Source organism: Anolis sagrei, chromosome 5, assembly GCF_037176765.1.
Source record: "Anolis sagrei isolate rAnoSag1 chromosome 5, rAnoSag1.mat, whole genome shotgun sequence".
Lineage (NCBI taxonomy): Eukaryota > Metazoa > Chordata > Lepidosauria > Squamata > Dactyloidae > Anolis > Anolis sagrei.
Genome location: NC_090025.1, coordinates 29,775,719 through 29,919,897, shown reverse-complemented (window position 1 = coordinate 29,919,897; position 144,179 = coordinate 29,775,719). Strand labels below are relative to the sequence as shown.

Genomic DNA, 144,179 nt, shown 5'->3' with positions numbered 1-144,179 from the left:
GATATTGGGATTATGCATTGAATATTGGATGATGCAATCCAATAACTGTCCCCATGTGTGTTCCAGAGCAGCCTCTGATAACTTCCAAGTGGTTTGGAATGCAACTCCTTTACCTGACCATACAGATTGCAAGTAATGGAGGTCCATTATTTATAGTAATAGAAGAAAATATGTGAGACGTGTGGTGACTTTCATACAAAGAAAGACTATAAAATCCTGAGTGATATAGTATGTTAAGAGTAGGGAGGCATGAGCTGGAGTCCCTGGTTAAAATCCCAGTTCAGTGGCCAACATTTCATATCACTGGATTTCAAAAATAGGAAACAAATACAGAGTTGAGAAGAAAAAAAAAACATTGTTTGAGAAAATCAGTCAGATGTTTTCTGCACATCCTCAGTCTCTACCAAACTGATATGATTTGCAACTATTCAAACATTACCTCATGCATTGATCTGCAGAAGTAAATCTAATTTATCTGGACTATGTTTTATAATAAATCAGTTTAGATCCTCTTGTCTCAACTATTTTATTGATGTCATAGATTGTATTTCACAGGGAATGGAGGAGGCACAAGAAGACAAAAAAGAAAATAACGTGTTTGCTATTTTGAATGGATAATATGGCTGAGCTATGTGCACTTTAAATCCAGTACCATTAGGATAGGGTTTTTTTTATAAGCGTCAGACATTCACAGCACATAAATCTGAAGTGATCAGGAACTGTGGGTGTTTAATGCATAACTTTTTGTTCAATCTTCATAGGATAAGTAAACAAATTAATATAATGAGACCTATCCTTCAGCTGAAACCTGTGAAGATTCTATTACACAATTACCGATGATGTCAATTGACATGTTTCCCCATTCCACCTCTTTCATCTTTTTGCTCCCAATAATGAAAAAAATATTTTCAAACATACTAAGACTGTGTCATCTGCTGCCAATACAAGAACACACACACACACACACGTGTGTGTGTGTGTTCTTGTATTGGCAGCAGATGACACAGTCTTAGTATGTTTGATTTTTTTTTTCATTATTGGGAGCAAAAGGATGAAAGAGGTGGAATGGGGAAACATGTCAATTGACACACACACACACACACACACACACACACACACACACACACATATATATATATATATATATATATATGAGATTGCAATGCTTTGCAATGATGCTCCACTCGCCTGTGCACATCCATCATATCTTCCCAAAGAATTGCATGCATAATGTTTTGACAAGTCCAGAATGCACCCTTATGACTGCGGCTACAATATAATATACATTATTTGAAGCACAGGTTGCAGTGGTATATTGTCAGTGACAAGGAAGATCAGTCCAACCTGAGGAGAACAGGCACTTCAGTTCAAGACGGAATGTATGTGTCAATTGTTTATCATTGACGCTTCTTCCTGAAAAAGTGTCATGAATTCTTGGAATCTGAGGTATATTTAAAGGTACTGTACACAGCACCCTGAGAGTCTAAGCCTGCTGGACTATAAAAACTATGTCACTTCTTCATTCATTGCATATAAACACAGATTGGCAGTGTTAATTGTATTGTGTTGCAACTGTGAAATGATGAGCAGAGTACTAGGATGTCATAATTACCATAAGCATAACATTTACTAGTCTAGTTTAAGAGTATTTTCTGGTCCTATGAGATTCTGGCACAGGTGTTTGTACCATATATGAATGTTATATTTTATGAATAATTAGTGCCACTCAATAAAGAAGTCTAATTTACTTTGTAAAAATCTTGTTGTATACTTTTGATTTTTGGATCCCACCAGTGAAAACTATAATTATGGTGAAATATATGTATGTCCACTCTGGGCAATATCCTCCTAATTTTAATGCGTCTTACACTCAAGTAAATATTAATAAGGATGCAGTATTTAGCTGTATGCTATAATCTTGGAAAAATCATCTCCTAGTCCTTCTGTCGCCTGTCTAGTCTTGCTCATCTCACACCTTAAACTCATGATTATTTCAATCTAGGGCCAGACCTCCTATATTTGACCCAGACTTACCATCTATAGCTCTTTTTCAATTGCTCTGCAAATGGTCCACCTGCTTTTGAATGCTTCCAAAGAGTTACAGTGTTATTGTTTATTAAACAGTAAACAGTTTACTAAATCAGTATACCAGGATGCTCAATTTGTTAACTGACATTATAGGAAAGTTGAGCACAAGCCCCAGATGTTAACCTCTCAATCTCATATTGGGGGGGGGGGGGGGGGAGGATCTACATTTCAAGTGAGGGATTGAATAGTTTTGATTGAAATAACCAGTTCAGTTGAGAACCTGAATAAACCAAAATTTTGAATCAAATGAACTAGCAATATATTTTCTACTGTTAGCTCTGTTCCAGGAACTATGGGAGCCTGGTTACATGCCTCTGTAAATATGTAAGTAGATTAATTAGGATTCAAGGTTACTGTAGAACATAGTAGATCTTATCCTAAACGAAGGACTCAGGCAATCAAATCTAAGTTTTTGCTATTTTGTTTGTAATCATTTTTCATGCACCTCATAGTGATGTCTACCTATAAATATGAATCAACAGTTAAGAAATTAAGGTGCTTGCACGAAGGGAACTAAAAATAGCTGAAAAAACCCTCAACCATCCAGATTTATAAAGCAGACTGGATTGGAATGAGAAGGTAGCTCTATGTTTCTTTGGGAACAGAAAACTGCTGCTTGGCAATTCATTTCTTGTTCTAATTTAGTTTGTTATTTTATTTTGAGTAAGCTGTTTTCTCTAGTCAATATAACCCAATATAGTAATACAAAGTTTTATTTTAAAAAGCAGTAATAAATCTAGCTGAAGAACAGTAAGTTATTGCTCACAAACCCTGTGCACTTGCCACCTGCTACTAGACAGGATAGCAAATTCAGTTCTGTGTTACTAAATTCAGTTACCTCTATCATTGCTTGGCTCATTTAAGAGCTTTCTCATTCTTATGGCAATTTCCTGTCTAACAAAAAGTCCACACATATAAAGACCTTGTATCACTAAATATCCCATAGTTCTTCCTCCAGTTATGCCACCCTTTGTTGTTCAAAAGCCAGATTGATTGTGTTGATCCTCTGGTCCTTACAATATTTTGTTCTTGCTGTATCTTCTACCTAGGACTCTCTAACACAACATCTGTATGATATATCTGGTTTCCTCCATATTTCTTCTTTATTGGAAAAACGTAAATGTAAACTTGGACTGGATCTACACTGCCATATAATGCAGTTTGAATGGCATTATAGATCCTGTCTTAAATAATCAAACCACACTTCAGTATTTGCAATTTCTAAGTGTGGTTGTGAAAAGCAGATATTGAATGAAGTAGTCAGGAACAAAATCAAGTCATTGTAAATAAAAATAGAAATAAATAGTATAAGAAGTCTGAATTCTTTGTAGAAGCCAAAATGACAGCTAAGCCTGTGGTACTTTGGAATATCATGAGAAGACATGATTCACTAGAAAAAAGCAATAATGCTTGGTGAGGTTACCCACATTACAAGATTCAATCAATGAAGCCATGGTCCTGAGTTTGCAAGTGGAAATTCACCATTCAGTTGACAATACTGAAAAAAAAATTGCTAGATGGTAGTTTTGAATATGGCATATGATTTGCATTGTGATGACTATGTATTGTCAAAGGCTTTCATGGCCGGAATCACTGGGTTGTTGTAGGTTTTTTCGGGCTATATGGCCATGGTCTAGAGAATGCCTCTAGACCATGGCCATGTAGCCCGAAAAAACCTACAACAACCCATTGTGATGACTGTTTCTCTTGATAACACTAAAAGTTATCCCACCAGATCAACTCAGCAACTCAGGATAATTGCTGATACATCCACAATCCTGGATTCAGCACAGCTTTTAGAACTATGTCAGAAGGTATGTGTATGCTTTATATCCTTGATTAGACAGAATCAACATGCCTCTCCATCTTTTTTCCAGTTTTTGTAACATAACAGCAGTTACACCATAAGTGGACTGTGGACAATAATAATTTTGAATTACAAACAACAATGCAGAATAGAGTTCTCAGTTCACAACTGAATTAGAACCTATTCCAAGAGTTCAAAGTGTAGTAAAGACCGTTTAATACCCCATGTTGACATAAATCCAGTATGAAATAGAGTGTACCACAAAAGTCCAGAATGATCAGCTAATCTTTGAAAGTCTGCCAGTATAAAATCCCTATGTTTCTCTAATCCATTCATACTTATTGTGGCAATGTTTGTCCGGAGACAGGTTTTGTTCCTAGATGTACTAGTGCTTTGTGAGAATTAAAGATGACTCTTTACTGTTAGTATTATGCTTTTGTTTGCTTTTATTTGAAGCTCAACATGTGTAACTCTTGGTTTTTTGCAAAGTGGTGGTGGTGATGAAACAAGTAGACTATACTACTCTGTACCAGTTAGTTTAAACCAGTGTTTCCCCAAACCTTTAATATCTTAGGTATAGTACTTTTCGTGGGGACAGGTTCCGCCTTCAAAGTGACAGCACACATTTATGGAAGCAAGCAAACAACTTGCTACTCCATAGGATTCTCCGGTTAGAGAAACATCCTGTGGAATTAATTCAGATTAACACAGCTTTACTTGCCATGGTTCAATGCTTTGGAACCCTGGGAGTTGTAATTTTACAAGGACCGCCCACATCTGCTGGTGTCTTGTCAAACTACAAATCCCAGAATTCCATAGTATCAAGTTATGGAGGTTAAAATTATGTCTAATTGCATTAATTCTATTGTGTGGATGCAAGCAAGTTTTAGGTGATATAGCCAGACAGTCCAGGGGATAGGAATGGGAAGAGAATGTGGAAAGAACAGATCAAGGTGTATACTTATGTTGCCATCCACCAAGGATAGAACTTGAAATGCATTTGTATAGAATTAGTTAATCACTCATACTTCGTTATAGGTGTTTATAATTATTATACAGTTAAGTATTTTAACAATAATGATATCAATAACATTAGTGATCTAAGTAACACTTAACAGGTAACCAGCATTTCAACTGGACCAGCTCACAACTGTTTTGCCTCTTCCCCATGATTATCCATGAATAGCTCTCAATTCCGCAACACTCCTGTCATCTATTTGTTTGTTATCTGCCTCTCCCCATGGCTTGAGACAGGGTACAACATAGTCTAAAATATATTATGGGACAGCAATAGTGAAGGAAAGTGGAGTAATGAGATTATGTGGAAGTATGATTGTAGTACCACATATTGCCTAATTTATGCAATTGTGCTATTGAAGAGAGGTACAGTATTTAAGGTGCTTATGCTAGTATGTACCCACTATCAATGATTTATTTATTTATTTCATGCCAAAAGAATTGCATACAATAATTTATCTAAAACTGATAAAATAAAGGGATCACAAGCTGCTAGAGATAGTTTTAGATCAAAATGGGCAACAGTGACTGCATTGTCTGTAGCTTTAAACAATTCTTCCTCTGTGTAGAGGAAGGGCATTGTGGGCAAGCATACAGATGCTGAGTTGTTTGTTCTGCTCCACAGTCACACAAGTGGAGTGCCATTTTGCCAGGCTGACTTTTGATATGCCAACTCTGCTTCTGAGTCTGTTCAGGGTCTTTCAAGTTGCCCATTCTTGGTTTGCCCCAGAGGAAGACCCTTGTGGGGCCCATCGAGTTGGAATTGCCTGATTTTGCTGCCCAGAGGGATATTCTTGCTGTTACTGGAGGATCATTTAGAGGAGTGGTGGTTCTCATGAAACTTTTCCTTGATTTAAGTCTACTGGGAGGAGGCTGGTAGCCATATAATGGGTGTCTTTCACAATGTCTTTCAACCTCTTTCACTTGCAATTGGCATCAACTTCCTGTTGTACATTGGGGGGGGGGGCATTCCAACTAGCTTATAGAGTCTATCCACAGGTGTAGATTTAAAACATCCTGTGATTATTCTACATGTCTCATTTAGAATGATAGTGTGGCTAGAATAGTCCTAAGACTTTACATTCCAAATATGTTACAAAGCTTCTGTATTTTGTCCTGTTGGTGTCCAAATTCCCAATTTACGATGGAAATTTATAGTTGTTTACTCTGCCAGAACGTTTGTTGAAGATCATACAAACCTAGAGGTTTTGGTGTCCTAAATGAAGAAGAAATCATTATGTTCATTAAAATTTTAAGAATAACATGGTGTTCTTTAATACAAAAAGGATCAACCAGAAACTGAAACCATGCACTCAATATAATGGATCTGTCATTAGGAATTAATTTAAGCTCCTATGTTTAGTGAAAGAACAGTGACAAAAATGTGTGCGAGGGTTGGGTAGTGAAGATACTCATGTGGAGACAGAGAATATAGCTTTTATGCAGCAAAATATAATCTATGTACACTTTTGATATGTTATACACATATGGGTGTAATACCTTGAATATTGCCCGGACAAAAGGTATTGAGGAAAAGCATACAATTTTACTGAGATCACTGGGCATGGATATATTTAGGACATGTTACAAAAGTTCCCTGAAAGCATGCATTTTATCTTCAGTGCTGTTTTTCAGTCTATTTTCTGGATATTAATTTAATTCTAGGGTACATCTGGAAGGAATTTGGGACGAAATTAAAAATAATGAGGATTTCATTTCACATGGAAATTATCTGGCATCTACAAACTGGATAGGCTTCAAATGCTTCCCCATGAAATATAGAACTGCTGCTGAGTCACCCCACATTGATGTAGACCCGTGCATTAAATTCTGATTACTCATGCTTCCAAGTCATTATTATGAGTTTCAATATCTTCATAAAATAATGTAAAATATAAAAGGAATTGAATTTGATTTAAATAGACAAAATAAATCAATTGTCAAAATGGTTCATATAAGAAGAGTTATCTAATTCGGATATGCTTACTACAAATCATAGGTTAGTATGTAAATACTGAGATATTTTAACAAGTGCGATATCACAAAGCATAATATTTGCTGGTATTATAAGCAAATTTATTTATTTCATTTAATGTCTCCTTTTGCCACCGCTTTTTCATCTCACTTTTACTTTATATCAAGTTGCAAATCTTTGTTCAGTATTTCTTTCTGCATGAAATGTACACAATTTGTAAAGCATTCCCTCTAATTTGCATAATTACTTTAACAATGTATTTAATTTACACAGCTTCCTCCATTGACCAACTTGTGTTTTTGAAATGTGATTATGTATATTTTAGTTTTTCAACACTGTAAAACAAGTACTGTTTTATGTGTTTAAACGTTCAGAAATGGTCTGCATGGCAAGAGGAGATCCTAGTCACCAGTAAAACAAGTCAGCTGTGTACAAAATGGTACCACTCAAGTGAAAGGAGCATCATATAGCTAATGAGGGAGAGAGGGTGGGATATAAAACAAAGTAAATAAATATAAATGAAGTGACCACAGCAAAGGTCAAGATTCCCCTTAACTCAGGTTTAGTACAGACAATTTGTTACATAGAACCTTAGCATAATTCTTTGTATACACCAGTCAGACAAATAAAATGGGAACATTCATGTCAGCTCACCTCTGCCAGAATCTCTGTGAGACAACTCTAAGGGAGAACTTTTTACAGGACATTATAATCAGGACATTGCCACAGAAATTGCCTTCTTTCCAGTAATCATCCATAAGTCTTAGTAAAAGTCACTTAAGAGTGATGTCAAGGTCCATTAAGGTACCTGTGAGAAGAGAAAAACTTTCAGGCTGCTTAAGAATTTTCAAGTCAAAATCAAATGATAAATTTGATTTTGACTAGCAGTTTTAAAATTTAAATATGCTAGATCAACTCATTGTACTTGTTTACACAGGCTAAAAATATAATTCTTTCATCTTACGCACAGTTTATATGACAATTGATTTGCAATGCATTTATTTGGGCTTTAATCCCTTTCAACCTTTAATCCCTTTCAACCAGACTTTTAGGAATGTGGCTCACCCTTTGAAAAGCAGTATCATCACTGCCTGATAGGTAAATTTCCCTATCAGGAAATCTCTCTCCCCCCCCCCCCCTTTTTTAAAAGGGTTATGAGTACAGATACTTGCATATCACTACATCAATATTAGCTCACGTCCACTTAACAAAAAAATGCATGCATAATGGGAAGAAAACGGAATGTTCATGGCCATATGACCAAAAATAACGTGGAGGGTTGGAAATGCAGACCTTCACCTAACAGCGAGATGAATTTGGTAGAGGAAATGGGTATAGGCTGAATATGGAAATCTTACCTTGATGTGTGTGGTATTAATGAGGTCACTACAGGGTCAATGTAGACCTGGAAAATGGATAAAAAAAGGAGGGTCTTTGTCATCACTGTCAACAAGACCCCTGTTGAATCCAAAGATGGGCAACTATCTGAGATCCATGCGGTGTATATATATCCACATAAAACCTCAAAACATTTGTGCCTGTTGCAACCTTCTCTGCATTTATTGTTTTTAAAACTCCCCAAACTGCCCCATGCTTTCTAAAGTGCATGAGGACCATGTTGGTGTTTTAAGACTGGATTTTGGTCTTGGCTGCTTTAGGCTCAGAGGAGGCCTTTCCTAAACTAGGAAAAAATGGAAGTCTAGCTCTAAAAATGTAGGTTATGGCAAATTCCTAGTTAAAATAGATGTTTTTCAATTGCAGGCGTGGTACCCTTGGGGGTCTCAAAATGGCCTTGGAGGACCACTTGAAACCCATGGGTGGCACTTTCCTTACTCCTCATGTGGTCTAATGATCTTATAAATAACTAAGGTGTATATGGAGGGGAGAAGAGTGTGGTTGTTTCCAAATTTAGGAAAATGGTTGCATATGTGTAACAAAAATAAGACATGTATTACATTTTGTTGGTTGACTGGCAAGCATCAGGGTGTCAAGATCAAACATTTACCCTCTCCTTTATTGAAAGGTTTGAATAATTTTTCTTTCTATATTTTTAAACTAAATAAATCTTAGATATAAAATTATAGAGCAGCTTCTGGGCAGCGAATGTGGGTGGCATGTATGTAATGCCAGCCAAGGTTTATTTAGAAAGCCTCTGTTTAAATTACAACTGCAGGTTTCGTAGTATTTATGGACTGTAATGATTGGTATGTTTTTCCCAGCTATATTTTGGTGTTAAATAATTATAGGTTGTTTACCTAACACATCCAGCTGCTTGAGTGTTCCTTTACAGAATAGTGACCTACAGCCCATTATTTACAATGACTGCTACACTATGCTCCAGTGTTGTAGTTGAGCCAGAATTTGCTAATGTATTCTTCATTAACAGAGATGACAACACTATCTGAGCACCCCAAAGTTTTCCATGTTGCCTCTGAACTCAACTGTGAACCTCAGAGTACTGTGAGGTGTAAGAGGTAATAGATCTCTCCAATAACATGGTAAATGCTGCAATGCCAAATGTGTGTGTGTGTGGGGGGGGGGGGGGGGGTACAGAAACTATATGCACATACATATAGACACATATATATGCAAATAAACACACATATATGCAAATCAAAACAGTGTGCTGTATTTTTGGACTCCACACAGGGGAATATAAGGTCATGAGTCTCTGCCAGATTTATTTATTTATTTACAGTATTTATATACCGCCTTTCTCACCCCTGGGGGGACTCAAAGCGGTTTTACCATCATACTCCTGTTGTACATATTTACAGTCATGGAAACTAAAAACTGGGAAGGGATTGAAGCAGGCATGTAGCCGGGGGGGGGGGGGGGGGGGGGGGGGGGGGGGCTTGAGGGGCTTCAGCCCCTCCCCCCTGAAATTCTCATGGTGGTTTGCAAAAAGGCCTTACTGGTGCATTATTTAAACTGTTATGTTTATTCATATCATGATCTGATCACCATACTCAATATATCCCATATGCATGGGGGTATTGGGGTAATGATACAAAAGGTTTGCTAGGCTAGACCCTCTTTCACTCAGACTCAGCCCCCCCCGAAACCCAGCCCCCCCGAAACCCCCCCTGAAAAAAATTCAGCCCCCCCCCCTCGAAATGAAATCCTGACTGCGGGCCTGAATTGAAGGACTATCTTTTCCAACCTTCCTCCAGTAGAAGAATCCACAGGTAAAATTATCCCAAGAGGTGGCCATCCAACCTCTGTTTAAAAAGGCCCAATGAAGGCGAAATCAGCATCTCACGAGGTAATCTAGTCTACTATCAAACTAATCTTATTTTCAGGAAGCTTTTCCTAATATTTGCTTGGAATTTTCTTTCTTGTAATTTGAATCCACCCTGTCCTCTGATGCAACAAAAAAAAGAAAGCTTACTCCATCTTCCACGTGATACTCTTTCCAATATTGAAAGATGGCAATTATATCATTTCTCAGTTTTGTCTTCGCTGGATTAAACCAAGTTTGCCTAATCCTCCCATCCCTCTTAGAGGTTTTCAGACACATTTACAATCTTGGTCACTCTCCTCTGGATACATGCTAGCTTGTTGATACTCTTCTAAAATTGTAATGCCATAGTAAAGCAGATAAAATATGACTATAGAAGAAAAAAATTCTTTTTATCTGAATTCTATAGTTGGATCGATACAACCTTGAATTCTGTTGCTTTTCCTGCCATAGAAATAAATCTATTCAATTCAATGGGATTTCTCTTTCAACCAATATATATCTAGGACTACTTATCATAATTTTTCATTGGGTTTGAATCTGATTCTCCAGTTTCTGAAACCTAGATAAAAGTTTGTGATCAGCAACATTATATGGCAGGCATATGTGATCAGCAACATTATGGCAGGTGTATGAAAGCTATCTAGTGAAGAAAATTGATAGGAAGAAAAAATATTTATTTGAAATATGGTGCTGGAGAAGAGTTCTTCCAATAGGGTACACTGCTTAAATGACATATAAATAGATCCTAGAGGAAATCAAGCTTGAGTTCTCTCTAGAAGCCGAGAAGACTATACCGAGATTGTCATACTTGGAACATATCATGAGAACTCACAACACACTACAAACAGCAGTAATACTTGGTAAAGTAGAACACTGCAGAAAAGGATGAAGACTGTGTTACAGATGAATAAACACAATTGAAGAAGCCATGACCTTGAATGTGGAAGACCTGAAGGTGCTAAGATGACAGAGCTTTCATTGTTAACCATTATTAACTTTTCTCCCCACACAAACATCATTGTCCTGATTCAGATTAGAGATTCAAATTATTAATTTTCTGCACTATAACTTCCAGAATGTTCTAAACAGAATAGGGGCAGTACTGGCTGAAGTTTTGGGGACTTGTAGTCTAAAAAAAGGAACATTTCCAGTTTTTCCATTTTTATTACTGTTAAAACAGCAAGAAGTACTTTTCATAGATCTCAATGACTCAAAGAGCAAACCACAGACCACGTACTACAATGCAACCTGAGCAGAATGAAGAATGAAGGACCTTCTCACAGCGACACCAGAAGTACTCCAAGTGGCCAGCTTCTGGTCAAAGGACATTTAGCATAATACCAAGTTCTTTTTAAAATCTTTGTTTATGTTTTTAAATGCATTTTAACTGTACAGTACCCTCAATCTCGTTTCTAAAACAATAAATAAATAAATGACTCATCAGTCTGGTACAATATTTTCTGATGTTATAAAATAAATATTGAACATATTGAATACATCTAAAGCAGATAATGGGCTTAGCTGGTGAAAGCTTTTCTCACAACTCAGACTTTTCTTTCAGATAAATGTATATACTAAAATATAAACAATGGCATTAAAACTAGGTTTGAAATAAGTGATTTGTATTTCCTTCTAAACTTAGTCACCCATAGAAAAAAGTGGACTAATAGAGAGGTTATGATTCATTTCTCCATTCCTAGTTTTTGAACTCTGGATTTGAAATATGTAGCTGTACCTTCAAGGTTAAAAAAAAGCTATTAAAATTTAAGATTTCAAAAAAAAAGATACACAATTGCATCTCAACATTTCTGATTAGAAGTTCAAAGACCAGTGTGAGCTAGATTACAATATTTCTTCAGAGCTTGTAAAGGAATCTTTAATAAATGTCCAGGATGTGAGAGAAGATGAATGTATATTTGTGTGTCCATGAAAAAGCAGTGCAAATACATAGCATTCCAGCCAAGGGCTTAGGCACATACTCAATGATGGGCAGCTTACCACACCCAGCTTTGCTGACTTTGCACAATTTCTATTTCCTTACCTCCTGAGGTGCTTGTGCAGTTCTGGTTATGGAAAAGCTTGTTCTATGAACCACAGTAATTGCTTAACATTTCTAGCTGTGGTATTTTGCCATGGAAACACTGTTGACAAAAAGTTTAATTACATCTTTGGGATACTCACTGTTCCATAACTACTAGCCAGAAGTTTATTTTAGTTACCATCATGTACAGTACAACTGCTTCTCTCATGTCAATAAATATAAAGACAAGCCCATGATTAATAGTCACAGTCTTCAATTTAATTGAGCTCATGAGGACACATTTTTCAGTTCAAATGGAAACATTTTCAGTTTTACTTGTTATCTAAAAACATCCCCTATTTAGAATACTTGTCTTCATAAAGGCAGATTTCAATGATGTAATTTATTTATTATGTCAGAAGCGAGTTGAGGGCACAGTTAACATGTATTTCAAAACACAATGACTCCATTTAGTTATAATTAGTAGGGCTGGGCAACCACGGAAAAAATTGTTTCTAAACTCGATTCGTTTTTAGGGGGTTTTTGCGTTTCGTTTTTTAAAAGAATTCCGATATTTTTCTTTAAAAAAGTTCGATATTTACGAAATTTCAGAAATTACGAAACAATTACAAAACAATAACGAATCGATTCGTTAATGGCGGACGCGATTGCGCAATACGCTAAAAAACCCTCCAAATGGGACAGGGGGAACTTCTCTCTCCCTCTGTTGTTGACTGTTGGTGTGATAATTTATTTTTTTATCACTGATAAAACAAACAACAACTATAAAACTTGCACCAGACATACGGAAATAATAACGAAACAATTTTGAAACAATTACGAAACAATTACGAAACAATTACGAAATAAATTTTAAAAATTCATTTCGATTTTTAGTTGCTCCTGAATGGTTCAATATCGGATCGTAAGCCACTTTAAATACAAATTATTAACGAATTACAAAATTAACGAACGAAACTGCCCAGCCCTAATAATTAGGTATCTAATTTAGGCCACAACTGTCATTTGATTTCTAGAATTCTAAGGCTGGTGGTTGGGGTTGGGCTGATGGATACCAAATGACCAGAAACAAGAATATGGTTAAAAAAATACAGCATTTTAGCCAGGCAAAGCAGTACAGCCATACCTTGTTAACAATACCCCTCACAAAGAAGTTCATTTAAGTTTGCTGAGCCCCTGCTTTTCTCCTTTGTCCTATGTCTAGCTCAAATGTTTTAGCAGCATTGATACTGGCAGTTTGCTGAAGGAGGGTTGGAGAAACACGGCCTTTCAGTGATGAATTGCCATAGCATGTCTGCAGTAAACAATGCAATAATGGACTTTGCTGCATGAAGCTACTATCCCACAGCATTCCTGCAACAAGTAATAGCAGAAATTTATTGACAACATGATCTTCAATGTTGTACAATTCTGAGCAGTGCATTGCTGTGACACTTTGCAGATCCATGTCCCTGTGGCCATACTTTTGGATAGCAGCTGAATTCCTCCCTCCTGCAGTTCCACTGCTCTGAAGGATTATTATTATTATTACTATCATTACTATTACTACTACTAATAATAATAATAATATTTTAGTAGTAGCAACATTGGAATTACTGTGAAATTTAGGTTAAAATTAATTAGCTAAATTACAGAGAAGGGAATGGGGAGAAGGACAATCCCATCCCCTACCAACACTTCTGGGCTAGCATAGCAGCACGGAAGCAGATCAGGAGACAGGTAGGTTTTGGCACTATGATAAGATCAAGGACAACTGAAAGATTTTCATAAGCAATAGCAGGGGTTGAGTTTATCAAGGGGAAGCTACAGACTGGCATTGTGCAATAGGAACTGTCACTGTAGATGTCAATCCTGCTATATTGGTTTGCCACCTTCATGAGATAAAGTCCAAAATTTAAGCTGTGAAAAAATGAGATTGTACTCTTCCTGGTCCTAATTTGCCTGCTTACTACAAGACAGATAAATAGCACCTGCCTCCAGAACTTCTTCCTAAGCATATGGTAATATCAAAATTTGGCGGGGTATGTGTGTGTGTGAAAGCAGATGAGCCTACCACACCAAGTGCCCTAGGTGTGTGTGTTTTTTTTTTTAAAGAAGGCAGCATAGATATGCTCACCAAAATAGAAATCATAAGAAAAAGTAGAGTCTGGGGAAAGAAAGAAAAAATCCTGGATGCATTGTGGAAGAAGCCTTCAAGTTGTTTCTAGAAGGTTCAAAATGTTTTGTTTTGCAAGGCCTAGCTGATCTGGTTGTTTTGTTTCACATGGGCACATCATTAGTTTTGAATCAAATGTTGGCTGAAACTTCTGGACTGTGCTTTATTTTTAAACTGAATGTTCTTTCTGCCTATGGTACTAAATTTTCTATTACAGAAGTAATACCCGGGAACACATCTACTCCATCAACTGAGGTATAATTGCATGGTTTCTCTGTCAGACAGTTGGCTGAGATGGAGAGGTACTGTTCAGGGCAGAAATTTTATGAAGCCTTCATGGTTCCTACTGTGTGTTTAGGTCGCAGGATTCTGACTGAACTCAAGAGCTGACTTTCCATCTCTCTGATGGAGTGTGCTTGATCTCAGGGTGACAGATGCTACGAGCCAGCTGCCTCCACTTAAGCCCCCATCAAAGTTCATCACTATCCAAGGGCTACCAGAGGACATTCTGTTGAGGCCTCCTCAAGTTTCCATCATAGAGAAAATGTATTCTGTTGCTATTATTCAATACATAAATTAAAGTGACTGTATGAAGATTACAGCTGAAGATGATGTATTTCTTTTTTTGAGACTCATTCTGCTTGCAATGTAGCCAACTGTATGGAATCCAAATAAATATTTGCTCACTCACATTTCAAGACATTCATGTGGAAAAATATATTTGCTCATGTTTTCCTTTCATGGAACTTTTTTTTAAAAAAAAATGCTGTGTTTCAGCCACCTCAGCTATAAAGTAACCAACCATCAATTTCTTCTAAAGATATATTTTGTGGTATATCATTAATTTGTCCAAGATACAGTTATTACTAACAATTATTTCATTACAAACTTATTCATTAACTGCCTAAATCTTATTTACCTTCAAGGGTTGTCATCTGTCCCAGCCGAGAGTGGAAAACCTGCATATTTTTCTACCTGCATGTTGTTGTTGTTGTTGTTGATTTGTTCAGTTGCTTCCGACTCTTTGTGACCTCATGGACCAGCCCACGCCAGAGCTCCCTGTCGCCCATCACCGCCCCAGCTCCTTCAAGGTCAAGCCAGTTACTTAAAGGATACCATCCATCCATCTTGTCCTTGGTCGGCCCCTCTTCCTTTCTCCTTCCATTTTCCCCAGCATCATTATCTTCTCCAAGCTTTCCTGTCTTCTCATTATGTGGCCAAAGTAGTTCATCTTTGCCTCAGATATCCTTCCTTCCAGTGAGCAGCCGGGCATTATTTCCTGGAGTACGGACTGGATTGAACTTCTTGCTGTCCAAGGCACTCTCCGAATTTTTCTTCAACACCACAGTTCAAAAGCATCTATCTTTCTTCGCTCAGCCTTCCTTATGTACACCTGCATGTACATAACGTGACTTAGCTTTCCTTTCAACATTTTGAACCTTTGAATACATGGATAATATTGTGGAAGTATATTTGTCTTCTCCCACAGCAGGGAGAAACATACAGTAATTATTCATCCTTGTGTATGTGCAATAGTCGAGGTTTTACATTCCTATTTGAGGTACTCTGGTGACCAACTCAGACACAAATCAATACAATAAATAAACCATTGTGAAAACCTACATACACATATTGTCTTGTTTTTAGCATTTTCCCCAAATATGCATAAGGGTTAGGCTCAGTGGAGAAATAATTGAAAATTAGGAAAGAAAAAGTAACTCCTCCCACAAATAACTTCACTAGTAACATCTAAACATTTTTATAAGAGGGCTTGCCTCCATCCCAAATACTTATGCTTTGTTTTAACAACCTTCTCCTTGCTGGTTTCTACCACAGACAAAGTGGCACATACCTTCAAGGACTATGTAACTGATTCTGGGAGTGGTACTACTGAGTCACCTGTTGTGGTAACCCACAAATTTTATTGTGACATTGAAGAGAACAATAGCAAAAAAGATGCAATCTTTTTCTCATAGCTATCTTATATAATAATGGCCATATGACTCCTCTCTGAACAAATCTTGTCAAGAAAATGCTGAACCCTTAGGAGTGCCATAAGCTGGAAATAACTTGCATTCAACAACCAAGATATTAGGCAATTAACCCCTTTATTTATGACTAAAAGGTTTAAAATAGTAGGCAGAATTGCAGGATTTTCAGGTCACTCTCATACAAATATATGCTATCAGTTTAATAGGCATCCCATAAGACCCCCCCCCTTTTTTTTTTTTGGTGTCAGAAGTGACTTGAGAAACTGCAAGTTGTTTCTGGTGTGAGAGAATTGACCATCTTCAAGGACATTGCCCAGGGGACGCCTGGATGTTTTTTGATGTTTTACCATCCTTGTGAGAGGATTCTCTGTTGTCACCGTATGGGAATCTGGAGTTGGCAGAGGGAACTCATCTGCACTCATCTGCACCCCGGATTCAAAACTCCAACCTGTTGGTCATTAGTCCTGCCTGCACAACAGTTTAACCCTTTGTACCACCAGGGCTTCACTGGCAGATAAAGACCTTTTTATTTAGAGAAGCATTGGGGGTTTAGTATATGGGGCTTTATGAGCAGGGGGGTAGTTTTCTTTCCCTATATTTAAAACATTGCCCAGGGGAGAGAATTGGCCGTTTTGTGTGTGTGTGTGTGTGTGTGTGTGTGGATGTTTTGCCATCCTTGTGGGAGGCTTCTTTCATGTCCCTGCATGGGGAGCCGGAGCTGACAGATGGAGCTCATCTGCACTTTCCCAGGATTCGAACCTGCAACCTGTTGGTCTTCAGTCCTGCCGGCACAATGGTTTAACCCATTGTGCCACCGGGGGCTCCATGAGAGCCTTGGGATTTATAGTCATTGAGACACTAGATAATTTTAAATATTTCACAAAACCAAAAAAATCCCAGGATTCTATTGGGTGGTGCAATGGTCATTAAACTTGTATCAAAAAGCCATAATTGTGCAGCGTGAAAGATATCCAACAGCATGTTGCATCTCTCTCTCTCTCTCTCTCTCTCTCTCTCTCTATCTATCTATGTATCATAAAGCAACATGCTCTGTTGGACCCATTTTACAAATTTGTACTGGGCAGTCCCATATGATCTTTGTAAGAGAAAGAACCAATAGCTGTTGGTCAAAGGACTGCAGTTTAGGAAGACACAGCCTGCGTTTTCTGAGGAAGACAACCAAGTTCCCTATATCTTGGTTAAGAAAGAACACATGAAAGAAAATACTGTAATCTCTGGCTAGAAGGTACCTGCCAATCAGATATAACATTGAGCAAGATGAATAGAAAAACTGACCAGGAATTATGGTGGTATACTATGTTCCTCCTTCATATTGGGAATTACTTTTGGAAGTACAACTCTCATGCTGGTTGAAATACTAAATGAACTTCAATCTTAAAAAATAACTTTTTGAAGCTGTGGCCATTCAGTGACAGTAAAAACAGCCACTCTGAAAGACATCTTCACAGTCTGTTCCTTTGTGGGTTGTGCAAATATTTAAGCAAAGTTCTAATTTTAACAAGTGCTTAATCCCGTAAGAAGAACTGCCTCATAAGGTCACCATGCAGCAAGACTTCTTCTGTTTCTTGTCTACAGTACCACGGATATTTAATCTTGGCTCCAGCTATATATTTTAAACAAACCATCTGTACTTTTTTATGGGGTGTGACTTAGAGGATACAAGCACAGAAAAGAGAACACGTTGGACCCAATGATTTAGCTTTAGATTCCCCTCTCCCACTACTGTGAAGATGGAAATATATGTGGAGCTAGTATATAAATAAAAATAACTAAATATCTCTGTTCTATGATGTGGACATTGCTTTATTTATTCATTTTAATCCCAACACATGATTCAAGAGATTCAACATTCTACATTTAAAAAAATTAATTGGAAATGAAAACATTAAAACACAACCAAAATTCAATTTAAAAACAATTAAAAATATTAAAAGATATTTTAAATATAGGGGAAAAAACTACCCCCCCCCCACTCCCGCTCATAAAGCCCCATATACTAAACCCCCAATACTTCTCTAAATAAAAAGGTCTTTATCTGCCAGTGGAGCCCTGGTGGCTCAGGCAGGACTAAAGACCAACAGGTTGAAATTTCAAATCTGGGGAAAGTGCGGATGAGTTCGCTCTGTCAGCTCCAGCTCCCCATGCAGTGACAACAAAGAATCCTCTCACAATGATGATAAAACATCAAAAAACATCCAGGCGTCCCTTGGGCAATGTCCTTGAAGAAGGCCAATTCTCTCACACCAGAAGCGATTTGCAGTTTCTCAAGTCGCTCCTGACATGAAAAAAAATCTGCCAGTGAAAAGACTACAAGGAGGGGGGCAGCCTCCCAGAGAAGCTAGTTCCATAACCTAATTGGTATTTTCCTCCCCAGAAATCAGATTTAGCAAAGCTTGTCAGAAAATAAGATCGTATGCACAAATACAAAACTTAACAAATTTGAGCAAAATAATGGGGGAATGTGGAATGACTATCCTAGCAGTCGGAAATAAACTGCAATATGACCATGAAAAGAAAGCATATACAGTTCACATAATTTGAACCATATTAAACAGATAAAAGTAAAAGTCTTGATCAGGAACAGCAGAAGACATTTTGTTGCTGGAGACAAAGGACAAAATGGTATTTACTTCACTCAACATACAGAAGTGGCATAGTAGAGCAATTAGGTTCGTTTAAGGGAGCATAGAACAACCTGTGTGGTATGTATAGTTTTGGCTTCCCATTGTGAATAATATGTGTGGAGGGTACTGTAGTTGCTGTTATTTACAGGTTCTGCTCAGAGCTTGGAAATGTTTTTTTTTAAACAACTGCTTAAATGTTCTCTATCCACTGAGATGGTTGCTTGACATTGCCTATTAGCAGAGCTAGTCCTTGCACTGTGATCAATTAATTGGCATGCTGTTTATAAATCTGTTTTGCAGCACTGCAGCTCACGGGTGAGACCTTGTAGTACTTCAGAAGACATTAAACTGCTGTTATTAGCATTGGCCATGCTAGTTTTCAGATTTCTTTGGTAATCCTCAGTGTAAAGGGAAGAAATCCTAGGATGAGATTGCTGCCTCTATCACTATCCTCTTATATTAGAATGTGTGTTTTTCCCTTGTTTAGCAACTGTGCTTAAAGTACCCTGCTCAATAGCACCAAGGAGTAATGCTACCTTTTATTACATTGTGAGTCCTGTGAGAAGTCTCAGGACCATATTTCTGACTTGGCAATCTTATCTACAGTATGTTGGCTGTTATGAGTTACAGCCCAACAGCATATCCAACACAATTCCCACCTATGTTGCACCTAAAGCATGACAATATTTCCCTTTTCAGCTGCAAACTGTTAATATTCTGGGACACTGATATGGCACCTTGCTATAGTGAATCACTCAGTCTGGTGCCATGTTGCTGATAATCATGACAATATGTGGCTTTCATTGTTAATCACGATTATCACCTTCTGTCTATTCATGACTTGCACAAACCACAATTGGAAAGCCTTACAAAGTTCATTGCTGGATCATCCAAGATGTTGTTACTGTATAATTAAAGTAGATTATATATGTATTACAAATGTCTGAGATTGGTACTAGCCTTACTATTAGGTGCAACTACCTCACGTAGCATATTCTGGGTGTCATGAAAGAACAAAATACTGTTAGTTCTTTAATCTGCTTTATTTATGTTTACTGCCAGAAATGAGGAGATTGTGCAATTTTGAAATCTACTGTGCCAAAAACTTTGCTGGCTCAGAGGGTGGAAACCATTTGCTAATCTGCTTCAGGCAGCAAAGTTTCTTGGGCCAGCTGTGTCTCAAGCAACATATATTATGCCATAATATATGCCAGTTGCCGGCATGGATTCAGTATACCAGAGAGAGCAGTTTATGCCATGAGAATGCTTTCAGTGGCAACTGTCAGCAGAGCTCTGCTTATGTTCAGGTTAAGTGAAAATTGAAGTGAAAGGGGTAATAGAGGGCAAATATTTGGGAATCTGCATACTAGTGATTCTATCAGAAATGAAAAAAGACCTTAAGATTCAAAGCTTGCTTTGTTCCTTAGCTTTTTACTAGGTTCCTTAATTCCACTTTCCATCTCTTCTTTCAGATTACTGGCAGAATTATTATTTTGTTCATTCTGTCCTAGCATTTTGAAATGTGATTCTACTTTATAATTTTCTGGAGAACAAAAGCTCTCTATTGACGTATTTTATGCAAACTTCCATTCCATTACAGTGAACAGCTGTGATCTAATTCTAGACAGTTTGATGAAAAACTGACCAGTAGAATCCAAAAGCATATGGCATAAATTTTACAAAATGAAAAGCTATATGCTTTCATTAGTGCACCTAGCAGTGCAGTAATAGGTGAAGCAGATTAGAGAGAAGCATTTTCTAACAATTCCCCAGTCCTGTTGTGTGGAACTAAGTGTCCATTACCTTTGGCCAAGCCTCGTTTTGAAGTTTGGGACCCAGGTTTTTCACTCCTTTAGGAGAAGATAGATCCTTCTCCAGTGTCTAAGACTAAATGTGATGACATTCAGATCCTTTCCAGATTCACATTAGGTGTGCCTGTGTTTATTCTTGCGGTTATCTTTTTAGAGATATGATTGCAACTCAAATTCTCTTTAAAAGGCATGTGAAAAACACTGTTTATCCTTCAGAGATAAATGGGTGTTCCACAAGTGTTCTGCTTTATATAAACAAGCAGCCGGTGTCAGCAACAAGATGTTCTGAAGGGTGAAGACAGATTGAAAGGTAGATTAAGGAAGCAGGCTAAAAGGGGTCAGCGGAATAAAGGACAATAATAATAATAATCCAAAGCTTTTTAGGTTTCAGAATAAATCACAGGAAAAATGAAATGGAGGATAATGGATTTTGAAGAAATCTGTAGACTACAAATAACCAATATTCTTTTTATACTGCCGTTTTCTAGGACTGGTGGTCCATAGACTGAAGGTAGTCTACAAGTCATCATGTGCCGGTTCCAGTAGGATTTCCGGGGGTGGGAACCATGGCAGTCAACAAGGAGAAATACTGTACAAGTTCCTGGCACATTGAAAACAATGATAATAACAACTGCTGGTCCTCCACAGTAGATAACTTCACAAACACTCTTCTAGGAGGTCAGTTATAGTTTGTTTCTTGTTCTCAGTAGTCCTATGGAAAGGTTTAAGTTCCATCTAAATCATCACTTGATCTGGTAGAGCCTCAATTTGAATATCTATAGCTTTCTCTTCTCTTGCGATAATGTATTCCTACCATTTGATAAAGCAGATTTCATGATGTGACTGCCTTTGTCCACCGAAACACCCTCTACTAGTTTTTTGTAACATCTTGTCTAGTGAAGGGATCTGGAGATCTTGGCCAGTATGCAATTGTTGCACCATGTTAGAGGTTGCTTTTTCTCCAGGGTCGTGTAGTGATTGAGGAAAAGCAGATAAAATTTGCTGGTTCAAACCTGTGTGCCATATTTTTCTAATGCATTATTCCTTTACAGATGCTTCACTATGAGCTTTTTCTTCTGATGCCACCACTACATATGCTTCTAGAGGAGTGCCCATGAACTGCACCAATACATTTTGGTCACAGAAAATTTACATTATTTTTTGTAACTATTGAATTGGCCTAATAAAGGCATTTCACTAACCTGGCTTTTGAGCTGTTTTCTTATGGTCAACATATCTAGTCCTATTTTGTTTTCTTGGGGGTTTTTTCTTTGAAGGGACAGTGAGCTTTTCTAGCATCTTCTCTGATTACTCTGAGACCAGTTGCTGACTAGCAACTGCTGGCAGTTGCTGTCCAAAGAGTATCTGAAAAACAAACATTCCCTCCCCAGGATCTTGTCAACTAGGTAGGTCTTGTTATGGAGCCAACATTGTGAACATTTGTGCTTAACATCCTAAACCAAACAAGTTATGGACACTGTTGCTTTAGGAAGGACTGTCAACTGTTCCTTTTATACTTTAAATTCTCTCTCTCTTTCTCTCTCTCTCTCTCTCTGTGTGTGTGTGTGTGTAACTGAGAGTGAGAGACAAACAAAGTTGACTTGCAGAAAGAGAAAAAGAATATATGGAAGATTTTACAGACTACAGGGACAAAAAGAAACGATCCTGACAAGCATGCGGTAATAAGGATTAGAGAAAACAAACAAGAATTGTTCCAGATAGTGACAAATTGTGTTGTGGAAACCAGGTTTTTATATATTGTCCAATATGTCAGATTCTCTGGAGACTAATACAGCATATCTAGATTATGTGCTTGCTTTCCAGATTTATGTGAAGAGGGTAATTCAGGCATTACTTTAATATTCTTTGTTCCTGCATGGCAGGGGGTTGGATTGGATGTCCCTTGTGGTCTCTTCCAACTCTGACTCCATGATTTGATGTTCAATAACCTAAGCATTAGTAATATTTCTTTCTTTCCATGAGTTACCATTGGGGAAAACTAAGGATCCCCCATATTTCTCCTTGGTCACATGGTCACATGGGTGCCACTGCTGAGGTCAGCATGGAGTGGCTATAATGCCGAGGACCACTCATGGAATTTTACGGCACTTTGGCAATGATGATAGGGGCAACAAAATGATGGTCCAAAATGGCCTCAGCCCAGCTGGATCATGTAAAGTACTCCTTGACATGGGCTGGGGATGGAACTGCTCCGGAATGGCCCCACAATAAGAGGCCAGTGTAGATGAGCCCCAAGTCTACATCAATGCTTCAATTCCAGTACTCAGCAAGTCCTAGTACTCTTGTCTGTGCATTGACAATTGAGTACTACTAGTGTAAAACTGATCTATATATTCCGATAGGTATGATGTAATGGAGACTAGTGTCACAAGCTTAAAGGACTAGAGCCTGTTAGTTAATAGGGACAATATTGGCCAGCTTCTCCCCGAGTTTACCTGCTGTCTTCACAATAGATAATGTGGGTGATTTGGAAGATTAGACAGATTTTACTAGCAGAAATATATTGTTGTGAGCTATCTCTTTGTAATGGAAAGTATTTCAGGGTAGCTTGGTACTGAAAAGATCATAATCATTTGCTTTATAATATACTCCATTCTCCATCCAGTGGTGATAAAATTGCTTTGTTTCTCAAGATTTCTGAGATAATATAAATGAATAGTATGGCCTGTATTTCTGGACTCCCCTTGTAGGCATGACCATGGGGATTATCATGATAAGAGCTGACACTTCAAAAGTACCATTACACTGCTCAGCACACAATGTGTTGTAAAATAATTTCAGAGATGTCAGCCTTGAAAAAAGACAGACACCATCTCCTTCAGAAGAAAATCAATGGTTTGTTTAGGATGTCACACTGCCAGGACTCAGAGTTCCCAATAAAATACCTTGGGGATCATGTAGGCTATATTTCAGAGGAAAGTAATGGAAAATCACCCCTGAGAATTTCTAACTAAAGAAATCTCTATGAAATTCATGGAATTGCCATAAGTCAGCAGGAGACTTGAAGGTGCATACTCCCTTTAACCATGTCAGCTAATGCAAATATGGCTGCTGCTTGGTATGATTTCTTAAACCCTTTTTGTTGTTTATTGTTCATTAATTCTGACTCAACCTCATGGACCAGCCCATGCCAGAAGTCCCTGTCGGTCATTGGCCACTCCCATCTCTTTAAGGTCAAGCCAGTGACTTCAAGGATAACATCCATCTTGCCCTTAGTCGATTCCTCTTCCTTTTTTCTTCCATTTTCTAAAGCATTGTTACCTTCTCCAAGCTTTCCTGTCTTCTCGCTATGTGGCCAGAGTATTTATTTATTTATTTATTTATTTACTTTGCTTATATACCGCTGTTCTCAGCCCGGGGGCGACTCACAGCGGTGTACGACATAGAAAGGACAAGGTTCAAAATACAAGACACAATCTAAAATATCAATCTAATCATCAAAAATATCGACAATATCAAAATACAAAAAGCCAATCTCGACGTCTCATCGTTTAAACCACAATCCAGTATCAATTTCCATTGTTCCATTCCTGTCGTCATTACCAATTATTACACTTCTTGTTCGAACGCCTTCTTGAACAGCCAAGTCTTCAATTTCCTGCGGAATATCATCAGGGAAGGAGCCAGTCTGATGTCCACGGGAAGGGTGTTCCACAGCCGAGGAGCCACCACCGAGAAGGCCCTGTCTCTCGTCCCCGCCAGGCATGCCTGTGAGGCAGGCGGGATCAAGAGCAAGGCCTCCCCGGACGATCTCAAAGTCTTTGTGGGCTCGTAGGCCGAGATGCGGTCAGATAGGTATCTTTGTCTTTAATATCTTTCCCTCCAGTAAGCAGTCGGGCTTTATTTCCTGGAGTATGGACTGGTTTGATCTTCTTGCGGTCCAAGGCACTCTCAAAATTTTCCTCCAACAAAAGTGTCTATTTTCCTTCGCTCAGCCTTCCTTATGGTCCAGCTCTCGCATCCATACCATTGCTTTAACTATGCCAGTGGTTCTCAATCGGTGGGTCCCTGGGTGTTTTGGCCTACAACTTCCAGAAATCCCCACTAGTTTACTAGCTGTTTGGATTTCTGGGAGTTGAAGGCCAAAACATCTGGGGACCCACAGGTTGACAACCACTGAACTATGTGGATCTTTGTTGCCAGTGGGATGTCTCTACTCTTCACTATTTTATCGAGATTGGTCATTGCTCTCCTCCCAAGAAGTAAACATCTTCTGATTTCCTGGCTGCAGTCTGCATCTGCAGTAATATTTGAAACTAGAAATACAGTCTGACACTGCCTCCATGTTTTCTCCCTCTAATTACCAGTTATCAGTCAGTCTGATTACCACAGTCTTGTATTTTTAAATGTTTAACTGCAACCCAGCTTTTGCGTTTTCTTCTTTCACCTTGGTTATAAGGCTCCTCAGCTCCCCCTTGCTTTCAGCCATCAAAGTGGTATCATCTACATATCTAATGTTGTTAATGTTTATCCCAGCAATTTAAACTCCAGCCTTTGATTCATCAAGCCCCGCACATTGCATGATGTCAACCCCTAGTGTTTCCCTAATGAGCAACAACATGCACCAATCTGGTGTCTTGTTGCAATTATGTTGTTTGAGCAAATAGATACATACTATTATTGCCTACCCTGCAATTGTGCTTTATTAGCCACATGTAAAGAAAGTCCTGGGAGCTCCATAAATGTAGTGTTACTTCCTCCTTCCTTGAATATATCTACAAATACAATTAGTAATTGTTTTCTAATTGTGTAATGTGTTATGTTGTTACTGTTTTTTACACTGTTGCATTGAATTTTTGCTGCTCTTATTGGTTGTGAACTGCTGTGAGTCGCCTTCGGGCTGAGAACAGCGGTATATAAGTAAAGTAAAGTAAGTAAATAAATAAATTTGTGTTGCCTGGTAAAAACCGTCTTGAGCCTTAAGATTTCGGGGCTAAAAAATGAGAACTAGGGACAATCCCTCGTGATGTTACAGTGGGAAACCCCTGGTGATATCATTAAAATGTTATATTAAGAGCATCCACAATGAGTATGGTACTCCAGTAAAAATCACAAAGCTTTAAAAAAATCCAATATAGCACTTTTGCCCTTAGATTCCTCCTGAACCAATGGATAGGTCCTGAGATCAGGCTCTGCTGACATGAATATGGAAACTTCAAGTTGCAAACAAAGGATGATTGTAGGCATAACCCAGTCAGTTCAAGTATGTACTTCTAAATCTCAGGCTTTGGTATCTTTGGGGGATTTAGACAAGTTAAACCTGCTACTCCTTTGGAATTGACATTAAAGCAGAGGACTGTGCCCTCAAAGGACTTTTTTGTTTGACTGACCTCTATTGGAAAAGAAATGCCAGTACAGATCCGAAATTGCTATAATTTACTGAGATAATTTAAATATTAGAAACAAGCTTCCAAAAAAAAAACCCCATACGAAACATGCAAATATGAACAACATACCCTTAACATTCATGTACTGCAATGAGACATTTTAACTCTCCAGATGAACTTTTGTCTTGCAGTATGTCCCCAGAAATAGGCTTTACATCAAACAGGACAATAATAAATAACAATATGTAACACGATTTTTGTTCCTGGATTATAAATGTCATTTCCTGATTGGTTCTATCATAAAAACATGGATAATGTTTATTAAGCTGCAGAAACTGTGCTTTTGAGGGACACCCTGCAGCACATTTTGCTATAGTTTTTCAATATCTGAGTCTCAACCAATTCAATATAGTTTATGGCAGCCACAAGTTTCTGGAGTATAACAACTACTTTCAATATAAGTATCACACAATTAAACAGGAATAACACTTTCAAACCAGGAACAGAAAAGTTTTCAAATTTTGTAACATAGTGTAATTGAATTACCTCAAACATATTATAGAAATAATGTGTAACAGTACAAACAATTATAAAATGTATACATACCATCAGCCCATGCATATATTATGTAATCAAAGGTTGGCCCCAGAAGGAAGCCATTAGAGTCAATTATAGAAGCTTTATCACCTGCACAGCCTTAAGTGATGACCAGATTTCAAATGCTCGCCAATCTACAGTCAGCCCTACATAACCATGGATTCTGTTTTAACTATCCCACAGTTTTAAAATGTGTTTAAAAATCTAAAAGGAAAACTCGATTTTGCTATTTTATAAAAGGATAACAATTTTACTATGCCACTGACTTGAGCATCCATTGATTCAAGAACCAAACTGCAAACACACCTTCAATGTTTGCCATTGTCTAAAAAAGCGTTCCAAGTCTGAGGATGCTTCCAGACTTCACTTCAACATGTGCCGAAGCAGGTTTAAGAAACCCACTTAGGCACGTGTTTAAGTCCCCCAAAACCCACACTTTCCTGGGGGTGTCTAGACACCCAGAAGCCCCCCCCCCCAAAAGAAGCCCTAAAAGTAAAACTTACCTAGCCACCATTAAAGTACTTTTGGGCCCTATCTGGATGAGCTCACAGTAGGAATTTGAGCTCTAATCTTTCAACTCCAACCAGTGCACCACTCTTCCTGCAAAGAAATGTATGCACATGAGCTCTCCTTCAAGTCACTTGTCAACTTATGGTAACTCCATGAATGTCAAAAGAGTTTTATTTGGCAAGAAATACTCAGAGATGGTTCTGCCAGTTTCCTCCTCAGAAATATAGCCTCCATCACCTGGTATTCCTTGGTGATCTCCCTTCCAAGTATTAACTGGGGCTGACCCTGCTTAGATTCCAAATTAGATGGGATCTGGTGTCTTTAAGGTATACTGAGACAATAATAGCACTCTGCTATTTTTCAGGATAAGGGAGGTACAAGCAGCTAGCTTCATAGCTGGTTTTATGAGGCCTCTGGTGGCCACATTTCAGAACTGCATTGAACTGTCAATGGTCAACAGTTGAGAGATTTTGTTTATATATTTGAGATGGAAAATGGGAGCCAAATAAATTAATCAAAATAAAAGATTGGAAAAACTCAAAATGGTCAGATTTGTCTATCCTAGCTGTTGGAAAATGAGTTTTAACTTGTGGAATTAAATCCTCGTGTTTGTTGTCATTTTTGCTCTCAAGTGGACTTTGACTTATGGCAACTCTATGAATGTTAGCTTATTGCCATTAGGGAGAGGCAGATAATACATTTATTGTAATATTATTAGTATTATTATCATAACTGACTCCCTCACAGAAATGGTCTTATAGACCATCTTATAGGTCTTATGTTGGTGGAGTCACACAGACTTTTGCTTCTGGGTGACTTCAACATACCACTGGAGGCCAGTTTGTCCGGTGCAGCTAGAGAGTTCATGGTATCCATGAAAAACATGGGCCTATTTCAATTGGTTTCTGGACCAACACACTCGGCAGGTCATATCCTTGATGCAATTTTCGGCTCAGAACATACGGATCTGTGGCCAGAGGTGATCAATACCCCTAAGTTGTCATGGACAAATCATTTTCTGGTTATGGCTAGTATAGCTACAACCTACCCCTGCAAGGGTGGAGGACCTATTAAAATGGTCCACCCTCAAAGACTAATGGATCCTTTGAGATTCCAGGAGGCCTAGAGGGTTCTATGGCTGGCATCACCGATGATCCAGTTGAGTCCCTGGTCAACAAAAAGAATCAAAATCTAGCCAGGTTTATGACACAATCGTTCCCAAACATTATCTCAGACCTGTTATGAATCAGGCTCCCTGGAATACAGAGACACTCAGGGAAATGAAACGGGAAGGATGAAGAGAGCGCAGATAGCGAAAACTCCTCTTCTATGCAACAAGACATTGTATAGAGAGCGCCTTCACTCCTATAAGGTGGCAACACATGCAATGAATAAAACTTTCTTCTCTGCACGTGCTGCATCTGTAGATTCACATCCAGCAGAGCTGTTCATAATGCTCAGAGGTTTAACTCGGGTATCCTCCCCTCTGAATCCATTGATAGGACCTTCAGTAGCTCACTATGGATGCTTTTAACCACCAAATCCCTCGCATAAGAACTGACCTAGATGCTGTCTATTGACACTCTACTAGTTGCACTGTCATCATCAGCACAGCTTCGTGCCTCACAGGAACACACAATCCCACCAACACAAAAAGTTAATGCCATAATGAAAAAATCTTTCTGCAGTTAGTCAGAACACTCTTTTGCTTACACACATATACAGTAAGAAGATTCAACATATTCCTTTCCATGCTGGAAATAATCATACCTGTAGAAGCCGACTTGTAAGAATAAAAAGACAGTCTTAACGAATTCTCTGTCATCCCACTTTTTTTCAGTAGCTTCAAAAATCCTCCAGTTTCTCTTTCTTTCATTCAATTTCCCCATCTTCCTCTAATTGTGGCAAACCATGTTTAAAATGCAGAAGTAGTTTTCTTCTCTGGAAACTAGGCCCTTCCAGAGAGACCCTATATCCCAGGATTTGATCTCAGGTTTTTTGCTTTAAACCGGATTGAGTCTGCACTGCCAGATAATCTGAGATAAGCAGAAAACTTGGGATCAGATCTTGGGATATAGGGCCTCTCTGGAAGGGTCCTCAGTAGGAGAAAAGAAGACAAAATCTTGCTCTTCCCAGTAAACTCCAATGAAAGCAAACTGCTGCAGTCCCTTGTGAGTTTTTTATTCATTAATAACTTTTGCCATTTTGATCACACTCTCTCAGATCTTGTTTGACCACAATATTCCAACTTTTATCTGGAAAATGTCAAAAGGCATGCAAATGTGGGACAACTTCATTTAATTTACAGGATTTGGAAATATCCTATGTAGCATTAAATTTTTTTAAAAATTCCAGTGTGTGAGAAAGTGGAAGTGAGAAATTGTTCCATCCTGATCGACAATGGGGAAGCACAAATAGAAGGAGTGTGGTTTCATATGCAAGAGTTCACCAAAAGTTGAACTTCTGTTTTATATGGATCGACAACTGTTATCTGGGAAGGGTTTCCTTTAAAGTAATAGTACAGATAAGTGTCTAGGATACAGGGGTTTATCCAGTCTTTCAAAAGAGTTTTAATATTTCTGGAATTCTTCCCTCTATAGCCATTGTCCTTGAACAGGGGTTCCCAACCATTTTTTTGGCTATGGACTACTTGATCAGGGATCACTCTCCGACATTAGTACCAAAAGGGTTACAAATCAGTTTTTGGTCCCCTTTAAATTCGGTTTGATTATTTGGAGTGCTTATTCAGAAAATTGCATTGGATAGACCACACCAGCTCTAGTTTCTGAAACAGAACATATGCCATCCAGTAATCGCCATCTGTTCTCCCACAGAAAACCATATTTAATAAGCCTCAGCACTGTAAGAGGGCTTTGCGAGACCAGTCACTCTTGTTGCAATGGTGTAGTAACTGTGAGGCCGCAGACCATATTTTAGTTCTTGTGGATGACCAGTGGTCCAGGGATCACAGGTTGGGAACCACTGCTCTGAATGAATCTGGTGGGATAAACCTAGCAGATACAGGGTTGGCTGGATGAGACATTGGGTGCCTTCAAAAGGATGCATCGACAATGTAGAATTAATGCAGTTTGACACCACTTTAACTGTCATGGCTGAGTGCTATGAAATTCTAGGATTTGTAGCTTGGTGAGCAACTAGCATTCTTTGGCAGTCTAAATACCTTGTAAACTCTCAATTCCATAGCATTGTGCAGTTAAAGTGGTGTCAAATCACATTTATCCTATAGTGTAGATCCACCCTGAAAAGGAGAGCCTGACATCCACCAAGGCATTTTATTCCACTGTCTTAACAGCTCTCACAATTAAGGTTTTCCTATTGTTCAGGTGGAATACCTTCTCCTTTAATTTGAATACACTGGCTCATAGTCCAGTCTCTGTAATAGCAGAAAGCAAGCTTGCTCCATTTCTTACATGACATTTCTTTATTTGTATCTATCTGGAAGGACAAATGTTCCCCATAACAGGCACGTGCTCATCTTATTAGTATAAGCTTGTTAAATCTCTGTTGTTTAATGTGTGTTAGTAATCTTCAATGCATTTTAATTATGTTCTCTGCAACCATCACAATGAAAGGGTGGGGATGTAAAGCAAAGTGTGTATTTGCCCCAAGGAAATGTGTGCAGAGGAGGAAATAAATGACTGAATAATCCACAGTACGTAATTTTTGAAACTGGATTTTTCACTGCTGCTACTGAGTTACTCATTGCTGGTGTAACGGTTGAAAGATTAGGGCATTGGGACATGACTTCCTATCTGTTAAACATCAGTTAAGCAATGGAAATGGTGTGTGGTGAAGTATTAAATGTTCTTTGCCTAGGGATTTAAAGAAGGAGGGAGGTCAGTTTTGCTACATGGGAAAAGTATCTTGAAACATGGGTGAGATCCATTTCATACTATTTCTGTGAATATTTCTGATTTCACAAAATTATATAACGATTTATTTTGAAAGCTAGCTCTGCTTCTGCAGCAGGAACGACATGAAAAGTGCTGCCAAGGGTGACTTAACATACAGATGATAATTAAGTGGTTATAATCCATTTAGATGCCATGGGCATGTTTCATAACTCATAGATTTCCATAGTAACCATATCTATGATCTATAAAGTTAAGATGGAAACATCAGAGGACACAGGGAAAATGTTATACTGATGTTTAATTGTTTGTTTTATAATTGTTTTTAACTCTTATATACTTGCTTTTTTTGTATTGATGTTGTTAACCGCTTTGAGTCGCCTAAGGGATGAGAAAAACGGTATATAAATAAAGTAAATAAATAAATAAGACATATTCCCACCTGTTTCCTCAAGATGAACAACTCTGAAACAGAGTGCGTTTTAGAATTGCAGGAACTTTTCATATATGCATCTCTTTGTGTAAAAGACAAATTATATCTGTCTGTTTATACCACAAAGGCTGCTGGTTGGTGAAGTGGCCCTTTGCAATGTCAGTGGCTAGGCTGTTGCTGGGTGAGGTGGCCCTTCGCGATGTCAGTGAATAGGTTGTTGCTAGGTGGCCCTTCGTGGTGTCTCTGGATAGGCTGTTGCTAGGTGGCGTGGCCCTTTGGGATGCCAGTGGATAGACTGTTGCTAGGTGAAGTGGCCCTTTGTAGTGTCAGTGGGTAGGCTGTTGCTAGGTGAGGTAGCTGTTTGTGATGTGGTTGGATAGGTTGTTGCTAGGTGAAGTGGCCCTTTTCAATGTAAGTGGACAGGCTGTTGCTAGGTGAAGTGACCCCTTGCGATGTCAGTGGATAAGCTGGGTTGTTGTAGGTTTTTTTTGGGCTATATGGCCATGTTCTAGACCAGGGGTCCACAAACTTTTTAAATGGAGGGCCAGGTCACAGTCCGTCAAACTGTTGGAGGGCTGGATTATAATTTGAAAAAAACATAAATGAATTCCTATGCACACTACACATATTTATTTATTTATTTATTTACTTTGCTTATATACCGCTGTATCTCAAGCCCGAAGGCGACTCACGGCGGTTCACAAACAGTAAAAACAGTAGAAACAGCAGTGGTTCCATACAACATATAACAATTGACTTAACACATTATCCATAAATTACCAATAAGCAATTACAATGCACAATTATTACAAAAAACAACCGTACCCAATCTTCTCATCATCCAAGCGTAGTCCAGGTTCGTCGTCCATTGTTCCATTCCTATGTTCCATTACCAGATTGCACTAAATTACTCAAACGCCTGCACAAACAGCCAGGTCTTCACCTTTTTGCGGAATACCATTAGAGATGGTGCTAGTCTAATGTCCGTAGGAAGGGCGTTCCACAGCCGAGGAGCCACCACCGAGAAGGCCCTATCTCTCGTCCCCGCCAGCCGAGCTTGAGAAGCAGGCGGGATCGAGAGCAGGGTCTCCCCGGAAGATCTCAAACTCCTGGTGGGTTCATAGGCAGAGATGCGGTCAGATAGGTAGCTTGGGCCGGAACCGTTTAGGGCTTTAAAGGCCAACGCCAGCACTTTGAATTCAGCCCGGTAGCAGATCGGTAGCCAGTGGAGTTGGCGCAACAGGGGGGTTGTATGCTCCCTGCGCTCTGCTCCTGTTAAAATCATGGCTGCCGAGCGTTGGACTAGTTGGAGCTTCCGAGCTGTCTTCAAAGGCAACCCCACGTAGAGAGCGTTGCAGTAGTCTAAACGGGATGTAACCAGAGCGTGGACTACCGTGGCCAAGTCAGACTTCCCAAGGTATGGGCGCAGCTGGCGCACAAGCTTTAGCTGTGCAAATGCTCCCCTGGTCACCGCCGAAACCTGGGGTTCCAGGCTCAGCGATGAGTCCAGGGTCACACCCAAGCTGCGAACCTGCATCTTCAGGGGGAGTGCGGCCCCATCCAACACAGGCTGTAACCCTATGCCCTGTTCGGCCTTGTGACTGACCAGGAGTACCTCTGTCTTGTCTGGATTCAATTTCAATTTGTTCGCCCTCATCCAGACCGTCACAGCGGCCAGGCACCGGTTCAGGACCTGGACAGCCTCCTTAGTAGCAGGTGGAAAGGAGTGACAGAGTTGGACATCATCCGCGTACAGATGACACCGTACCCCGAAACTCCGGATGATCTCCCCCAGCGGCTTCATGTAGATGTTAAACAACATGGGAGACAATATTGAGCCCTGAGGAACCCCACAAGACAATGGTTGTGGGGTTGAACAGGTGTCCCCCAACAACACCTTCTGAGATCGACCCTCCAGGAATGACCGGAGCCACTGCAAAACAGTACCTCCAAGACCCATCCCTGCGAGGGGTCCCAGAAGGATACCGTGGTCGACGGTATCGAAGGCCGCTGAGAGGTCAAGCAGCACCAACAGGGACACACTCCCCCTGTCGAGCTCCCGGCGCAGATCATCCACTAAGGCGACCAAGGATGTCTCGGTACCATGTCCCGGCCTAAAGCCAGACTGTGCCGGGTCTAGATAATCCGTGTCTACCAAGAATACCTGGAGTTGTGAGGCCACCACACGTTCCAAGACTTTGCCCAAGAAGGGGAGATTGGAAACTGGCCGATAGTTGTCGAATTTAGTGGGGTCCAGTGATGGTTTCTTCAACAGCGGTTTGAACGGTTTGGGACCACCCTACCTGCGTGACCGCATCTCCATCTACGAACGCTCACTCCGATCATCTGGGGAGGCCCTGCTCATGATCCCACCCACGTCGCAAGCGCGCTTGGTGGGGACACGGGACAGGGCCTTCTCTGTGGCGGCCCCCCGACTTTGGAATGCCCTTCCAAAAGATCTCCGACAGGCCCCTACTTTAGCAGTTTTCAGAAGGAACCTAAAAACCTGGCTGTTCCGATGTGCCTTCTCAGATTAGGAATCCCCCATCCCAAGTCCTAGAAGCACTTTAGTACAACCAATGTTACTGCACACCATACCTCTAATACTACGTTCCTCCTGCCATTTCAGCACTTTAACCCCTGTACCCCATTGCGCCGGCCGAACCAGTTTTAAGAGTGTCTTGATGTAGTTATTGTTGTTATTTTGCTTAATTGTTTGATTTGCTTTGCTTATTATTGTGTTATGTTTTATTGTATTGTGTTTTGAGGCTTCGGCCTGTGTAAGCCGCATCGAGTCCTGCGGGAGATGCTAGCGGGGTACAAATAAAGTTAATAATAATAATAATAATAATAATAATAATTATAGCTTGTTTTACGCTCACTGGAATCTTGCCTTCCCGAAGGGAAGCATTAACCACCACCTTAACCCACTCAGCCAATCCCCCTCTGGCCTCCTTTAGAAGCCAGGATGGGCAGGGGTCCAGGATGCATGTGGTTGGCCTCATTCCTCCAAGTATCTTGTCCACATCCTCGGGTTTCACCAATTGAAATGAATCCATCAAAACTGGACAAGCAGGTGCTCGTGTTACATCCTCAGAGACTGCCATTAACATGGTATCCAGACCAGAACGGATCAAAGCGACTTTGTCTGTAAAGAACTGAGCAAAAGCTTCACAGCGAGAAGTCGAATCGTCAGGGTTCCCACCTTGAGTGGTGGGATTTAAAAGGCCTCTGACAATTCGGAACAGCTCAGCCGGACGGTTCTTTGCAGACGCAATAGTGGCCGCAAAGAAGGCCTTCTTTGCGGCTTTTATTGCCGCGGCATATGCCCTTAAAAAGGACACAAACCGTGTTCGATTTGGCTCACTCGGATCTGAACGCCACACACTCTCTAGTTCCCTCTTCCTTCGCTTCATCACTGCCAGCTCCTCGGTGAACCAGTGAGCTGGTTTAGCTCGGCTACTTGAGAGGGGACGTTCCGGAGCGATCGTGTCAATTGCCCTAGTCATCTCCCCATTCCAGAGAGTGACCAGGGCCTCGACAGGATCACCTACCGAGGCGGCGGGAAACTCCCCAAGAGCCATCAGGAATCCATCCGGATCCATAAGCCTCCTGGGGCGGACCAACTTAATGGGTCCTCCACCTCTGCAGAGGTTAGGGGGCGCAGTGAGCCTAAATCTGACCAGGAAGTGGTCGGTCCATGGCAACGGAGAGACATAACTTATTTGTAGTGCAAAAAACCCTTTAAAACAATACAATAATAAAAATGGAGATGATTTTTAACAAATATAAACTTATTAGTATTTCAATAGGAAGTGTGGACCTATTTTTGGCTGATGGGATAGGATTGTTGTGTGCTTTCAAGTCGTTTCAGATTTAGATTGACCCTGAGTGAGGGCCGGGTAAATGACCTTGGAGGGCCATATCTGGCCCCCAGGCCTTAGTTTGAGGACCCCTGTTCTAGAGGCATTCTCTCCTGTCGTTTTGCCTGCATCTATGGCAAGCATCCTCAGAGGTAGTGAAGTCTGTTGGAACTAGGAAAATGGGTTTATATATCTGTGGAATGACCAGGGTGGGACAAAGAACTCTTGTCTGTTGGAGCTAGGTATGAATGTTTCAACTGACCACGCATTTGATGGCCTGGCAGTTTTTTGGTGTGGCTTGTTAGTGCCTGAGGGAATCTTTTGTTGAGAGGTGATTAGATGGCCCAAGAAAGCTTGACCACCGAGTAAGGTAAAGTGGTGTCAAACCGCATTCATTCTCTTTCCAGAAATACAAGAGTCCTCCTCCGCCTCGTACAAAAGAGAAACAGCCTCTGCGCGCCTAGAGCGGCGAACCCGGAAGTGCCGCTCTCACCCGTTCGACTCCTCTTTCCTAGAGAGCTTCATTTTCGTCCCCTCCCGCCCCTTTTTCCCGAAGCGAGCATGGTGATTCGCGGCGAGACTGGCGCATGCGCAGAAGCGACCCAGGAGGGGACGCCGTGCGGCGTGGCAGTGCAAGCGAGGGCTGTCTCCTTCGCTTGCCAAAGGGAGGGGGGCGGCGGTGGAGTGTGCGCATGCGTACTCGCTCTCCCCTCTCTTTCTCGCCCCTCCTTTTCGGTCCCTGCCTCGGCGCCCCACCCACTCCGCTCCGCAAGCCCAATTAACCATCTTAAGCAGGAACAGCGTCGCCTTTTGCCTACCTCTGCCTCTCCATCCCTTCTGTTTCTTCTTCCCTTGCCTCCTGCCCTGGTGCTTTTGCCTCTCTTGCTTCCCCATTGGAGACAACATGGATTTGGCCACCAACCAGTGCAAGAAAGTCAAGCTGAGCAACAAAGTGCCCAGTTGGGTAAGTCTAATTGCAAGGGTTTTGGGGGGAAATGGTTTCTCTCTCTCTCTCTTGCAGGTTTAGGGAAGAGAATGGACAAGGATGCCTGCAGGGATGCAGATTGGGCAATGTTGGGTCTGTAGGTGCATCTACACAGTAGCCTTAACGCAGTTTGACATCACTTAATGGCTCAATACTATGGGATCTTGGGTATTTACAAAGTCTATAGCCTTTTCTGCTAGAGACTTACCAAACTACAGATCCCAGGATTCCATAGCAGCATTGAGTGTTGTCAAAGTGCATTAATTCTGTTGTGTAGATCAGGCATGGGCAAACTCTGGCCCTCCAGGTATTTTGGACTCCAACTCCCACAATTCCTAACAGCCTACGGCTGTTAGGAATTGTAGGAGTTGGAGTCCAAAACACCTGGAGGGCCAGAGTTTGCCTATGCCTGGTGTAGGCAGCAAATAAGACCGCATAAATAGGAGTCTAGTGTCTCGGTCCAGAGAAGTCATGCTATCCCTCTATTCCACCTTGATCAGACCACATCTGGAATACTGTGTCCAATTCTGGGTACCACAGTTGAAGGGAGATGTCAACAAGCAGGAAAGTGTCCATAAATGATCAAGGTTCTGGAGAACAAGCCCTATGAGGAGCGGCTTAAAGATCTGGGCATGTTTAGCCTGCAGAAGAGAAGGCTGAGAGGAGACATAATAAGGGCCATGTATAAATATGTGAGGGAAAGCCATAGGGAGGAGGGAGAAAGCTTGTTTTCTGCTACTCTAGAGACAAGGACACGGAACAAATCGCAGCTTGAGTGTGATCCTGGACTCATCACAGCCGAGGGGCCACCACTGAGAAGGCCGTGTCTCTTGTTCCTGCCAAACGCATCTGAGACGGAGGCCCAGGTTTCAGCGGTGACCAGGGGAGCATTTGCACAGTTAAAACTTGTGCGGTAGCTGCGCCAGTACCTTGGGAAGTCTAACTTGGCCATGGAAGTCCACACTCTGGTTACATCCCGTATAGACTACTGCAACGTACTCTACGTGGGTTTGCCTTTGAAGACTGTTCGGAAGCTTCAAATGGTCCAACGGGCGGCAGTCAGGTTGCTAACTGGAGCGGCGCTCAGGGAGTACACAACTTCTCTGTTGCGCCAGTTCCACTGGCTGCCAATCTGCTACCAGGCACAATTCAAAGTGCTGGCTTTAGCCTATAAAGCCCTAAATAGTTCCAGCCCAGCATATCTGTCTCAACAAATCTTCCCTTATGAACGATCTAGGACTTTAAGATTGTCTGGGGAGGCCCTGCTCTCGGTCCCGCCTCCGTCTCGGATGCGTTTGGCGGGAATGGGAAACAGGGCCTTCTCAGTGGTGGCCCCTTGGCTGTGGAACGCCCTTCCTAGGGATATTAGATCGGCCTCCTCCCTCTTAACATTTTGCAAAAAGGTTAAAACCTGGCTTTTTGAGCAGGCGTTTGCAAATGCAATGTAACAGGCAGTGATAGACCATGGAACGACTGACGATGCTATTGAATAGTGATTTCAGTAAGGAGACACTGAAGATTTATGTTTTTATTTATTGCTTATGAACCTATATTTTATATGCTAATGTTTTAAATTGTATTTTATATGTTGGGGGGCATCGGATTGTGCCGAATGTAAACCACCTTGAGTTGCCTTCGGGCTGAGAAAAGTGGTATATAAATATGGTAAATAAATAAATAAACAATGACTTCAAACTACAGGAAAGGAGATTCCACCTGAACATTAGGAAGAACTTACTGACTGGAAGAGCTGTTCAGCAGTGGAACTCTCTGCCCCAGAGTGTGGTGGAGGCTCCTTCTTTGGAGGCTTTTAAGCAGAGACTGAATGGCCATCTGTCGGGGGTGCTTTGAATGCGATTTTCCTGCTTCTTGGCAGGGGGTTGGCCCACATAGTCTCTTCCAACTCTAGGATTCTATGATTCTAAAATGCTTGAGATGCCAGGGCTTGTTTGCACAGGAGGAAGCAGCGGATCAGATTTCAGTGCATTCCATTGACTCTAATTTGTGTTTTCAGGGAAAGTGAAGGAGGAGGAACTGGGGAAGGAATTCACTCTTTAAAAAGAAACTCCATAATGCAGGTGTACAGTCAACCCTCTGTATCCACAGGTTCTGTATCCGTGGATTCCATCATTCACAACTTAGAAATAGCCCATACTAAATACAAAAATCCACTCGTGCATCTACACCAGGCATGGGCAAACTTTGGCCCTCCAGGCGTTTTGGACTCCAACTCCTACAATTTCTAACATTCAATAGGCTGAAGTTTGTCCATACCTGGTCTACACTGTATGCTTTAACTGCCAGGGCTAAATGCTATGGAATTATGGGAGTTGCAATTTGGTGAGGTCCCAGCACTCTGGAGGAGAAGGTTCAAGACCTTGTTAAACTAGCGTTCCCATTATTCTATAACATTGAGTAGCAATTATGGCAGTTGCAGTTTGGTAAGATCCCAGCACTCTATGGAGGAGAAGGTTCTAGACTCTGTAAAATTACAGTTCCCATAATTCTATAATGCTGAGTTGCAGTTATGAGAGTTTCAGTTTGGTGAGATCCCAGCACTCTTTGGAGGAGATGTTTCAAGACCTTGTAAAACTACAGTTCCCATAATGGTTGTAGGTTTTTCGAGCTGTATGGCCATGTTCTAGAATCATTCCCTCCTGACATTTTGCCTGCATCTATGGCAGGCATCCTCAGAGGTTGTGAAGTCTCACAACCTCTGAGGATGCCTTCCATAGATGTAGGCAAAACGTCAGGAAAGAATGCTTCTAGAACATGGCCATACAGCTCGAAAAACCTACAACAACCCATTGATTCCGGCCTTTGACAGTTCACATAATTCCATAACATTGAGTCGTAGCAGTTAAAATGGTGTCAATCTGCATTAACGCTATCCTAAAAATGCAAGCCTTGATTGTGCTAAAAAGGAACAGCAATTTACTATGCCTTTGTATGTATATACTGGGACTTGAACATCTACAGATTTCTGGTATCTACAGCAGTGTCCTGGAACCCAACTGGATACCGAAGGCACAAAGGTGCCTCAGTGGAGCAATGAGTTAAATCCTTGTGCTGGCTGAACAGCTGACCTGAAGGTCAGCGGTTCAAATTCACGAGACGGGGTGAGCTCCCGTGTGTCAGCCCCAACTTCCCATCCAGGGACATGAGAGAAGCCTTGCACAGGATGGTAACACATCCGGCTGTCCCCTGGGCAACGTCTCTGCAGACGGCCAATTCTCTTGCATCAGAAGCGACTTGCAGTTTCTCAAGTCGTCCCTGACACAATGAAAAAATAAGCAACCCGAAGGCGCACTCCATATCTATTATTATTCATGTCAGGAGTGACTTCAGAAACTGCAAGTCGCTTCTGGTGTAAAAGAACTGGCCGTCTGCAAGAATGTTGTCCAGGGGACACCCGGATATTTTTGATGTTTTTCCATCTTTGTGGGAGGCTTCTCTCATGTCCCTGCATGGGGAGCTGGAGCTGACATCGGGAGCTCATCCGCACTCTCCTTGGATTCGAACCTCCGGTCTATCGGTCTTCAGCCCTGCCGGCACATGGGTCTAACCCATTGTGCCACCGGGGGCTCTATTATTATTATTATTATTATTATTATTATTATTATTAGCAGTAGTTGCCAAACTGGATACCGAGGACCCATAGTGTATTTAGCAAGAGAGAGAGTACCTATCTCTCTGTTTTTCTATGCAGAGCCTGTCTTTATGAATGAGATCTAAACACAGCTTTTCTTCTCTGTTGCTTTATCCCGCATCTCTGGGTAGTGCTTGTATTAAAAACTGTGGGTGGCAAAAGGGCTGCCAATGCACAGTAATGCGCCCACCTCCTTCAGCATCATTTCTTTCCTTCTCTGTCTGTTGGAGGAGGAGGAAAGGACTGGGGTTTCAATTGTACAAAGTGCCCATTCATAAATCTTGGGCAGCTCAAAACTGAGGTTCTTTGTGAGGTCCTTCTTGAATGAGAGCACTGTGGAGGCAGGAACAAACTTGGGTTTTCATCACCAAGGTGCCTGGCAGGTCAGTTTACAGCACAAGCTAAAGGCTGTGAAAGTCTCAGACCCCTGGGAGGCCCTTTGCTAGAAATGAGAGGGTGCTTTTTCATGACACAGAACAACAGTTATCATCTGAAATCAAACGTCTGTTGGAATTACCAACCCCAACCCTGAGTTTGTGGTATCGGAAGGAAAAGATACAGCTCAGTGATAGACTTGAAAAAGACAGCACAATCTGATTTGAATTGACATGTGTCCATTTACTGCTGAACATGTTCTGATCTGTGTTTGAGAAAGGTGCCCGTCTTGCTCTGTAGTGCTGTGTGAAAGATGAATTATAAGGCCTTGGATCTGTCCACAGGAGATCAAGGAAATGAGGTGCCTTCTACACTGCCACATCATCCATCAAATCACACATTATCTGCTTTGAACTAAATTATATGAGTCTGCACTGCCAATAAGGGCACTTCCAGCAAGCATATTCTAGCCAACGACCCATGCAAAAGACACACAGGCAAGAGGAAAAATCTTTACTCTTAACAGCAGAGGTGAAACATAAACCTGTAGTGTTGCATACAAAAATCAAACATTGCAACAAACTTACATAGTCCTTGTAAGTAACATAGAATAAGGCATCTTCATCTTCAATCAAATGAGAAAGCAAAACATAAACCTTGAGTAAATAGTTATTTCATCATAGCCTCCTTCAAAGTAGCTTCTCCAAACTGCTCCCCCGAGCAAAGCCTTTGAGCATAGAGGTCCTCAGAGCAAAAGATGAACTGTATTCTAAAACCCATACAGTTATACCCCACCGGGTGTGGCCCAAACATGCTGGCTGACCTACATTACCAGCTGCAAATGATAATTAACATCATAACGTTTTTCTTCAACACACACACACACACTTGGTCCTGCTATGACTTACTTACTTTCCACACGGGGACATGAGAGGACCTTCCCACAGGATGGTAAAACATCCGGCCATCCCCTGGGCAATGTCCATGCAGACGGCCCATTCTCTCACATCAGTAGTGACTTGAAGTTTCTCAAGTCGCTCCTGACATGAAAAAAAAACTGGATTATATGAGTTTGCGCTACAAGATAATCTGGGATACACAGAAAACCTGGGATCAGATCTTGGGATATAGGGACAGTCTGGAAGGGCCCATAATCTAGTTCAAAGCAGATAATCTGGATTTTGTATGGCAGTGTAGAAAGGGCCTGGGAATGAGCTATTGGGGTAAAATTATGAAACTTGATTCCTTTCCCTGCCTGCTTATTTTTGAGTTTTAGAAGTTCATGAGTTGCCATCTCTGAAGGAATGTTTGTGTTTCATGTGTTTCATACTTTCTTTACATGGCCCTATGTATGTATGAAAATGTGTTTTCAGTGAAAATTTACAATTGCAAACAGCATCTGAGAGCAGCTTTTTCCCCATCAGTATGATACCATGGAGGGAACTCAAGTATGGTCCAAAGCTAGAATCCCTTATGTTGGTCATAGACATTACTGGTAGTTGCTGTGAGTTTTCCGGGCTGTATGGGCCTGTTCCAGAAGCATTCTCTCCTAACGTTCCACCAACATCTATGGCAGGCATCCTCAGAGGTTGTGATGTCAGGAGATAATGCTTCTGGAACATGCCCATACAGCCCGGAAAACTCACAGCAATCCATTGATTCTGTCCATGAAAGCCTTCAACAACACATTACTGGTAGTGCTGCCATAAAATAAGAATTAAAGATTTGGCTGTATGCCAATCTGTTTTAGTGATCTTAACAACTCCCATTTTGATAATAGCCGATGTCTCCCCATGCCCTGTATTGTTTGCTGAGCATTTATTTATTTATTTATTTATTTCGAGGTTTTATATACTGACCCTCTCGCCTTCAAAGAGGGATTCGGACATGTTCACAACATGTGTTAACATACAAAAAATATACAATAACAACACAATGCCACTTCATAACACGATTAAAATATCAGCACTATACACATTAAAACATCATCACAGTTAAAAGAGCCAAATCGTCCAACACCATCACAATCCCATTCATCCTCCTCCTTTCATGTGGGCAAAGAATTAAATCAGTTGTCAAATGCCACGTTCCACAACCAGGTCTTTGTTAGTTTCCTGAACGTCATGAGGGAGGGGGCAGTTCTGATCTCTAATGGCAGGGAGTTCCAAAGTCGAGGGGCCACCATCGAGAAGGCCCTGTCCCTCGTCCCCACCAGCCGTGCTTGTGCAGGCGGTGGGACCGAGAGCAGGGCCCCTCCAGACGATCTTAGTGGTCTTGATGGTTCGTAGGGGAGAATACGTTCAGAGAGGTAAACAGGGCCGGAGTCGTTTAGGGCTTTATAGGTTAACACTTTGAATTGTGCTCCGAAGCTAATTGGCAGCCAGTGGAGTTCGAGTAACAGTGGACTGGTGTGCTCCCTGTACCCAGCCCCCGTTAGTAATCTGGCTGCCGCGTGTTGTACTTGCTGCAGCTTCCGGGCAGTCTTCAGAGGCAACCCCACGTAGAGAGCATTGCAGTAATCTAAGCGGGATGTAACCAAAGCGTGTACTACTGTGGCCAAGTCAGCCTTCCCAAGGTACGGACGCAGCTGGCGCACAAGTTTTAATTGTGCGAATGCTCCCCTGACCACCGCTGAAACCTGGGGTTCCAGGCTCAGCGATGAATCCAGGAGAACTCCCAGACTGCGTACCTGTGTTTTTAGGGGGAGTGTGACCCCGTCCAGCACAGGCTGTAACCTCGTACCCTATTCGGTCTTATGACTGACCAGGAGTACCTCTGTCTTGTCTGGATTTAGTTTCAATCTGTTGTCCCTCATCCAGTCCGTGACAGCGGCCAAGCACCGGTTCATGACCTGAACACCCTACTTAGTGGCAGGTGGAAAAGAGTGATAGAGTTGGACATCATCTGCGTACAGATGACATCGCACCCCAAAACTTCGGATGATCTCTCCCAACAGCTTCATGTATATGTTAAACAGCATAGGGGACAAAACTGAACCCTGCGGGACTCCACAGTACAATGGCCGCGGAGTCGAGCAGGTGCCCCCTAAAGACACCTTCTGAGATCGACCCTCGAGGAACGACTGGAGCCACTGCAATGCAGTACCCCCAAGGCCCATTCCTGCGAGGCGTCTCAGAAAGATACCGTGGTCGACGGTATCGAAGGCCGAAGAGAGGTCCAGCAGAACCAGCAGGGACACACTCCCCCTGTCCAATTCCCGGCGAAGATCATCCACTAAGGCGACCAAGGTTGTCTCAGTACCATGTCCCGGCCTAAAGCCAGACTGTGACGGATCTAGATAGTCCGTGTCCACCAGGAATTCCTGGAGCTGCGAGGTCACCACATGTTCCAGGACTTTGCCCAAGTAGGAGAGATTGGAAACTGGCTGAAAGTTGACGAATTGAGTGGGGTCTAGTGATGGTTTTTTCAACAGCGGTTTGATGACAGTTTGTTTTAAGCTGGCTGGAATCTTGCCTTCCTGAAGGGAGGCGTTAACCACCACCTTTACCCACTCTGCCAAACCCCCTCTGGCTTCTTTTACCAGCCAGGAAGGGCAGGGGTCTAGGATGCATGTGGTGGACCTCGCCTCCCCCAGAACCCTGATGACCTCGTCGAGTTGAACAGATCGAAACGAATCCAACAAAACAATATTTTGCTAGAAATGTTGTAAATGCAATGTTACATGCCCAGGGCCACCAGCCTCATCATTTGGCTACATACATACAGTGGTCAACCCAGAGAATATCCTATTAAACCAACAAGGTCGAGCTGAGTTCTCTACTGGTCACATAGATGTCAGATGAGGATTACCATGTATGCATTATATATTGCACTAGGTCTTTTGGCTAAAGTTATTGATCATTGTTATGTTTGCTTTCCTGATCAGTTTCAGGGTCCATCCTTGCCTTTTGTCCCACTTTGACAGATAAAGTAGAGCTGATATTTCAGTCCTACTCAACAATAGAATTCATTTCTCCCCCCAGGGCTCCATAACTATTTCAAAAGTTCAGGGACTTAGAAGAAGATGTACCTGTTGGTTCAAAGCAGAGTAGAAAGGGGAACTCCCATTGCAAAAGTGAAAGCCTGATTGTGCAAGTTTGATGTAACTTGGAGTATCCTCTTGTTGCATGTACCTCCCAGATATCAGGTGCATTTGTGTAACAAGATAACTCAGGCTTCTGTAAGGAAAGAGAAATATGCTGGTGTTCACATTCCAGTTGTATCCACTTTACAGTGGGAGGAAAGAGAGAAGCCACAAAGCTTTACATCATAATTTGTGGTATCTGGATGGAAACAGAGCTCACTTTATAGTTTCTTTCAAAATGAACAGGCAGAAATACACAGCTTGTTTCAAACATGTATCTCCTAATTGTTGAGAGAGGAAGAACTGGAGAGCTGACTGTGAACACATTCAGATTATTTTATAAAGCATGGAGCAAAACATGAAGCAGTAAACTTACATTACCAACAAGTCAGGGTTCTTGGGGAGGCCGAGTTTGTTGTGCAGTATTTTGAGATTGAAGCCATTGTCTATGCAGTCTGAGGCATATATGTCCTTATAATGTTGTAATATTTGTTATGTTTGAGTACTCCTACCCTAAAACTTCAGTTTGATCATTGTTTTTATCATGTGTAGCAACCATCTACTTTTGTTAAGTCACAAGAAAATCATATTAACTACATATGCTTTTGCACGTGAGAACTTCAGATGTTTGTTTTTTTAAATCCACGTACAACAGTATATTTCATTGAACCTCAAGAAACTTTTCCACTTTTTGAAGACTTTGTTTTTTATTACTTGGAAGGTGTATCTCTGAAGTTTTCCTCTCTGAGAGCAGTTATTAGAATTAACTGATTCAAGGAAATAAAAAAGAAAATGAGGAAATGCTTTGATGACACACAACTCTATTCCTCCTTGCCACCGAAGACCCCCGGATCCTGGCCCAGTGCATGGTAGCTGTGATGGACTGGATGGACTAGACTAAAGCTGTATCCAGACAAGACTGAGGTTCTCCTAGTCAGCCGTGAGGCCAGTCAGGGTATAGAGTGGCAAGCTGTGCTCGATGGGGTTACACTCCCCCTGATGACACAGCTCGGAGGGTCCTCCTGAACTCAGCGCTGATGCTTGAAGCTCAGGTGCCGGCAGTGGCTGGGAGGCCCTTTTCACTGTTAAAGCTTGTGTGCCGGCTCCTACCATACTTCAAAAAGCCTGACTTGGCACAGTGGTCCATGCTTTAGTTACATCTGCATTGGATTATACCAATGCACTCTATGAGGGGGAACCTTTGAAGACAGCTCAGAAAATGAAATTGGTGCAAAGACTGGCAGCCAGGCTACTAACTGGAGCTAGATATAGGGAGCACACAATTCCCCTATTAAAGCAGCTCCATTGGCTGCCGATAAATTTCCAGTCCCAATTCAAAGTGCAGGTTATCACCTATAAAGCCCTAAACAACTCGGGTCCTAACTATCTTCGTGACTGCATTCCCCCTATGAACCAGCGTGGGCTCTAAGGTCTGCCAGGAGTCTGTCCTCTTCGTCTCGCCACCATCACAAGCATGGCTGGTGGGGACAAGGGAGAGGGCCTTCTTGGTGGTGGACCCCCGGCTTTGGAACGCCTTCCCCAGGGAGATTAGACAGACCCCCACACTGTCCTCCTTTCGTAGGGTTTCGAAGACGTGGCTTTTCAAACAAGCTTTTGAGAATGCTTAGTCCTTAGTTGTTCTGTGCAGTAGTCTCACATCCTGGTACTTTATCCTATGCTCTCTCTCCATTACTGCAGCTTGCACTTATTTCATTCCTGTTGTTTACAGCTTGACCATGTTTACATCAGCTTATCACCACTGGTTGATGACCTTAGTTTTATTGAGTCTGAGTTGATGTTTTTATATGCATATGTGTTTTATTTTGCTGTATTTTATATTGTGCTTCATTTTTATATTTGTTTTTAGGCACTTGTGCAGATGGTGGCAGGATATAAGAATAAAGTGATTATTATTATTCTGGCTTCTCATGGAGATTTGTTTCTTAAAGTCTGGGTATGCTTGGCAACATGCACATACCAAGTTTTCAGCTTCATATACATTCGGCTTCATATACACTTGTTCTTAGTACCTAGCCACAATTCTGTGCTGCTAGCTCTAGAGAACAGCTAGGAAGACCAGCAGGAGTGATCCTGATGTCAGTTTTTTAAAATTTCATATGCTAATAATAAAACTTAAATTGATAATCTGACTGAAGTATAGCTGGGATTCAAGCCTCCCTCTGGTTGATGGAGTGCAACTCCCAACACCTCCAGCTATCATAACAAATACTGTTACATCCCTGGAATTGCATCCCAGCAGCATCTTTCCTACTTTTGCTTTAGAGTTTTCATAAAGCAAAGCAAGCCTGGCACCATAGGGAACAGCATATGAATATAGTTTTAACCTTCCACACAATTCTTCCACAATGTCCTTGAGCATTACAAATTTACTTAATAATTTGATTCCTCTGCCATGTGAAAGTGTGTCAACAAGGGAGTTATATTCCCTTTAACTGGTCCCAGCAGGACTCTGGTTACAATATTTTTTACCTGCTGAAGTTTCTGAATAGTTTCCAAAGTCATTCATGTAAAGTGCATCACGGTCATCCAAATGTTGTAACAACCAAGGCATGTAACCAAGTGCAGCTGCAATGACGAATTCTGAAGCTTTTGTTTCTCATTCAGGTTAACTACAGTGTGTCATTTTGTTTCTGAACTTAATAAATTGTGGTTTGTTTAAATTATGGACTGCTTCAAATAATCCAAATTCAAACTGGGTTGTGATGCAGGTTGTTCAAATGAAACTCTACTAATAGTAATCCTGGTTCAGCGTTTGCACATCTAATTGTTGTTAGTTGAAGAAAGAAAGGAAAGCTCTCAGTAGTCTTGGACTTCAACCATGCAAGAGAAAGAAAGAAGTGTAAAAAATTACTTCTGCATCATGACCTAAGGATATGGCTGGTATATTAATATAAAATGGTGGGGGGAGGGGTAGAGACACATCACTGGATATAGTAATATGTGTGTTTGTTTGTAAATAAAGATGAAAACCAGATTACACATTAAAAGACATCAGGAATTCTAATATTAGGCAAGGATGTGTACTGTCCTGATATATAAATCTTGTGTAATATTGGATAGAAGGTAGTCTTACTTGTTTTGCTAAAGGAACTTAGCAAAACAAAGCTACCACTTTAGGCATTTTAAATACTGGGAAAGAAAGATCAATAAAGGAACATGGCAATGATGGTAATGTTGAAACATGGCACCAGCTTTTCAGCATGGCAGCTGCCTTAAAGTTGATCTGAATCCATATAGAAACCAATGCGCAACAGTGCCTCTTATTTTTCATTCTTTTAATTATTGACCAGATGTAATTGTAACTTTGTATTGCATAGCCCACTGAAACATAAGTAGGAAGGGATAACTTGTGACCACTGTCTCAGCAACATTGTTTCAAGGTTGGCTGGGGTGGTGGTGGAGCATCCACACAGTGCCTTTATCCCAGGAGCTCCTTGTTCAAGATGGAGGGTGACTAGAAGACATCAGCTGAAAACGTGGGAGGAATTGCTACAAAGCCCAAAAAACATGAGATTAAAAAGTGTGGGAATATCTCCGTCTTGGCCAGAAGATTTGGATCTTTGAATCTCAGTATGTCCCTGCACTCAGAAAATACAGCATTTTTTTATGTTGGTTTGTTCCCGTATTACAAATGTTGGTTCCTCATTGCTTCTATTGTAAAAATATGGGGAGAGTTAAGTACATGGCAAAATGTCACAAACTGATAAATGGGTGGATAGCGATGTCCCTCTTGCCATGACAAAGTTTTTGCCCTGTAATCAACTTTCACCAGATTTTTTATGATAGAACCAATGAGGAACAGACATTTATAACCCAGGAACAAAACCCATATGAACGATGTGAATATTTGCATCAGAGCATTATTATTATTATTATTATTATTATTATTATTATTATTATTATGCTGCCAGAGTGTTTGGCAGACATCCCACAATGGCCATCTTGTGGGCTTCTAAATCCTGGATCACGACATAAAGACCAGATGTTGCAGTCACAAATCCTGGGACCAACAAATCTGTGTGCGGAGCTGGGTTTTTTGTCTTACCTATTAAATCCGCAACTTGGTGCTGTCTGGAAGCACCCTGGGAGTGTATGATAAACCTGTTTCAGTTCCCAGATATGAAATAGTAGAGATGTTTTTGTATAATGTATATGTTTTTATATCTTGTAGTAGTATCTAAGATGGTTTCAAAACCTTTTCAAATCGAAGTAAATGAAAGTTCAGAGTTGAGCTGCTTGAAGGTTCAGCCAAATAATAGTTCAAAAAGAACACAATCAACTGGTTTCAAACTTTGACATTTTGATTTATTGCTGGTGCCTTTCCTGTTGATAACTGCTTTTGTATCACATAAATGCTTCTGGTTTAAATAGGTAGCTGGTAGAGAAAGCTTTTATTGTGTTGTCCTTAGCTACTGCAAACTAGGTCCACTTCTGCCTATTAATATGAAGGGATCCCCTAAGGGAATATAAAGGTAAATTGACCTCTACATGAAAGACTTATTAATTAGATAATTTAAGATTAACTTTAGCTAATTGTATACAGGTTGAGCATTCATTATTTGGAATTCTGAAATCCAAAGTACTCTAGAATTCAAAATTGTCTACATGGGTGGCTAAGAAAATGAGATATTTACTTTCTGATTCTTAATTCTTTTTTCATTTAATGTTTAATGTTGTTTTGTTCTGGACTTTGTTACTATATTTTTGCTTGCTCTGGAACCTTTGGGGCATAACTTTGAGCAAGGAATTTGTTCTCTACTGACATCCATCCTGGCTTCAGTTCTCTTATGTACAAGTGCTCAGTGTTTTGTGTGTGCTGAAAACTAGTTCACTTTCCTGAAGTACATGGATAAGCAAACTTTATATTTAGATTCATTTATTTTTGCTTCATTTATTTTTACAGTTCATTAGATGTCCCCTTAGAGTTGGTTCTTCCACAGGTTTTTGAACAGGTCTAAATCATATTTGTTACTGTTTTTCAGATATTTCATTTCTCTCAGAGCCATATATATTTTGGAGACTGCTTTCATTTTTATTTACATAGATCTATTTTTTCCAGGTTCATATTTTTGACATGTAATAGGTTTTAAAATATCACGATTCCAAAGAGTATGCTGGTCCTTGGTTTAATTTTTTCTTTTCCGTTTTCAAGGACCAGAGGACCTTTCAAGCTATATAATTATAGCACCATGATTCCACTTCTGCTTCCTGTTTACATCCTGTGGAATCTCGAATTATGTTTTTGTGCGATGAGGCACTAGACCTCACCAACTGAGAATTTTCCATACCTCTCCATAAACTACAACTGAGTTGCCTGAGGGCTGAGAAGAGCGGTATATAAATGAAGCAAATAAATAAATAAATAAATAAGTACCTGGAATCCATAGGATGGAACCAGCACCGCTAAAGTAGAATCACTGTGAAATAAATGTGTAGTGTAAGAAAGTCTCATATCTCTTGGATTCTGGATCAGTATTCCTCACTCTGCATTAGGTTTTCAGGAATCTCATAAGTTTTCCATTCTCAATCTTATGTCAAATTGCTAGAAAATTAGGACCATATTTATGAACAAATCTAATTGTACATAAAGGCAAAATTTAACTAATTTAATGTGTTTCAAAACTAGTATATATTGGCTAGATTCATCTGATGTTTTAATCCAGTATCTGATACTATAAATTCATCTTTAACTTCATCTAAAACTTTAATTTGTTCACATTGCTTATTTCAATGTCATGGTATTGTATGTTCATTTTTTAACATCTATTGATTTTTTCCCTCTGATTTTATGAATTTTTATTCTGTAAGGCTGATTTCTTCTTTATTGTTAGCAGTGTTTCTCAATCTTCCTAATGCTCCCACCCTTTAATACAGTTCCTCATGTTGTGGTGACATGCAACCTTAAAATGATTTTCTTTGCTACTTCATAACTGTAATTTTGCTCTGTTATGAATCGTAACATAAATATCCAATATACAGGATGTATTTTCATTCACTGGACCAAATTTGGCAAAAATACCTGATACACCCAAATTTGAATACTGGTGGGGTTGGGTGGGGATTGATTTTGTCATTTTGGAGTTGCAGTTGTTGGTATTTATAGTTCACCTACAATCAAAGAGCATTCTGAACTCCACCAATGATGGAATTGAACCAAACTTGGCACACAGAACTGCCATAACCAACAGAAAATACTGGAAGGGTTTGGTGGGCATTGACCTTGTGTTTTGGATTTGTAGTTCACTTACATCCAAAGAACAGTGTGGGCTCAAACAACGATAGATTTGGACCAAACTTGGCATGAATGCTCAGTATGCCCAAATGTGAATACTGGTGGAGTTTGGGGAAAATAGACCTTGATATTTGGGTGTTGTAGTTGCTGGGATTTATAGTTCACCTACAATCAAAGAGCATTCTAAACCCCACCAACAATAGAATTGGGCCAAACTTCCCACACAGAACCCCCATGTCTTGAAAGGACTTGCTGGCACGAGCCTCCCTCCAACCTCACATGCTCTACCTCACACCATGCTGCCATACGCCAACCACGCTTGCTCTCACCTCCCCACTGGAGTCTCAAAAGCAGCCCTCTCCTTGGCAGAGAGGTCAGGCAATCACAGCAGGAGGAAGGCTTTTTGTGGGAGGATTCACCCTCTGTTTCCAAAAAGGAAGAGAAGGACAGGTGGAGAGATCTTCAGCCTTCTCTGCCAAAGGAGTTGGCAGAAATATATGTTTCCAATGGTCTTTGGTGACCCCTCTGAAACCCCCTCACTGCCCTCAGGGGTCCTGACCCCTAGGTTGAGAAATGCTTATCTATAGTGACTGAAATATATTTCTCCTCTCTGAGGCCCATCTACAGTGCCATATAATGCTGTTTCAGAATGCAGTTTAACATCACTGAACTTTATTATATGGCAGGGTGAATTTATGTTATCCAGTTAAACTGCATTCTGAAACTGCATTATATGGCAGTGTAGATGGAACCTAAGTAACCTGAAATCATCTGTAGTTACATCTTGTTCCCTGTGAACAAAAATTGTTTTCAAGTATGTTATTAGATTAGAAAGAGCTGATTGATTGTGCCTCTTGTCACAGAGGTAAATGTTCTCTGAAGTCAAGACTCGGTCATTTAAGCGGGTAATTTACTGGAATATCTCCAACTTCTTTATAAATGAATTGTTCAATCTTCTGAAATGTAACACTTTGGCTGGCAATCATAATGATTTATTCGGCATGGGAAAGCTAAGATTTAAGATTACATGTTTATTGTTCTTGTTACTATATAGATCATAATGTTCCATAACAAAATTGTTGTGCCAAAAAGTTCTGTAGATGTTGAGTTACATGATTGAAATCACATATTCTGATAATATACTGCTCGTGAGCAAGATTGCCTTTGTATTAGGTGGGTTGTGTGTATGTATGTCTGAGTTGTAAGCCTGTATTAGTTCTGACTTCTGGTTGGAATTTCTCAAGGAAGATACAGTGAGTCCTTGATATCTGCTGGGGTTGGGTTCTAGGACCCACCGTAGATACAAAAAATCTGGATACTTAGATTCCATTATGTACAATACCATACTAAGATATTGACCTCTATCATTATCATGGCAATGGCAAAGTCAAGTGACATGGTATCATTTCTAGATATCAATATGGTGGCCATAACATCATATCTGTGGTCCTCAGAAAATGCTGAAAATTGTTGTAGCAAAAATGCAGAGGGACTCATTGTTCTTTGACATTCTCCCGTATATGACTTCATGCAGTGTAGCTGAAGAATTGGAGCCTCTGGTGGCGCAATGGTTAAACCGTTGTGCTGGAAGGTTGAAGGTTCAAATCTGGGGAGAGCAAGGATGAGCTCCCTCTGTCAGCTCCATCTCCCCATGCGGGGACATGAGAGAAGCCTCCCACAAGGATGGTGAAACATCAAAACATCCAGGCGTCTTCTGTGCAACGGCCTTGCAGATGGACAATTCTGTCACACCAGAAGTGACTTGTAGTTCTCAAGTCACTGCTGACACACACATACATACACACAAAAGCGAACAATTGAAAACCGAATTTAAAAAGTACATGTCGTTATCTTACTTGGTGAAGGGTAGGATGAAAATGTAATAAGCTAGGTTTTTATCAGAAGTTACTGGGATTTTTCATTTTGAGCTGAGATTTAGATTGGAAACCTTTGACTTTACAATGAACAGATGTCATATGTGTCTTATGCTCAATTGTGAAACTATCTTCTGCAAACTAATATACTGTTGGTGTCTTTGTGCATTGAAATATTAGGAACCTTTGGAAAAAATGGGGTGAAATGCGAGCCTGTAAAGTACTTTGTGTACTTTGCTGTTAATTCAAGTATCCTCTCCTGCTGGCTGGAGATAATAATAGTATAGTTCTGAACATCTGATAAGTACTATGTTGGGGAAAGCCTGATTGTATTATTTTTCTAGTGGTTTGTATGTTTCAGGCTGGAGATTGTGCATGAGAAGCCTGAGCAAAATGAATGGCTCAAGATACTGCTTTCAATCTGCATGTCCCCTCTCTCCCTGTCCCTGATAAGGGACAGGGAAAGGTGAGGAAAGTTAATGCTATTCGTTAACATTAACAAGTTCTAAAGTAATATAATTATTTGGGGTATGTTTTCCCACTCTCTTATTATAAGGATCTATTGCACATTTGCCCCCCTGGTGGTGCAACAGGTTAAACTGCTGAGCTGCTGAACTTGCTGACCGAAAGGTTAGCGGTTTGAATCTGGGGAGCATGGTGAGCCCCTGCTGTTAGGCCCGGCTTCTGCCAACCTAGAAGATTGAAAACATACAAATGTGAGTAGATCAATGGGTACCGCTCCGACGGGAAGGTAACAGTGCTCCATGCAGTCATGCTGGCCACATGACCTAGGAGGTGTCTATGAACAATGCTGCCTCTTTGGCTTAGAAATTGAGATGAGCATCACCCTTCCAGAGTTGGACACAACTAGACATGGTTAAGGAAAAACCTTTACCTTTCATTGCACATGTAAGTAGGAAATGAAAAAGAGGCGTGGCATCAAGTGAATCCTTACTTAGTGATAGCTTGTCAAATAGTTAGCATGGAAAATAATGCATCTCTGTAACTCTGTGATGTGTAATTGATTTTTTATCATACCTTTGTGTAATATTAAAGAGGACATGGCAACAGATTTAATTTTAACGGTATTCAGTCATTGCTTTAAGGGGCCGCAGTAGTGCAGCAGGTTGAACTGTTGAATCTGCTGACCTAACGGTTGGCAGTTCGAAGCCACGGGTCAGGGTGAGCTCCCGCTGTTAGCCATAGCTCCTGCCAACCTAGCAGTTTGAAAACATGCAAATGTGATTAGATCAATAGGTACCACTTCAGCGGGAAGGTAATAAAGGTGTCTACGCAGCCATGCCGGCATCATGACCAGGAGGTGTCTGCAGACAACAAGCTTCAAACTGGAACAAGAGCACCTCCCCATGGCCAGTTGAGCACCACCTTCAGAAAGCCAGACATGAAAGGGGAAGCCTTTACCTTTGTTCCTTGTATTTGTATGTCATTGTTATTCCACTGTATTAAAGGCATTGAATATCTGTGTATGTTGTAATCCTCTCTGAGTCCCCTTGGGGAGATAGAGCGGAATATAAATACAGTGTTGTTGTTGTTGTTGTTGTTGTTAATATTATCTGACTCTGTTGTCCATGCCTTCGCATACTGAATGACTAGTAGAATTTTAGATCAGTAGAAAAATCCTGGTGGATGAGCTTCTGTAGCCTTAAAACTTTGCCTTTGCTAACTTGGCCAGGCATGTCGTAGAAGACTGAATGGACTTAAAAAGAAACTCATTATTCTAGCTTACTACTTCATATTTTTTTAGCCTGAAACTATATTATGAAAAAACTCAATGATTGCATTTAAATATTATAAATACTGGCCACTTATTAAATAATAACAGATTAAAATCCTAAAACATGGGAGTTGGAGTTTTAAAAGATGTTTTGCCAAACAGTGCTTCTGTCCCACCAGACTGCAATTCCAAGATTCCATAATATTGAGCATGGCAGTCAAAGTGGTGTCAAATTGCATTACTTCTACAGTGTAGATGAACCCTTAGTCTGTTTCTTCAGATACATGGAGAGACTTCATTGCACACATCTGTAGATATAGACTTAGTTTATGAAAGTTTATGCTACTAACTTAATTTTCTCAGTTAGTCTCTAAGGTGCTACAAAGATCCCTTTGCATATTGATATTCCAGACTAACATAGCTATGTCCTTGAATATCAGGTCAAGTGAATTATAGTTGCATTGTTAGTTTGTTTGACTTTTGCATGCTTCTGCAGCAGAGTATTCTGTTCACTTGCTTATTCCAATTTTTATGCCTGATTTACAGTTGACTAGTTTTTGTTAAGTGGTTCTGATCAAAATTAAAAATTTCCTTTCTCAATTGTTTTTTAGGGGATGCAAAGAGCTACCAATGTCACCTATCAAGCCCATCATGTCAGTCGAAATAAGAGGGGCCAGGTAGTCGGGACCAGAAGTGGTTTTCGGGGCTGCACAGTCTGGCTAACAGGTACAGTTTCACTGCTGGCAAGTCCACTGCATTTAATTTTTCATGACTGCATTTTCTCTCTGACATTTTAAAATGGTGGCAGTATGGAGAGATACTAAATACATAAATACCCAAAGTGACCCATTTAAGGTGGAATCAGGCGTCAAACAAGGATGTGTTATTGCCCCAACTTTATTCTCCATCTTCATCGCTATGATACTTCACCTTGTTGATGGGAAACTTCCCATCTATCAGACAGATGGCAAGCTGTTTAACCTCAGCAGACTGAAAGCCAAAACCAAGGGTACAACAACATCTGTTATAGAACTGCAGTATACTGATGACAATGTTGTCTGTGCGCATTCAGAAGAAGATCTACAAGCCACTCTAAACAGCTCCACAGAAGCATATGAGAAGCTCGGCCTGTCACTGAACATCGAGAAAACCAAAGTGCTCTTCCAGCAGTCACCAGCCAATCCCTCTCCAATCCCAGAAATACAGCTTAATGGTATAACATAAAAAAATGTTGACCATTTCCGCTACCTTGGCAGCCACCTATCCACCAAAGTCAACATTGACACCAAAATACAACACTGCCTGAGCTCTGTGAGTGCAGCATTTTTCTGAATGAAGCAGAGAGTGTTTGAGGACCGGGACATCCGTAGGGATACCAAGGTGCTTGTCTATAAAGCTATTGTCCTCCCAACCCTGCTATACGCCTGCGAAACGTGGACAGTCTACAGACGTCACATGCAACCCCTGGAACGATTCCATCAGCGCTGTCTCTGGAAAATCCTGCAAATCTCTTGGGAAGACAAATAATAGAAAAGTAATTAAGCAAATTAACATGGTACAATTTCAATGATAGCTGCTGGGGATTACTTTTAAAACCCAATATGAATATATTACTTTTTAAAACTGACTTTCTGTCCTCTATCTACACATGTACATTTGCCATGATTAGTGTAACTGATATTTCCAACATTGTAGAAATTTCACTGATTTAGTGAGTAAAATAGTATCTTTAAGTAGTTTGAGAGAGTACCTAATTACCTTTTAAGGTACTGCAGAGGAATAAACCTAGTTTATAAAAAATACATTCACAGTATTAAATTTGGGACATTTGAGAAGAACTGTAAGCATATAGGAAATCTATAGAAACAAAACGGTTCAGGCTTTAGTCCTAAAAGTATAAGTGCCATTAACATGTACATTATTAAGATGATGTACCTGTTTTCCTAAATGTGATAAATTAAGGAAGCTTTCATGATTTCAAAATGCTAGTGCATCTGTTTTTTTTATAAACTGTATTGCTAGACTTGTTAAATTAATTGTATGCACATGTGTGTGTCTCTGTGTGTGAGAGAGTGTTTTCAAGTCACCCATCTCCTTATATTGACCCCATGTTCCTTTTTCTTAGGTGATTAATGGTTATATATGGGTTTGTCATTGCCTTCCCCTGAAATAAAGCTCCTTGAATTCTTTGGTGGTTCCCCATGTACTAATTTTATTTATTTACAATATTTATATCCCGCCTTTCTCTACCCGGAAGGGGACTCAAGGCGGCTTACAATTCAATGCCTTAACCATAGTATACAATTATAATACATTAAAATTAAAATTAGAAATCAAAATTAAATATATTAAAACATTATAAAATGTTACTATCACTATAGCCATCTAACCAAGCTTGACTGTCCTTAGTCTCCAAAATCAGATGGGCTCTGTGCCTATTTAGTCCCTATTTCTGACAGTTGGGTTAAAAATCTCAATTAAGGTATCTAAGGAATATAGGTTCTATGTTTGCTTTTGTTTTGGACTAATATAGGGCTATCTGGAGCTGGGAAGACCACAGTCAGCATGGCATTGGAGGAGTACTTAGTGTGTCATGGCATCCCATGTTATACCTTGGATGGTGACAACATCAGACAAGGCCTCAATAAGAACCTAGGCTTCTCCCCAGAAGACAGGGAAGAGAATGTCCGTCGAATTGCTGAAGTTGCCAAGTTGTTTGCCGATGCTGGCTTAGTTTGCATCACTAGCTTTATTTCCCCTTATGCCCAGGTAAGCATCCTATAGGAGTCGTTTATAATATTGGTGCCATTGATATGTGTATGTATATGGTCAAATTGTGATTTTGTTTGATTGTTTGTTTGAAATATAGAACAAATATTTGCTGTGATCTGAAGAAGCCATTGTGCACATCAGAAAATTTTGTTTGACACAATTGTATCAGATACTGATATGAAAGACTATGCTATGGATTGTGTGAATGTGGATCATTTCTTGTAAATGATAATTTCTTGTAGCAACTCCTGGCAGAACATGGCAACCAGATTACCATTTTATTTATTTGTGTTTTTTCTACTTCTTGAGAGGTCTTGTGCCTCTTATCCCTGTGAATGTATAGGATAGACATAGTTGGCTATGTTGTGGGCTATAAAACTTTATTTCTATCACTTTCCCTAATCTTTATTGCTTTTCAGGACCGTAACAATGCTAGGCAAATTCATGAAGTGGCCAGTCTGCCTTTCTTTGAAGTATTTGTGGATGCTCCATTGTATGTTTGTGAGCAGAGAGATGTGAAAGGCCTCTACAAAAAAGCTCGTGCTGGAGAAATTAAAGGTGGGTCACAGTGTCACCTTTGTGGCAATTATTTTAACACACACATCCTCTGAATTTGAGAGAGTGTGACTTGCCCAAGATCACCCAGTGAGTTTCCATGGATTCAAACTCTGGCCTCCCAGTATTCTCGTCTAACACCCAAACTATGACTACATCAACAACATATTGACTCTATATTACTAGCACGTGAATACATTTTATACCAGTGTTCCTGGTACTATTTAGTGCCCTGTGTAATATCTGAGCAATATGTGTGACTATTTCCTTTCCCTTTTTTAGGTTACCAAGAGCATATGCTTGTTATTATGTATACTCTTCTTGTATTAAGATTTCCTTTGTCGCTTATGTAGACAACTTAGTATTGTGTGCTGTGTTGATAAATGCAATAATCATAAAATAATCTCATGGAATGCATGTACAGGTTGAGTACCCCTAATCTGGAAATCCAAAATCCTAAATGATCTAAAATCTGATTATTTTTTGTGTGTGGCCAGCTTCCTGCTTCTGTTTTGTGGTGGAGGCTTTGATGCTCCTGCATCATTTGCAAGGTAATAGCCAGAAGTTGCTAGGTTTATCAGAGATCTCTTGCACAGTACTGTATTGCCTTCCTACTCAAATATCAAGTCTCTTATGTCCTCAGTTTCTCAAATCCATAGTCCCCCCCCCCTTCTCGATTCTCAACTTGTACTCAACATAAATAGTGAATGAACGAGATGCAAGGCTGGAGAGAAAGGATCAAGAATGATGCAAGGTTCTGTGAAATGGCAAGAGGCATAGACATCCAAGTTACTTTATTTTTATATATGCAAATATTTGAAAATTCAAAGAAATAAATACAATCCAAATCTGAAATACTTCGGATAAAGGATGCTCAATGTGTACTTATACCAGTGGTTCCCAACCTTTTTTTGACTAGAGACCACTTGACCAATGACCACTTGACCAGGGACCACTCTCCAACATTAGTACCAAAAGGGTTAAAAATCAGTTTTTGGTCAACTTTAGATTTGGCTTGGTTATTTGGGCTGCTGATTCCGAAAATTGCTTTGGATAGACCACATCAGCTCTAGTTTCTGATACAGAACATATGCCATCCAGTAGTTGTCATCTGCTCGCTTACAGAAAACCATATTTAATAGGCCTCAGCACTTTAAGAGGATTTCACGAGACTCTCATTGCAACAGTGTAGTTATGGTGAAGCCACAGACCATATTTTACTTCTTGTGGACCAGTGGTGGTCCGTGGACTACAGATCCGGAATCACTGACTTATACTAATAATGGTAAGAGTAATAGAGGGATATGCAACCAGTCTCCTATCCTTACACAACACTTTAAAAAAAAACCCAAACAAACAGCCTTCCATTGATGACAGAGACTTTAAAAAGAGTCACACACTTCTGTGCTATGAGGGAAGGGGCTTTGGGGAGTGAAGATGCTGGAAATAGAAGGTTTAAGTGTCCCCCCCCCCCCGAATAGACTGGTCTGTAGTCCAAACTGGGGCTCTATATACTTAGTGTAAAGATGAGCAAGAATGGAAATTGAATACAGTATAAAGATGAGCAAGAAGGAAAATGCAATGCTATGTAATCAATCTGAATAAAAGAAAGTAGAAGATCCCACTGAAAAAGAGTAGCATGTTAAGCTTTGTCTCTCTTGCAGGTTTTACTGGTATTGACTCAGAATATGAGAAGCCTGAAGCCCCTGAGCTGGTTCTCAAAACGGATTCCTGTGATGTTAACGACTGCATTCAGCAAGTTGTGGAGCTTCTCCAAGAAAGGGTATGGAGTCTTGTATTGCTTGCTTATTTTTGGTTGATGACATGCTTCTCTGAGATACATTTTCCTTTATTCAGTGGAATGTCTTTTAAATAAGTTATCATTCTGACCCATTCTAGCATTGTGATTTTGCCTGAGGGCACTGCACTGCATATTATATTCTGTTCTATTTGTTGTAATGGGAAAGAGGATGACATATTTTTGTCTGGACTGCAATAGTTCAGACCCAAAGGATAGAAAATTATAGATATCCTGGAGCAAATGTTCTCAGCTAAGTTATATTGGTCCTTTTTTCTGATTTTACTACTCAAGATAATTGGTTTTAGTGCAGCTTCTCATTAACAGGTCAAAAGGCTCTCAGGCTTTGTGAAATGTTGTTTGTGATGTACTTTCTAGGATATGCATCCTGTTTATGACATTTTTTCAACTGAGCATTGTTCGCTTGGCTCCATCCCTTGTAGCCACTGAAGATGATTCTTCACACAACTAGTCATCCAAAGAATGACTAGCTGAGCAGTCAGACTTCAAATAAAACTTTTTGAAGCTGTTTCAAAAGCCTTAATAAAGCAGTCTCTTTTTCTTTGAAAAAGACAGTGCCAAAGTGTGATGCTAAAATTAAAATGGGCAAATCATTAGCAGCATATGGTAATGGTAATCGTACAAATTTGAATGAGGGCCATGGTTTCATAAACTGCTTTCCTCCCAACAAAGATTAGGAACCTATGATATTGTGAAAATAAAGAATTTATTTATACATCTGAAATCCTAAGGACAAGAAATGTTTTGGATTTTTGAATTTTGTAATACATGTACATATTTGCATATACCTACATAATGAGCTAACTGGAAGATGGGACCTAGGTCTAAACAGGAAATTCATTTATGTCTAGTCTATGCTGTATACATATAGACTGAAGATAGTTTTATAAAGAGGACATTTGTGGCACATACTTTGTGATGATTGAAAGGTTACTATATCTCAACCCTGGGAAGGATATGTTGAAGCACAAAGTCTTGCAAGTTACATTTTGCTAAATACTTATTTTAGAGCAGTAGTTCTCAACCTTCTGCAACCCCTTGATACAGTTAGTTCCTCATGTTGTGGTGACCCCCAACCATAACATTATTTTAGTTGCTACTTTATAACTATAATTTTGCTGCTGTTATGAATCATAGTGTAAATATCTGATATGCAGGAAGTATTTTCATTCACTGCACCAAATTTGGCACAAATACCCAATATGCCCAAATTTGAATAATGGTGGGTTTGTGGGGGGGGGGGGGGGGGGAGGGATTGATTTTGTCATTAGGGAGTTGTAGTTGCTGGGATTTATAGTTCACCTATAATCAAAGAGCATTGTGAACTCCACCAATGATGGAATTGAACCAAACCTGGCACACAGAACTTCCATGACCAACAGAAAATACTGGAAGGGTTTGGTGGGGCATTGATCGAGTTTTGGAGTTGTAGTTCACCTACATCCAGAGAGCATTGGGGACTCAAACAATATGGATCTGGTCCAAATTTGACATGAATACTCAATATGTCCAAATGTGAACACTGGTGGAGTTTGGGGGAAACAGACCTTGACATTTGGGAGTTGTTGCTGGGATTTATAGTTCACTTACAATCAAAGAGCACACTGAACCCCATCAATGATAGAATTGGGCCAAACTTCCCACACAGAACCCCTATGAGCAACAGAAAATCCTGTATTTTCTGATGGTCTTTGGTGACCCCTCTGACACCCCCCTTGTTACTCCCCCAGGGGTCCTGACCCCCAGGTTGAGAAACACTCTTTTAGAGCATGGATTCATTTATTCAAATGAATATGACTTTCTTCCTCATGGTCTCTGTGAAATTGCACATATGGAGAACTACCAGATGTGCACGTTTCACAGATGACCACTTAAAGAAACACGGTTACAGGTAAGCAACCATTCCTTCTTTCTCGTGGTGTCTGTGAAATTGCATGTATGGTAGTTCTCCATATGTGTAAATTTCACAGGTGACCACTTGAAGAAAAACGGTTAGATGTTAGCAACCATTCCTTATTTATTAGCCTCTCAAGATAAAGACATTTAAACAAATATGTATTGAAGTAAGCTAGGTTTGGAAAATAATGGATATGTTAGACATGCGATCTTTTCAAACCTCTTAAAATGTGATTCTTAGATTCTGGTCTGCAATGTCCTTCACGTTCTTTGCAAAACAGCTGTGTAGATTAAAAGATAGTAATGATTCCTGAATGGCAGATGAATTTTCTTTCTATACTGTAGGCACATGTGAACGCCTGGTTGAAATACATTTATGGTAGTTTCTCCATGCAACATATGAAAGTCATCCGCTATACTTTCTTAGTTTTCCAGTACAGTCTTAGCAGCTGTACTCACAGCAAAAGACAACCCTCCCCATAAAATATGTTCAAGAAAGCAGAACATAACATGATCAATATAAAACAGGCAGGGGCTAAATTTATAGCAAGCAATAATTCAAAGACCTACATTTCTCTTTGCATAGTTAAAAATTGCCCTTTAAACTAATGAAAGTAACACAAAGACACAGACTTTCAAAACCTGGTGAGAATATTGAAACTCTTTGCCTGAGGCCAAAAGGATATAAAATCAAAACTCCTATGTGGATTGGCTGAATCTTTCTATTGTGAGCAGTTAGTGCTCTGGAGACCTTCAGCATCATGGAACTGATCCTAAAATCAGTGTCGCATTTCTTGAATATTAATGATGAAACTTTTAAGAAGTTATTCAAACATATTTGTTCTTATTTGGAGTTCAGAATCCAATGTGAGCATCATTTCAAGTATTAAAATGCTGTTCAAAATGCTGATAAGGTAGAGAAATATGATGATCTACAAAAAATCAAACTAGATGAGTTTCTCCCCCAGTATAAACAAACATTAATCCTATGTGTTATGCACTACTTCTTGTAACCCCCCTCGATGGACTGTCAACTTGTCATGGGGAATGAATGAATGAATGAATGAATGAATGAAAAAATGTTTCTTGTAACATATTATTTGTTAGAATAGGGTTTCATGATATTTATTAATATGAGATCTGTCCCAAAAGTAAAGAGAATGCCTTTAAATAACTACATGTTTGCAATTTCATGGAGAATGTATACAACTCTGTTTTTCAAATGCTCCAAAACTCTGTAAGTAAAATGCTTGATTCATAGTCAGTCTGGGTATCACAGACTCCTTGTGAAAAACTCAATTTGAATTAAATATTTATGATCAGCATGGATTCCACTCTTGATTTGCTCATTTGGACCTTCTTTGGTCAAGGTTGCCTTTGAAGACTGTTTGGAAGCTCCAAATGGTCCAATGGGCGGCAACCAGATTGCTCACCGGAGCAATGCACAGGAAGCATACAACCCTCCTGTTGTGTCAGCTACACTGGCTGCCAATCTGCTACTGAGCACAATTCAAAGTGCTGGCTTTACTCTATAAAGCCCTAAACGGTTCTGGCCCAGTTTACCTGTCTGAACGTATCTCCCCCTATGAACTGTCTCAGAGATTGAGATCATCTGGAGAAACTCTTCTCTTGGGCCCGCCTCCTTCGCAGGCGCGATTGGTGGGGATGAGAGACAGGGCTTTTCAGTGGTGGCTCCTCGGCTATGGAACTCCTTCCCCAATGATATTAGATCATCCCCTTCCCTCCTGACTTTCAGAAAAAAGGTGAAAACATGGCTTTGTGACCAAGCCTTCGGCAACTAATACAGTGCAATAGATTACTTGGATTTATGTATAACAGTCATTGGAATGGCCCAACTTTGATTGTGGATAACATGATTTTATAGCTGTAAGTGGTACTATTTGTGTTTTAATTGCTTTTAACCTTATTTAGATTTTTAACAAAATATTATTTAATTGTTAAATTGTGTAAGGCATTGAATTTTGCCTCTGCTGTAAGCTGCCTTGAGTCCCCTTTGGGGTTGAGAAGGACAGGATATAAATATAGTAAGTAAGTAAATAAATAAATAAATAAATAAGGTGACTGGGAAGTGTGACGCTCTGAACTCTATCTTTTGGTTGTGGGATCATACTCAAAAAACCAAGTTACCACTCCCAATTATCACTTGCTGAAGAAAATCGGAGTCACTTGTCACACGATTCCAGAGTTGCAAAGAAACCAATACACAGTTGTCCTTTTGTTCATCAGACAAATTATTTGAGATGAGTTTTGCACAAATGTTTCTCATGTGCAGATCTTTGGCGGATGTTCGTTTTTGAAAGTCCTACTCTCTCTGCAATTATCGCACATTCAAACATTGACCCCTATACAGAACCTCGAAACGACATTAGTCTCACATTGGGTGTTGAGACTGAAGAATGCTGTGCGTTCTGTTCATCCTTAATGCTTTCCTTTCCATCCTTGCACACCTTGTGTTACCTGAAGACCTGAAGATAAAACAGCCCAACTATAAGCTGTCCTCAACAACTGCAATATTTTGGAAACAGTTTTTTCCCCAAGTTTCACACAGAATTTGATCATGTCACACTGTTCCAGACTGTTCTGCATTTTCACAATTACATACTTTTGCTAACATGCCGACTACTACAAAAGCATGGGCTCAACTGATGAAGGTCAAACTGTGTGCCTGGGTTCACCCTCCACTTGTCTCAACCCCCACTTTCCTTTCCTGACCCTTCTGCACTGGTCAAAAAATGATTCTCCTTGCTTTAGAGACAGAACACATATTTGTAGGAATAGCTACAATTTGTATGGTTATAATGTGAGTAGTTCTCCAAAATTGTCTAGAGTATAAACACATTAGGGGCAGGGCAGCTTGTTTCAAATTAGTCCAATTTGTTCATGTAATGCAATGCATATTCTGGCTATTGTCTAATAGAAATGTATTCAGTATTCCAATTAAATATGTCGTTTACTATGTTTTGTGTTATTTTCCTAGGACTTTTTAATGATACTCTTGACATATAATCAGTGTTGGAACATCAGTCATGTCTGGATAACTTAAATGAGGTTGCCGTTGTTCCCATGTCAACATTCCTGTATTCAGTTTTAATAGAGGCAATAAATATCATTTAGTTCTTAGTGTTGAATACTGAAGCAATTAATGATGATTTAATATCTCCGTGAAATGACGTTAGTAGTACACAAGGCTTTTCTGCTATGTCAATTAGTCGTCTTTCTTCTTCTTCACTGGTGGATGTTGTCTCAAGTTTCCTAAATGAAAATAAATTGGCTTTGACATATAGGCATAATTGGGAGACTTTCAACAGATTTGGCCATTAAAAATCCTATTCAAGTCTTCTAAACGTAGAGGTTCCTTCATTGAGTCAATCCACCTGTCATCTTCTTTTTTTACTGCTTTCGGCAATATCAAGTATTATCGTCTTCAGTAAATTATAACATCTCATGATATATCCAAAACACAATAGCACAGGTTTAATCAAGTCATCATTAACCAACAATAAATCTATACTTACATGTCGAATAAATGAAAAGGAGAACAATTTTTGGTTTGTTTTCGAAGAAGTTTAAGCATCTTCTAGAGAAAGCTCAACCCTCAAGTGGTCACTAGAGGGCCTTCTAACATAGTCTTTTCACTGCCCTGCGCACAATGCATAAAAAGTAGGATTCTTGCCTCTGTTTTTAATTTAAAGTGATATTTTTAAAATTGCCTTTATATGTACCAGGAATGCTAGATTTACTCAAGCTATAAATTATTTTAAACATTTTTTTTCTTTTCATGAAATCACAGTTCAAAGTTCTGAGAGAAATTTTGAACTGTGCAGAAATCCAACTTAGCCCCATTTCTATTGAGATGCTGATGGCTGTATTTTATGTGGTGCAGCAGGTACGTCCATGGACTATGCATTTGATTATATGGCCACTGAGATATATAGCATTGCTTGTAATAGTCCTACATTAATCTAGTGCTTGCAGTATTTTTGGCTGAAGACAAAACAATATTGAAATAAGAGAAAAACCCTTCATAATACATTAAAGGAAACATTTTAATAACTTACTAAAACACTTCGTAAAATGACATGTCCCTCCACCCTTGCTATTACAGTCGGCATAGTAAAAAAAGTTTTTTATAATTCCATGGCTTTTGTATCTTTGAACAATTCTTTTCTCCAATGATTTGGTTACAGGGAAAAGCTCTTCAGCAACAGCTATTACGTTCTTTATGAAACAAAACTCGCTGTCCCTATATTATCCCTAGTTCTCCTTATTATAAAACATGAACATTAAGCTGGAATGTCATTCTTAATAAATAGGAGTGAGTCATTACCATGTGGTTGTGATTCTTAACAGAATTTTAATCTCCGTGAAAAATGAACTTTATGCAAATGACATATTTTAATTTAAAAAGCATGCTGTTAAAACAACCCATTTTCTGAAGGTTCTCACAACTACATTTCTGCAAAATAATATTTTGCACTTAAGAGATACTTATGACAAAATAAATTAATGTTCTAGGAGTCTATTATTAGAAGTTAAAGAAAAAATATTATTTTTAAATAGATCTTACAGTAAAATGTTACAGTAAAACAGTTGTGCTTTGCCATGAATACAAAATGTTGTTTTTTTCTGAAAATGCAGCAAATATTTGTTGTCTTGGTTTATGAATTTTTTTTGCAAGCACTGTAGAAACAAGATTCATGGGTATATCTTTATGCATTGAACATTTAATCTGCATGCTTAGATATGTCAGTTCTAGATCATTATGGAGGGCCCCGGTGGCGCAGTGGGTTAAACCACTGAGCTGCTAAACTTGTTGACTGAAAGGTCGCAGTTTCAAATCTGGGGAGCGGCATGAGCTGTCAGCTCCTGCTTCTGCCAACCTATCAGTTCGAAAACATGCAAATGTGAGTAGATCAATAGGTACCGCCTTGGAGGGAAGGTAATGGCGCTCCATGAAGTCATCCTGGCCACATGACCTTGAAGGTGTCTACGGACAACACCAGCTCTTCGGCTTAGAAATGGAGATGAGCGCCAACCCCCCAGAGCTGGACACAACTGGACTTAATGTCAGAGGAAAACTTTTACCTAGATCATTATGTGGCACATAGTTAACTGTAGCATTATCTATAATCATATTTTTTGGCTGCAGATGTTAAAAATAACAATTTGAGTGTTTTTCAAGGGTGACACTTTGATTTGCAAGCTGCTGGCCCTAAATAAGCATAAAGTTAACATAACCCTTCAGTTAAGTCTAATTGTAGTCTTGAACAGATTGCCTACAAAAGCCCAATAAAACTTATTTGCTGTGAACAAACGTGCATAAGATTGCTCTATTAATCTCTATGACAGCCTGTCCCAACCTTAGATCCTCAGGTAATATTGACTCCACCTTTCACTATCATTAGCTATAATGGCTAGAGATGATAAAAGTGGAAGCCCAAAGATCTATGATGACTCAGAGTTCAGAAACTGTTACTATTTCAGGCCACTGATTGTTGTTCGATTGTTTTTTTTTAATATTGTTATGTGATTATTTCTTTTATACTGTTTTATGATGCTGTTTTATGATTTTTGTGTGTGTGTTGTATTTTAACTATGTTGATCAGACTTGTCCCCATGTAAGTCGCCCCAAGTCTCCCTTTGGGGAGATGGAGGCGGGATACAAAAATGAAGTTGTTGTTGTTGTTGTTGTTGTTGTTGTTGTTATGCTCTTCCAGTATCCTATACTATTGCATCTTTAGGTTGTCCTCTATAAACAAATATAAAGCAATTTTGCTTTTTATTTGCTTATAGAGGACAACCTTGCTAGTTCAGCCAAATATTGCAACCTCCTAGTTCCTCACTTTCCAAATATGTTTCCGACTCTCCTTCTTTATTAATCTTACTTGCCTTCACCCAGCAACATTGAACCCTGCCAGCCTTATCTAATTAGAGTCTCTTCTGCTACAGAGGGTTATTTGAACATGAAGGTTGCTGACCTTTGCTGGTGCTCTTTTCACCCAGCTTGGAACTGAAGAGGGTATAGAGATGGATATGTAAATAGTAGAACTGCTAGCTGCTTTCAGACTTTGCAGCTTATTTCTTAGAGATGCTAGGCTGGCTTCCTTCTTACAGGCCTTAAACCATTCACACACACACACACACACCCTTCCCCTCCAAAAATACCCCAACAGACTTTAGGGAAATGATTGTTTTAAAAGAGGTTTTTCCCCCATGTGCTTTACTCTTTTTATTTGTTAATTTTTAAATCATTTCAGTTCTATGGACAATTCAATCTTATTATAATTTTAATACTTTGTTTTTAGCTACATGTTTTTATCTATCTAGCTAGGTAGGCTCTCCACTTTGAGGAAAAGGTGGGGCATACATAAAGTAATAGATATGTAGATAGAGCAATCCCACAACTGCAATGCGCGTAGAGTAAGGAACGCCACTGTGGTAAGCATGATGATGTTACTTGGAATAACAGGCTATGAAATCAGTGAGGCTTCTTATGATGTGTGCTTAGGATCCAGCTGTCAGGCTGGTTTTTCCCAAATAAAATAATATTTGTTGGGTTGAGAACAACGACTTAAAAACTGTCCAGATGTCGTTTATGGGCTGCAATATCTATTTGCCAAGTGACAAAGACTTTTTGTGGTGTTTGGAAATGTTTTTGTGGGTGCTGTGCAGGCAGTCACTGCCTGCAGACCACCTTCATGTGACAGCAATTTCTGTTTTCTTTCCATTTTTTTCCATATTAATTTCTCAGTGATGTACACATTGTATCCTATTAAGCTGTTTATCCAAACTGTGTTAATTAAGTTTGAATGGAGGATTCACTGTGCATCTAGTTTCTGTATCCCTTGACAAACCTTTAGCCCATTGCCTAAGATTTTCCAGCCTGCTTATTCTTGCAAGAAAGGATTTAGGAGCAGGCTTTGGTTTATGTAGTATATTTTTTTCCAGATGAAAAATCAAAGCATTATTTACAATATTTTTTAAGAACAGAGAGCACTTTCTGGATGGGGGAAGAGAAGGAATAAAAAAGAAGACTGTTTAGGAACCAAACTTCTAAACTGTTTCTAGTTATGAATAATTTTTGGACACGTCATTGGCGAGAAATTAACTTTGTGGTGACTCCATCACGTTCTTTTCCCACTTGAATGTTGTTCTGGTTGTCTGCGTACTTTTCTGTGCTTTTTGGCAAATGTGGTGTGACACTGGTTTGCTTCAAAACTGTATTCGCTTAGAAGGCAGCAAAGTTGGATTGCCTTGTGCCATACTTTGGTTTTTCTTGACTGTGATAACAGATGTCAACAAAGGAAAGAACCAAAGTATCAAGGATGTGAGGTTTAGAACAGGGCAACGTGCATTCATCCAAATGTTCCTGAATTGTAACTCTCAAACTTCTTGCCTGTGCTGGCTTGGACTGAAAGGAGTTGTTGTATAATGATAGTTGCAGGTCTGTTTTACGCCTAACCCTGGCAATGTCAAGGAGGTACTCCTATCTCCTTCCCTCTGTCAGGGTTAGGCATAAAACAGGCCTGCAAAGCATGAATGTCTGCATTGCCTATCTTGCCACTTTAGGTCCTCAAAGGAAGATGGAATTGAGAGATGAAGAAGATATATATTGAACAATTGAGTTGGGTCTAGGATACAATCCTCACCCAGCCCCCAAGTGTGATATACCTCCCCCCACCAAGCAAGCCCAAAACCTTCCTTTGTACCCCTATTTTGAGAGAGATTTCGGAGGAGACTAGAGGTATTTGGAATACTCTGGGGTTCTAGTGTCCTTGTTGTGGTGAGCTGGGTGTTTTCATGCCTCTGGGGAGCTTTCTGTGTAGTTTTGGGGCAAAAAGTGCCTACACACGATACTGAAATGAGGATGGGGAGGGAGCTTGTGAAGACTTGTGGGTTTGTAGAAATGGAATCCATGGCAATTGATACATGGAGGCTGCTACGGGAAGATAGAGCAATTCAAATAACCCAGAACCAAGACATATAAGAATATGCACAATTTCTTTCTAAGCTACCGATTCCAAAGTATCTTAATATTCATATCGTATGCTTTTCCCTGTGTATGGAATTTGCACCTTTTTGAAATACTTTACCTTTCTTTCCTTGTTTTCCTACTTTGATTAAAGAAATCAGTTTAGCTTGGAAGGCTTGAATTAGTTAATGAATTCCTTTTGAAATATGTAGTTGGATTGGTCACTCAATATTTGAACAGTATCAATCTAAGGATTGAATTCTAGAATCACAGAGTTGGAAGAGACCATAAGAGAAAAAACTATCAAAGCACTCTTTTTTTCTCTCTCGTCACTATTATCAGCCAAAAAAGGTAAAAAAACCCAAACAGTGAAGCACTACTGCAAGTAAATTTAGATCTGATTTACTTTTGAAAAAGAGTTTCAAATTTTTTAAAATGGTGTTCTGCTAATTTATAACACTGTTATTTCTAAACATTAACACAAAATTATTTTATTTGTTAACCATGTTGGTTTCTCCTTCTATCTCTTGTTCAGGATATCGTACCAGTGGATGCCTCTTATGAGGTTAAAGAGCTGTATGTGCCTGAAAACAAACTAAAGTTGGCCAAAACAGATGCAGAGACTTTACCAGCATTGGAAATAAATAAGGTAATTAAGACATAAAAGAGAGTCCACAGAAAAGGTCTACTTTGTTTGCCCACACATAGTCTACTTCAGTTAACCATTTGCAGTGTATTTGAAGGCTCAGAATCTGTGGTTGCCTATCTGAGGAGTTCAGATTGAATAGCTACAAACCAGAGGCAGCAAACAATTGTCTTCGCAATTTAGGTTTAGTATATTATTTGTTGTCATCCCCCATCCCACCCCCTTTGTCCAGTCCATCTGGCACTTTTCTCCAGTTTCTTCCCTGCAGTATCTTTATTGCGTTTTGGTAGCTGATACTCTATTTTTATCTTGTTTGTTTATGATGCACTCTATGTTTTATGCATGTTCCTTTTCCACTTTGGTTTGCTTTTATTTCCTGCCGTTCTACAGATTTATGTGTTTTCGTGCACAGATTAATGCTTTCACTTCTCTTGATTAATTTTCCTTTCTGTAGTCCTGAATTTGAGTGTAGCTCTCTACTGTTTAATCAGTTGTGTATGTTTTTATGTCTCTCAATTGAGTAGTTAGTATCTAATGAATATAGGACTACATTTCAAATTTTAATTATTTGGGAACACTACTTTCAGAACCCCTGGCCAATCTCACCATTGGCTATACTGGCTGAATAATTGTGATAGTTATAGTTCAAAGCTAATATTCAGTATTTCACTGAATATGTGATTTTTTTTTTTTAAAAAAAAGCTTGTTCCTGCTTAGGTTGTTTTTTCTTCATGTTTGCAATCTTTTCCTCCAATGACAAAGAACCTACACAGTATCCTATATGTGTGTTGTTTTGGATAATCCCTTAAGTGATTACATTATTATAATAGTTGTGTTGCTGCTGAATCTCTCTCATATCTTATTTCTGTTCAGAAAGGTAGTATTTTCTAAATCATTAGCCCATATTTCAGATATTTAGGATTCAATTTTTATCAGTTCCACATTGCACATTATCAGTAGTGAAGGATCCTGGGAGTTGCCTGAAACAAGCTGAAAAATGAAAATGGAAAATCCCTGAGTAATAATTATTACAGTTGTTCCACCACATTTGCAAATGTTACCTATTCAGATTTGATTAAAATGGTTTCTCTAGGAATTTCTAGATCCTCCAATATGTTCCTATGGTCAATGTCCTTCAGTCATGCTGGAGGACCTAGAGATTTCTAGAGAGAACACTTCTCTAATAATCTCTAAGCTCTCCAGTTCAATTTTGTGTTCAGCGTCCAGTGGAAGTTGACCATAGAGCCATGCTATAGAAGACCTTGACATTCCTAGAGAGATGTTCTCTCAGGTTAGAAACACAAGCCATTTCATTATTAATGGTTTTTCACTTTCATGGGGATCCTATGCCCCTAACCTCAGTAAATGTGGAGGCTGTAATTGGTTACTAAAAAACCCAGCAAGTCAGTATTATTGTAATAATGATGTTGAATCTTCAAAGATAGGATGTTGCTTGTCTCTATAAATTGAATGTGAAACTTACAAATTGGGTTTCTCCGGGTAAATAATTTGGAAGTCATTAATTATCTCAATGCAGTCCTTAGTTAGTTCATACGAACTGTTGGATGAAATAACAACAACAACAACAACAACAAACAACTCTATTTATATTCTGTCCTATCTTCTCAAGGGGGGCTCAGGACGGATTCCAACATACAATGGCAAACATTCAATGCCTCAACAAACAGATATCAATATAATAATCCCAGAGGAACCCTACATATCAAAACAGCATAAGAGCTAATATCAATAAATTAAACCCAACATAATCAAACAAAAAAAATATGTAATGGCATAAAATCTAAACTACAAACATTCACCTTGATTTATAGAAGCCAACTGTTGTTCACCAAGTTGTGCGGGTTGGTTGTGTAGCCAATGATGGTAAATGGGCTATCATAAACTAGGTTGAGTCCAGATACTAAATGGTACTTTACCAGGAATCTGGCAGTGGTCTCTCGTTGTCTAATCCTCATTTATCATGTTGTTATGACCGTAATATATCTTGGCTTGAATAGGATGAAAGGGAAGTAGGGCACTGACATTGGTAGTCACAATTTTTATATAATTTTGACCAGTACCTTTGTATGTGGGATTACTAGTGATATGAAATCTGAAAGGAGCTCTGATTTTATTGATTTGCTACTACTTTATGCCAATACATGCATTTTTTCCTGAGATTAAATGATACTATTTATGGCACTATTTAGAGTTCTACCAAGTTCTGGCTTGGAAGAGCTAGCATGGCATTGTGGTTTGAGTGTTGGAGTAGGTTACCAGGAGATTAGTAACCTACTCTGCTTGGCCATGGAAACCCATTGAGTGACCTTGAATAAGTTTCAGACTCAGCTGGAGGCAAGGTGAAACCTCCTTCGAAGAAGTTATGCCAAGGAAACTCTGTGGTAGATTATTCTTAGGATTATAGAAATGACTTGAAGGCACACAACAATAACAAAAACATGATATTTCACCACATCACATTACTTAACACCTCCTGACGGTGCTAGAAGTTCTAATACACCTAGTTGTGTGGCCTTCTACCCCATCACAACTCAGAAGATATGTGTCTTCTTTTTGGCAGTGGCAGAAAGAACGAATCTAACACTAATAACATTTTTGATTGTAGGTGGATATGCAGTGGGTGCAAGTTTTGGCAGAAGGTTGGGCAACACCACTTAATGGCTTTATGAGAGAGAGAGAATACTTGCAGTGCCTTCATTTTGACTGTCTCCTCGATGGTGAGATATAACCAAGTCTCCTTCTAATGGACATGCTGGTAGGCTGTGGATAATCATTTCACTGCATCTTAAACAACAATCCAACACCCAAAGAAAGATAATAAATCTGTATAGATTCTGGCTTTTGCTCTTGCTTCTATATTTCAGTTCCATTTGTCACTTGCCCAATAGCTATGGAATGCTCTCCCAATGCAGCTTCCAAGCAGCTTCTTTGCTTCCTCTTTTTCTCTGTTCTGCCCAGAGAAAGTCACAACTAGATGCCATTACTAAAATAAAAACAAATGGGAAAGGAACTTGAATGAAAACCAGAGGTCATAGTAACCTTCACAAAGAAAGAATTGACATGTCAGATGTGTAGATCACTATCTGCATCTGCAAAACATTTACTCTCTCAATATTTCAATATTTGTTTCTTTACTGGAAACAAAAAGAGTACTGGGAATGCCAGGTAACAATATCTGCTAGTGCATACTTTAAATCAGATGAAATTTGGAGTCGTTGGAGCTTTCACTGATAAATGCATAGCTTGACTTTATGATGGAGTTAATATAGCAAGCTATGTAATTATAGAACTCTGGAACACTGTGCCAAATGCTTAGTGTTAAATTTACATAGCTCACTTTGTGTAGAAAAGGAACATTGGTATGAAAGATTCATTTGCAATATGGTTAGTTTTCCAGCACAGGAAAGCTTGTCTGTTACTTGCTCCCTCTTGTTGTCATTTGTGCTCCATATCTTTATATGGTGAGGAGAACAGCAAGAACGGCTGGAACATGTCTACTTTAAAAAGACATCCAACAAGGAATCCCTTCTCTGTTGAATGAGGGTATTCTCTAAAAGTATTAAGATTTCGAACAGATTTTCCTTCAATTCATTTGGACCTAGTACCATTTTAATGAAACCCATTATGGTTATATCTCCTGTTACTGTTTTTCCATTTTAGGGGGAATTATTAACCTATCAGTGCCTATAGTGCTAACCGCCACAAAGGAAGACAAAGAGAGACTAGATGGTTGCACAGCTTTTGCTTTGGTATATGAAGGTCGCCGTGTGGCTATTCTCCGCAATCCAGAGTTCTATGAGCACCGGAAAGAAGAGCGTTGTGCCAGACAATGGGGGACAACATGCAAGGAGCACCCTTATATCAAGGTACCCGCTGTCAGAGACACAAAGGCACTGTTGCATTCATTTATTTGTTGTGGGTTTTCTGTAGCGTCTGGTTAGTGTACAGAAACAATGTGTTGATAGAATACTGGACCAGATAGCTTTTGACTTGATCTATTACAGCTATTGCATACCTATGACAACTTTTGAAGTTGGCTATTTGTTACTTGCCAACAAGTCAACTTGAACTTATGTTTTGTGAATGAGAGACCTGTATGAGCCTCAGTCTTCAGCTGCCTAGATCAGGTTTTGCTAAATCAAAGCTATGGCTGTATCGTCGAAGGTGATAAAACAACCCAAAGTCTCTTCCTTCATTCTGTAAATTCATCTGTGATGAAGTCTTCCTATTTTCCTTATCAGTTTAGTCTTTCTTTTTGTTATCTTTTCAGTGAGTAATGCCATTTGATGCTTTGTCAAAAGTTCATAGTCTCAGTTCAGGCTTGATTTCTTCTAGGACCCCTTTTTTTAAAAAAAAAACTTTTGGGCAGTTCACGCTATTGGCAGAATGCTGTGTACTACATTTCAAAGGAGTTGATTCTCTTCTCAGCTTTCTTCAATGTCCATCTTACACAACCATACATAGGAATTAGAAATATATCGGGGGCCCTGGTGGCACAGCGGGTTAAACCGCTGAGTTGCTGAACTTGCTGACCAAAAGGTTGGTGGTTTGAAATGGGGGAGCGGGGTGCGCTATTGCTGTTAGTCCCAGCTATTGCCAAACTAGCAGTCCGAAAAGATGCAAATGTGAGTAGATCAATAGGTACTTACTTGGCAAGAAGTTAACAACACTCCATGCAGTCATGCTGGCTACATGACCTTCGAGGTGTCTACAGACAGTGCAGCTCTTTGATTTAGAGATGGAGATGAGCACCAACCCCCAGAGTTGGACAAAACTAGTCTTAATGCCAGGTGAAACCTTTACCTTAGGATACATCACTACACATAGGAAAATTATCTAGTTCCTTTCATATTTGGTTATATTTCTTACTAACGTCACTACTAACTTTAGTGAGATTCCACTTGGAAATGTGATGGAATAATCTATGAAAATGTTTGGCTCAGAGGTCTGTGTGCCGTTGAGGATTCTCCTCTTTGTTTCACTCAGCCGCTTGCTTATATATGCACACATTCTGTGGTTGCTCAGAGTGTGGACGGCTGATTGGGATGGCTGCGTGTACATACAAATATGTGACAGAAACAGATTTAGGGTGAACAGTGTAGACTGCCAGTGAAGATCAGAGAGAAATTTGTCCTCTCCTGCGGTTTATAAGTGCAGTCTTGTGTGCAAGAGACATGGAGAAAGCACACCAAAATGAATTACTTTGCAGTGATGACAGGAAAACAGCTGGCCTCTCTGCCTCCGGGCTTGGCTCGGCCAGATCGGCATAATGGAGCCCAGCCTTCAGCTCATCTTTTATTTTTGCAAACAAATTTAATGTTACATTAATATGAGCTCTGCTGTGTTAACTGAGACTCTTATTCAGGTCACAGTTCAGCTTCTTAAAATGTTGTAGAATTCTGCCTTTTGTTCCCGGCCTAATCAGCTGGCATCTTCATACAAACCAGGTCTTATCCTGAGATGCAGCAACAGCTCAGGACCTGCTTACCTTTTTGCTCCAAAGGATACTGTATTTCATCTGTTGTTTGTCCTGAGACTGAAGAGTAAAAGCAAAAGCAGTCTTCCTCAGCCATTTCTATTCCAGCTAAGGCCACAAACTATCCCATCCCTAACTTTTTAGCTGTCTTGCTGAGCCTGATGGAAATTTATGCCCTAAACATCTGGAGGATATGGCATTGGCAAAAGCTAGATGATAAACGCCAAGTTTGCAGGATTTGTTGCAATGCCCCTATCCAAATAAGATCACCCAAAATGAGATACCAGGCTGGAAACAACCTGGATATAAATATTTGCTGAGCTGGCTAAGACTCACTTTCAAAATATCCTGAAGACTTACAGTTCCCTCACCTGCTTTGAACATGTAATCAATGAAAGAACCCACATGAACCTTATTGTTGTCAATTGTCAGGAAAGGAGATCCCACCTGAACACTAGGAAGCACTTCCTAACTGTCAGAGCTGCTCAGCAGTGGAACTCTCTCCCCTAAAGTGTGGTGGAGGCTCCTTCTTTGGGGGCTTTTGAACCGAGGCTTGATGGCCATCTGTCAAGGGTGCTTTGAATGTGATTTTCCTGCTTCTTGGCAGGGGGTTGGACTGGATGGCCCATGACATCTCTTCCAACTCTATGATTCTATGAATTGTCGTCAGTTTCCACTTATGGAGACCCTGTCCATGGGAGATCTCTCCTACTCAGATCTTGTAAACTCGGGTCTATGACCAAGTAATGCAATTTAGACCCCTTCTACACCATCGTATAATCCAGTTTAAAGCAGAAGGCAGTACCTTACCAAGCATTATTCTATGAATAATATGCCCAACATAGTTTCGGTTTAGCCACCTTGGCTTTTAGAGAGAGTTTAGGCTTTATTTCCTCTTGGACTCATTTATTTATCTTTTTGGCAGTCCTCGTATCTGCAGAGCTCTCATATAGCATCCCATTTCAGATTGACTGATTCTCTTCGTATCAGCTTTCTTCACAAAGATTAGAAATATAGTGGTATGGACAATCCTGACATGAATCTACTCAGGTACTAAAATCCTTATCCTCTTGGCACTCGGACATTGCACACCAGTAGCTTGAAAGTTTATTTCAGTTTAGATTGTATGTATGCACTTGGAAACCTAAATCACAATCTTTCCGAATACTACATTTTAAGGCTTGCTCTTTAGTTATTGTTTTATTTATATTGAAACTAATTGCTTTCTTTACATTTACTAGATGGTCATGGAACAAGGGGATTGGCTGGTAGGTGGTGATCTACAAGTTCTTGATCGTATTTACTGGAATGATGGCCTTGATCAATACCGACTCACACCTGCTGAACTGAAACAGAAGTTCAAAGACATGAATGCAGGTGAGTTCTGGAATGAAGAAGGGTGGTATGAAAGAGAGCAAACCCTCTCCCACTGTCCTGGAGCTCATTGTCATTGGCTTTTTCACTGGAGAACAGAAGATTCCTAGAGGAATATAATTTTTGTTTTGAGAGAAACAAACTTTCTTAAGAGTTTCTTTGGAATCAATTCATTTGATTTATCAAACCAGCAAAGAGTTTTGTGTCACCTTTAAAACAGATTTATATTAGCCTGAGCATTTGTGAATTATAGTTCGCTTCCTTAGATACATGGAGAGGCATCCGTTATTTATGCACATTATGTATGGCAGGAGATGAGATAAGGACAGAATTAGAATACAATAGCGTTATTGTCATTGCGCTATAGAATAGAATAGAATGGCTTTATTGTCATTGTGCTGTTGCACAATAGAATTAAATGCCTTCCCCAGCACATATCACAAAAACAACACGACATTCCTCCTCACCCCAACCACAACCACACAGCCCCCAATGCCACATCAGTGTGAAACCATGGAGTTCAACATAGCCACAGCTCTAGGATAAAAGCTGTCTCTCAGTCTGTTTGTCCTTGTCTTTGTTACCCTGTACCATGTGCCAGATGGCATATATATATATATACACACACACGCTGGCTGAGATGGATCCTCAAGAATGCTCTGAGCTTTTTTATGGCTGCGGGACCTATAAAGTTCTTCCAAAGATGGGAGAGAGCAACCATTGTCGCTGTGGCGCAATAGGTTAAACCCTTGTGCCAGCCGAACTGCTGACCTGAAAGTCGGCGGTTCGAATCCATGAGACGGGGTGAGCTCCCATCTGTCAGCGACAACTTCCCTTGTGGGGACATGAGAGAAGCCCTCCACAGAATGGTAACACATCCTGGCGTCCCCTGGGCGACGTCTCTGCACACGGTCAATTCTCTCTCACCAGAAACAACTTGCAGTTTCTCAAGTCACTGCTGACACAATTAAAAAAATATGAAAACATAGACTTTTTCTCCCTTTGTGAACTGTCCTGAATTTTCTTTAAAAAACAAAAGTCCCAAAGTTGTTGCAAGGCAGCAAAACACATAAGCCTCGTAGAGGATTTCTAGTGAAAGATGTTTCCGTTTCTTTGAAAAATTGCTTTGGAAATAGTGTTGTTAGCTTTTCAGCAGAACAGAGAAGCCCAAAGCATTTTGGTTTATTTCCATTTTATTGTTTTGTGTTAGAAGAATAAGTGACAGACCAAGGCAATACAAATCTGGCAGTTTATTTGTTTGATCTGTGCTGTCCTTTGTGGAGGAGGAAAAGCATTCTTCTGCTTTACACTCTAAGGTGTTTGCATGTGTGTGGTGTAGGGAGATGCCAAAGGTATGTGGGGATGTTTTCGAAGAATAGGCTAAGCAGGATGCAGTCTTAAACAAGTTGCAGTTTTTGCCAGTGAAGTAGCCAGCTCAGTTCTGAGTGCAGACAAAACTGAAGTACTGTATACTTGAATTAAAAAAAATGAATTACTGTACATAAGCCTAGTTTTTCAGAACTTTTTTTAAAGTGAAAAAGTCTCCATCGGCTTATATTCAAGTCAAGATTATTTATTATTTTACCCTATTATAAATATATAATAAATTTATTATTATTATTATTATTATAATTACATTTATTATTTTACTTTATTGTTATTATTACATTTCCATTCTTTTACTCTATTGTTACTGTTATTATTACATTCTCATTCTTTTACTATAATATTATTATTATTTCTATCACATTTATTATTTTACTCTATTTTTATTGGGAGATATGCAAACACATTTACATTGAAGAGGTTCAGAGTTGGGCAGTCTTATCTTAAATTACAGTTTTATATAAATATTCAAAAACATTTAACCTACTGATGCCTCAAATAATGTAATTGTATTTTTTATTTTGAAATTTACCAATAGCTTCTACATTTCCCACCCTTGGCTTATACTTGAGTCAATTCGTTTCCCCAGTTTTTTTGTGGTAAAATTAGGTGCCTTGGCTTATATTCGGGTCGGCTTATACTCAAGTATATACGATAGTTTAGTTTCCTGTAACAGGATGAAAACAAACGGGGGAAGCAAAGTAGACTGGTAGAGTACGTTTTGTTCAAATTCTCTGAAACGGAATATGAGTTACACAATACTTTCCTTTGTGCATACATGGATTTCTCTTCTGGATTCGATCCTTACAATGCCCTTGTGAGTGTTGGATGATTAAGCTGAGAGGCAAGGTCTGACTCAAGAAATTAAGTGTCATGTAGTGACTGTAACTTGACTGTTTGCCATTGGTTCCATAAGAAGGAATACTTTTAATGCATTCTGACCGTTCTCTCTTCTTTCTTAGATGCTGTCTTTGCATTCCAGTTGCGCAATCCTGTTCACAACGGACATGCCCTGTTGATGCAAGACACACACAAGCAGCTTTTGGGCCGTGGCTACAGGCGTCCAGTTCTTCTTTTGCACCCTCTGGGTGGTTGGACAAAGGACGATGATGTTCCTCTGATGTGGAGAATGAAGCAACATGCAGCAGTGCTGGAGGAGGGAATATTGAATCCAGAAACAACTGTGGTGGCCATATTTCCCTCTCCTATGATGTATGCCGGACCAACGGAGGTAGGGCACATTTTCTTGTAATGCAGTTTGCTAATTTGTGTTTGCCTCAACCGAAGTTCATTTAAAATTGTAGAAGTTCACTTATTGCTATCATTTTCAACAACTATACTATTTCTAAGTGAGTTCATGGGTATCCAAGTCTCTTTTGTGATGGATTTTTCCTGGTGTTTGGTTTAGAGGCCTTAAAAGAGGAGTCGTCATGTGCTGCCGAACTTCAGAAGATCATTGTTTACAGTTTCAAGAGACTTGTTACTTCGTCTCTTCCCTTCCCGTTGTGTTGTGAGTGCTTTTAACATATTGAACTGTGGCCCAAGATGAAGAACTGGGATCTTTCCCCCTCTCTTTCTTTCTTCCTGTTTCCCCCCCTTATGATCTACATGGAGTTGAGACAAGCATGAGCAAACAACTGGAAAGAAAACATGCTTTTGGCAGGCCCCTTCGCTGAACAAATGGCATCAAAGCATCACATGCAGTGCTCTAAAATGGCTCTTGTTCAATATTTGATTTAGAACTTTTGCGCTGCTTCGTGATGGGATTTAGCTTTTATCCCACACAGCCATTCTCTATTTCCCCCTCCCTTCTACTCTATGCTTATGCATATTCATTTGTTTCTGTGAACTTTTGAGGTCATTTCTACTCCCAGTCTTCCTTTTGTTTGTTCGCTTAAGTCCAGTTGCCTTCAAGCTTTTTATTTTTGCGGGCAGAGAATGGTCTGCATCCACAGATTCAACCATACATGGCCTGAAAATGTTCCAAGGTGGAGTCCCCTCTTTTGCTTTCGTCTGACTGAGCCTTCCCTCACCCTGATGGAGGGGTATGTGTGAAGTGAGGAGACCTTAGGGCATGGGGGAACAATTGGGTTTCTATGTGGAGCTTTCCCTGTGGGTACTCCTGCCCCCCTTCACTTGCCTCCCCCTCATTTGCCCCATAGGACTGCAGCTGGAGAATAAATGACAGATGTGAGGTCGCCTGTAAAGGAGGAAGCTGGTGTCACTATTCCATGTGTCAGGAGTGGGGTATAAGTCAGGGGAGAAGAAGCAACATCTTCCCTTCTCTTCGCTATCTTCCTCCCCTCTCTGCAGGACATGGCAGCCGAAAGACTGCTGCCAACCTGCTACGAAAGGGGATGGCTGTGTTGTGTGCCGATTTGCTAGCCTGCCCCATAGTAGACCTGACTACTAATGTCCTTTTGAAAAAGAGCTTGTATCTGTCCAATCCCATCCTACAAGCAGAAGTTCACTGATGGTCTGCCCTTTGTGGCTACCCTTGCTGCTTGTTTGCTTTCAGTTAGTGCTCTATTTCTCAACCTTCCTAATGCCGCAGCCCCTTAATAGAGTTCCTCATGTTGTGGTGACCCCCAATCATAAAATTATTTTTGTTGCAACTTCGTAACTGTAATTTTGCTGTTATGAATCATAATGTAATTATATGATATGCAGGATGTATTTTCATTCACTGCACCAAATACCCAATATGCCCAAATTTGAATACTGGTGGGGTTGCGGGGGATTGATTTTGTTAATTGGGACTTGTAGTTGCTGGGATTTATAGTTCATCTGCAGTCAAAGAGCATTCTGAACTCCACCAATGATGGAATTGAACCAAGCTTGGCACACAGAACTTCCATAACCAAAGGAAAATACTGGAAGGCTTTGGTAGGCATTGACCTTGAGTTTTGGAGTTGTAGTTCACCTACATCCAGAGAGCACTGTGGACTCAAACAATGATGGATCTGGACCAAACTTGGCACAAATACTCAGTATGCCCAAATGTAAACACTGGTGGAGTTTGGGGAAAATAGACCTTGACATTTGGGAGTTGTAGTTGCTGGGATTTATAGTTCACCTACAATCAAAGAGCATTCTGAACTCCACCAAGGATAGAATTGGGCCAAACATCCCACACAGAACCCCCATCACCAACAGAAAATTCTGTGTTTCCTGGTGGTCTTTGGCGACCCCTCTAAGATCCCCCCCCAGGGCTTCCTGACCCCCAGGTTGAGAAATGCTATGTTAGTGTGAGAAAGAGGTGGAGTAACCTGTTCTCCCGTCTTTCTTGTTTGCCCTCCCCACAAGCACTTACTTCACTTCCCCCAGAGGAATAGCTCTCACAGTTGAGAACCAATAGATTAAAAGAAGTACTGGAAGCATTGTAAGCGTCTTGTGAATCCATGTATGCCATAGTTGTTTTTCCTAAAACACAGTTCAAAGAGTTCTGTACATTGTTATGTTCCACACAGTTGGTATTAAGTGTCTTCCCTTGGCAGATTAGGTATGGAAATCTAAGTGTCCACTCTGCAAGGAGAATATTATTTATAGCTGAAGCACATTAGCTGAACAGGAGGTGGAAAATAGTAGAGTTGTCTGTGGTTAGACGCAACTGGAATAATACTTTTAGTGGAGGGTAAGAATATTGTAACTCCAGACGATTTTCAGCTTTTACTTTGAAAAATATATCTTAAATGACTACTAAGAAAATTTCCAAAAGTTCAAGAGTAAATACTTCCATATATATGTGAGGTGATTCCAAACCTGTTCTTTCCTCAGTAGTGATCACAGTGTAAGGGAAAAATCAGGGCCCTCCTTGCGGGCTGTGTTCTTATGTCCCTTGGGTGCAGGTCCATGTGATGGGAATTCATGAAGTGACAACTGATGAATAATGCTTAGAAGAGGTGTGGGGGACATGCATTCTTCCAGAAGTTTCTGGATTGCAGTGTGCAGCATTCTTCACCATTGACTCGCTCTGCTGAGAGTTACTGTCCAGCAACATCTGGAAGCATGCATGATCTCCACCCCTGACCTAGGACAGTGTTTAATTCAGTCTTTGTTTCGCATCCTTTGAATCATAGTGTATTATTAAGGGACATTATATTTAATGCATGCATTTGTAGCAGTTCAAGATCCATGCTGGAATGTACACTGATTAGATTCCATTGATTTTGGTAGAAACAACTAGTCATGGACGAGACTGCCATTTGGCTATTTGGCATATTTCTTATAATATCTGGAAGTCATAGATATTTATATTAAAGCCATATCTGAGTATTTCTTAAGAAAACCCTATGAAATTCATGGGGATCCCATAAGCCGATGAGCATCTTGAAGACACATGCACACATGTACTTTTCATTATGGTGTTGGGATTCATATTTAGAGAACAAGGAAACAAGAATTTCAACAAATCCCGTATCTGAAGTTTTCAGTCATGGATACAACTACAATAAGAAACATTCTTTAATTTAATCTGCATTTTCCAATGACCTCAGAAAACGACTTGCCAGCAGTGTATTTAAGACAACTAATAAAAGACGACTCTTCCTTTAATCATTTTCCGCAGGTCATTTAGAAGACATTGGTAACAGATTTGTTTCTGTAGTGTAAATGACTTGCAGAAGAACAGACAGCTGTTAAGCCAGTATGGCTATCAACTATCTTACTATGGTTTTCCAGGCGGTGAAGATTTAATGGGCATGTTTTTTAGGTCTCAATCTAAACATAGTTTTGGAAACTCTTTTAAAAATATTTTTATGGGGTGTTGTCAAATAACCAAGGAAATTGTGTTGTAACCTATTGGGTGTTACCTGTAGAGCAGTGAGGAACAGATGCTTTTGAGGGGTAGGGATAGAAGACTGGAAGAAGAAATCCTGATTGTGAAAAATACAGGGAAGATGAGTTTGTAAGCACTTATGCCGAACTCATCTCTTTTATTTTCAAGCTGTTAGAAACAATACTTTATCACATGTGTTTTAACTTTTAATAACTACAAGATGAATTGCTCTCTTGCTTGTTTTGAGTTATAGCACGCTGAAACATATTATCATCTAAAAGTATTCTGTATACCCAGAGTGGATTGGTATAGTTGTGTATCCTTTTACAGGCATTCCTGTTGTATCCCAGAGCAGGAACACCTCTGTCCTTAAACACCACACCAGTATAGTAAAATCAGCAAGCAGTTTATTGAAGGATATATGAAAGCAAAGCAATAAAACTGACAGAAACAGTATAGCAGACAGGCTGACTTTCGGTGATCTTGAGAACTTTGTCTTAATTTACAAAAATCTTGTCTTCTATCTTCAATCTCATTAAATTCTGCACCTGACAAATCATCCTCAGAATGCAGTTTCTCAGAGAAAGACTGCTCTGGGCCTCTTTCCGGAATTTGACTGTGGGAATCTACAGGAGAAGCACTCTTTTCATGGGAAACTTTGGGCCTCTCAAAAAGGCTTGGACATGACTCAGGCCCAGGAAAACCCTCGCCCCCATTGACATCAAGCACAATCACAGACTGAACTACAAGAATTTACCAAGTTTTTGTCAGTTCACTATTTGATGGTCCACTCTTTCAAGGCTTTTAAATTCTTGACACCCGGTCCTTGCTTTCGACAAGTATAAGTAGCAATACTTCAGTGACCGCAAGAGAGAAGTGCTGAGTGCTTCTACTTCTCAAATGTCATGTCTATCAGTTGTTGTCACAGGGGAGCCTCCTGAGAGAGAGAAGACCCACTCAAACAGGAACACCATGTTAGTTAAGCTTTCACTCATACACCAGCTTCAAGTTCGCTCCCAGATAAACCTTGCTTCTGTGGAGTTTCTGCTCTCCAAAATGGATGCAGGAGCACTGTTCCTTTTTGCATTTGCCAATCTACACTTCTCCATTATATTTTTCTCCACTCTTCCTAGCCACTCCAAACTTGAACCACTGTCTAGGACTCAGTCCTCCTGGTTTCGTTAGATGATTCATGTCAGTCTTAGGGCATAGCAGTACACAGACTGAATGAAAAGATAATACTTTGCACTATATTTAATCACCACATGCGTGCTGCTTTTTCCTCTGAATTGAGTTGCCCAAGGGCTGAGGAAAGTGGTATATAAATGAAGTAAATGAATTAATAAATAAATTCAGTGCCCTAATTTCAGTAAGTCTGAGTACAGCATGGTATGGAATTTGTTTGTGGTATTGCTGTGTGCTTATACTGCAATATAGCATAGCAATTCATATGTACAGTACACTGTAATAATACCTATGGAACGAGCAAGGTACAGCAGATATTGAATTCTAAGCTATGGCCCTTAGACCACAGTTTGAATTTCTGCTTAGCAGTAGAAACATATTGGATTACTTTTGGCAAGTTACAGACACTCGGCCTCAGAAAATCCCATGATAGGTTTGTCTTTGGGTTGCCATATATAGGAAACAGCTTAAAGACATACTCCACCACCACCAGCAGTATTCATATAAGCTGAGCTTCCTTCATCTAGAATTCTGAAAATGCAAATACTCCCAAAATTGAAATTGTCCACATTAGTGGCTAAGATAGTGACACCTTTGCTTTTTGACAATTCACTGTACACTACATTTGTTTAATGTTTAATATTTTAAAATATTGCATAAAATTCCTTCAGGCTGTGTGTATAAGGCGTACATAACATAGAATGATTTTCACATTTAGACTTGGCCCCATCTCCAAAATATCTCATTATGTATGTATATGCAAATATAGGTATTCCAACCCCCCCCCCCCAAATCCAAAACACTCTTCTACTCATCTGTACTTGTATACCTACAGTCTGTCTTCCACATTTCGCTTATTTTCATTTTTTGACTGGTCCCTAAATAAGCGAGGACAGACACCTGCATAAAGGGTTATGCCATTGTAGTGCACACTCCTAGAAGATTAGAATAACAAGGAGAAAACCACATGTTTTTGCAACACACCTCTCTCCATTGACAACTTAATCTTGGGTTCATGTCCCTTCTCTCTGCAGTCAAGGTGAAAATGTTTACCACTTGTTCTCCTTGGCCATGGTTCAGTTAGCTCCTGGCTGTAATATCTGCATGCCGTTGTGCAGAAGAAGCGTTTAACTTCTTTTACAGTACTTTGTGCTCTTTACAACTGCTCTATTTAAAAGTTCTTGGGTCATCGGTGTGCTTCTTTTTAAAAAGTAATCTAATGCGAAATTGGTATTAATCTTCATGCATTATATTCAGAGAGACTGCTACATATGGACATTTAAACTGTTTTGTGTGCAATTGTTTATATATGCCTGTATTTTAAAAATTGAGCAGAAATCTAGAGCATCTGTTCATATAATGCTTTATAATATGGTACATTACAAGCATATGTTATGAAGGCTGCCATAATATGGTACAGTACAAGCATATGATATGCTCTTTTTCTCTTTTCTGATTTGCTTATTTGCTGCTTGCTCAAGAAAAGTATCCTGCTTTGATTTCTCAGTGATTTCCTATCAATACCTTGATATCACAGCCCTATTTGTTCAATGTAGTTTCTCTCATTCTCTGTGTATCGCTTTGAAGGAGCTGGAGCAGACATGGGCAAAGTAAGACCTGGGGCTCTTCTCATTTTCCCTGTCCTCTTGGCATAAGGACACAGCGGCCTGCTGCATCCTTATGCCAAAAAGATGGGGGAGGAAGGCACACAAAAGCCGAGAGCCCTCTGGAGCCCTCTCAGCTTCAACATGTCTTGCCCTCCTCCTGGCATAATGCCAAGAGGACAGTCCGGGGATTGGGGGAGGAGGATTGGGGCAGCTGCCGCATGTCTCGCCTTTCTCCCGGCATAAGGACAGGGTGAGCAGCCCCATCCTTATGCCAGAAGGACAACCTGAGGATGACCTGGACCTTGCTCTGCCCCCTTCTTATCCCACCCTCTCCTGGGCCCTTCCCCTCCCAGGCCCACCCTGCCCAGGGTGTCCCTGGCCATCCTCTCTCCTAGCCCGGCCCTTCCAGCCAGGCCCACAATGTGGCCCCAAGGCAAAAATGTTTTCCCATGCCTGAGCTGGAGGCTCTACTAGAGGAGGGATAGTAAAGATCACTTCAGCCAGGCTAGATGTATGTATGTGCCTAAACTTGGACTTTCTAGTATGTAAAGATCTAATTCCATTACAAATGCTGACTGTTTCTGTATCACTTGACACTTCTGCAATTTCTTGAAATGATTTATTTTCAGATTAAAACCACAAAAAATGTGGCTCTAAGGTAATGATTCCCAACCTTTTTTTGACCAGAAACCACTTGACCAGGGACCACTTGACTAGGGACCACACTCCAACATTAGTACCAAAAGGGTTATGAATCACTTTTTGGTCAACTTTAGATTTGGTTTGGTTATTTGGGGTGCTGATTCAGAAAATTGCATTGAATATATCAGATCAGCTCTGGTTTCTGATACAGAACATATGCCATCCAGTAGTTGTCATTTGCTTGTCCACATATTTAATCATCAAGAGCTGATGTGGTAGTAGTAATCTTTTATAGGTAGTCATCCTCTTCCCCTCCCGACATCCCTGTTGCCTCAGCACTATAAGAGGGTTTCGCAAGATCAGTTGCTCTCGTTGCTGCATAATTTTGAGGCAACAGTGTAGCAATGGTGAGGCCATGGACCATATTTTTGTTCCTGTGGACCACTGGTGATCCACGGACAACAGACTGGGAACCACTGCTTTAGAGTTCAGAGGGCTTAGAAACATGTATCAGTATGCTGTATTTTTATTGGGATAAAAGGAGTTCATAGTTCCTTTTCCCACTATTAACTGTGTAAAGATAACATTTTCTATAGATCTTACGGTTTATCTACCATCCACGTTGTAGTTACTAAAAAAAAGTTCAAATGCTGTTTTGTCAAATAGTTAAATCAGGTCAGGTAGCACCTATTTCCTTTGTGATAAGTTGTATAGAATGATACAGTGCTTAACATGTATGGGTGTCCTTTTGTGCATGCACATCTGCCTGACTACATTTTCATTTGGGATACAGTCATTCAGGTTAGTTAAAGAAGTAATCTCAATGGGGGGGGGGGGGGGGATCAAATGGTCCTTTAAATGAAACATTGGTGGCATGGAGTTAAGGAGTAGGTCATAAGAAACCAGAGCTGATGTGGTCTATCCAATGCAAATTTCTACCAAACTACCAGTATGGACCACCACCCAATTGAAAGGAACTTGTAGTTCCATGTTCACATTCAATAAGAGACAGTCATTTTTTCTGAGATATGGGAAAATACCAAGATGCCATTGCCCTTTACAGTTTAATATGATCTATAAAAATAACTGCAGACTAGGGAGATGAAGCACCTTTTCAGTAAAGCAAAAGAAGGTTGTATTTGATTACTGATTCGTTAAATTTTGCAGCCTTAAACATCAGCTAAACAAAAGAGTGATATCCAAAATCTTTCATGCTCCTCCTAGTGTCTAAAGCTTTTCTGCCACCACCGAGGAAAAAGAGAGAGTAAACTGAGATCTTTATATTTTTTTCCAGAACTTCTGTCCAAGAGAAGCTGCTTTATTCATTCTATCCAAGTGATTTCAAATTCATGTCTTTCCAACATAGTGATTTGTTTTACTAATTACAAAAATGTTTTTAAACCAGAATTCTTTATTTTATGATGTTCATACCAATGAGAATAGCAAACCATGACAAGCTGACAAAAGGTTTGAAACACATCTGGCTCAATCCTCTCTCTCTCTCTCTCTCTCTCTCTCTCTCTCTCTCTCTCTCTCTCCTGTGCATATATGCCTATAAAAACTTTTGCCCTACTAAAATCCAGAAAATAAAACAATCCTCTTGTCCTCCAAGTGACAATGCACAGAAAAATCCAAAAGCCATTATGCAATATCTAGGAAAGACAGTGACTTTTTACTCAGTACTCTATGTTGTTATTTTCTTTCTATGGTTAAGTCACTAGGTAGCACCTGACTTAAATATTCTATTTGCAGTTGGCCCCTACCATATTACTCTTGTTGGAAAGACATGTTTTTTGGTCTTGATCACTGACTTATATGCTGGGAATGGGAAGGTGTGGCCGTTCAGGTGTGGGACTGAAACAACTAGCTGTGTTGATGAGGTTGCGGAGATTTCCAGCCGCATCTGATAGGCCACATGTCCCCTACTCCTGGCCCGCATATTCCACAATTTATTGAATATCCATAATTAAACCCGTCTACTTTGTCCACCTCTTTTCCCCTTTCAGAATGGTTGCGTTTTCATCTGGCCAATAGTAGTGTGCTACACACTGATTGTTTCAGTCTAAACTGGAAGAACTCTGAAAACAATACCTGCAAAGAAGTAAAAACTGTAGCTATAGGGGTTAATACTATTCGAAAGGAAATTAACCCAAATGTAGTCTTCCCTTAGGAGTGATGGTCTGTTCAGATTGCTGTCAGAAAGTACCAACAAACGTTTCGAGCCCTGCCTATCTTTGTAACGACATCCCACTCTATGGGATGTGCGTGATTGTTTAGTTCTGCCTGGGAGGCTCTCCTCTCGGTCCTGCCACCGTCACAAGTGTAGTTGGTGAGGACGAGGGAGAGGGCCTTTTTTGATGATGGCCCCCCGGCTTTGGAATATCCTTGCCAGGGAGATTAGGCAGCCCCCCACACTGTCCTCCTTCTATAGGGATCTGAAGACTTGCATGTTTACACAAGCCTTTGAGAACGTCTAGCCCCACTGGTCCACACTTTCATCCCATGCCCTTGTTTCTTAGCTACAATTTGCACTATCCAGTTCTCTTGTATTGTTTATAGCCTGGACTTGTCTTACGATAGCTGTCACCATAAGCTATCGGGTGTTGTTCTGACTTTTAAATTGTTTTATTTGCTATATGTTTTACTTTATTGTATTGTACTGTGTGTTTATTTTATACTCTGTTTTAGGTACTTTGTACCATATGTACCCTGAGTCCCTTTGGGGAAATGGAGGCAGGGTACAAGAATAGAGCTGCTGCTGCTGCTGTTGTTGTTGTTAACATGAACTGATACCATTCTCTTTTAGAGTTGCTCTGTGTTGTTGCTGAGCAGTATCATATTTATACAACTCTGTATATGCTTTTCATAGTTACTGAACACATGCAAATAAGTAATAAACAAGATTTTCTCTGTTCTTAATGAATATTTGACCCTATAGCTTATCCTACATATTCACGTATAAATCTAGAAATTTTAGTAAAAAAATACCTTCAAAACTTGAGTCATGTATTGTAACGTTTAACTTCTTTTCTGAGCAGAGTGGCGAAAGGCAAGAGCTTAGTTCATCTCAAGAGAACCTAAAAGAAGCACTGACCCTTCTCCTTTGTCTACTGTGGCCTTTTTAAATGCCTCAGTGGGAAAAATTGTGGTATTGGTGCTTTGTCCTCTCTGCAGAATGACAGTCGACTTATCTATGGATCACATCAAAATTGCAATTTTGGCCTCAAAATTTACTCTCTGCATATACAAGAGGTCATCTTATACAAGAATATATACAAGTAGTTCTGAGAGAATTCCCCCCTCTCCTTTTTTTTAAGTAGCAAGAGGCTTTTGACTTCCTTCATCTCCTTTCATTCCTTCTTCTGACTCCATTTCTCATGTTTCCTTCTAGGTTCAGTGGCATTGCAGGTCAAGGATGGTTGCAGGAGCGAACTTCTACATTGTGGGCCGGGATCCTGCCGGCATGCCTCACCCTGAGAGTGGAAAAGATCTCTATGATCCAACCCATGGTGCCAAAGTACTGACTATGGCGCCAGGCCTGATAACACTGGAAATTGTACCCTTCAGAGTGGCGGCTTATAACAAGAAAAAGAAGTGTATGGATTACTATGATTCGGAACAGTAAGTTGTTTTTTTGGTTTTAAAAAATTGATGAATGTTCTGCGTAATAAACCGGGTATGGTGTTTGGGGTATTTGGTTTTGCATGCCGGCACATCTCAGCATGTATTATTTCGCTTCCAAGTAATTTCTCATTGCTTGGGCCCAGGCTCGGTTTACTTTTTTCCTGATTTGAGAACCCATCTCCCCAGACTCAACATTTCATCATTTTTAGTTTTTTGTATCTTATGCCCGCCATTTAGAAAAAAGGGAGATTGAATCTCCACTGCTCTGAAATTGTTTTGACACCCTGGGTGGCCCTGGAATGGAAGCAATGAGTGTTCCTGCATCTGTAATATAAAGTAGTGCTTGCTGTGATACTGTAGATCATGTTGCAATTTTTGTTTTAAACCTCTTCATTTGGGAATTTAGTTTCAAGCTACATTTGATGCTGCTGTACAATCTGATCAATTTCTAGAAGTGTCCTTTTTATTTTAATAATTTAAGAATGTGTCCACCTGTAATAGCTATCCAAAGTTCTACAGCATCAGTCTTTGATTCTACATTATTTATCTATGTTTTGCTGTTCGAATCCAGAGAGTGGGGTAAGCTCCTGTCTGTCAGCTCCAGCTTCTCATGCAGGGACATGAGGGAAGCCTCCCACAGAATGGTAAAGCATCTGGCTGTCCCCTGGGCAACATCCTTGCAGACGACCAATTCTCTCACACCTGAAGTGATGTGCAGTTTCTCAAGTCGCTCCTTACACACACACAACACAACACAACACAAAAGAAAAGAAAAGAAAAGAAAGAGGGAAAAAAAACATTTTTATCACTTGGCACCCATTCTGCATTTCAGCCCAGGATTCATAGTACTGCTTGATATTAAGTTTGTTTATACTCGTGTGTAAAGCACACACAACCTGATTAGTACAGTAAATAAGGCAGTCAGAAAAGTGAGATCTGGAAATAGAAAGGTCTAAATCTGGTTGTCAGTCCCATGTAGAGTTATTTGATTTTATATAAGTGCTGATTACTGAATTCGTCATTTTACCAATTGATCTATTCTCTTTGGGACTAGCTGTTGGATTTAGGTAGCATCTGACATCTGGTTTGTTCAGATGGTTCGTTGGCAATCTGCTCTTTTTGCCTCTTTTTCATGAGCATAGTAGTGTTACCAACCAGTAAGCTAGCATGGACTTCAGTAAAAGCAGAAAAGTCTGTGGGATGTCATCTGGGTAGAAACACACAAGATGACCGGAGCAAGACCTCAGCTGGGCTTCCATACTATTGTTGTATCTTTCCTTCTAGCTTTGTATTCCTATATTTTCAAAGAAGTCGCTCATCACTACCACTAGTTAATATTTGTTATGAAGGAAATTAGATATTGCATGACAGACCCATTTTAATGTCTGAATATCTGTTTTAAGTTTTAGTGTAATGGTTACATGATCTTGATTTTCCTAGAAAAAATAATTGCAGAAATGTATTTGGAAATAATGTTGTAGAACAGCACACACTATCCCTTGTGTGGACTAAAACATGATTCTTCCTTGAGAAAAATGCAGATCTTTTGATTTTAATTGTACACAACCTTTTACGTCCAGCTTCTCAAACAGAACATAGTTGCTTAGGATAAAATGAACAGTGAATTGAGGCTTTGCGGTTAGCAAGGCAGAATTTTGTATTAAAGAAGCCCAGTTGGTAATTAAGTGCATATGAAGATTGTGAAATCAACAGAGATCGTTCTGGGAAGTTTGTGAATAATCACTTATTTTTATCATGCCATATTTTACAAGGACGCCCACGGCTGAAGATTAAAGAACCACTGGATACACTTAGGCTTTAGAAATAGCAGACTGACTTGCTGGTGGTACATTTGATTTTGAAAAAGAACACCAGTCTTTGAGTTTGGGGTTGAGAGGATTAGAAGGAAGAAAACAAAGTTTTTGTACCATTACTTTGTGTCTGAGAGGCAAAAGGAAATGGCCAAATAAGTACACTGTATTTAGGAAAGTCAGTTGATGCACAGTTTTTGAAAATCTAAGAAGAGAACAATACTAAGAATTAATGATTGGACATAAAATTTAATTTAGTAAACCTTATAGTTAAAGAAACAGTGTTTGAAAGTGGCCGTAGAATTTCAGAGGCCAAAGAAACTGATGGAATAAGATTCGAAGCAATCAGGATTGAAGTTTCTGTCTTCACAGATCCTTATTCCCTCCATATGAAGAGAAAACCAAATAAGCAACAACTGTGCAAACTTGCATAATTGCTAAAGTGTTTTTCTGATGCAAAAATTGGGCTGTGGGTTTAAAGAAGTATTTTTCAGTATGATGTACAGATGACTTCTGTGTTCAGCTGTTCATACATTGTAAGTAATGCAGAAGTGCATTGTGAGTTCAGACTTTTTTGGTTTATTTTGTTTATCCTTTCTAGTAGAAATAATAGTACAGTAGAGTCTCGCTTATCCAACCTTCACTCATCCAATGTTCTGTTTTATCCAACGCAGTTTGCCTCCCACCCGGATCCACAGCTTATTCAATACATTGTGATGTTTTGGTGCTAAATTCGTAAATACAGTAATTACTACAAAATGTTACTGTGTATTGCACTGCTTTTTCTGTCGATTTGTTGTAAAACATGATGTTTTGGTGCTTAATTTGTAAAATCATAACATAATTTGACATTTAATAGGCTTCTCCTTAGTCCTGACTTATTATCCAACATTTTTGCTTATCTAACGTTTGCTGGCCCATTTATGTTGGATAAGCGAGACTCTACTGTATATGCTTTTTCTCAGTTGTTAAGCTAGGAGGTAGTTTGGATTACATTTTCTATTAAAAAGCAGAGCCAATAAACATAGTGTCCCATTTGGAAAGGAGACTCACCCCAATTTCTGATTGAACCAATCAGGAAGCTGCTGTTGCTATTTTCATACAGTGTAACTTTGTTGCCCTTATTCATCTTACTACCTTTGTGTAGTGCATATTAATTAGTATCTTGAATAGCTGGGTTATGAGTAACGTGCTCAAGTGTGTCCTTAGGCATGCCCCCAGAACCGTATTCACATTAAATCTCTCTCTTTGCAGCAAATTAATCTCCAAACATTTAGCATAACCACTTGCTGCCTAAAGAGAGCGCTCTTAATTTATGCTGGATTGGTTGGCTTGAAAATGTGTGTTCTTGAGTCAATAAATCCCTATGTTCCCTGACTTTTCCATCCTCAAAGCATGGTGGTGGAAAAACATATTGTTGAGCAAAATCTTCCAAATGGGTCTCAATTAATTAGGCTATAGAGATGTGTTTATTGGAGCTGGATTGGAAAGACGATGCCTGGCAAGATGCAAAAGTAGAACTCCCAGTTGTGTGTGGTGTCTTTGTAGCATGCACCACAGATGTAGGGCGAATTGCTCTCAAAGGGAGGGAAAGGGTAGCTTGAGAGCGGTGCTTTAAATCTCCCTTCAGTGAGAGTGCCTTTTAGCCGCTGGGGCTTCACACATACCACTTGGCTCTGGGGTGGGAGGAATGGAATACTTTAATTGGTCTAGGATATTTTCCCCTCTTTGATCGAAACGTCAGAGAAGAACAAACTTGTAGGCTTTTATTGGTCTCCCTTCCTTGCCAAATAGCAGGTCATGCACAGATTTTCTACATAAATATTGATATTGTCACTAAAGGAATTCATGGTTACATTAAGTAGAATCATGAAATTAGAAGAACCCCAAAGGCAATCCAGTCCAACCCCCTGCCATGGAAGAGCCACACAATTAAAGCACTCCCGTCTCTGTTTAAAAACCATATAAAATAAAATATTGTAGTACAACTTTAACATCTTAGAGATTGAGCCCCCAGTGGCGCAGTGCATTAAACCCTTGTGCCAGCAGGACCGCTGACCAAAAGGTCAGTGGTTCAAATCCAGGGAGAGCGGATTGAGCTCCCTCTGTCAGCTCCAGCTCCCCATACAGGGAAATGAGAGAAGCCTCCCACAAGGATGGTAAAAATCAAACATCCAGGCGTCCCCTGGGTGTCCCCTGGGTGTCCCCAGGTTACTCACTGGAGCAACATATAGGGAACATACCACCCCTTGTTATGTCAGCTCCACTGGCTGCCAGTCCAGTTCCGAGCACAATTCAAAGTGCTGGTCTTGGCCTATAAACCTCTTTACGGTTCTGGGCCAGCTTGCTTGTACGAATGTATCTCCCTCTATGATCCACCTTGCAGTCTAAGATCACCCAGGGAGGCCCTGCTCTCAGTCCCACCCGCTTTGCAAACAAGACTGACGGGGATGAGAGACGGGACCTTCTTCGTGGTGGCCCCCCATCTGTGGAACACACTCCCCAGGAAAATCAGATCAGTTCCATCCCTCCTTTCCTTCAGGAAAAAGCTCAAAACATGGTATTTGGGCAACAGGCTTAACATCAGTTGCAATGTTATATTTGAATTGATAATGCACAGGTTTTGGACTGGGCCTCTCAATTGAATTTGGATGCAGTTATATTGTTTGTTGTGAACCAGAAGCCTTAACAGAGCCAAACACAAGGGTAAAGGTCCAACAAAGTTTATTAAAGTAACAAAAATGGCTTAGAAACACTTAACTCAGTGTTACTAGCAAAACTGAAAGTCTGTAGCAAAATGCCAAGCAAAAAACACAACTTGGAATATAATCCAGATTATACTGGGATATAATCTGGGATAACAAAAAGTATCAGCAAACTGCTTCAAAAACACAGAGTCCAATAAACATCAATAAACAAGGTAGGAGCAAGCAAAAACGTAGTCTAGAAACAGTCCAAGGTCAAGGCACGTCCAGAAGAAACTGTAGCAGTCCAAAGCGCGAAGTCGTCGTCCCAAAAACAATCCGAAGTCAGCAGGAAGATAGCAGTCAGCACTTACAGGATTCCAGAAGGTAGAAGCACGGAAACATAGCGATCTGCAGTCCCAGGACCCAAGGCAAGAGTAATGGTAGCAACAAAGTCCCAAGCCCAATACAACACTTTGCCTACTGACAAGTTCCAATAGTTTGATACCTTACTTTTATCCTAAAACTCCTCATCAGAGGATGAGCTGGACTCCACCCTGTCTTCATCACTCTCAGGTGCCTTTGCTTCCACAGCTGCTCGCCACCGCCCATCCCTCCAGCTCTTCCAGCCTCTATCAAGACTTAGATCACCCCATGTATTACCAGGTTGCCATTCTCCAGAAAACCCTTCAAACTCATCACTTGATGTTGGTTGTGTACATATGTCTCTGATCTCCTGTACACGGGTTCAATCTAACCCATCCTCCTCCCCGTCATCACTCCCAGTCCCATCACTTCCCGTGAACCCTATGAAATCTTCCTCCTCAGTTGGAGCATTGAGTATTTCACGGATACACTTTCTTTCTCTCTCTTTATCTGACTCTTGCTCCCGAGTAGCCCGTTTCAAGCTTCTGCCCCCATCTCCCTCCTCCTCCATTTCAGAATCTGAGAAACCTTCAAATGATTCAGAATCTGTAGGTGTCATGAATATCTCCCTAATTCGCTTCCTTTGCTGCTCTTGATCCAGCACCTGAGCAGCCCTCTTTCCCCTTCTACTACCAGTTGTATCTTGCTCAACACACTCTACTGAAACATTGTTATTGTTATTAATAATGTTTTAAATGACTATTCTATAATTTAATGTTTTAATTAGTGTTGAATATGTGTTATATTGTTATGGTGTATGTGTTGACATCAAATTGCTACCGATTGTAAGTCGCCTTGAGTCCCCCCTCGGGGGTTGAGAAGGACAGGGTACAAATATTTGAAATAAATAAATTGAAATAAATAAAATAAATAACGTCCTTGCAGATGGCTAATTCTCTCACACTAGAAGCGACTTGCAATTTCTCAAGTTGCTCCTGACACATACACACACACACACACACAAATCTTAGAGACAAGAAATATTAGCCGTGTCCAACGATTTTATTACTCTTGTGGCTGGAATTGTATCGGGTGACAGTAGGGACAAATTGTCTTTCCATGCACTCCTGTTACATCCTCTTCTTTTGGCCCTACTGCATTGAAGATCAAAGGGCCATATGTGTGCAAACTCACTATGCAGTTTAGAACTGTGCATTACGCATGGCAATTTTCATGCCCTGTGTGAGTTCAAGATGGGATATAGAAGTGTTAAAATATGTCTAATCACCCCACTCCAGGGCATAATTTTTAAAAAGAAATCTTGAGGGGCTATTCAAAGTATCAGCCAGCTCATTCCTAGTATTTTTTAAATGTGGTATTTTGTCAAATGTTCCAGACAAAACAATCTCTAGACTATTTCAAAAAGTAGAGTGGGAGTGCTACAGAAATATTAAAAACATTAATTGTAATGAAAAGCGGCCATAAAACACAGAAAGCTTGGCTATTCATCATAATGGTTATGATGAAAGGCCATCTGTTTTGTTTGGCCTTTTAAAAAATTACATGTTTCTGACCATGTGGGGTGTGTACTACACAAAATGACTTGGCAAGTTAACCATATTTTTGGTAGTATACAGAGGAATAAGAGATGCTCCCCACTGAAAGGCTATTGTAAAAGCCACGGGATCCTGGTAAAGACAAGTGCCATTAAAAACAGAAATGTGTCTTGTAAATGACAAGAAGTCTTTTGGGGAGAGTTAATAAATCCGAGGAAGTGGCCTCACCCCATAGTGGTTTTATGTAGCAGAAGCAAGTGCAGTCTTTGCCCAGAATTCATGTGGAGTACTGAGCTTTGGTCATAGATAGTAGAATGGGCTAACTTGTTTGCTTGTTGTTGCTTGATCTCACAACCTAAGAAAAAAGCCCCACATGTTCTTTAGAACGGGAAAAGGAAAAAAAATTAACAGTGGATGAGAAAGATCTTGGCTTGGAAAAGTTCATTTTTAGGCCGCAGTTGTCAGAACACTCTTTTGTTAGGTTGGGAAGATTTAAAATCTCGTATTCTAAAAAGTACCTTGGCACCAGACCTTGCTAGATAAGTATGCATTAGAGTAGATGACAGATGGATAAGATAGTTGGTCTAACCTGTGCTGAGGCTTTTTAAATACTTATTCTGTACAGCATGTTATTTTTCAGTTGCTTAGCTGAAGTGAACCACTGGCTGTCAGAATGGACAATATTGGAACTGTGGTGCTGCTGGCTGGGAGTCAGCTGCATTAAGATCACTACTGACTGAAAGGTCATGAGTTCGAAGCTAGCTCGGGTCGGAGTGATCTTCCGACCAATTTGTGTAGCTTGCTGTCGACCTTTGCAGCTGAAAGACAGTTGCATCTGTCAAGTAGTAAATTTAGGTACCATGTATGCAGGGAGGTTAATTTAACTAATTTACAATACCATAAAAATCTCCAGCAAGCATGCAAAAATGAAGAAGTATTTCATCAGTGTCACAAATGGAAGGTGAAGCGACAGCTCCCTGGTGGCTAGAATACCCTCATCAAAAGCTGGAATGTTAAGTAGCCTCTGTGTGTCTTTCTATATATGTTGTGTGTCAATAGCATTTAATGTTTGCCATGTATATGTACATTGTAATCCACCCTGAGTCCTCTGTGGGGTGAGAAGGGCAGAATAGAAATACTAGTTAAATAAATAAATATTGGGCTAGGTTGGGTGAGGAACATGTGTTGTTGTTGTTGTTGTTGTTGTTGTTGGACTCTCTACCATTAAATTCAGTCTTCTGTGGTTAATAGTGGGGGGGGGGGGTGGTTGAATTAATCGTTTAGCATCACCTTGAAATCTAGTTGTTTCCCACGTCTGTCCTGGATTTTATTTTTTCATGTCAGGAGCGACTTGAGAAATTGCAAGTCACTTCTAATGTGGGAGAATTGGCTGTCTGCAAGGACATTGCCTAGGGGATGCCCTGATGTTTTACCATCCTGTGGGAGGCTTCTCTCATGTCCCCGCAAGGGAAGCTGGAACTGGCAGACAGGAGCTCACCCTGTTCCCCGAATTTGCATTGATAACCTTTTGGTCAGCAGTCCTGCCGGCACATTGGGCCACCTGGGCCTCCTGTGCTAGGTAGATAATTATTAGACCCAGTATAAATATTATGGCAAATGTCAATAGCTTATTTGAACTTGTTTGAATAGTTCTAACTTTCATAACATATGACATAGTATTTCCTGATCAAGGAGGTTCACATATTCAGTTGCAAGTCCTTGAGTGATGGACGCATATGCAACACATCTGAAAAATATTACCTACAGGAATTGATCCAGTTGGTGTTATTAAGTATTTGGGATCTTGGGTTCCACAGATATTTTCACATTCAAGATTTAAAAAACCTAACTTGTCATCCAGCTGCATTTTGGGCTGACTTACAAATACAAATATTTTGGTTTAGTTTGGATAGTGATCTAATCCTCAGTACATCAAGCATATTATACCACTGGCCTCTGCAAGGGTCTGTACTGTTGAAACGACCTAAGGATCAAATAACTAAATTCATCCCATTCAGTTTTTTACTTTAAACAAATAATAGTCCAGCTACCACTCAAAATTAAAAGTTGTGATTACTTTCTCCTGCAATGTAGCTAAAAATAAGAGCTGATTTGAAATTTCATTTTGGGGTGAATCTCACAGAATATCAGTGACTATCTACCGCAGTGGACTCAATCAGACTGTGACAGTCTGATTTTTTCTTTTATGGTAAAGCTGAAGATTATTTCAGGAGAAGGAACTAGGAAAACCATCTCTAAGAATTCATTGCCCAAAACAACCCTGTTGGGCACTGCATAACGTTGGATGGTCTCTTGGCAATATTTTACACCTCTATTCCTGCCTCTGTGGCTTGCTCTTATCCAGAAAGGAAGGTCTTCAATCCAGAGGATAGCAGTGCCAATAAAACATAACATGGAGATGCAAATGAAATTGATAGAAATATCAGAATTGAAAAGTAATGGAAACACCTGAGGTACATACAGTTGAATCCTTAAGCAAACTCCAAGGCTTATCAGGAACTATGCCAGATACCTTTTTAATAGAAGGAATGTTCAAATGCATCTGATGAAGAAAAAAGCAGCAAAGGATAGGAATTATGGTCTCAAAAGTTGAAAGGAAGACTGAAAGAAGATCCATTTAAAGTGTTTAGTTAGAAGTGTCTAGTCCACTTTCCAGTGTTGACTTTGAAAACACGTAGGAAACATTAAATGCCACCAAGACACAGTACATAAAAAACCCAAACAAAAACAAAAGCCAAGAATGCACATTAAAAACTAACCACAGATTGAAAGCAGCACAGAAAAAAATGTTGCCAAACATGTGGTGAAACACAAGATCTTGTCTTGCCTTGGGAAAAGACAACAGAACACTAAGCCATGTGAGCTTCGAGATGTGTGTATGAACAACATTGCAGTTTGAGGAGCGGTAACAAAGAAGACCTTGCACATCAGAAATCAGTGTTATTTTAGAATTTGCAACACCATGCAACGCCTCACCACAAGCTGTGAGGAGAGGCAGGTAATAAATAAACTATATTATTATCATTGCAATGTTTTGCTGGACTTCATTGCAAGGTCACATCATAAGATTATTAGTGCCAAGGCTATTCATATTAAAGGCAATTTATATTTATTATTTACGGTATATCTATCCCGCCTTTCTCAGCCCGAAGGCAACTCAAGACGGCTTACAAATTGGCAGCAATTTTATGCTACAACAGTCATAAAATACAATTGAAAACATATAGCACAACATTATAAAAATTCATACAAAAAACCATTAAAAACAGTGTCTTCCAGTTAAACTCATTTTTCCAGTAGCATCGTCCATGTTCACTCTTTCTTTTTTATACCTTGCTTTTATTTGTAAGAACTCGTCATAGCTAACAGGAGTGTAATGTTTGTGTCTAGCTATCATTAACACTATGGCCCTGTTCAATTCAATGAGTAGACGTGCATTGAATTACATTATTAAAATCAGGAGTAGGTGAAGTGTAGGCCAACAGATACTGTAAGATTGAAACTTCTATCAGTGTGAGCAATTTTGAGGAGTTTTGAGGAATTCTGGCAATCTATTTTTTGGTTACATCAATTTAGCTCTTTAAAGGTTAAAACTAACATTGAATTTTGCCCAGAAATGAACTGGTAGCCCATATGTTTCTAGGTAGGTGAAATCCGAGTATGCGAGCTCTAATCTGATATCGGTGGAGCATCTAAAGCAGTGGTTCTCAACCTGTGGGTCCCCAGGTGTTTTGGCCTTTAACTCCCAGAAATACTATCAGCTGGTAAACTGGCTGGGATTTCTGGGAGTTTTAGGCCAAAACACCTGGGGACCCACAGGTTGAGAACCACTGATCTAAAGGCTAAGATTTCTAGCCACCGATGATGGCAACACTTTGTTCGGTTTTGTTGATTGGAGCAGCTGTATGATCAAAGAATTACAACAACTCTGGCTAAAGCTGCATACAAGATAACTTCACTGGACATTTCCATTTCTTCATATCTGGAAAATTAAATCAAAAGTTATGATGCTAACTTCTTGTGTATACCATAGGAAGACTGACGTTATTTATTTGCTAAGTGTAGTTAAAGATTAAGGCAAACAAATCTTCCCCTGCATACTTTTGGCTTCCATTTCTCACATTCTCAGAGCTAAAGCCAACTGAGGTCAGCATTTGGCTTGTGTTTCAAACTAAGAAAGAACGAGTAAGAGATAGGTGCTCTAAACTGAATAAATAAAGTAGAAACATTGCATTTTATTGTTGGATTGATTACTCCTTCAAAGTACTTAGGGGTTTTTGTCTGTTTTCATTCCTACTCTGAATTCTGTTATATCTAATAAAATTCAGTACTTATCTCATGGTCATCTGGATTTCTGATTTTGTCCCATGTGTTTGTTTGACTAGCTTTTAATGGCCAAATCCAAAGGTTAGTCTATATATGTATGTATTGTTTATTTAAACTGAGAATTGCCTTGGTGAATAATGTCAAGATTGATCTAAGGGTGCATCTACATTGTATAATTGATGCAACACCACTTTAGCTGCCATAGCTCAGAGCTGTAGAATCCTGGAAGCTGTAGTTTCATGGGAAAGGCTAAAGAACTTGTAAAACTACAGCTCCCATTTATTTATCATATCAGAAGTGAACCAATAGTACAGGTGTATTGTATTTTTTTAAAAAAAGCTTAAAATCTTAGCATTATATAATATGTTTTTGGAATGGCTCTGGTGTTGCTATAAAAAGGTCCTCTGTTGTGTCAAGGCTCAGGCTGCATTGTAATAGGTGGCCTATGGTTTGCTCTTCTCCATACTCGGATATTGTGGATTCCACTTTGTGGCCCGTTTCTTAAGGTTGGCTCTGCATCTCTTGGTGCCGGAGTGCAGTCTGTTCAGTGCCTTCCAAGTTGCCCAGTCTTCTGTGTGCCCAGGGTTACAACTCCCATGATTCCATAGCATTGGGCCATGGCAGTTAAAATGTTGTCAAACTGTATTAATTCTACAATGCAGATGCACCCCAGGTTTCCCATAGCAGCTGGTTGGATGGCTGAATGCTTCTTGAGAACCTCCCCAAACAGAGTCGACTTTGTATTTATCCCAAGCACCAGTCATTTCAAGCATCTTCTTCCTTGCAGAAGTGAACGTGTACAGAAACATATGGATAAACATTATGTTCTGTACATGCTAACAGTGAATTTTGTTCTCTGAGTATGGCTCTTTATGATACCCGAAACAGTACCATCAACACCTGAGAGGGAAGGTTTCACTTTGTGAACCTAGATTTGGAGAAGTGGGGGGAAAGGCTATTTAGACATACATATTATTACAATCATAGCATGGACTCTGCAAATTCATTGTTGACAGAATCCAAATTATCAGGACAGAAAACTGGAGGAAGCGTTATCTAGCAAAAGGCACGGTTAGAACTTTGTTTTGAAGGATATCACTTTAAATGATTTCATTGCAGTTCCTGGCATATGATTTCTATGTGTGTGTGAACGTGCTGCGTGGAGACATTTCAGAGTCAATAATCTTTTACTGAAACCCTTGGGATCCAGATTGTTGTATTTTAAAATTCAAATGAAAATGTCATTATAGCAGTTGAACTGTTATCCTGAAATGATTGTCATTTTGTGTTTTATTTCAGCCACGAAGATTTTGAATTCATTTCAGGAACTCGCATGCGCAAACTGGCCCGAGATGGGCAAAATCCTCCTGAGGGTTTCATGGCTCCTAAGGCATGGACTGTGCTGACAGAGTACTACAAATCCTTGGAAAAAGCTTAGGCTTCTTATTAATTGAGGATCAACTTTTGACGTTTGATTTATTAACAAGAAGAGGGACCACACAGCCACCGATGGGCAAAGCTTTCCTGTAGTGTCTGTCAGGATGCTGTTCCCTTAAAAAATCCAGACCCTTTTCTCCTTAACTATGGCATTTTTCTGTTTCTCTTATGGGTTCTGTTACATATTGGCACCTAACAAATGGCTGCTTTTAGTGTTTTCTCTTTTATTATGTTTAATATCCTTGTGAAAATATTTTTGTTTAATCTTGTGCTTTTTAAAATATTATTTTTATGCCTCTGTACCCTTCAGTTTTCAGTGCTTCTGCATCTTTTTAGTTATTTTCTCTCACATTATTTAATGTAACTTCTGTTTTGTATTGTTTTCCTTTTTCATAGTTTGAAGGACAAATACTACGATCTGATTATATGAGATAGAAATAGGTGCTAAATCAAATCAAAATTAAATAACTTTTTAGAATAATCCACTTTTCTGTCAATGGTCTTTGAACCTCTTGTAAGGAATCTCTAAAATATGCTTCAGTGTGCTACAAATTAAACTTCTTTATTGAATGCATGTTTTGTTTGTATAGTTTCTTACTTACTTACTTAGGTGATCCCTTGTTGACTGAGTAGGATGGCTTTCCAAGGGTTTTATTTTTCTTGGAAGATGCCTATGCGTGAATATTTTTAATGTGCGGAGGTCGGTGCACAACCAATCAACACACAGTCTTTACAGAGCGAGGGACCTAACCAGTGGCATGGTTAACATGAAGATGGTGGCTTCTCAATCTGTTGTCGCCTTCTTTCGCCTTCACAGCTATTGCAATGTGTTCCATGTTGTCTTCTGCCTGATCTGCCACTGAGGTCTTCAGATTATGTTTGGTCTGGAACCTCCCCTGTGTCCCCTTCTGGGAGTACATGACTCCTACGGTTGCACCCGCAGGTTCATTGGAACATACAAGTCTCCTCACCACAACAAGGTGGCAATCCACAGAGTTTATTGGAATAGCATAAAGAGCATTACTTCTCAAGAATTATAACTTTTTCACAGTTACTCTCATTGTGATTTTTTTAAAAAAAACTTTTTGTGTAAATAGGAAAAAAATCATTTTGTTTCCTAACCCTATTTCTTGACACAATGTTGACATTCCTTTATTGTTGAAATGCAGATATTATCGCATCCTCCAATGTATACCTTGTCGTTTCTTGTAAGAGTTCAGAGTAGCTAATAAGATGTTATTTCTATGTCTTGCTTTCACTTAGGCTCCAACTACACTGCAGTATAAAATCCAGATTATCTGCTTTGAACTGGATAATATGGCAATGTAGACTCATATAATCCAGTTCAAATCAGATAATCTGAATTATCTGCTTTAATTATCTGGATTATATAGTAAATCCAGCCTTAGATTACAATCCTGACAGGCATAAAATTAAATCATTACTTTTCTGGAATGGAAAAAGCTATGAAAAATCTATGCCATCTGCTTCAACACTCAAAACAATTATAGAAACATCTTGAATTAACATTTCAAACCCTTCGGCATTCTTTAACATACCCTTGATTGACAACAAATTCTGTCTTCTTGCTAGGCATTACTTAGGTGCTATCAATTTTATGTGTGCAATATGTAGTCAAGTAATGGCGTGTTTTATTTGGTGGAATGCTACTATTATCGAAGGATATGGAAGGTTCAGAACACACACCTGCCAAAGAAGCAAGGCTTTCTTTTTGGCATTTGCAAGTAGCCCTTTGAAGGAAAAAGGAAATAATTGAATTTTGGACAGCAGTTGTCAGTCGATGCAGAAAACACATTGAGCTGAATTTGTTAAAAAGCCATATTTTCTGTTCTGAAGTTAGGATAATTTAATTTGACTTCAATAAAAAGCATGTGTAGTACTTGCAGATTCAATTTTGAAAGGCGAAGTAAGACAAACATCAGTACTAAGGAAGGGGCAAACAGGCAACAAAAAACTTTTGTCCAAGAATTTGTTCTTTTCACTATTAAATTACAGCAGATTTTTTGCAATGCAGGAACCTTCAATAAGAAGAGGGCTAATTGCAGTCTTTAGATAATGAACTGCAACTCCCATTATTCCTCATTATTGGCTATGCTAGATCAGACTAATGGGAATTGTAGTCCACTAATTGGAGGATTTACTTTGCCCACCCTTCCCTTAAATTGTGGGTAGAACTAGAATGGTCAAACAGAACAATTTTTCTACTTTGCTTGGAGCACAATATCTTTAACTTTTTTCAATATATAACAATTCGTCTAAAAGGTCTTTTTTCCTCTAGAATCATTATAAATCTTTTCAAATAAAAGATTTGGGTCACTAACTTCAAGCTTTGGTACCAAATTCACAGAAGTTTTATTTTTTTTACTGGTGCATGGCCGTTTCCAATATACTGAAATTTCCCCTTCTAAATCGTACACAAGAGGACCATATGTCTGTTTTAATCCTACTGTAACCTTCGAACTTTTATTTGTCCCTATCAAAAGTCATTCTGACACATGAAGCAAAGTTGTTTCGAGGGAGAAAGAGTAATAAAAGAACCTCCTGTTAGTTTTGAAGCCTCCTAAAAAAGAAAAGGTTGAAGCGTTGCTCTCCTTTCTTTCAAAACTGAAGTTAATGAGGTGGACGGAGTTTACTAAATCTTGGGTTGAAGAGTTAAATAAGTGCTATAAAACCATTACAGTTCATCATTGAGAGATCTATTCCAGATGATCCTTTCTTCTCAAACCTACTTTAAGTGACGTCAGTTATTCTTCTGGGGTCAACAAAAAAGCAAAAGGACAGGCCTGTGCCATTTTGCAAGATGGAGGCTCCAAGCGGTTTATTTTTACAGCTACATAAATTCCCATTCAAAATCTGAGGTCCTGAACTTGGATAGAAAAGTTGCTCGCTTAATGAAGATTAAGGATCCTGGGCTTGAAATTGGGATGCTCCGTTAGAGATCTTAAACCCTGGATTGTTCGGTAAGTACTACCAGACGGGAAACTGTTACAGAAAACGATTAAAGGAAAACCCTGGAGCCAGCCCAAATGTCTATGATACAAATAATACCACCTATAAAAATCAGTCAAGAGAAACTATACTAGATGTCTTTGTAGGTTTCAGTCTTGCCATTTTTTATTTTCTTGGGGAATTGCAAAAGAAATTAATTTCAGTCCTATGATCTGACTTTTTACAAGAAAATTATATCACAAAAGTACATCTTATAAGCAACTGAGGTAAGCAAATATGCTTTTAGAGGATTGGTTCCCAACTTTTTTTTTAATGAGGGACCACTTGACCACTCTCCAACATTAGAACCAAAAGGGTTACAAATCAGTTTTTGGTCAACTTTAGAGTTGGTTTGGTTATTTGGAGTGCTGACTCAGAAAATTGCATTGAATAGACCACATCAGCTCTATTTTCTGCTGCAGAACATATGCCATCTAGTAGTCACCATCTGCTCACCCACCCACAGAATACCATATTTAATAATAACCTAGAGCTGATGTGGTCTATCCAATGCAATATTTTTGAATCAGCGCCCCAAATAACACCAAGAACGGGCCTAAAAAGAAAACAACAAAGCACCCCTGCTCCTAGGAATGGCCCCACTTGGGGGGGGGGGGGGGGAGGGAGAAGAAGCAGCAGTCAGGAGGCTTGCTGCACCTTTTGTGGGTAGTCATCCTCTCCCCTCCCGACACCCCTTTGCCTCAGCACTATAAGAGGGTTTCACTTTCGTTGCAACGGAGTAGTAACGGTGAGGCTGCGGACCATATTTTAGTTCTTGCGGAATACTGGTGGTCACCGGTTGGGAACCACTGTTTTAGAGCAAAACCCCCCAAAAAGGCAATATTACAACTTTTTGCATGATGTTGATGATGTTGAAAACAGACTTGTAGACCAACCTTTGTGTTTTTCAATATTAAACCCTATGTTGGTGTGTGAGAGATTTACATCATCAAGCAAAAAGGTAAAATGCAAAATAGTGGTTAAAAAGAATAAGCCAATTACATGTATTTCCACCCCTACCCCAAGAGGTTTGCATGAGAGCCAGTGTGGTATAGTAGTTTGCGTTTTAGACTAGAATTTTGGGAGACCTGAATTGTGTACATACACCAATATTGTTTGGTGTGAGATGGTATAGAGGTTATTTCCTTCAAACTCTATGTAGTTCATTCACAATGCTAATCAATAACTGTAGCTTCAGTTCAATTTTCAAATCATTCTAAAAATGCTCTTAAATGAGAAAGATGGAGTTAATCAGAGCCAATATATGGTGACATTAACAACTTCTGAAAGCACGCTTCCTTGAGATTAAGCCCAGTGGAGACTTACATCAGAGTAAGTAAGGTGTTGTGCTGTCAAGCATTTTTACTGAGAAGTCTTAAGCAGCAGTGATGGGCAACTTGTGCTTCCTTCAAATAGCACAGAGCACCATTTACATCCAGGGTTCACATCCCTGCTCAGATAAAGAAATCCATTGGATAACTGGGTAAGTTTCTCATAGTCTATGAGGAAGAAGATAGAAATGCTCCTCTAAACAAATATTTTCAAGAAAACCACAGGATATGGTCACTAGAACTTGGAATCAGATGCAAAAAACAGTAATATAATCTTGTGCTGTGCCCACAAGAAAGTAGCTTGTCTTCGCAATCATCGTTTGTGATGGAGATTAATTAAAATAAGGCTCTAGAGATTAAGACAGAGATGAAAAACAGTGTCTCTGAGAAAATCTGTGTTGGAACCAACTAACATCCTTGTCATTTGATACCTAATGCCAAAATGTGTACTTTTTTACACTCACAAACACAAACTATTGGCAATAGACTATTGGACTGGGGGTTGGCATACCATCCTCCCTTCATTTTTAAAGATGTCTTTTGAGGAAACTAGTTGCAAAGCAGAGGATGGATGGTTTTATATGGACCATTCCTACATGTATATCAAGAGCTCTGCATGGTGTGGCTTGAGGATTGTCTTACAATTCTGGGGAGAAGGGTTCAATTTCCCCTTGACTATGGGAACCCACTGGGTGACCATGGTTAAATCACATGCTCTCAGTCCTGGAAAACCCCATGATAAGGTCTCCTTAAGGTCGCCATAATTCAGACATGACTTGAAGTCACACCATAACAAATATGTATTCTGTGGAAAATGCTGTTCCTTCCCAACTCCTCATTGTGCATAATTTGGGGAAAGGGAAGGGAGGGACCATGGAAAAAGGGCAATAGGTGAGCCACATTCATTCCTATAACTCATTCTTTTGCAAATTCCATATTTTCACTGCATGAATGGAGTAAATAGAGAGCAGTGGAGGGAGAAAAGTTAGTTCCTCAACAAACAATCATGGGATTTAGAATCACATCTGCAACTCCTAAAAGGCAAAAAAGTCCCCCAAGTCTAAATTACTGAGTTCACCCCCCTCCCCAATAAAATTCAATGATGCTTGGCTACAATCAAAGGGCCCTGTTATCCAAATTGCTTACTTTAAAGCTCATTGTGGTGAAGTAACTACACAATATTCTTTACCATCCATGAGTAAATACATCCCAGTGGGAACTAAGTGAATACTTGGGGCTTGAACTGAATCTCTTCATTAAAGAGAATTTCATCCTCCGTACCCATTTATATAGCTATTATAGTATAGTTATGTCATTTGAAACCCTTTTCTTTTTTATTTCAATTTTCCCATGTCTTACTGCTTAATAATGAGTAGATGTGAACAGTATATTTTGCAGATGGTTATATGGATTTTGCTCCTCTGAATTCCCCTGATTGTTGCTGCTGAATTGCAATCAAGACAAAATAGTTGCAGTAAGCAAGATTTGTTAGAAGGCATCTGATGTGCTTGTTTGGAATTTAAGAAATCATATTCCTTTGAAAAATATTAGGGAAAATATTTTTCTATATCATTTTTACATTAGGTTTCTCCTAAAACTTGCATCTTGATGTATGGTATGGAGAAGACATAAGAGACATAAGTGAGCAGTAGATGTGCTAAGAGAATAAAAAAATAGTAAATTCTATTTAAAGTTTTCATTTATGTTCTCCTTTTACATTATAATATATCTTTTTTTAAATCAAGAAAGTTGTAAAACTCGAGGTAAGCTTTCTTTGATTTACAAGATTTTCCATCTCATTTCCTGCTACCATATGCTTGTATCATACATTACATGTGCAAAGTGACCCCATTACGCTGCCAGAGGATGCTTAATTCAATTGCAAATACTCCTGTGTAAAATGCCTGCTATGGAAGAACGCTTACTGACACATTGCGTCTTGCATGTGCAAAGGCCTCTCTCTTCTGTTGATGTACAGGAAACATTTCTATTTGCAGCTTGAATAAATACAAATTTAGAAAATAACTGTTTGTTTAATCTGTAAGGTGCATTTTCAGAATAATCTGTTAGAAAGATTGCTGTAATTCAATAAAAATTTCATTAAGGACAACATCAAGTACAGGAGACCATATATTTTAACTTTCATTGCTGCTTCCTCCACAGACCTGTATGTTCCAGTCAGCCTCTAAAGCTAACCTGCTGCCCACAATTGTGATGGAGAATGTTGACTCTGTCTGTGTTGAGATAAGTCTGAACTATTAGTCCAAGTGGCATGTGTAGGTGAAAGTGGCATGTGTAGGTCAGGCGCCTTTATGGCACCATCATGTGCTATTTTGTAAGCCACCTAAGTCCCTATGGGAGATGGTGGTGGGGTATAAATAAATAAATAAATAAATAATAATAATAATAATAATAATAATTATTATTATTATTATTATTAAAAGAGGAACAGAATGAGCAGTGACTCCTGGTCTCATACATGAGTAGAACCTCAAGCATAGTGTGAGTCACTTGACCATTAGCATTGCTGCATTATTGCCATCTCAATAGCTTCAGCTCCAGAAATCTGATGGGTTGGAGGATCACAAAACAAAATCCAGTGATGGTTCTGTCCTTTTGTTGTGATAGCAGGTATCACTAAAAGCAGCAAGCCAGGCCAATTACTTTTAAAGTACTGTGTTTATTATCTTACCTTCCTGGTCTCAACTTGAAAGAGCAAAATGTATTCCTCTTTTTAATTGAATGGTTATAATTATTTTAGTTGTGTTAATTGTAACTGTGTGTTTTAATGTATGGTTTGTTTGTTTTTTTGCTATCTAATTACTGCCTGATGTAAGCCATCCCGAGTGCCTCTACGGAGGTGAGAAGGACGGGATAGAAATGCCCCAAATAAATAAATAAATAAATAAATAAATAAATAAATAAATAAAATGCCAGTGCAGCTCTTAATTGCAATTCTAAGCACTTCTGGAGAGAAATTAATATTTTTGTGATTAGTCTGAATTGCCACATTCATCAGTGGTGCCTTTATAAATTAGGCAGCGGAAAGACACTATTAAGTGAAAGAGGGAATCATTGCAAGACCAGGAATTGTCAATATCAATGACAGCTTTTCATACATGTTAAATCTTTGTTTGCTATATTCCATGATGAATGTCAGAGCTTTGCATTTCTCTTGCTCATCTTTAATTTAGCCTTTCAAAGCATCCAGGACCAGTTTTATGAAAAGGAGGAGAATTGTGGTAAAGAAAACATGTTAATACTCCCAAGCAAATTAATTTTTGAAAGTCCTATGGCCACATGCAGAATTGAAACATTAGCAAATGGGTTTTTCCTTCTCTCTCATTCATACAAAGGCCTTAACTTGTTAAGGTAAAGGTAAAGGTAAAGGTTTTCCCCTGACATTAAGTCCAGTCATGTCCAACTCTGGAGGTTGGTCAATTTCTAAGTCGAAGAGCTGGCATTGTCCGTAGACATGTGACCAGTATGACTGCATGGAGCTCTGTTACCTTCCCGCTGGAGCGGTGCCTATTGATCTCACATTTTGCATGTTTTCAAACTGCTACATTAGCAGAAGCTGGGGCTGATAGCAGAAGCTCACACTGCTCCCTGGATTCGAACCTGTGACCTTTCGGTCAACAAGTTTAGCAGCTCACTGGTTTAACCTACTGTGCGACTGGGGCTCAACTTGTTACATTTACATAAAACAGTAAAACCAATATACCCAGTTCCACAAACTGCAAATTCATTGAATACCTTAGCCCAGACTTTGATTAAATGTAAGCCAATATGTTGCTTGAAAAGCATGTTGTTTTCCACTACATTTCTTATCATAATAAAAATTAGGGCCAAACTACACATATGACATGCACACATTAATGCAGGTATTATGATTTTAAAATGTGCACACATTGAAATTGGAAGCATAGCAGAAAATGGGTGAAATCTGGATTGGACCACAGTGCATGGAACACCATGATCCGGTTCCTCCCAAAGTGTTTGTTCTTGAAGGGAAGCTTGCCATGACATAGTGATTTCCATGGACCTATGCAAGTTTAACGGAAGAACAGCCCAATTTCTATTAACCACATTTGTTATGATTTCCATGTGGTTGTCCTCTATTCCTTTTACTCTTTGAAATGGATACCCCAATAAAATATTTTCAGCATTCAGTGGCTGGCTTTTAACTAATTAGTGATAGACACATATTAACTTACAAAACCAAAAGTTGGATGGTTTGCTTGTTTATTTTGTTTTTAAGGGTTGATTTCTGTTGTTGTTGAAAATATTTAATATGGAAAAGGAATTGATGAGCAAATGTAGATTGAATTGCTTCTCCTGCCATTAATACTGGAAGGGATGAAATTTAGATTCTGATCAGAATTGGATTCACATTTTCAAAATGTCTATACTGTTCTATTGTGTTCTATTTAAAATATACAGATGGTATCTTCATCCAAATCAGGAATATGGAGTGATATGAAAGATACACCCTAATGAAACAGGCCACAAAGGTTTTTCATTAAAAAAAATGGGGGGGGGGGGGAACCATATTAAAGTCAAATTGAACAAATTGAACATATACAATAGCTTACTTTACTTACTTAGGCAATCCCTCATTGTCCGAGTAGGATGGCCTTCCAAGGGTAGGGTCTTGGTGGTCGATTCGTAGGTGACTGTAGAGCCTTATACTTGACTCATATGTTCTTCCACAGTGAGGACATCTGTCTATGTCACCGTTTTTAAGTTTAGTTTTAAATCCATCTTCAAATCTCTTTTCCTGTCCACCAACATTTCGTTTTTCATTGAGTTGGGAGTATAGTAACTGCATTTGGGAGAAGGTGATCTGGCATTCAGACGTGGCCTGTCCAGTGGAGTTGATAGCATAGGAGCATCGCTTCAATGCTGGTGGTCTTTGCTTCTTTCAGCACACTGACATTGTTCGCCTGTCTTCCCAAGAGATTTACAGGATTTTTCAGAGGCCACACTGATGGAATCATTCCAGGAGTTGAGTGTGATGTCTGTAGACACTCCACTCTACAAGCCACTCTAAACACCTTTGCAGAAGCATACGAGAAGCTCGGCCTCTCATTGAACATCGAGAAAACCAAAGTGCTCTTCCAGCAGGCTCCAGCCAATCCCTCTGCAGTGCCAGAAATTCAGCTTAATGGTATAATGTTAGAAAATGGTCACCATTTCTGCTACCTTGGCAGCCACCTCTCCACAAAAGTCGACACTGACACTGAAATACAACACTGCCTGAGCTCTGCGAGTGCAGCATTTTCCCAAATTAAGCAGAGAGTGTTTGAGGATTGGGACATCCATAGGGATCCCAAGATGCTTGCTTGTAAAGCTATTGTCTTCCCAACCCTCTTATATGCCTGTGAAACGTGGACCATATGTGATAAGTAGTATAATCAAAACCCATTTCTCAATCAGTTTTATAGATCCAGCATACCATTAATATGCTTCCCCCCCTTTCTTTTTATCATATAGAGCTTTTTACAAAAACATTAGAACAAGTTTTTTTTCTTCTTTTGCCAGCCTTTATGTATTTTTGACTAGGTGACTGGAAGATTGCCCAAACGTCTCAACCAAATATCTTTTGAAAGGGTTTCTTTTCTTTTCTAGCACTGCTTTTCATTTGTGTATCTGTTGGAGCTATAAAATCCACAATAAACGACATAACTTGAACAAACAACCCACCCTCCACTCCACCCACTATACACATTTGTGCTGAATGAGCAATAGCTTTTCCCAACATCAGACCTCAACCAGACCTGCTGTTCAGATGTGACACACTTTTTTCTTTCACTTTGATCTCTTGCCGAAATCAGAAAGTGGAGTTTAATTATATGCCAATTGCCAACTTTCTTTTGAGGAGGCAGCAGTAGATTTTGCCAGTGTCTGACAGCATGAAGAATGCCACGTATTTCCTTTCCCTGGACCAATACATGTTTCATGAAGGCAACCAGCTGTTCTTGCATATTGTTCATGGGAATACAAAGCAATTGGGCAACTGATACAATGCTCCTTCACATTACTCTTAAAACATTGGTCCAATTTCTTAGGTTGCAAAGAAAACATCACAGGATCCCAAAAGGAAATTCATTTTTTCTTCATCTGGTATTATCTGGTTGCCTTTACTTGCTGACCACTTATTCCCTAGTCTTCAAGTCCATTTCAGTGAAATATTGCAAATGCCTGGTCCATATTATTAAAAGACTCCATCAAATAGCTTAAGTTGGATGCTTTGTTCTAAAGCAGTGTTTTTCAAACTAGGGGGTGGGACACCTGGGGGGGGGGTTCATGACAGGGTGTCAGAGGGGTTGCCAAAGACCATCGGAAAACATAGCATTTTTTGTTGATCATGGGAGTTCTGTGTGGGAAGTTTGGCCCAATTCTTTCATTGGTGGGGTTCAGAATGCCCATTAATTGTAGGTGAACTATAAATCCCAGCAACTACAACTCCCAAATGTTAAGGCCTGTTTTCCCCAAACTCCACCAGTGTTCACATTTGGGCATATTGAGTGAGTATTTGTTCCAAGTTTGGTCCAGATCCATCATTGTTTGAGTCCACAGTGCTCTCTGGATGTAGGTGAACTACCACTCCAAAACTCGAGGTCAATGCCCACCAAACACTACCAGTATTTTCTGTTGGCCATGAGAGTTCTGTATGCCAAGTTTGGTTCAATTCTGTCATTGGTGGAGTTCAGGATGCTCTTTGATTGCAGGTTAAATATAAATCCCAGCAACTACAAATCCCAAATGATAAGATCAATCCCCCCACCCCACTAGTATTCAAATGTGAGCGTATTGGGTATTTGTTCTAAATTTGGTCCAGTGAATGAAAATACATCCTGCATATTAGATATTTACCTTACAAATCATAACAGTAGCAAAATTACAGTTATGAAGTAACAACGAAAATAATTTTATGGTTGGAGGTCACCACAACATGAGGAATTCTTTTAAGGGGTCACGGCATTAGGAAGATTGAGAAACACTGCTCTAGAGCTTTCTACATTCTCAGGATTTATGCTTTAAGTTGCATTGTTTGGTTTTGTTACTTAGATCTTGGGTATATAAATGCAGCAATATGATGTCACATGTGCCTGCAGGTACTGTGCTGCTTGTATCTCTTATATGAGAGTATTTCTTCCCAAACCTGGTGCCATCTGAATCCATTGGACTAAAACTCTGATAATCCTACAGGCATATGATGGGAGTTATAATAAAACACCTGTGGAAGGTACCAAGTTGAAGAAAGCTGTCCTAAGAGAGTCAGCCTGCAAGTGCTCTCTCTATTAAAAGTACAATGGACACACCACTGATACAGTGGATAGGGTGAATTGTAACCCAACATAACTGTGAAAAAATGAAATGCAAGCAGATAATCCATTGTTACTTACATCTAAATTCAAAACACAGTGCGTGAAGTAACTCAAAGCCAGCATCTTCTCTTGGGGTCTTTGACTTTCATCTGTTTTCTTTTGTCAGTAACAAAGTGTTTACTTCTGTTGGCATTGCAGAGTGGTATAGCACTAAGGCAGCCAGCTGGGCTCCATTCTACAAACCCTTTTGCCAAGACCAAGGCAAGCATTTTCCAATTGGAAAAATCCTTTTGAGATTAAATAGTTCCGTTCCCTAGGACACAATATGTATAAAATAGGTTGTTAAGAAATGTGGCCCAATCATTGTGTGCTCAGAGCAGAGAAAACCATTACTAAAAACCTGGACTGCCAATAACAGTTTGACAACAGTTGTTCAATAAAGATTTCAAAACACCTTCCTCTCTTGGATCAGTCAAAACAGTATCCTTGTCAGATGTGGTCCAAGAGGAAGATGATTCCCACCACACCTATTCCATGTATGGAAGCCAACTGGAATTGGATCCTGAGTATGGAAAACTCCTTTTTTGGAAAGGGATTCTTTTTAAATATATATATAATTCAGTTTCCTGTTCTATTCATTGCAATTACTTGCCAATAGTTTCCCTGTAGCTTGTAATGTTACTACTTTTTAAAACCATCTTAAAAAGTAGGAAAATGACTTAAATGAGGGGGAAATGCCTTCAAATGTCAATATAAGCATTTTAGCATTCCAAAAGTAATGAGAAAAAAATAACGCAAAACATTACTCATTACATGCAAAAATATAATAACCTGGCCAGCTGCCCTTTAATGCCCTCATTACACTTCAAAGTAAGATTTTATTGCTAATCTCTTTACTTGTAACATGTTACATCCAGACTCTGGTTTACCTTACTTTAACATTAGTGATTGAGCCACATCCACTACTACCTGAGAGAACAGCAGTTTCACTTAATGGGGTCATAAAAAGATAGGAAAGATTATACCACACATAGCTTGCTTCTGCCTCACAACTGTTCTATGATTTTGACTACTAAGTGCTTGAGGCCATGAACAAGCTATGTTGTTAATCTACTATGCTATAACATATGCTACCATGTTATAACAGTTATGCTGGTATGTTCTGTAGTATTTGTCAATGTCTCGGGGTATATATATCCGATGATGTATCATGTTCTATACTTCATTGTAAACTCTTAAATAGGTATAATAGGTGATTTTCTGTAAGTCTGTTGGGGAGACAATTTGGGGGTGCTGAAGGTGATTGATGATCAACTGAGAGTTGGAATGAGAACATTGGAAAATGAGTTTTCAGGGGACATGGTGATCGTTGTGGAAATTAGAAAAGTAGGGACAATGTGAGCCTTACAGTGATGCATCATTGATATATACATCCCTTACAACTACATAGAATTAGGAATGACTTGTTTGATAAATATTGGAGAAGCTGTAATGCTGATGGCATACTTGAGCATGTGTGAGTCTACTGTCCTCAAATATCTCTTTGGCCTGAGTGTCTCAGACAGATTAACAAAATCACTAATTACAATGATCTTTATCCATTCTATCAATTTAAGATAAAACAATGAAAATCTCTTACACAAAGTTTGTATATGTATCCTGCTATATGAACACAGTTTTTCCATTTGCCAAGGCTAGATGAGACCCTTATTCAGCTAGTGATATTTCATATCACTAAGAGTGAAATAGCTGAAGATACTTTTGAGACCACATAGTGCCCATTTATAACATATGGACATTAGGAACATTGTCCACATTGTCCACTGTTGAAACTAATGGTGTTCTGGAGATGATCATGATGAACATCTTCAGATATTCATTGTAGTAGGTTGCTGTAATCTGTTTTTGTTTGTGGCTGTCTGGTTGTATGCTGAGTCATAAAAGGAGAAAGGTAGTCAATTATCATAATTCTGTATAATCGTTAGGCTCTCAAATAGTGAAACTCAACCTCCCAGATATGATAGTTGCACAAGGGGGTGGGTATTAACAACTTGAAGGTGCACATACACACAAACCAGTTCTTATTCAACCTCACCACTACAACAATTAGTAATGTCTCCCATACCCTCTAACTCTCCTCCTTTTTATAGAGAAAAGGTGGAGTTACTGTCATCATCTCCTGATTTGGCAGCTCCAATTGGGCAGCAAAATCAGACAATTCCAACTGGATAGCCTCCGACGAGGGTCTTCCTCCAGGGGCAAACCAGGAATGGACAACTTGGAAGTCCCTGAACAGACTCTGAAGCGGAATTGGCAGATCAAAACACAAGCTGGTTAAATGGCACTACCGAAAAGAATCCTCCACCTTGTTCGATTGCGGAGCAGAACAAATAACTCTGCACCTGAATGCGTGCCCATATTGCCCTGCCTCTTGCACAGAGGAAGAACTGTTTAAATCTACAGACAATGCATTCACTGTTGCCCATTTTTGGCCCAAACTATTTAGCTGCTTGTGATCCATTTATTTTATCCATTTTAAGCTTATTTATTTATGCAATGCTTTTGACACAAAATCAATAAAAAAGTTCCAATTAATCTTTTTCAATTATTTCTAAAATACTTGTTTCTGTACCCTTCTCCCAGTTTTCCCCTTTGTCACTGGTGCAAAATGAGTTCAAAATTTATTTTCCATTCCTTAATCCATTCCCTTATCCTTTGCTGATTCCATATGTTCACTGTGCAAAAGAAAATAGTAAGCAAGTAAAACAAAATCCAGTATGGGGATATGTAGTTAGCATCTGCCATATATGCACTGCATTTTAATTATTTCATTGACTGATGTACATCACAAATAAATGAATTCACTGCTGTTTTTTATTTTAAAAATTCTATTGTTTTTGGGTTGCTGTAAGTTTTTTGGGCTGTATGGACATGTTCCAGAAGCATTCTCTCCTGACATTTTGCCTGCATCTATGACAAGCATTCTCAGATGTTGTGAGGTCTATTGTTTTTCATAGAATCCTGACAGATTCCTGTTGCTTTCTGAGTTGAATTTGCAGTTATATTCTCAGAAAGATGTTTATTTAAACCTCACTGTTAGAAGGACACATATTGCAATAGACCTCACTGCAAACTGATGTTCTTGGAAAGAGTTTGTGTAGATGTGAAAGTATGGGGCAGCCACTCACACCAGAGCTATACGGTTGACAAACACTTTTCCTTTTTTTGTGATGAAAAAGAAACTTTAATTTCTCAAAGTTTTTAATACTGTTCAACCCCTCACAGAGGCTGTTTGAATTCAAAGCCTACTTTGCCCTTTTCTTTTCTTTAAATAATGTACATAACAGCACAGCCATGGTTTGAATTAAAATTTATATTTATGAGGAATATGAGGCATATCCATGATTAACCCTTTCTTCCCTCAGTATATTGTGTATTCTCTTGGCTAACTTCAAGATGATGTATTATGAAGTGGAATTTATGTGCCATTGGTAAAGACCTACAAGATGAGAACTATGAATCTTCTGAGCATATACTCACCTCCTCAAATCAGTCATATGCTAACTGAATGAAGGGAGCATTTAAAAATATTACCAATGAATATATGTGGTCATGTGTATATGCTTTCTGCATATGCTACACATATGTGCTTGTTTTTCATTTTTATGAGTAAGATGGAGCAAGGAGGTGGGATATAATGAAGATTTGATTGTGGTTCTTTCCTCATGTAAATGGTTGTTTTGAGATTAACCATAAATTGAGTTCCGAAAAAACAGGTTTTGCTCATCAGAGTTTTATACAAAACTTGGAAAGAAAGCAAAAGAAAAGAGTGCATTAAAGGTTTCCCCCTTTGGAACAATAATTTTATTTTATTTTGTTATCCCTGATTCTTCAATCCAAGCTTTGGACAGCTCCTCCAATCTTCTAGGCTGGACAAGGTTGGTACTTGGGCCGCTACTGGCATCAAAGTGAGTGTTCTGCCTCCACGCTAACTTAACTACTTGGAAGCTGAACTGACTGCACAGGGAACAGATTGGAGACTATATAGTAGAATAAAACAAGAGTTTACTAACTGACAAGAATTTTAGACTTTCTCTTCTCCTGAGCCTCACTACAAAGACTTTATGAGTAGAGGTAAAATCTTTGAGAGATAGACACAGTTCTAGATGAACTGAAGCTCTTGAAACTTTGTTTCTTCCTTTTGTCTCTTTCTTGTATGGTGTTCAACTATTTCTAATATTGAAGGTGGCTTCAATATTTAACTCTGACTGGACTTGAATAAAGATCCGAATGAACGTGCATACAGTTCCGACTATTTATATAGCTATTTGTAGACCTTCCAGCCTTCTTCTCTCTTCATCTTCTAGTCACAAAAAGGCTGACTCTTCCAAGAACCAGAAGTACCTTGCCTAACGCTCTTCCACCGAGGGGGTTCTAAAAGGGGCAGGGCAAGGGAGGCCTCAAATGCAAAGAGGCTGTCTAGACTGACCCCCTAGAAACTGTACATCAAATATTAATCCCTCTAAGTACAAATGGCTTTGAAGTTAGGGTCTTCATGGGGCATGAAAGTAAGGATTATTTTCATTATTTTTTTTCTGGCCTGGAGCTGCCCACAGTGCCAACTAGATGGATGTAGCCACCTATCAGGGGCTCAGGAACAGCAGAGATCTCACCTTGATATCATTGCAACAATTTCCACTTTGCACAGAAGATCCAACAAGATCAGATGTATCTGAAGAGAATTCTCAGGTTGCATCAACTTACTTCTTTTAGGTTGGGGTATGAGCTGTGAAATGTTTAATAGTGAATAGTTGTGGTGGAAAAATCAGACTTTCTTCTAGCTCAGTTACAGAAAATGGGTCGATTCAACTGAGCAACACATATTCCTCTTGCAAACTGAAGCACACTTGATGGCTGACTGAATTCTCCCCTTTAAATTCAGCCCATCCCCCTGCTTTGTGTTTGATTCTGGGTGAAATTCACCATGTGTGAGTCAGCAGCTCCTTTGGTACATTAAAGTCCTTCCTCTTTTTAATGAACCATCTGGTTAAAGCATCCATGCGCATATATGTATTTGTTATTTACCTTTACCTTCAGGCACTGCTAAGCAGCTGGTCTTAATGAATAAAAATCGCCAGTGAAATCATGCCATGTGGTTGCTGGGAAGGAAGGATTTATAACTAGTATTATGGGATGGGAGTGGGGGGAAGCACATAGAACCTCTGCTTTTTTGCGCAAAGCAAGGGCACCTGTACAGCTCAAGGCAATGGAATGTCAGGCTGATTAGCAAGTATTAATTCCCTTCCTACTGCTGATTACCATGGGAATAGGGAATCTGAGATGGAATATTAGAGATCAACAGAACTTTTTCCCCTCCACAAAATGTCTCATTATTAGCGGCCATATCCTAATCGCCAGGTGCATGATCTCATTCACACCGGGCACATAGACAGGAAGTTGATTTTCTCTTCTGTCTCATTCTGTACCTGTCCGAATAAGGCTTTGCACATAACCGAGAACCTGGACCTAATCCAGGAGCAAGGTGACTATTGCAGAACTTACAACCTAACACCAAAGGACTGCATCACATAACATAAGGGCAGTGGAATAGCTCTGAGTTATATTTCCACACCTTACTTCATGGCTCTATAGAGCTCCACCATGTGTAGATGACTTTCGCTGCTAAAGATGTAAAGGGATAAACCATAGAACCAAATAATATAATTTGAAAGTCCAGAGGAATCTGAGTCTCAGAAATACATGATGAAATACACTCAGGTGATCAGCCATGAAGGTGGATGGAGCTCTTGTTTATTTATTTAAATACAGTATTTATATTCCGCTCTTCTCACCCCTCAGAGGACTCAGGGCAGATTGAAATGCACGTATACAGGGCAAACATTCAATGCCATTTAGACATACGACATATATAAACCAACACAGAGGCAATTTTAACATTCCAGCCACAGGGGGAGCCGCCACTTCACCATCCACTTGTGACACCGAGTCCTTTGATGGAGTACTTCCTCATTCTTCTGCATGCTTCTGGAAGGTTTTATGGCATTGTAAAATAGTTAAATGAGCCTCCCCACATAAAGCAGTACCTAAATTTCCTACTTGACTGATGCAACTGTCTTTCAGGCTGCATAGGTCAACAGCAAGATAGACTATTAATGGTCAGGAGCTTACTCTGATCCGGGTTGGCTTTGAACTCATGACCTCTCATTCAGTATTGATTTAATGCAGTTGGCCGCTAGTTGCACCATAGCCCGGTTACCATTAAGAGTGTGGAAAGAAGATATTTTCAAAATAGCAGCTTTTCAAAATAGCAGCTTTGCACAATCCTCTTTTTTTGCATAGCTGTTAAAGGCACAGGACTTTGCTTCTTCAGCATCTAGTAACATACACTAGCATTGGAGAAGAGATCAATATAAGAATTATTAACATTAAGGATAAATTGGGAGAAATATGTCCAATGGGTGATGAGTGCACATAGAGATTACATATATAAAATATATAATTGTTTAATTGGTTTGCTGTATCAGTCCTAGCAGTTTAATTTGTTCCTGGACTAGTAGTTTTACTCTAAATACATGTGTGTATTCGAATGTAACATTGTGTCAAAATTTCATTTTACTATAAAAACACACGTGTATTGGAATGCAATGTGGTGTCAAAATGTCAAATCAATTGACCGACTACTTTTCGAGTTTTGCAAGCACAAACATATGCAGCTTGTGTTTTTATATATAAAAAGATAAATCTGAATCTAGAAAATGGTTCAGAAGTCAACCTCTGTGAGGAAAACACTGAGAAATCAAAACTAAATCATGTTGTCCTTGGAATTATGCAAAAACTAGTGCCAGACAGCGTGGCTGAAAAATTCTGAGATCTATAGTCCAAAAGGTATGTTTTCCAAGCTGTTCTTTGGAACTACTGTTGTTTGTGTCTCCTTATTCTTTGCTAGCTTATATTGAGATTGACTTGGTTGCAGGAAAATACTGTTTTAGCAAAAGTCATACAATTCATTGTTACTAAAACTCAAGTATAAATAATGCAAAACAGTGTGAGGGTACATAGTTGTGCCAGTATGCTAAGAACACACATAAACCAGTTTTACACAGGAAAGCAGTAAAAAGTAAATTGTAACTTTTTTGTAAAAAAGAAAATGCCTTCAAACATTTCATGTTTATTTTGGTAATGCTTTGTCTTTGTTTCTAAGGCCAAAAAAGATTACACTTCTGATCGTTGAATGCTTGGATCCAGAGTGCTGACTGTATTGTATTTGCAAGTTTTTTAAAACGTTGTTACAGATGTCTTAATAAGCAAAATTAACGTTCTACAGCGTGTAGACGTTTGTGGAGCAGTGAAACACTACTCATAAGCAAGTTACAACTGTAGAGGCATTAGTAATGGTATACAGATGAGCATTGACTTGCCAGCTTACCAACTTTATCTATTCTTTAAAAGCATTTTAATCTGAAAATGCCCTAACAGAGGAAAATAACAATTATTGTTATTTAGAAGGTTGCCTGGAGAAATGGTATAGGACCAAATGAAAAATCTTGTGAATTTCTGAAAGGGAAATAGCCTGACTTATAAAATATTTTATTCACAAAAATAGTACATTTTAGTACTTCATTCTTAGAATTATTATGACGATTGTTTAAATAATTACAACGATTCACTTCTAGACTAATAAACTAAATGCTTTATAGTTTTAAGTGAAAAATTCTAGGGGAATCGAATTATAAGATTTATAGCTTACCTATCTGAATGCATCTTCCTTTATGAGCCAGTTAGAGCATTAAGATCAGCTGGGGAGGCCCTGCTCTCAGTCCCACTGCCATCGCAGGTGCGATTGATGGGGACGAGAGACAGGGCCTTCTTGGTGGTAGCCCCTTGGCTATGGAATTCCCTCCTCAGGGAGATTAGATCAACCCCCTATCTCCTGGTATTTAGAAAACAACTAAAAACTTGGTTATGCAAACAAGCATTCGGTGAGTGACAACAATAGTGTAGCAGATGGATGAAAACCTTGGGATCGGAGCAATATAAAAATGTTTTTATGTTCATGTTTGATGTTTTACAGTTTTAATGGTTTAATTTATATGTTATTATTTTAGATGTGTGGTGTACAGTTTTTATTATATGTGAGGCATTGAATTTTTGCCATTTATTTGCTGTGAACTGCTTTGAGACCCTCCCAGGGATTAGAAAAGGGGTATATAAATGCAATAAACAAACAAACAAATAAATAAGATATATGGCCTTGCAGGGAAATTACATTAGGTGACCAAGTGTGAAAGAGGACAAGAATCTTGCATTTTTAGTAGTTGTGTAGATGTGTGTAGGAACCATCTAGGAATTTGAGATCTTCGGGGAGGCCCTGCTCTCTATCCCACCTTCTTCGTAGGCGCATCTGGCAGGGATGATTGATGGGGATGAGAGTCAGGGCCTTCTCAGTGGCGGCCCTTTGGCTGTGGAACTCCCTCCCTAGGGATATTAGATCAGCCCCCTCCCTTCTGACATTCTGAAAAAAAGTAAAAACCTGGGTCTTTGAACAAGCCTTTGGAAATGCAGTGCAATAGACAAACACAGAATTATGTAAGTTTGAAAAATGGAAAGGTTTAGACGATGCTACTGGAAAATGAGATCAACAGGAAGACATTGGTTATTATATGTTTTTAATTGTTTTTATATTGTTTGTATAATGTTGTTTTAAATGTTTTAATTGTATATTGTGGACTGTTATGGCATCAAATGGCTGCCAATTTGTAAGCCGCCTTGAGTTGCCTGTGAGCTTGAGAAAGGCGGGATAAAAATGTCGTAAATAAATAAATACATAAATAAATATTTTAGCAGGTAGCATTTCCAGTGCAATTATTGGTGGTGCAGAAACCATGCCTTCTTTTGTATCTGACACTTTACAATGACCTTTTCCTCCCAGAAATCAAACAATTGAAACAGATATAATGTGATGATTGGTACAAGATACCCAAGGTTAGAGCATTTCTACCTCTGTTCTTAGGAGGACCAATCTTTTGATTGAAATGAAAGAAAATATGTGATTTCTCCCCCAATTCTACAAATTCTACTAGGAAAAGGAAATGTTTCAAATCTCTGTGATCTTCATGATCAATGACATTTCAATCATGGTGTCTTATAAACTTGGGAGGAGGGGAGGGGAACAGGGCTTATTGAATGTGTTTACATGTTGATACTCTTACATAGTGTGTCATTCCACGGTGGAAGTCTTCAAATATTTTTTTAGTTGTACATGAGGGGAAAAAAATGAGTTTAATTGATTGTGGTAAACATTGTTACATGACACTGTGGTAAACACTGGGAACATAATATCTGCCCCCTAAAAATGTGGGAAGAGTCACTTTCCAGCTGTTTACATTTGCCCTTCTGCCTTAAATCCAAACTGGATATTGAGCTAATTATTAACCGAATATGTTTTCAATCGGAAAATCCAGGCAGCATCAAAAAGTATCTCAAATGTGTGCGTGCTTGCCCCCCAAGCAGAGTTTGAGTGCATTGTTGTCACATTGTCATTTTTTGGAGTTGGCTTGTCAGCACCTGCCTGCGTTATAAGGTCCTCTCCAGTATCATTGACTCTACAGTGTAAAATGTTTTATGGAAAAACAACAAAGTGTCACTTTAAAGGGTAACAAATTTATTATGGCATAAGCTTTTGTGGACTACAGCCCATTTCATCAAAATCACTTCATTAGATGTGGGCTGTAGTCCATGAAAACAGCCCTCCAGATGTTTTTGGATTGAATGCCCCAACAGCCGTAGCCAGCAGAGCTAGTGGAGAGGAATGTTGGAAGTTCTAGTCCAACCACATCTGGAGGGCCACGTTCCTCACCTCTGCATAATACATTTATTTCTGCAGCGAAAGACCAACACAGTGTCCTGTCTAAAAAATGTTTAATGGAGGACATATATACCAAAGGCAAAATAAATAAATCGACAATAACCAGTCTGCTTAACTCGTGACCTATGAAACAAAATGTATTTTGCTTGCCGTGTATAAAACAGCATTGAATGTTTGCCGCATATTTATGTTCTGTGATTTGCCCTGAGTCACCTTCGGGGTGAGAAGGGTGAAATATGAATACTGTAAATAAAATAAAATAAAATATTGCCCTTAAGGAGGATGTTCCATTACTTTAAGAGCTACACTATGTAAAAGCTACAATGTTTTAACTAACTAGGAAAAAAAAGTATTTCATATTGGAAATGCTGAATCAAATTTGTGTCAACTCCTTAAGAATTGTATTTCTTCACTCACAGTTACTGATGACCTCTCTTAAAATAATCTGAAAAAATGTTCTTTGCCTTCTAGTGTTAGAAGATAATGTTTGAAAGGTGTTAAGGGAGACATTTCCCGATTCTGGAACTCTCTCCCCAGTGAGATTATATCAGCACCCTCCCTCCTGACCTTTAAAAAGAGAACGAAGACATGGTTATGGAACCAAGCTTTTGACTAGCAAAATAATGCAGTACAAGAAGTAAATATGGAATAAGTGTAATCCACATCTGGAATGGCCTGGTCTATGAGTTTGGATCATGTGATTTAAATGTCTTTATTAGGTTTTTAATTTTTTTAAACATGTATAAATGTTCTATGGAGCTGTCTTATGGTGAATGTGTCCTATTCTATTTTATGCTTAGTCATATGCTGTTTAATTTATGATTTGGTTTTGAATTTTGCCATTATTTTTTGTAAACTGTTTGAGCCCCCCCCCCCCCAGGGGTGAGAAAAGCAATATATATAAATACTGTAAATAATAATAATAATAATAATAATAAATTAAGAGTTAGTTAAAGTGATTGAGCCATATCTGTTGTGAATTGCCTTAGATCTCCTGTTGAAGAAAAGATAGGATACAAATTAAAACACACACACGTGTGTATATGCATGTATCTATCTATCTATCTATAGATAGTAGGGCTGGGCGGTTTCGTTTCGTTAATTCGTAATTCGTTAATAATTCGTTAATTTTTTCAATTACAAAACGATAACGAACCATTCTGGAGCAATTATTAAAAAAAACGAATTTTCAAAAACGTTTTGTAAATGCTTCGTATTTCGATATTGTATTCGTTTCATTATTGTTTTGAGGTCGTTTCGTTATTATTTCCGCATGTCTGGGCCAGTTTTATGGTTTAATTAGTGAAAAAAAAATTATAATATCACACCAACAGTCAACACAGAGGGAGAGGGAAGCTTCAGAAGGTTTTGGAGGTTTTTTAGCGTATTTCGCGGTCGCGTCCGCCATTAACGAATCGATTCGTTATTGTTTCGGAAATCGATTCGTTAATTTTTTACCATTTACGAAATTTCGTAAATATCGAACTTTTTAAAAGGAAAATTTTGTAATTATTTTAAATATCGAAACAAAAAAACCCTCCAAATACAAATCGATTTTAGAAACAAATTTTTCCGTTGTTACCCAGGCCTAATAGATAGATATGATTTTGAGATCTGGAAGCTTGGAAAAGATAGCAGACATTCATGATGTGCTATGGATAGTAGCTGCCTTTATCAAAGATCCTTTATAGATGCAGAGAAATGGATGCTGGAATTCAGTGCCATACTAGCACTATCATTTCACTTACACCAGTTACCCAGATTACTAAGAAGTCCATATGGTTTAATGATTTTGTACTGATGGCCCAAGCTATTCCCCTATTTCAAATGGAGAGCAAAGCTTTGGCAGGGCTTCTGGCTGAAGTAAAGGAATAGTAGCTGCCTTGTGGGATTTGGTCAGTCATACCGATCAAATCTCGGAAAGTTTCTACCCATCAGATCAAAACAGATGTGATGGAAAGAAATGGAGCAAATTCTTTCCTACTGCCTCTTCATAGCTCCAGAGCTAAAAAGTAAATTTACCAATAACCCACAAAGGAGGTTATATTGTGATTTAATAGAACAGGGATGCGGAATAGGCAACTCTCCAGGTGCTGTTGGAGTGAACCTCCAATCATTCCTCCATGCCGATTATCTCAGTTGGGGCTGCTGGGAGTTGCAGACCAACAAGTTTTGGAAGTCCACACACTTCCCATGTCTGTAATAAAAAATATGCTAAAAAGAGTCCATAAACCTTTGCATGAGTCATCAATGGATCTCTAGCCATCATTCTGATAGTCTTCCATGGTGTGTTCCAGCTTCAAAGCTTTAATCTGCCATTTTAAAAAAAAGTTCCTTACTCTTTTCCCAGACTTCCATTTTTTTAACAGGCAAAACTGATTATCTTGGAAAATGGATGTGCCTCTTGAGAAGAAATTAAGAAGGTGACTCTTCAAGGATTGTGGAGATCTGTCATAGAATCATGTGAGCACCAGATGTCTTGTTTGGGTTCACTGAATAATTTCAGAACATGGAATTTATAACCTGCTGCACTAACAGATACATCATTACCCCCATACTATTGTACCCAATGTCATAACTGCATGAAACTAAAATGTTATTTTAATATAAACAAGCTAACGGAGAGCTAAATGCAACTGTTAGTTCCAGCTGGAGTGAAACCATTGAATCAAGGGAAACCTGGTGAATTAACACTTATGTAAGTCCATTTGATTCATGAGATCTACTCTCGTTAGGACTAGCAATTGGATTGAGTCCAGATACTCTTAATTCATTTAGTGAATGATGATAACTTTTCTTGTTTATATGAAGAAAGCAACTTAATCCTTCCCTCTTTGTTTCCCGCTCCCCAAATAATATTTCTTCATACATTCTCAGTATTATAAAAGCTAATGAGTCCCCAAATCACCATTAATATTGGACAGATGACATTCAAAAGCACCAAGTTAAACAGTTTGGTTTCAATCCAAAATTTATTGGTATATCAAAGAAATTTTTAGCATTGCTTTGATTTAATGTTCATGTTGAACTACTTCATTTTTCCCCCTATAAAACTCAGGGGACTTTGGGAAGCTGCCCACATTTTGTTTACATTATTAGATTTATTTTCTTTTTAGTCACAGTCTTGATACAGCTAATCCACACAGGAAACCTGATTTGATTCTGAGAACTGGTGTATTTGCCATGAAGACCTTTTGGAAACCTGTGTGGTGTCCATTAGTGTTTTTATGAGGTTCCAACTCCAGGATTTTTTTGCAGGGTTGGGGAGGGGGGACTTGTGTACTTGGCAAATTGGAATGTCATGTTGGTATGTGACTGTTATTTGCATGTCCATCATGGAGCTGCCAAAATATGGAGGGAGAATAGCTATGTGCCATATTCAGTAATGAGAGTCCATTAGAAAATAGTTCTTTGTTGGATGAAGTGGTTCCCAAACTGTGGTCTGTGGACCACCAGTGGTCCCCAAGAACTAAAATATGATCAGTGGTCCGATCCATTATTACACAGTTGCAACAGGAGCTACTGGTCTTGCAAAACCCTCTTATAGTGCTGAGGTAATGGGGATGTCAGGAGGAGAGAGGCAAATTGTTTAATATGGTTTGTCCTGGTGTTATTTGTTTGAAAGGTTTTTTTTCCCGTTTTGACATTGAATGTTTGTCATACATGTTGGAAACCACACTGAGTCTCCTCGGGGAGATAGGGCAGTCTACAAATAAAGTTTTATTATTATTACTACCCACAAAAGGCGTGACAACAAGCCGCCTGACCGCTGCTTCTCCTCCTCCCTCCCCTGAGGAGTGCCGTTCCACGTGGCGCCTGGAAGCATGGGCACTTTGTTGTCTTCGTTTTTAGGTCTGTTCCTGGGGTTATTTGGGATGCTGATTCAGAAAATTGCATTGGATAGACCACATCAGCTCTAGGTTATTATTAAATATGATATTATGTGAGTGAGCAGATAGCGACTACTGAATGGCATATGTTGTGTATCAGAAACTAGAGCTTATGTGGTCTATCCAATGCAATTTTCTGAGTCAGCACCCAAAATAACCAAACCAAATATAAATTTGACAAAAAATGGATTCATAACCCCCTTGGTACTAATGTTGGAGAGTGGTCCCTGGTCAAATGGTCCCTGATCAAAGTGGCCCCTGGTCAAGTGATCCCTGGTCAAAAAAGGTTGGGAACCACAGGTTGGAAGGATGCTAATGGAGCTATATTTCATCTGTTAGATCCTAAGTCTTGTCTGCCAACAGATGACTTATAACCTTTAAGGCTTACTCCTACAGCCAGAGATATCATCTGAACTGGATATCTATCCTATCAGAAAGAGGGACATTTAGGATGGCTGATGTGATAATTTACAAACATGTGAAATCACTGCAGGCCAAAAGTAGTATATCTTAGAGTCCTGAGAGTCACATGAGTGAAAATGTCTCCAAATCCTGAATTAGTCCAGGAGGCACATGTGGCTCCTCTTCAATCATGCTACAGCAAGGCAGAACAATAAGAAGTTACACAGCCCTGAAGTCTATAGGTGATTGTTAATTGTTTTAACTACTGTTTTCAATTTATTAAAATATTTTAATGTAGTGTTGATTGTTTTATGATAACGACACCATATTCTTATTTGTGAAGCTGCCCTGAGCGACCCCTCCCCCCCAACCCAGGGTTGAGAAGGGCGGGATATAAATATAGGAAATAAATACATAAATACATAAATAAATAAATAAATAAATAAATAAATAAATAAATAAATAAATAGTGGTGGGTTTTTTTCCCGAGACCTTGAATTGCTTCTGCAGGGCCTTTTATTAATTTCTCCACATTGGAATATCATGGACCAAGAAGCAAAGGTTTTGAGGTTAGACCTTGAGGAGCTGTCTCCATCTCGTCACATATACAACCCACCTCTTCCCCAAAAGAGCAATGACGATGCTTTACAAAAATTAAAATTCATTTTATATATAGATAAGCACTTTGCTTGCCTAAATGTGCTTTGGTGAGAGATCATGGAGACAAAAAATACTTATAGTCCTTTTGGATGTTTTTTTCTATATCTTTTGAACTTTCTGAACCTAAAAGCACAGAGTTAAGAGATGTATAGGATTTGCTTACCCACCTCCACAAGTTAGATCATGTTTCATTAACCCTTTCAAAGATTTAAGAAAATAGTTTTCCTGCAATGATATCATAACCCTACACCAACCTAGATACGACTTTCCACTGACATACTTTACCAAGGTAATGTGTAATGATGCTAAATTGTCATTGCATAGGTGCTGAATAATCAGTCCAAACCTTTGTGCACATTTGATCCGTTGCTTGTTTTTCAAGAATGACATAGCCACATATAAAACTAGTTCATTATATATCATATTTTAGTGACCACTGAAGTAAAACACTGCAATTACATAAAAGAATTTAAACTGGATATTAAACAGAATTAAGATGTTATAAGAGGAACCTTCTCTCTTTCTCCCCCTCCCTCTGTAAGCTTGTCTATATTAACAACAAAAAAATCCCATGAATGGCTGTCATCATGATACACAGTGGTTTCCAATGCCTTTCAGTTTAAACTGACTTTGATGACTTTGCCCTGGTTTTAGCAAAATTGGGGGATACTTCAAATTTTCCTAGAAATTCCAGAATATGGTGGGCTTTGGGAAAATCTGGGTAGAGGGATCAGGTCTGATTCAGATCAATTTGCTGACCAAACTGAATGCCAATGCCATTAGTTACGCCTTCCCTGTGCTTAGCAGATGCTGCTCCAAGAACGGGGTGCCTGCATGACCAGCAAGAAGGAGAGATGATTGCTTTGACATCAACAGAGGCGCATGTGATGGCCAGGATCTTGAGTGGAGCAACATGTTTTACTAGGAGTAATGGTGATGACACAGAGATGACAGTGCAGAGGAACAACCTATGATGATCCTATGAATGAATGACCTCCAAGTCACCCTGTCAACAACAGCTCTGCTCAAGTCTTGCAAATGGATGGCTGTGGCTTCCTTGATTGAGTCTATCCATTTGTAGTGTTGTCTTCCTCTTTTCCTCTTGCCTTCTACCTTACCAAACGTCATTGGGTTTTTTTTAGTGAGTCATGTCTTTTCATGCTATATCCAAAGTACAATAATCTTAATTCAGAGATCTTGGCTTCCAGGGAGAGTTCAGGCTTTATTTGCTCTAGGATGTACTTATTCATCATTTACTCAGTCCATGCTATTCACAAAAACTCTCCTACAGCACCACATTTCATGTGAGATTATTCTCTTCATATCAGTTTTTTTTCCACTATTCAACCTAACAACTGTACATCAAAATTGGAAATACAATGACATGGAGAATACTGATTTTTTTTTTGCATTCAATAATATATCTTTACACTTGAAGGTCTATTCAAGTCCTTCATAGCTGTCTTTCCAAGTCCCAGTCTTCTAATTATTTAAATATACCACCATTTTGAGTGACAATTAAGCTGAGACCTTTTGACTCAATGTATTCATTGCCTGCTTTAAAATCTAAAGGTCTGGGTGTAGCATCAAATTGTCCTATATTAGTCAGTATCAATATCAGTTCTAGATCCTGGAAATGCAAGAAAATGGATTGGTGAGACTCCATACAAAAATAAGTGAATGGCTTCAAAAGTTATTAATTGATTTCAAATATTTATAGCCTAACTTTTAGGCTGTCGCCTGTAAGGTAATCAACAAAGCTATACCTAAAAACAGTACGAAACCCCAAACTGCTCAGATACTTCGTTCATTATAAAGTGAATATACAGTACCACTTTCCTTTAACTTTGGTGAAGATATTTAGGAATGCTGTAATTTAGATCTGTTGGGTTATTTGAAAACCTGTTTCTTAGTGTTCCAGACAAATAGCTTTATATGCAATATTTCTTATAGCGGATATTAAAACAATCAATTTAAAACATGAGTCCTGAATACACCACTAAAACCTTGCTCTTGTGACTACATATGTTTATTCTTCACTCCACCCTTGCATAATAAATAAAATAAATTTGCGTATGGATCAAGGGATATAACATACAGATATGCCCTCAAGTAGGTAAGGAAGGATCAAAAGAAAAAAAACAAGCAACTCTATACTTGCTGCAGAAAATCTAGGCTGTACGAATAGCAGAATGAAACCCAGGATCACTTCAAAGGAAATTGCTGAGGAAATGGATAAATAATAAATCTGTACACATCAGAGGATCTTAGAACCAAAGCTTTAGCAATACACATTAGATGATAAACATGAGCAATAATTTTATTACCATACTGGCAGAAGTGGTAGTGATCTTTTTAATTTGCTTATTTTAATTTCTATTCATTGATGAGTAAAATTGCTATTTGTGTGCATCACTTTTCTATCAAAAGGATATATTTATGATATATGCAAGTATATGAAAATTACTTTTTTGTACCACAGCTTCCAAAATCTACAGATTATGCTGACTAAAAAATTATTTAGAAAAGTAACTTTCCAAGTCATGTGTTTGGTTTCTGTCTAATATTATCGCATCTTGTTGGTTTGTTAATACAGATTGAATATTCCTTATGTGAAAATCCAAAATTCAAATGCTCCAAATCCCAATATTGTTCACCTGAATGTCAGAGACAGACCTCTTTGCTTTTTTCTGATGGTTCAGTGTGGACACACTTTATTTCTTGTACAAAATTATTTTAATTATTGTGTATAAAATTGTCCCCAGCAACTATCATAAAGTGTATATGAAACATACATGAATTTCATGCTGAGATCTGGGTCTTGTCTGTTAAGATATCTCATGAAAACATTATGAAAATATTTCAAATTCTGAAAAAAGCCTAAAATCTGAGACACTTCTGGTCCAAATTATTGTTTTTAGTCATGTTCCAACTGTAGTTTGTAGATCACAACCTGCAAACTGCGGTTACTGCTTATTCCTTTTGCATTAGTATTATGTCACCATATTTTTAAACTCATGTCCTGTGTTTAATCACTGTTCAGTGTGTATTTTTGGTTTTGAATATGTTTTAATGGATTTTAACTTTGAATTTTTAATACTGTTGTGTTTGATTCTTTTTAATGTTTACATATTTGTATATTCTAAATTATGTGGTCATAGTTTTAATGTAAGCTGCTTTGAGTCTCCCTCAGGAGAGATAAAATGGGGTATAAATAAACACCTAATGATGATGATGATGATGATGATAATGATAATAATAATAATAATAAATCTGATATGTATTTTAAAGAAACACAGTTTAAGATGTATATTTATATAATTTATAAATGATGATGTGTTTTAATACTGCTGTAAACCACCTCGAGCCACAAGAAGAGGCAGGTAATAATAATAATAATAATAATAATAATAATAATAATATATTTATTTATTTATTTATTTATATTCTGCTCTATCTCCCCAAAGGGACTCAGGGCAGATTATATAATAATAATAATAATAATAATAATAATAATAATAATAATAATAATGTCTTTGTGAGCTTTCAGTAATAATTGGTGGCTTCCATGTAAAAGAGACGATTAATCTATTTTAAAATTTCAGCCCAGAGTTTAAAGGTGATGAACATATTTGGAAGATAGCATCTTGAATAGCTGCTTTCAAGTTTAGGACCTCTTCACATGGGGCATTTCTGCCCCATTTTGTTGCTTTGCTTTGTTGGAGGGGGGAGGAGCACCAAAAGGCGTTTCCTCCATGGCTACAGGGAAGAAAGTTTAGTTTGGAGCTACCTGCAGTTCCATCCCCATTTTCCTTTGTGATGGAGGAAAGGGCAGCGGAGCAACATGTGTTGCCGCGTGTTGCCACCCTTTCTGCCACCTTTTCCCACTCCTTCCGTGTGATAAGGAGAGTAGGGAGGGCCAGACTGCACACCTTCTCTTTCGCTGGCCATTGCCGGCTTAACAGCACGGCCCAAAAGGGCCATGTGAAGAGGTTCTTAGTGTTTGGTTGTAGTAAATCCACTCCCTTTTGGCATGAAAGCCACTACCCCCCTCTGAAAGCTTTGCCTAAAACATTTTGCTACTTGTAGAATCAACTTCCTCGTCCAGATCCCTAAATCTGTTCTGGCATTTGCAGACCAACTGGGGATTCTGGATAATTCTGCTTATATCTTATGAGTGGGTGGAATTGTCGTTTCTAGCCAGGATATAAATTGTCTCTATAGGTTTATATCCCATCTAGGTAAGTTAAATAAAGTATAATCTCTACATTGTTCACATCCAAGGTTGCCAAATTTTCCAGAAAGTGTCCACTATTCATGCTTATGGTGGCCACTTATATATTGTTCAAAAGTGTACAGATTTATTTTCATAAGCCCATTAGTATGTAGAGCTGATAATTTGAAAATAGAAGTTATTGTTTAAATTTAAAATAGAAATACAATCTAGCTCACTATGAGAGGGGGACTGTGATCAGGAGATCCGGGTACCTCCTGAATCTGCTGTCCAGATGCTAACTGCCAATGGGCAACTTCAAAGGCTCTGCTCTACTCACTTCATGTCATTCTTTATTTTAAAGCAGATTTGGGCTAGACGGCTCTTCAGACATAAAAACTGTCCTCTGTCAGTCCTTCAGTTAAAGGAATGTGCCCTATAACATCAATGACCACAATACCCATGCTAGAACTTGCAGAGAGATGAAAACAAAATGTAAAACTATCCTTCTGTTTTGACAGCTTCCTGCAGAAGGAAAAGCATGAAAGTTGCTAGAGAACTGACTGTCACAACATTTGCTAACTGTTTATTTGTTAAATAAAAAAGCCAGGTTAATCCATCTATAGGAGCCAGGATTTTGGGCATTGCGATTAATATTCCCATAAGAGGTGAAGTTTGTAGACTGTAGAGCTTTGTAAACTGAAATGGGGAATCCCTGTCAAACTTGTACAAGGGTTTTCAAATATTTTGCAGCAAAACCCAAACTGAGAAACAGGCACAATCAGTGTGGGTTCTTAGGAAACACCTACAAACCCAATTTGTTAGACTTACTCCAAATCTGTTTTTCCCTTGCCTCAAAATTGAATAATAAGTATCTCAACACAATTTGCTTTTGCCAGAGTTTACAGGGAAGAGCAAGATTCTTCTTCCTTCCATCCCTCTACTAAAGTTAATTAAATGCATACCACTTTTCACTTTGAATTTAATTTGCAGCAGTTGAAGTAAAGCTTAAATCCTGGTTATGGGATCAAGCGTTCACAGAATAGTTTGTTCACTGGGAAAGTCAAGATTTATTGGACCAGACTTGGACTGCTTTAGGTGATGATTTTATGTACTTCTGGTGATTTTAATCTGGTGAGCAGTTTCTTAATGCATATTTAGAATTATTTTAATTTTGTGGATGTATTTATTATGTATTTTATATTATGTTTGGCATCAAATTGTTGCCTGTTTGGAAGCTGTTCTGAGTCCCCCCATGGAGGTCAAGAAGGATGGGGTATAAACGTTTTAAATAAATAAATAAATAAACAGGACAAAGAGGAAAAGTGGGAGAAGAAGAAATGAATTGGGCCATTTTAAAAGCAGCTAAAAAGTCAAGCAACACAGGATTATTTAGGACTATCTAATATGCCATATCAGGATAGTTGGAAAAAAGGAAACACTACCCAAAACCAACATTGCTTATTTCACTCTAACCCTGTGCCAAAATTTTGCAATTATTTTGTACTCCTATCACTTATTTTAATTGACTTACAAAGCAATTTTGCCATATTTTGTTGCAAAACACTGCAAAACAATTACAAAACTTTGGAACAGGCTTGGAGATGATTCCAAATATGGGGAGCTGAACAAAGTTTTCCTGCAGCTTGGGTTCTGTGTTTCCCTGTTTATTTGAAGAAAGAAATAGTAGGTGTCCGCATTTATAAAAAGATAGAAGTAAATAGATCTGAGAGTTGGCTGAAATATACTTTTCTGTAATTTGATTTCAGGGAAGGATTACAGATATGGTGCCTTATAAAACTTAAGTGCTTTCATTTCCAATTCTGTTTATGCGAAGTGGGGGTTTTTTTTGGGGGGGGGGGACTTCAGTTCCCAGAATCGCCAAGCTGGCTGGGTCAATATGGAAGTAGTTGTCCAAATAAATTATATTTTCAAGCTCTGAAATGCAGCAACAATTTTGTTTTAAAAAATACAACTGCCATGACACCAGTGTGTGCAACAAACACAACAGAGTACCTAAAAAAAACTTGAGTAATACTACCCAATGGTATCACTAGTAGGGTGCAAGGGATGTGGCCACATTGGGTGACAACATCAGAGGAGAGGACAGCAAAATGCCAGTTTATAAAATGTTTTGTGAAGTTTTTCACCAGAAATTTACTATTTTTAATAGAAATATCAATGTACATAGGTATAACCACAATAACACTTTTGTAAGTCCTGTGTGTCAATTTAACAACGAGGCAAAAATCTCTATCTTGGATTACTTTTGGAATTATCATTATAATCCACTCACAATAACAGAGCAGGTCTCCTGGTTTCATCTACTCACAATACAAGCACACAACATTGTTTCCGTTGCTATTGTTTGTTTTTTTTAAGCTGCTGATTCCTCCAAATTTTACAGTATTAGCTACAATATTGTGGCATGGTCTGGTATGGGAAGAGTTCCATGGGGGTGACACCAATTCTAGGGAAACACTGGTCCTACTCCAACATTTATCACACCTTGGAGAAATGGAAACAGCAACACTATCCATTAAAACACTAACACCTCTGGCAACCAACAGCATTAGCCAGGGGTTTCATGGTTGCATTCCAACAGAAAGGAGTATGTATAACATTTTGATATGATCTTCCAGATGCAAAATGCATGAAAATTTCCTTCAGTTCTCTCATTTCCAGTATTGCAGAGAGTGAGACACTGAAAATAATTCAAACCTAGCACTCTTGTATCATTGTGCTCACATTCCGTTGGTAGTTTGCTCGCCCCTTTTCTTTTATATACCTAAGGTAGTGGGTTCCAACCTGTGGTCTGTGGACCACCAGTGGTCTGCAGGAGCTAAAATATTATCCGGGGCTTCATTGTTATTACACCGTTGCAACGAGAGTGACTGGTCTTGTGAAACTCTCTTGTAGTGCTGCGGCTTATTAAATATGGTTTTCCCTGAGTGAGCAAATGGTGACTACAGGATGGCATATGTTCTATATCAGAAACTAGAGCTGATGTGGTCTCTCCAATGTCATTTTTTGAATCAGCACCCTAAATAACCAAACCAAATCTAAAGTTGACAAAAAACTGATTCATAACCCTTTTGGTACTATTATTGGAGAGTGGTCCCTGGGGAAGTGATCCCTGGTCAAACAAAGGTTGGGAACCACTGACCTAAGATATACTAAAGGCTCAATGAAATTTTAAGTTATTGCAATGCTAGAAATTTGGGAACTGAAGGAAAATTTCACTGGATGTGCAGATTTCTTATTTGGCAAGGGGAATGCCTTTATGTTGCTTCTCACTATGCCAGTGGTGTTAGCTATATTCTCCCCTGTTTGGATCTACCTCACTCAATCTATTGCTGTTTCTCCTGAAATCTGACAGTCTCAGTTAAAAACCAGAGGGATAGGAAATGTTATACCTCTCATAAAGAGAAATATAAACCAAAAATAAAGAAAAAAAGTATTATCTCCTGTGTTAGAAAATGTTTTGGCAGAGGTTCTCATGAAAAATAAAGGTTCATATGACAGAGTTACTGACCTGAGAATTAATGCATGATTTTATAGAAATCTTGCACATATGTAAAAATTTGTTTTTTAGGGTAGCCTTCCTGGTTTTTGTTTGAGGAAAGGATTTGCATACTTTACATTTAAAGGAACAGATGTGTCTTGCTCTAAATGTTGCTAAGGAAATATTGTTCTGCCTCATACATTTCACGTTTAAGCAGGCATATTCTGTAGTACTACCATTCCTTATGACAGAGTGGGATGTGTAAATAACTTGACAAGGAAGCAATGAAAAACTGAATGCAGATCCTTTCACTACTGCTTAATCTAGTTATGATAAGGAAGGAGTTCAATGTTTAGAAGATACATTCATTTCTTGTAAGGGTTGGATCACATTCCTACTCAAATTCATTTGTAACCTTTTAAGGATTAAAAAATTGTGCAAAGCAGATTGTCCTAGTTCTGAAAATCGCATAGGTACACAGTCGGATCATTAGGTTTCAAAACACATTGTGCAACTTTGGATCCTCCAGGACTAATCCCATCTAACAGCCCTCTATGAAGGTCTAGCAGGATTTCAATAAACCTTTTAAGAGCTTGGCTCTTATAGAATAGGTTATCAGGAATTCATCAGGTCACAACAGATATCTCTTGTGCTGGGTTCCTATTGGTATGCATCATGCTAAAAAGACTACCAAGACAGACATTTTGAGAAAGTATTCACTAGAGCAGTAGTTCTTAACCTGTGGGCCACGAGGATGAAAATCTGTTCTGTAAGCCTCCTTCCTCTTATTTTATTTATTTTATTTCCACTCCTTTTGTGCTGCCTGTCACTCCTTCCCTGTTGCTGACCAGCCCTGCCCCCTTGGATAGACCACATCAGCTCTAGATTATTAAATATGGTTTTCTGTGGTGAGCATATGGCAGCTACTAGATGGTATATGTTCTCTGTCAGAAACTAGAGCTGATGTGGTCCATCCAATGCAATTTTCTGAATTAGCACCCCAAATACCCAAACGGAATCTACAGTTGACCAAAAACAGATTCGTAATCCTTTTGGTACTAATATTGGAGAGTGGTCCTTGGTAAAAGTGGTCCTTGGTCAAGTGGTCGCTGGTCAAAAAAAGGTTGGGACCCATTGCACTGAAGTCTAAATGTAACCAAATTTATATGTAAATTCTAGAAAAAAATTGACACCTTCACAATTCAATTGTGGCTGCTATAACCAAATATTTGTACAACATGGAGCGCTTTTGGAAAACAATGGGGTTAGAGATCTTGCATGATATAGTCAGTGCCAGATTTACAATTTATTTATTTATTTATTTACTTTACTTTACTTGTATACCGCAGTTTCTCAGCCCAACAGGCGACTCAACACGGTTTACAACAAGGATAAAAATCAATCAACAATATACAATTTAAAACCATAAGAGCATAATATACAATATTGACACAACAATAACAACACAATGCATCTCATAACTAGTGTCATGATCCAATTCGTCGTCCATATTTCCATTCCTGTAATCATCACATTCATTGCACTGATTAACCGTTTGTGCTTAAGCACAGGGCCCTGTTGGCTAGGGGGACCCATCTATCTGCCATTTTTTTTTACAATGGATTTTGCATATGTGATGCAATTCTAAATTTGAAGGCATTCTGTTTTGGAGTGATTCTAGACATAATGGTAGAGTTGATAGTCTACGAAAGTGTGCTACAAAGCAGGAAGTGTAGGCCTATTGGGTCTACCTCCTCCCAAGTAAGGGGTCTAATACCTTAATTAGCTGAGGGCCTTATTTGTCCTAAATGCGGCACTGGATATATTAGATAAACCATCACACTGAAACATCAAGATTCTAGTTCTCATTGAGCCATGAAATAACTGGTTGATGTTGGGCCAACCTCTCTGTCTCAGTCTCAGCATGACCTATCCTTATAGCATTCATGTGAGGGTAAAATGAAAGGGGGAGATTCCTATATGTTGCTTTGGACTTACTGGAGATAAATAAAAGTATAGTTATTATGGTGATAAGGATGATGATGATGATGACGTTTTAATGAAATAGCATGGGCCAGTTCTTGCACTGGCTCTACTCTGCAGTGCTATACGCTGTTTCCCATCGTCTCCTTTTCTCTTAACCCTGGAAATAAACTGGGCAATAAATCTCAATCAGTTCCCATTTTACTCCATATGGATTTACATGATCATCCCCAAGGGAGCAGTCTATAAAGTATGCCACTTTTTAAAAGGCCCTTTCTTAGCCCTTTCCTTTCCCCTTGTCACAATTAATCACTATAATAAAAATATTCCCCCACACTCTTCCCAACAATACATCATGCAAATAATGATTCAGGCCTAAGCATTAATGTCAGTAATATATAGCCCCATTTATTACTTGAATTGAATGTCTCATTTGTAAAACGTACACCATCAGCAGGACTCACGGAAACTGAGGCGAGAAGTGTTTTTGGCACTTTCCAAATGCTATTGAAATACTGGCCATGTTTCATTTCATTGTGTTAATTCTACTGTAATTTATATCCATTTCTAATAATGAGTTGCCCACATGACTATTAAATAAAAGCACTTGGAATTAACATGGGTCTTATCGTAGAGTTGTGTAGTGTGATTCAAAGCTGAGATCCCATGCTAGGGATGTATAACATGAACTGCCACAATCACAGTTTTGGTTTCATTGTATTCAATCAAGGAAGCAAAAACACGGGGATGTAATAAAATCTTCATGAGAAACCAAATATATGTCTCCGAAAGCTCAATAGTCTTTATTTTGTTTAAATTCAGCCCAACACATTTTGGTTTTTATATACATCTTCATTGAAAAATACGACACATAATTAATGGAAAGATAAAATGCATAAATAAAGGATGAAACAATATGTAATATAGCATTATAGGAAAACATTATTGCAATGCTACATTACCTTTTGCCTATTTGAAATACAAGTTCAGACGTTTCTGGAGCTGTCATATCATTTATTCAATAAAGAAAAATATTAACAAAAACTACAAGGGTTGCTGTGAGTTTTCCAGGCTTATGGCCATGTTCCAGAAGCATGTTGAAACATGGCTATACAGCCCGGAAAACTTACAGCAACCCAGTGATTCCAGCTATGAAAGTCTTCAACAACACAAAAACTACAAGTTTTTTTTTATGTCAACATAGGATCAGAAAAAAGGACCATATCACCTTTGTGTAACTGGATTGAAAGATGTGGGAGGGATAGAAAACTTGGAGAAAATTTACAAGAGTGAGAATAAGAGCCTCGTTTAACCCTCTAGGGAAACACTATTCTCAATTTCAGCAAGGGCAATTAGATATAGATCAGCTTTTATTTATCGTGTCATCAGCAACCATTGTGTTACAATTCTAACAGAGCAAAACAAACACAGAGTTTAAAAAGAAAAAGAAAAAAAAAAAAAGAAAGAAAAAACCCACACAGATTTTGTAAATTTGGTATTTGGTTAAATGTCCTTTGACCAGTATCTGGCCACTTGGAGTGCCTCTGGGGTTGCCACAAGAAGGTCCTCCATCGTGCATGTGGCAGGGCTCAGGGTGCATTGCAGCAGGTGGTCAGTGGTTTGTTCTTCTCCGCACTCGCATGCCGAGGATTCCACCCTGTAGCCCCATTTCTTGAGGTTGGCTCTGCATCTCGTGGTGCCCGAGCGCAGTCTGTTCAGCGCCTTCCAAGTCGCCCAGTCTTCTGAGTGCCCAGGGGGGAGTCTCTCATCTGGTATCACCCATGAATTGAGGTGCTGGGTTTGGGCCTGCCACTTTTGGACTCTCGCTTGCTGGGGTGTTCCAGCAAGTGTCTCTGTAGATCTAAGAAAACTATGTCTTGATTTAAGTCGTTGACGTGCTGGCTGATACCCAAACAGGGGATGAGCTGGAGATGTCTCTGCCTTGGTCCTTTCACTATTGGCTGCTACTTCCCGGCGGATGTCAGGTGGTGCAATACCGGCTAAGCAGTGTAATTTCTCCATTGGTGTGGGGCGCAGACACCCCGTGATAATGCGGCATGTCTCATTAAGAGCCACATCCACTGTTTTAGTGTGATGAGATGTGTTCCACACTGGGCATGCATACTCAGCAGCAGAGTAGCATAGCGCAAGGGCAGATGTCTTCACTGTGTCTGGTTGTGATCCCCAGGTTGTGCCAGTCAGCTTTCGTGTGATGTTGTTTCTAGCGCCCACTTTTTGTTTGATGTTCAGGCAGTGCTTCTTGTAGGTCAGAGCACGGTCCAAAGTGACTCCTAGGTATTTGGGTGCGCTGCAATGCTCCAGTGGGATTCCTTCCCAGGTAATCCTCAAAGCTCGGGATGCTTGTCTGTTCTTAAGGTGAAAGGCGCATGTCTGTGTTTTAGATGGATTAGGGATCAGCTGGTTTTCCCTGTAATAGGCAGTAAGAGCACCTAGAGCTTCGGAGAGCTTCTGTTCTACCATCTCAAAGCTCCCTGCTTGAGCAGTAATGGCACGATCATCAGCATAGATGAAACTCTCTGTCCCTTCTGGCAGTGGCTGGTCATTTGTGTAGATGTTGAACATGGATGGAGCAAGCACACTCCCCTGAGGCAGGCCGTTCTTCTGTTTCCGCCATCTGCTTCTCTGGCCCTGGAACTCAACAAAAAAGCTCCTGTTTTGTAGCAGATCAGCTAAAAATAAACATTGTCATGCACAGCAGCACCACATGAAGAATTCTAGTATTTGCAATCTTAATTTGAATGCACTTGTTGTGCTTTGGACAAATATATGGACTGTCCCAAAAATAATAAGATTTTTTTTGTGCAGCGCAGAAGGGCCACTAAAGGGAATTAGGGGTTGAGGCAGGTGGAGAGGAAGCCAGGCACACTGTTTGACCTTCCTAAGTTGAGTCTGCACTTTTGTAGCAGTTGGTATGTTGGCAAAGTGCATAGTAGTTTTTGTGCCTTGTCTCCAGAGTTGTCATCATGGGCAATCACGCATGGCTCAATATGATTGTATTCCAGAGACAGAGTCTTGGCAGTAGATCCATAAATGACTGTGAAGACCTATTCTGGATCCACATGGTCTTTCACATTCAGGACATAGCTTTCTAGATGGAAGGCAAGGGTTTGTTGGATGCACCTTCCTTGTGACATGTTTCTTTCTTTTGCCCTGTATTTATGTCGTAACATCCATACCACTATTAGTAACAGATGAAATCCAGTTACAGTGCTAGAGTGCCTGCGCTTTCCAGTTTTTGGTGTTTATGAGACATTTTTATTTTTTTTGTCACTGTCCACATTATGTTTTCCATTCTTAACTTGAGAATAAAGTAACTTCTTTGGGGAAAAAGGTGGCCCAAAGGTGATGCAGCAGGTTAAATCACTGAGATGCTGAATTTGCTGACTAAAAGGCTGTGGTTCTAATACAGGGAGTGAGCTCCTGCTGTTAGCCACAGCTTCTGCCAACCTAGCAGTTTGGAAACATGCAAATGTGAATAGATCAATAGGTACCATCTTGGCAGAAAAGGTAACGGTGCTCCATGCAGCCATGCTAGCCACATGACCTTGGAAGTGTCTACCAACAATACCAGCTCTTTGGCTTAGAAATAGAGATGAGCACCCCCCTCCTCCTAGAGTCAGACACAACTGGACTTAATGTCAGGGGAAACCTTTACCTTTCCTTTTACCTTTACCTTGGGAGACAGTTATTGGAGATTTGGACAATGTGTCCAGTTCAGCAAAGTTGATGGCAGAGAATCATCATTTCAGTGCTGGTGGTCTTTGTTCAAACCACTACATGGCTCTCTTGGTGGGGGGAAACTCCAGTTCCCAAACCATGCAGCAATAAGCCATATGTGCTGTGATATTCTAGGTCATGTAATTCAAAATTAAGTGATCCAAACTCTGTTAAAGAGCATTTACACTACCACCCTTGCCAGTTTCAATTTACTTCATTCAGTCTCTCCCACCCCCTACCCACATGTCCAGTGGTATTTCAATTTTTGTTTGTTTGTGCTGTCAATCCCCTTCAGGGAGCAAAGGCACTCACTAATTCATGTGAAAGAGGTTCATTTCCCCAATCTCTTCCAAGTACAGGTCATCCTGTTACAGACTGTACTGAAATGAGTTGTAGCCAGGAGAAAAAATAAATAATAATTTCGCTGGGTTAGAGCAGGAGATTATTTGCCAAACTATCAATTGAAGCAGGAGGTTCCAATTTTGTGGAGCTTTAAGGTCTCCTGGCAAAAAACGAAAGCTGTATATATACATGCTGACAAGTACAAGATAAGCAACTTTTCCACTCATTGCGATGTTGTCAGTTTAATTACACTCCAGTGCCTATTTGTGGGAGCCACTTGGGAAGTGAATGTCAGTGATACAAATTTAAGGCAGGTTCTGTTAGTTATCAAGGAGACACACCTTTCCAGAGAGAAAACGGGATCCTGATTTTTTTGGGGGGAAAATGCTTGAAAGAGAACGAGAGAAAAGAATGTTGTGGCAGCAGTCTAATTTAGCTACTGTCTGAATCTAGAGTAAATGCACAACTTCACTTCATTAAAGGTAATAAGTGACCTTGCACTCATTTTGCCCTTATTTCTATCAAATATGTAAAACCAAGTCAGTTAAATCTAAGGCAGCGTTTCTCAACCTGGGGATTGGGACCCTTGGGGGGGGAGGGCAGGGGGTATTAGAGGGGTCACCAAAAACCACCAGAAAACACAGCATTTCCTGTTGATCATGGGAGTTCTGTGTGGGAAGTTTGGCCCAATTCTATCATTAGTGGGGTTCAGAATGCTCTTTCACTGTAAGTGATCTATAAATAAATCCCAGCAACTACAACTCTCAAATGTCAAGGTCTATTTTCCCCAAACTCCACCAGTGTTCACATTTGGGCCTATTGAGTATTTGTGCCAAGCTTGGTCCAGCTCTCAAGGTCAATGCTCATCAAATTCTTTCAGTATTTTCTGTCGGTCATGGGAGTTCTGTGTTCCAAGATTGGTTCAATTCCATCATTTAACTATAAATCCCAGCAATGACAACTCCCAAATGACAAAATCAACACCCCCCCCCCCAAACCCCACCAGTATTCAAATTTGGGTGTATCAGGTATTTGTGCCAAATTTGGTCCAGTAAATGAAAATACATCCTGCATATCAGATATTTACATTACAATTCATAACAGTAGCAAAATTACAGATATGAAGTAGCAATGAAAATAATTTTATGGTTGGGGGCCACCACAACATGAGGAACTGTATTAAGGGGTTGCAGTATTGGGAAGGTTGAGAACCACTGTTCAAAGGTTTTCACTGAGCAGGTTGTATTGTACGTATTTAAACGTGATGGAGGAAGTATACATTTCTTCTGAAGCATGTGGTTTGTTTTGAGGCATTAGAATACCTACTAATTTATAAGTTGACTACATATATAAGTTGAGGGCATTTTTGGGTCACAAGTTATGGATTTTGATATGACACATGAATAATTTGAGGGTCTTTTTGTGTAGAAGTGAAAGTATGACCAGGAGTTCAGGGGGTAAGTTAACTCCAGATGCTGCCATTTTCCTATTTTGGCATTAAAAAAAAAGCCTTTGTCACTCTTAGTCAAATGAGCACTTTATCACCAGTTATTTAGATTC

At 39.3% G+C, this 144,179-nt stretch overlaps 1 protein-coding gene across 1 annotated transcript; it reads left to right on the top strand.

Moving 5' to 3' along the window:
- The first annotated feature begins 36,086 nt into the window (after positions 1-36,086).
- Positions 36,087-102,900, top strand: PAPSS1 (3'-phosphoadenosine 5'-phosphosulfate synthase 1). Its single transcript, XM_060779121.2, has 12 exons — positions 36,087-36,361; positions 54,964-55,078; positions 56,886-57,121; positions 57,544-57,682; positions 59,344-59,462; positions 69,923-70,036; positions 72,660-72,771; positions 73,715-73,920; positions 76,772-76,907; positions 79,253-79,521; positions 89,893-90,122; positions 102,189-102,900. Exons 1-12 carry the CDS (start codon positions 36,302-36,304, stop codon positions 102,325-102,327), a joined length of 1,875 nt encoding a protein of 624 aa, XP_060635104.2. The 5' UTR covers positions 36,087-36,301; the 3' UTR covers positions 102,328-102,900.
- The last annotated feature ends 41,279 nt before the right edge of the window (positions 102,901-144,179 follow it).

Bases quoted from the DNA above. Each gene is read 5' to 3' on its own strand.
- PAPSS1 (XM_060779121.2), top strand. From the start codon at position 36,302: ATGGATTTGGCCACCAACCAGTGCAAGAAAGTCAAGCTGAGCAACAAA. The intron at 57,122-57,543 runs GTAAGCATCCTA...ATTGCTTTTCAG, and splicing joins TTATTTCCCCTTATGCCCAG to GACCGTAACAATGCTAGGCA. The intron at 90,123-102,188 runs GTAAGTTGTTTT...GTTTTATTTCAG, and splicing joins GATTACTATGATTCGGAACA to CCACGAAGATTTTGAATTCA.